This window comes from Solea senegalensis, unplaced genomic scaffold, assembly GCF_019176455.1.
Source record: "Solea senegalensis isolate Sse05_10M unplaced genomic scaffold, IFAPA_SoseM_1 scf7180000013869, whole genome shotgun sequence".
Lineage (NCBI taxonomy): Eukaryota > Metazoa > Chordata > Actinopteri > Pleuronectiformes > Soleidae > Solea > Solea senegalensis.
The window spans coordinates 1-118,961 of NW_025320909.1; the positions used below are offsets into that span (position 1 = coordinate 1).

At 40.6% G+C, this 118,961-nt stretch overlaps 5 protein-coding genes across 7 annotated transcripts; 2 read left to right on the plus strand and 3 right to left on the minus strand.

The window, feature by feature from the left end:
- Window positions 1-334: 334 nt before the first annotated feature.
- Window positions 335-23,260, minus strand: elp2 (elongator acetyltransferase complex subunit 2). The gene is made up of 22 exons (XM_044015797.1): window positions 23,090-23,260; window positions 22,893-22,971; window positions 21,733-21,803; window positions 21,501-21,645; window positions 20,784-20,861; window positions 20,408-20,472; window positions 20,228-20,294; window positions 18,264-18,410; window positions 18,025-18,120; window positions 17,118-17,218; window positions 12,278-12,409; window positions 11,570-11,719; window positions 10,730-10,921; window positions 10,440-10,509; window positions 10,218-10,313; window positions 8,951-9,008; window positions 7,977-8,049; window positions 6,582-6,774; window positions 3,165-3,286; window positions 2,940-3,082; window positions 2,415-2,528; window positions 335-906 (listed from the first exon to the last, which is right to left on the minus strand). Exons 1-22 carry the CDS (start codon window positions 23,219-23,221, stop codon window positions 711-713), a joined length of 2,520 nt encoding a protein of 839 aa, XP_043871732.1. The 5' UTR covers window positions 23,222-23,260; the 3' UTR covers window positions 335-710.
- A 6,005-nt stretch (window positions 23,261-29,265) lies between these two features.
- Window positions 29,266-76,452, plus strand: ctnnal1 (catenin (cadherin-associated protein), alpha-like 1). The gene is made up of 19 exons (XM_044015795.1): window positions 29,266-29,713; window positions 57,053-57,242; window positions 62,133-62,320; window positions 63,064-63,183; window positions 64,258-64,347; window positions 64,592-64,762; window positions 65,555-65,755; window positions 66,412-66,498; window positions 66,822-66,980; window positions 67,455-67,547; window positions 68,811-68,961; window positions 70,228-70,265; window positions 70,358-70,408; window positions 70,744-70,898; window positions 71,229-71,277; window positions 71,842-71,898; window positions 73,285-73,404; window positions 74,672-74,755; window positions 74,836-76,452. The coding sequence occupies exons 1-19, from the start codon at window positions 29,618-29,620 to the stop codon at window positions 75,004-75,006; spliced, it is 2,271 nt and encodes a 756-aa protein (XP_043871730.1). The 5' UTR covers window positions 29,266-29,617; the 3' UTR covers window positions 75,007-76,452.
- abitram (actin binding transcription modulator) lies at window positions 76,444-79,174 on the minus strand. Its single transcript, XM_044015796.1, has 6 exons — window positions 78,982-79,174; window positions 78,775-78,826; window positions 77,508-77,637; window positions 77,339-77,415; window positions 77,190-77,259; window positions 76,444-77,049 (listed from the first exon to the last, which is right to left on the minus strand). Exons 1-6 carry the CDS (start codon window positions 79,061-79,063, stop codon window positions 76,912-76,914), a joined length of 549 nt encoding a protein of 182 aa, XP_043871731.1. The 5' UTR covers window positions 79,064-79,174; the 3' UTR covers window positions 76,444-76,911.
- Window positions 79,175-87,408: 8,234 nt separating this feature from the next.
- Window positions 87,409-93,194, minus strand: sla1a (Src like adaptor 1a). Of its 2 annotated transcripts, XM_044015791.1 has the most exons (9): window positions 92,963-93,194; window positions 91,971-92,154; window positions 91,478-91,569; window positions 90,751-90,850; window positions 90,522-90,608; window positions 90,250-90,353; window positions 89,420-89,551; window positions 88,909-89,029; window positions 87,409-87,944 (listed from the first exon to the last, which is right to left on the minus strand). In XM_044015791.1, the coding sequence occupies exons 2-9, from the start codon at window positions 91,997-91,999 to the stop codon at window positions 87,743-87,745; spliced, it is 867 nt and encodes a 288-aa protein (XP_043871726.1). In that variant the 5' UTR covers window positions 92,000-92,154; window positions 92,963-93,194; the 3' UTR covers window positions 87,409-87,742. The 2 variants fall into 2 exon arrangements, with proteins under 2 accessions (XP_043871726.1, XP_043871725.1); XM_044015790.1 differs by having other exon boundaries at window positions 91,971-93,194.
- A 12,110-nt stretch (window positions 93,195-105,304) lies between these two features.
- Window positions 105,305-117,508, plus strand: ccn4a (cellular communication network factor 4a). Of its 2 annotated transcripts, none has more exons than XM_044015793.1 (5): window positions 105,305-105,957; window positions 106,035-106,486; window positions 110,349-110,637; window positions 111,453-111,707; window positions 117,142-117,508. In XM_044015793.1, exons 2-5 carry the CDS (start codon window positions 106,439-106,441, stop codon window positions 117,231-117,233), a joined length of 684 nt encoding a protein of 227 aa, XP_043871728.1. In that variant the 5' UTR covers window positions 105,305-105,957; window positions 106,035-106,438; the 3' UTR covers window positions 117,234-117,508. The 2 variants fall into 2 exon arrangements, with proteins under 2 accessions (XP_043871728.1, XP_043871729.1); XM_044015794.1 differs by having other exon boundaries at window positions 105,305-105,898.
- Window positions 117,509-118,961: the final 1,453 nt, after the last annotated feature.

Below are 118,961 nucleotides of genomic sequence, written 5' to 3' on the forward strand. Positions count from 1 at the left end.
ATGTCATCCAAAATCAGTCAAAAAGTCATACTATAATGTCGTCCAAAATCAGTCAAAAATGTCATACTAAAGTATGTCGTCCTAAATCAGTCAAAAAAGTCATACTACAGTATGTCGTCCAAAATCGGTCAAAAAAGTCATAGTATAGTATGCCGTCCAAAATCGGTCAAAAAAGTCATAGTATAGTATGTCGTCCAAAATCTGCCAAAAAAAGTCATAGTATAGTAAGCCAATACATGGAAGGCTCCCCACTTTCCATGTACTTTATTGTGTTGTTACACCATTATCTTACACGATTTCAAAGGTTTCACTAGAAAGTAATTCAGAGACAAAAGACAGTATCGAAAACATTTTAATAACTGTTAACAATAGAAAAGCTGTACAAGAGATTGGAAAGAAAACATCATTATTATTAAGATGAGCTTGATTTGCTTGATTTTACCTGGGTTTAAATATGCGGTCTGTAGAATGTCCAATCATAATAGGTTTTCTTGCTATCATCATATGTTCAGCTGTGTGCAGACAGACTGGGGCATGTTTGCCATGGCTTTGTCCTGAGACTAACCCATGATGACTTAACTGCCTGTCACAGGAAGTGAACAGTTTGCCAGTGAGCAGCTGTAGCCACGGTGGCCCAGTCAGGCCTGTGGCCCTCAATTCAAGTGACTCTCATGCATGTGAGTGACATAATAGTGTCACTGTTGGTGGTGCTAAAGAGCTCGAGTGTTGATGCTGAAGATTTTGACAGAGTGGTCAGCGCTGGCACTGGCAAGTTGGACCCAGGAGCTCTCTTCCTTGAAATCGCTCTCTTCATCAGTTTGTCCGTCTTTCCTGTTGGTCTCTCGACCTGCTCGGCCGGGCCTGGGCCTCCAGCAGAGCCTCTTGACTGTCAAAGTGTGGCTTTGTCTGTGAAAGGATGTGATAAAGGAAAACAGCCGGACAAAAAAACCCCCAATCATATCTCAATATAGTTTGGCTGAATAGCAATATACTTTATATACAGTATACACCAGTGTTTATTTATATTATTAAACTAAAGACTGGGCTCTGTTTAGTATAAAATGAATAATTCCTACAGACGTTATTTCCACTCGGTGGGTTTGTGCGAGTGCAGGTATGAGTACTGAGCAACACTGGAGCGAGACGTTTCAAGAGATTCATTACCGGTCATAATTCTTTAGCACTTGCTTCTGCTGTGCTTCACTCGCCCTGACAGAGGAGACTCTGCTCTACGCTAAAGTCTGTCCCACACTAGAGGAGAATTGGCCAGATTTTGTTCCTGGTCTGGCCCTTCCAAACAATCGCAGGTGTCTTCTGATTTTAGACTGATTATCTTGCCAAATTCTCCTGTAGTGTGAGGGATTAACAGATGTGATTTTAATGTCATTGGACGCATCAGAGTCTTCCTGATTTTAAATCGTGATTGAACGGTGTTTGGGGGAGTGAGCAGCACTCCGCAATAAATAATGAGAGCGGGTTGATTGGGAAACAGATGTTGCAAACTTTTGTTTAGAAACATGTACAATTGAAGTTTTTTCCGTCTTCTATGCCATTTTGTGTTTCTCAGCACAAAACTTTGCGCACACAACAGCTATTAACTGACAATGCTGCCGTCATCTCTGTTTATATTCTGAAGTCACGTTAAATCATGTGAGTTTCCGTCAGATTCCAAATCCCTGGAATCTCTTCCAATAAAATGAACAATGAAAATCAGTTACAAAGTTAGTTGTGTCTGTGTTTTTTTTTTGTTAAATGAAGTCAGATTTAAAAATCCTCTAGTGTGGGCAAATGTGAGTAAAGGTGTATGGCAATGGTATAAAGATTATACATCAGATAATTTAAAAACTATATGCAGCCTGGCACTATCCATATTATATCACAAGATTTTGTCAATACAATTATTACATATCACACATGGGTGGGAATAATATAGCAAAAAATTATGGCAAGAAACTTGTCTTTAGTTCACTTGCTGAGCTCTACACATGACGACTAACACAGTCATGCTGGACAGAAATCACAACAAAGCACAAATACCTTCCATTCAACTGCTGCCCAGTGAGAAAGAAAAGCCTCACAGACTTTTCAGATCCAGCACTCACTAAAGCCAAAATGCTGTCATTTATATGTGCTGCCATTGGAGGCTTTTCAGTGTTGCAGCAGATGAACTTCAGATGAACTTTGTGTGTGTTTGTGTGTGTACTATGTGTGTATTTATATCTTTGTGGGTGCCTGGGCTCCACAACTTTAAAGTGTATTTTCAGGGTTAAGACCTGGTTTTAAGGTTAGGGTTAAGGTAAGGGTTAAGGTTAGGCACTTAGTTGTGATGATTAAGGTGGGGGTAAATGACATAATCAATGACATGTCCTCACTAAGGTTAAGTTTGTTTGTGTGTCCACATGTTGGAAGGATACAAGATGTCTGTCTGTGCACAGCTGCTCCAGTCGTGTCCTCCAAGAGTCTCCTGGCTTGGGCTCCACCTGTACAGCAGGATTCTACCACACTCCAGGCCAACAGCGAGCAGGTAGCTGTGAATACAACACACATGCACACACGCTTACTCATATATTACAGTAGACCTATATATCAAACCAGAGCTTTTCTTCCTACTGCACAAACCATGTAGCAGTAACCTAAAAACTGAGACTTTTGAGACTTTAACCCTAATTAAACGACATTTTAGTAAACTGACTGATGGGTGGCACAACATAGAGAAGTATTTTTTAAAGTAGCATGTTCTGTGTATTCCCATTTAGTTATTCTTTATTTAATTTCCTCATACAATAATATTATTAATTTTGTCTCAAAGCTTAGATATGTCTCTGTCCTTGTTACTTTTAAATGAAAAGTTAAAAATAGAGGGTAAGAAGGTTATTGTTTATTTGTTTATTTAAAAATACATAAAAATTGGGCTTCAATGAGTGAATGTGTGTGTTCACCTGTTATCATAGCAGAGTACAGGGCAGACAGCTACAGCTGTAGCAGAATCACCGACATCCAAGATGGAGGAACATGGTTTAATCTCAGGAGGAAGCACAGGTTCCCCAGTGTTTTCTAATTTACACGGGCCCCACACAATTACCTGTACACACCAGTGAAAAACAATGATCAGTTTACTATCAGTTTCACCTTCAAAGCCCAACATTCAAACTTCTGAAACTGACCTTCTTGTCTCGACTGGATGTCACGAAGTACTTGCTGTCAGGGCTCCAGTCACATGACCAGATGATTCGGCCGTGTACGGCTGTGTCCTTCCCCGTGTGTGTGTGCAGCGAGAACTGCGGCTCTGCATAGAAAACGACACACACGAACAAAACCACGGATCACACAAAAGTCTTACACAAGCTCGGTGTCTATGCATATTTCACATCATGTATTCACGCTTCAAATTCACCATGAGATGAGCCGACAGTCAAAACACTGCCATGATGATTGCAGCGCGACGTCAGCAGCTCTGCAGCGCTGCCTCAGTGCTCTGAGGCGCCAAAGGCTCTCCCTACCAAGCAACAAATAAACAAACCCAACAAGACAGAGAACCTCATTCCAGACCTCCATTTCAGTCAGTTTTGGTTTATGACCTGCTGCTGTTTATTTCCCCAACCTAAGTCATTTCAGACCCCAGATAGTTTTTCCCTAGAGAGGTTGTTCGTATGCTGCTGGCAGCCGTCTGTCTACATGTCCCCACAGCAGTGCTGTTCTACACTGGCACACATAGACATCAATCCATGTCTTCAGAGGGAACTATTTTCACTTTCACTAATTTCCCAGAGATGTGGAGTTAAAATGTTCTCCCTGTGTGTGTGTTGGGTTTTCTGCAGGTTCTCCGGTTTCCTCCCACAGTCCAAAAACATGCAGGTTGTAGGTGTGAATGTGAGGGTGAATAATTGTACGTCTGTGCGTTGGCCCTGTGATGGCCTGGTGTCCTGTCCAGAGTGTGACTCCGCCTTTCGCCAATGTCAGCTGGGATTAACTCCAGCTGCCCTCAAGTGGACGATAAAGCAGTAGAATGAATAAATGAATGAATTAGTTTATAGCTGTATGTACTGCGACTATGTAAACTGATGACAATGAGTAATACCCACAGTAGACAGACACACGTGTCCACATAAAACCAGTGTCACGACAAAATTCATAGTGCCATGTCATTCTGCCTCTGCAAAAATACACAAAGAAGATATAAGAGCAGCACATGAGAGAGAAGAAGAAAGAAAATGGGGAGAGGTGAGAGGTAACAGTGTCTCCTTAATGGAGATGTCTGGGGGGCTCGACCCGCAAGACAAAGATGGATGGAGGAGGATGGACTGAGACAACACAGGGAGGAGACAGAGAAGAGTTGAGGATACACAGGATCACTTTGCTTGATCGGATCTGACTTCATTTAACCTCCCTCAGTCTGGATTCTGAGACCGTGTTTGTCCTTTTCTGTCAAGCCAGCTTAAGGACCAGATTGTCCAGTTAGGGATGAGGGCTGTGTTCTACTGGACCACAGTACATCTGGAATCCAGATATGATAAAAGCTGATTTTTTTTTGGAGTGAACTAGTGGTGAGATGGTAAATTGTGACAATCGGAGGATTGTGTGTCAGGGGAACTAGTTGGCCTTCATGTACCACATAGGACGCCGTTTGTCTTTGTGTAGTACATATTAAAAAGTGAAACACTTTTGAGAAATATGCCACTTATGTCATGTGACCAGATTGTGAGGGATGCCGTGCTCATGCGAGCTATGAGGACTTATTTGAAGGTAAAAGGAGAAGAAAAGCAAAAAAATAAAACACGTCTTTGTAAAATGACTGTGGCAGCCATAAAACAAGGCCCTTGCCTAAATTACATACAAAAGGCTTATTGTAAGACTAAAAACCACACACAAGTTTTATTTTAAAATCAATGACACACTAATACAAATATACTAGTATATTCAATTTTGCATACTAGAGCTTTAACAAATCACCAGAAAAAAGGTGTTCTTCACGATCACCTTGAATGACTCAGCAGCCACCAGAGGAGATTCACGCCCCCCCCACACACACACACACACACACGGCAGCCTACGTCTGTGAAGCTCACCATGCAGACAAACAGCAGAGAGCAGCACTGCTTGGCCTCTGTCAGTGCCCATTAAGACTGACCTGAGTAGAGCCAAGAGATGTGTTACCAGGAGCAGGTGGGATGTAATCCTCTGAGCTTAGACATCATGTTCTGCTCACCTTGGATTCAGGATCAGGTTATTTGTCTGAGTCAAGGTGCAGAGACTCTCTCATATAAACATTCTCTTCAGGCACACAAGGCCCTGAAGGAGGTGAATGGAGACCAAAAAAAAACACTGATTCGACTTTTTTTGTCTCAGCACACTGACTTGAAGAAGAGCTGATCTGTTTTTATGTGATGACTAAGGAACAAGACACGTGCTCGTAAAAATGCAGCCGACCTAAGAGCTGACACAAGTCCAATTCTGACAACCTGATACATTTATACTATATGACAGGGGTCAGAAATGACACTGAAATAGGAAGGGACAACAGAGATGCATATAAAAAAAAAGAAAAGAAAAAAGATTATAACACCAGCTCATATCAAATGCAAAGAGTACACTGAAGTACAAGGAGCTGCCCTGTGCACGCTGATGTTAGTTCCACAAGAGTAATTAGGGTCCGGGTCTACAGATTTAATACTCACTCCCCTAATTTGTCAGACCATGTGGATACTGACAGTGGTGACCTTCCAGAAACAAATCTCTAACCATTTATGTCACCAACACTGAGTTAAGTCTGAGAGGGAGCAAAGACCAAGCTAACAGACTAAATGAATGATACTGATAGCTCCAAGGAAGGCCTGAAGATCAATACTTATGAGCCTCAAATCAAACCAACGGCCACAACAAGCCAATACACAGGAGATTGTGCTTGTATTTCTTCAAACAAGGTTGCACAACTCTAGAAATATAGTTCTGTTTTTTTTCTTCATCCTGACATGATATACAAACAAGCACAGAATGGATGAGTTATTACAATCCAAAGCAACACACTCTGGCAATAAATGACCTTAAATGAAATATACAGGTAGGCATGTGTTGTATTCTGCATTATTATCATCAGCCATCTGCAAACTCCTGTCCTCATTTGAAAGCACAGTTAGGTTTAATACCTTAAAATTCACATTATGTTCAGTTCACATAAACATGCAGGGAATGATGAAATAAAAATAATAAACTCTTTCTTATTAGCTCCTGTTTGGACTAGTTTCAGTCACTGCATCATTTGTTTGGCTCTTCACCGCATTAATTAGGGGAATCCTCCCAATCAGTCCAGCTTGATTTCATTTGGAACAAATCTGCTTCAGCGCGTTAACCTTATTTTAATTAATTTGAATTAGGATAGCTGTTACTATCTGCCAATAAGGTTTAATTATAATCTCTCACACGTGTTTTTAATTAAAAATAATTTATTTACAAAGCACCATGAAAGGCTATTTTCTCATCCAGAGCCAGAGTGCCTTAAAAAAGAAAATCCTGACCAGTCAACTCATATATTTCATTATGGAGGGATTAGATTAGGATCTGGTCCTTTCCCCTTCTTTTCTCACCTGGACTTTCAGGTGTGGGCACATTCCTTTTCCACAAAGACCAGGTGCGATCACGGGAAACGGCTAACAAGAGTTGCGCGTTGGGTGAGAAGGCCATCTGGGTGACGGTGAGGGTGTGACAGGGCAGTGTCTGTAGCTGGCGCCACGTAGTCGTACTCCACAGCAACACTGCCGCATGCTCTGCTTTAGATGCCTGGAAAGACCATGACACAGCTTATTTAAATATTTTGTTTTACATACAGCCTCCGTCTTCTCCATCTCTGCCTGCAAAGTGATTTCTTTTAACTTCTGTGAAATTTTCTATATCAGGTTTGCTTGCTAGCAGTGTGTTGGGAAAAAAAACAAACCCCAGACATCAAGGTCGGTTGAGGGATGAGCACAGCTGTTGTAGGGAATAAAAGGGAACACGACTGTGAGATAAGACAAGAATAAAGCAAAACCAGTGAAAGGGAAGAAGAACAAGAAGACAAGAAAAGGGAAGAAATGTAGCATGGGACGGTGGGTGAAGTAGAAAGTAGGCGAGACAGTGTGAATGTTTGTTTCATTCCATGCACATCAAGACAAGCAACTGCACTGTTAAAAGTCCCAGAATACAAACACTAGCCGAGAATTGATTTATTAAATGAAGTGCATCCGCCTCTGCTATGTTAGGTGGTGATATGCCCTGGTTTCAGCTCATTAGTATTAGGCGGTTTCTGGTTTACCTATTATGTAACAGATCAAAACAACGCTAGCTGGCTGCTAGTTAGCATCCATGAACTTTAAAATATTCAAGTATTTGAGCTGAGAGCAGGTCAAAGCCTGGGGGCAGGAACTGTGGAGCACCAAGGCCAGATTGGGTCCAATTAAATGTGAACATACAATGGTAATAATTAAACTTCTCATTGCATTATCTGGATGTGTAGGACTAACTTTTCTCCTTTTAGTATGACTAATGTGATTATGTGTATTTTAAAAGTCAATTTTTTTTGTCAAACTAACAGAATAATTAGATGTTTTCTAACGCCATGTAAAACCACTGTGTGTCTGTCTGCACAACTTAAGTGAGGACGACGCAGGTCCTATCAATATCTGAGTGACACGTCAAGTCAATTTTATTTATAGAGTGCAACATTACAAACACAATTTGCCTCGAAGGGCTTTACAGTCTGTAACACCCTAAGGATAGACCCATCGAGTGAGGAAAAAGTCTTGTACAAGGGGAAAAAGTGGGAGACCTCAGGAGAGGCCACAGGGGAGGGATCACTCTCCAGAACGAGCAGTAGGTGTCACAGTGTGTTACAGTGTGCGTGTATGTCACGATGCTTTATCTTCTCTGATCTAACACCTTTGCTCTGTGGTGTCATGTAGCCTGAACTACGACGTGGTCTCTGGCCTCAGTCTTATCACACTGACCTTGCACGCGGACGCCACCACTGTCCTGGCGCTGTCAGACGCGAGAGAGAACATCTCAAAGCCATGGCCGTACCTGGAGGAGACAAGACGATGCAAATCGTACGGGGATGAATCATAAACCTGTGCACCACACATGAGGCAGGACATACATGATGTTATGTGCAGGTGAGAAGTGGACGACAACGTCCGACAGTAAATTAAGTGTCCTCTTATTCCAAAGTGTCACCACAGCGAGCTTCCAGGCGCAAGCTATCAGTGTGTGCTGACAGTTAAATAAGCACTGTGTGAAATGAAAATGTTGATCTGCCGGTGCTTCTCCTGTTGTAAGAGATTAACAATATTGGTGCCATGACTAATCACTCACAGCGCAATTACTGTATGCTTTTTAGTGTTTCTGTTACCTGACTACTTTAAGATGTCAACAAAGAGAAACGTCACGTTGCAACTCCGGAGAGAGAAAAGTATCCCAACCAGGAAGCTTTCAAACACTGCATCAATTTTAGAATTATTTGAAATAATTCAGGCAATTACTCATTTTAATGTTTCTATTATGCACTAAATGATTCGGGGTGGGGCTTTTCTACACACAATGCTCACACATCGAACAAACAACAATGTCATACGTCATGTTTATGTTGCGCAGACTGGTAAATGGATTTAACATTGGCCACAAATGGAGGCTATATATTCAGCCGAGGAAAAAGCCTCATGGGATAACAGGAAGCTGAGTTCCGTTAATCATTTTTAGGACCAATAAACCCTTTGGCAAAATAAACTAAATAAACACAATTAATAATGTGAAATCTTTCTTCAATAACAGCAACAGAGAAACTCTGGTGTCTGTATGGAAGGAAGTTTATGAAAAGGAGCAGGTTGTTGGAGTGAGTATGATTTTCAATTTTCACAGGACACTGAATATTGTTTTCACAAGAAGCTTTGATGTGATGTTAGGAGAGGAATAATAAAGTGCTCACAGTTTCTGAACCTCGGGCCAGAGGGTGTTCTGGAGAAGATGATCCTCTGGTGGGGGCTCTGCACGCACACACATACACATTAACCTCAAAATCCTCACATAACTGTCACTTTCAAAGAACACAGAGATATTTCAAATTTAAAATACAAACTATTTCCAATTTACTTAATGAAGATTGTACCTAAGTGGATATTATAATGTCCCTCTTTATTCCCCAGCATTTTTGGTGACATAATGTTTGCAAGTTAAAGGAAAAAGGGGATTTGTTCCATAAATGGGGACTGAATGAGATAAAAGCTACATGGTAGACTGAAAACAAGATTATTCGCCTGAGGACAATGTTCTCTCACATTCACGTGCAGCTTCATTTAGCATTTGGCCTTCATGAATTCTCAGCTCTGCTGCTTTCTCCAAAAAAACCTGGCTATTCTGAAACAACTGCTGCTTTATCTCTTTTTCTTCACAGCCCCTGGCTTTAAGAGGGATCAAATTTATCCAGTACCAGTGTTTCCCACACAACACAATTACTGCGCGGGCCTGCACTACCTTTGCTTTGCATGTAATTGAAAACTACTCTCATGTTTGTTGGCTTATTGGTCATCGGCTTCCCAGTTTTCATAATTACTCATTTGTGTCAGTGCCTGAGTAAAAATGCTTTGTTAACAACAGTCTCCACACTCGATTGCTCTCGACAGAGCCTGGGGTCATCGACACTTAAACTTTGCAATCACAAAAGCCTGTTTTCTAATTAGCAATGCAGATTAAGGAGTGGCTTCAATCTTGCTGATGACAGCCCTTCACAGCCTCTCAACCAGGGGTTTTTAAAGCGCACTGTTATATTGTCCTCATCTGACTTTCATCCATTTCCCATCTGCCCATTTACTCTGATTAAGTTTTCCTATGTTTCTTGTATTCTTCTCTGATTCAGTGCACAATCCTTTTCCAAACATCTTATTACAGACACTTCATGTCAAATATTTTGTTATGTTGGGAGTCACTTTGAAATAAGAACGTGCACTTTTTTGCTAATTTTTATTGCCTTTTCTCACATCACTGCTTCCATCAACTCCTCTTCATTTGCATCACCCACAACAACTCTTACATGTGTGCTGCGGCAGCAGAGCAAAAGGAATATGAATCTCTTATTTTGTATCCAAATTTATTTTCCTGTAGGGATTTCGATTGAATATGAGTTTACTTGGATGGCTCTGAGAACCTGTTACTTCAGAGAAATAATTGACAGTGTATTTAATGCAAGTTTACAGTACCGGTCATGTTAAGTGGGTGGAAGTAAGACTCCTGGTATTGATCAGATACACTGCTGAACTGCTCCTCCTTTTTATTGGTTTTTGGAACAAGGTCACCTATAAATTAAAAAAAAAAAATCAGTATATTCTATTGATGCATTACATAGAAAGAGTGAAAATACTGAAACAGTTGCCAAAAATTGATTATTGAACAAAAGATGGCTCCGGCCAAAATCATTTTACCTTGAAATACAGCCTTGTTGGACAGACCTAAAGCAGGTGTGCTGGCTCCTTCTGGAAGGTTGGCAGAGTCCTGGCATGAAGAAAAAAGTAACACAACACACACAATAATCAAGCAGGGTTAAAGCAAACAGCATGCAGTCCACAAATTTTACAGTTGAACAACAGGAAGTAAAAAAGAAACCTTAGGGACCTTTTGTCAAATTTGAACATGGAACAGAGACAAAGTTGTTGCAGTAAAGGTCGTGGAAAAAAAATTGCTGTATTGTAGTTGCATTTTTAGTGGCACTCACGCTGGAGGTCAGCAACTTCTCTCTCGACATCCCGGAGATATTAGCAAAGTTCTCCACAAAATTACGAGGCGCTTGAAACACTCTGAGGACCTTCTCATCTGCTCCAGAGACATATTGAAACCTTCCAACCATGGCAAGACACTGCATGTCATATCCATGGATCTGAGGCCGTGAGATTTCGTGCCAGGTTGCCTGCATGGTTATAAACACAAAGAAAGATTTTATGAAGATCCTAAGCAGCTGTGCTTAGTTACTGGAGGAAGTGCCAGCATTTCAATAGATCTTCTAATGTTGTGGCCTTAAATCCAGGCACTTGAAAACAAGCCAAATATGAAATAAATAAAAGATTTTAAGATTAAGATGCCAAGTGTGCTCACAAGGGAAGATGAAGGGTTCCACTCCAGAGGCTGGAGTTATTTTGGCACTGCCATGAGGTGGCAGTGATTCCAAAGTAACCTCTTGAATAATGCAACTGAGACGGAAAACTTAATTATGTTTATATACAAACTGAATATTTTTCTCTGCCCCGAACAATCTCACCTGGATAAATGTGAAGTTACAGAGCACTTAAATTTGATGTTACCAATAATCCCAGCAATATCCTGTAGTGGTGCTGAAGGTGGTCTGGCCAGTTCTCAAAGACAGGAGCGTACAAAGTAACCACTGCTTGAAGGTCATATAATGAGATAATGGACAGGCCTTCCAAAATATATTTGTTTTTCAAAAGATCTGGACATTTTGATCTATGTGCACAAAACATTTCACCAATGCTTTATTTTTGCGTTTGCAGGCTCTCTTCAACGTCCACATGTCATAAGTTAGATTCAAATGCTTCTTTACCAATTTGACATCTTGTTTCCTCCATGGAGTGAAGAGTCTGGTTGTCTGGTCTGAGCCCACACTGATGATGAATTCACCCTCAGGGTCCCAGCTGAGGTCTTGCACTGCACTGAAATGACCTGATATAACAACCCCAGGCCTCCAATCTCCCTGGACACAGAGCATTGTAATGGTCAGTTTACAACATTCAACCACAGGATTAGCATAAAGACCTCCCTCCATGGCCACAACAAATTACATTTGGAGCACGGTTGCAAAGTCAAACTCAATTAGCTATCAACATGTTCAGGTTTTTACTGTCACCGTTAAATCTGAATTTGCACATAACTTCAAACCTTAACTCTCACAGGAACAACCAACAAAGACATGTGGTTACTATTCAAATTGAGTGACATGGTGGACAGGAGACTCATGTTTACATGAATGTTAAAAGTCCAATTTTAGTAAGACTAAGACAATAATTTGGTTTTCTTGTCACGTAAACACGTTAGTCCAGCTAAAATCGAGCTAGTCTTAGTCAGACTAACATACCCGGCTATTGCGATTCATAGTCTGATTGCTTAGTTAGACTGATTCTAAGTTCAAGCACTCTTGTCAATCAACAGCTTTTGGGTAAACTCATACATTACATATATTTTGACCAAATCAACTATTTAAACACTGGCATCTTATGAAACTGGAGAGCACATCTTAGGCCACTATTCTCACCTCTTTCTCTTGGTCCTTTGACCAGAGATGTAGAGCACCATGAAAAGCATGAGCCAGAATCATGGAACCATCCGGACTCATCTGGCAGCCGTAGAAACCCAGAGTGTTGCCACCAACCTCCCCTACACGCACCTGGTGTGAATGAAAGAAAAAAGGTTGTGAGGTCAAAATGTTTAACTCATGTGCTTTTTCAACACAGACTATATCTGACAGGGAGGTGAATAATGTTTTCTTTGTGAAGCAGTTACTGGCTTTTTGCAGAGAAAGATGAAAGCAACCCAAAATCACATAAATGTGCATCGACTGCCACACGTAAAGAAAAGGCAACAGAGTAAAAGAGGGTTTTTTTTTTTTAAATGCAGCTATTTCTGAGAGATGAAAGTAGCACCTGTCATCCTGCTATGTAACACACGATATATAACCCATCTGCTCTGTCTCCTGGGTTTTATATAAAGGCTACAGACTTATAGAAAAGAAGCAAGATGGGAAAAATTGTGTGTGTCATATCTGTTTTAAGCCCTTTACTAACTAATCAACAGCCTCCGCAATGGCTGGACAGAAGCAGATGAAGAAAAAAAAGAAGAAGCACAAATTAAGCTGACAAGTCAGATGAGAAATTATGCAAAATGAGACTTATTAGAGATGAATAAATTGTGTTTTTTTTCTAACAAAATGCATTGGTCTAATACAAAATGAAAACATTAGCAGCACAGCATATCGCATGAAACAAACGATAATGAAGAATTGCAAAGCTTGAGAACACAGGACTTATATAAATTGGATTTGGGTGAGAGCCTGTGACCCCTACATCACGTTGTATAGACAGCAAAAAACGGCTCCATGCCGACAGACAAAGTCAATTAAAAACAAAACAAAACACATAAGCCAAACTCACAGTCACAGTGTGTTTTCTTCAACAAGACATAAACTCACATCCTGTCCACTCTTGGTCAACTTGCATTTGTGCCATATTGAACTTTGCATTTTTTAAAGGGCAGAAAGTCCATTTCATTTACCATTTACACAGATTTACACTCTATTCAAGCCACAGGGTCCTTCTAAATCCACACAATGTTAATAAAGTAGAATTAGAACCAACTATAATGAGACAAACGCTTTCATCTAAAAATGTCAAAATCCAAACACTGAATGAATTCACCCTTTTACTGAAATGAATATTAATAGAACAAAAATTATTATATTTAGATGCAGGACATTAAATACTCTTAATATCATATTCTATAGGTAACATAACACGCAGGATGATGACGGAAAGTAAATCGAATCAATGTGCAAATTCAGCAAAAGTATAGAAAAAAATATTAATAAACAGGAATTGTTGTTTAAGCCACAGAGAGCCTCATGATGAATGAGCTGTCAACAGCTCGAGCTGTGCCTTGTTTATACAAGAAAGAAAGAAAAAATCTACTTCATACTCAAAATATAATGGAGAGAGCACGAGAGTAATTCTCCACCCCCACGTTTGGAGACATTTATAGTCACACATTTCAGCTTGAGTCGTGTCAAAAATTCCTACCTTCACCTAATAGCTTCTGTGAGTTTATAAAAAATAAAGGAGGACTATTTACTCGAGAGAACTTCTGGCACATTCTGTGACCCTGTTCAACCTCCCACTACCATGAGGAAATCAAACAATTAAAATTTTCAGGCCTGGAGGCCCTGCAGGTAAACAGGGCCAAGAGGGGAGATCTCTTCAAATCGATTGCAGCAGATTAGCCCCAGAGAGGGCTACACAGCTCCTACAGCACCACTGTGGTCTTTATCCAGATATGGCTACATTATATCTCCTCCATCTTTAATTAGCTTGTTTCTTAAATGATATCGAGGAAATATGAGAAGTGCTAAATTTCTACTTGAGCGATTACATCTTAAAAGATGTGGAGCTTACGCTCTTATCTTTCCTTTAAGCAGAAGGCGAGAGCACGTTTAGCCGCAGCAGAGGCATGAGTCAGGCTGCAAGACAATCACGCATGACACAAACACGTGGGCGTCCATTACATGTTAAACAAACAAGTTAAAAGGCTACACATAAATAACCCAGGGGAGACACACACATACATTTGCTTTGTCTATCTACTGTAAAGGGGTGTCCATAATCATACAGCTGTCTTGCAGAGGTCATCAATGACCTTCAAAATAATGCCCGTCTGCAGGCTGGAACACTGTAGAACTAATGACAGTGATAAAGGCATGCCTTCACTTTGAATGGCACCATCAGCCAGCCAAGCACACAGAGGGAGAGACAGAGAGAAAAGCCAGTCAGGTACAAGCATTAATGGAGAGATTGAGAGAAAACGAGATGCAAGATTAAGCGGATTGATTTTAAAATTCTGCATACGAGAGCGGCCGTAAATCATGCAATAACTCACAGAGGCACAGAGCTGTCATTTGTCTTGTTTACGACAGGAGGAACAATATGGATGCAAAGCATGCCTTATCGCTGGCCAGTGGGGGTATGAGGGAGGAATAGAACAAGGACAGTGAGGTAGAAAAGGCATATATCATTCTTTGAGGGAGACAAAATGGGCGAGTAGCGCTAGAGAAGCTTAGACAGAGCAGGAGAACCTGCAAATGACAGGTGCATCGCTGTGTGCATCTAAATGTGACAACATTTCTGCACGACTGAGACAGGTAAAAGATTGGTAATACCAGAATCAAACTTTACTTTGAGCCATTTATTCAATCAGGGTAACAACCTGAATATTTTTTGATCATCAAGTTTTACCAGAGTTACTAGTTTTTTTTCCTCTGTAGGGGTCGCCACAGCTCCAGTGAGCCCCTTATTTGATTTGGCAGAGATTTTTTTTATCCTGGATGCACTTCCTGACGCAACCATAACTTGACTTAATACTTCAGCCCAACAGGAAAACAAATATTCAACACACCCATAGCAATTCATATTTATAGACTGTCATCTACATACTCAAACCCCTTGTATTTAAAAATTCAGTCCTCTGACTTTTTTGGGGATTGATTGCATTTTCTCCTTCTGACTTGACAAGAGTACAAAAGCCGAGGTCTGGAAATAGGTTATCTCTCAAACACAAACACACACATGAACTGACAGTCCCTCCAGGCATTGTGGTGGCTTGCTGTGGTCAGTCTAGATGTTAATTACCAGTGTGTCTCGTTAGTAAAATGTACTTTACGCAGCGGTGGGCCCTGGCCACCCCATTGCTAACCCCACTCTCTATTAAATCTCACCAATTACTCTAATCAGTGTGAAGAAGTGGAGCACTTCTTTGTAAAAATCAGCTAATTAAGACACACATGGCTGGTCATTTAGTGCCGCGCAATTTGCTCTGCCAAAAACTTCCAACGTTCCAGAGAGAAGCCTTCGTGAAGTCTGTTTGTGTTTTCAGAAAACACTCAAAAAGGAACCAAAGGGCTTTGATTCAGTCTAAGGATATGGACAAAATGCAAATAGAGTTTGTTCACTGACATTATGTTGTTGCACGTATGTATGCGCATGTTAGCGTGTTGTGTGCAAGACAGAGCTTCACAGGTTAAGCTGCCTTTGTAGACAGAGAACCTGACAGTTCAAAGGGTTTGGCTCTCACTTGAAAATGAGAAGAAAAAACAGGTCAAAAGGAACAGGAATGGGGGGAAAAGAAATGAGGAGGAGACTCATATAATATGCACTTTCACATTCAACAAAAAGGTTATTCCAGGTTTTCTGAGTGGGGACAAAGCTGTGAAGAAAGACTGGCCATACTGGACTAACTCAACTCTAACTCTCTGCCTTGTTTAACAACGCCAAGAATATGTGACATTAGCATTAGCTTCAGGTCCTAATCATCGTCCTTTTGTCAGAGAGGAGAGCTGAGACTTTCACGCCTGGTCCCTTCTGTGGGCTTTCTTGCTCGTCACTGTGGATATAATGATGAGATCAAAAGGTACAAAAATATATCTGATCAAGTGTGAAATCTTTTTCATCACCTCAGAGTGTGATCACAGGCAAAGTGCCTGCTCTGGCGAGGCGAGAACCATTTCTGTTCACCAGGATGTGTGGAGAGTGAGCATCTTTGAGAAATACAGTATTTTAGGATGTTTGCGTGAATGAGCGTGCCTTCGTCAGCAGTTTCTGTCTGATATTATAAATAAGCTGTCAGGTACATGGAAATGACAAGTACTTCTGAAACACCTGAGAATATGACAGTCTAAGAAAAAAGTGCAATGCAGATGGGTAGAGAATGATTTTTTTTTTTTCTCTTCCATCCACACTTATGTTAAATTTAGCCCTATTCTGGCACAATAGCAGCTGTTGGGAGCTGAGAGATGAGAAAGGAGTGGAGGGCAGAGTGTAAGAGGGAGATGTGACAAAAGAAGATAAAAAAAGGGGGGGAGCAGAACAAAACAGATGTAGAAGGAAAAATAATAAGGAGAAAGGCAACACAGAGGCAAAGGCATGTCTTCCTCCAGCCTCTCGCTCCTCTGTCAGATGTGTTGGGAAATGGGCTGTAAAAGAGGAGGTTCAGTGTGAGTAAATGATAGAAGGGAATATGGGGGAGGACAACCGCGCTTTGCCTAAAGTCATGGTGGTGCACCAGGCTCAGCACCTCTTCATCACTGTCCATCACTTCTATTCCTGACACCTCAATGTCAGAGAAGAAACCAACACAGTGGTACTGACAGCAGGGAGGATACTGGAGGAGGGCTCAAGCCCTGGATCATGTCAAGAGCTAGTGAAATGGAAGCTAGCAGAAACAGAGTGGGAAAGTGATGTGTGCTGTACTGGGATATTGTGTGTTCCCTTCAGAAAGTGACTGATGCCATGAGTATCTACATAAAGCCCCTTTGTATGCCATTCAACACTGACCTGCTCCACCCAGACTCCAGATCCCTCCTCGGGAGCCCAGAGGATCATTGTCTTATCCATGGAAGCAGAGAGCAGACTGAGAGGCTGCTGCAACTTGTCACCTTCAGAGGGAGACAACGAGACAATCTACTGTATACAGGAACTACATTTTCATTCATTAAAATGTAAAACTAAACAATATTTCATTCAAATAAGACGAGTTAGTTCGATTGACTGTCGTTTCAGCAGTAGAAATATGCAGGGATATGAGTTCCATGAGTTGCTCCTGGACCTCTCATATTCAGTGTTCAATAGATATTAATTACCTTATATTTACATACTGCATCTGTAATGTTGCATTGCTGTGTTCTTCTTATTTTTCCTTCTTCTTCTAAGAATGTTTATAGTTTGTAACCATAATTTCAAGCAGAATAACTGCATTCACCATCCATACTCTAACAGAGGGATCTTAACATAATGATGTGTGATGTACACATTAAGCTGGGGTGGGTGTGAAGTGACCTTGATGTAATAAGCTTTTAAAGTGACAACAGTTTAAGGAGAAAATTTAGCACATCTAGAAGTCCTTCCCTTAGGAACTCATTAAGCTGCTAACTTTTCACACCATTTATTTTTCCTTTCTCTTTAAGAAATTGTCCCCTTCACATGCTGTATTTTAATGGAAGTAATGCCATTATAAAACAAAAGCAGAAAAACAATGTTATACTTCCACTGGCTGCAGAAACAACTCAGTGACTGGAATGTTTAATGGGAATAGTCTGTGATTTGAAAATAATTGATTGTTTTTGACAAACACTCCATTAACAAAGTGTAGCCAAGCTGTTACTAACGGAGCTGTGAAATGGTAGATTGTTTTAGAAATGCACTTCATTTTATGGTCCCTTCCATGCACTTTTAATCAAGGTACCTTTGTAGAAAGGAGGCTGCCAGTGGACTCCATAGACCCAGTTCTCATGACCAGCCAGGACTGTCTCAAGAGACACCGCAAACACTGAGGAAATGTCTGCAGCAGGAGGACACACAACGACAAAATAATTGATTCTTTATTCATGTCTTTTTCTACTGTGTCATTAAACCACCGAAAAACCTGTCTCTTTATGTGGTTAATTAACAACTTTTCAATAGTCGACAGTGTGGCTCGCTCACCTCTCTCCTTCACTTCAAAAACGTCCTCTTTCATTTTGATGATGGTGTGATCGTCCTCTGCATGGGTGTCTGTCCCAGACTTGGCACACAGCCTCCACACTCTGATGAGACAATCCTGTGAACAGCTGGCTAATAACAGCTCCCCACCTGAATGAGTCACAGTGAGAGAGAGAGAGACTGTCTGAAAAACATACTGAGTAGAAGACATTTCTGTCAGCTCTCAAAATAGATCAATACTGAATGAATCCATTGCCATTGTTTCCTCTACTGAGGTAAATGTTTGTCATTATGCAACATGCTTTTATTTTTCATGGCATAAATAGAAATTATGATGTCCCCCACAGAATGCACATGAGGTTTAATGTTCCATTCATTTAAAAGTGGTACAACATTAAAACTGCATTAATATATTTGGCCACTTAGAGCCACACAACAAACAAATATAAATAATATATGAAGTCATTCTTAAACACGATTATATAAAAATGTAAACATATGCTATCTCAGTCGTTGTTTCCACCTACAGCTGCCTGAACGCCAGGAGGGGGTGAGAAATCACAGCGTAACTGACGTTACGTGTTGATTGATGTTCCCTCTTGCAGTGGTTTATACATATAAATAAATAAATAAATAAATAAATAAATAAATAAATATCATCAGGTTCTCAATAGTATTTCAATTCGGGGTGGGCGTGAAAACATTTCTGTCCTCTGGGGGGGGCACGACAGAAAATAAATGGGAACCACTGCACTAGTGATTCTGTATTTTGTAACACAACCCTATTTTGTTAAAGCAGGGTTAAAAGGGTTCAGACAATTACTTTTCTTCAATTTCAATATCAGGATTTTGGTGCTTCTCCAAAGTCTTTTTCATTGTAATATGGTAAGTTACTAGTTATCTCATATCACCCTCAGTTTATAAGATGACTGGGTGATTTTTAGAGGGCACTAATTCAAATAAAAACATGATTTTGAAAAACAGAATCCAAAAGAAAAGAAAAAAAAAGAAATTAAAGATACATCAACGCTGTGAATCCCAACATTTCACAGCTGTGATAAATTCTACCTCCACTCCTGCAATTTGTCATCTGCCATGTTATAAAAGAACAAAAAGATTTATTTAGCCACTATCAGAGAAGCAGGTGTGTATTGTCATTCCTATGATGAGGTGTCATACAAATAGACGTCTCTGTCACTTTGCCGGCTGGAAGCTTAGCAGGAGCGGAGCAGGTCATAGACTATGAGTGGGAAGGTGACACTGGTGGAGAGGGTTGCTTAAGGAGATGGCATAGCTTTTAGAGAGGCAGAACAGTGCAGTAATGATGTGCCCTTGAAGGGGGGGAATACACAATTAGGTGAGACTGGAATCTGTGCATTGCTGCACCATCACAATACAGCAAAAAGCAATGAATCTGAGCACAGAGACTTGTCTTGGATTCCTTTTGATGTTTTACTGCTCTAAAAAAGAAGTGTATTTTTGGTTGCGTATGTTTCACTTATTGTAAACAAAAGGTTGTTTTCCAGCTTCTCTTCAAAGTGGTTTAAGACTGTAATTCTTCCTATCACAGTGTTCACAGCCAATCATGTATTACTTGTCTCATGCAGCAATCAATAACTGCCTTATTCTGCTTTAGTGCTTTAGCTCACCAGATAAGAAACATGCAGCTAACCATAAATAATCTTCTCACATACAGAGCTTAAAACAAATTAAAATATGACAATACTGTGCAGAGATTAAAACTAGAAGGCATTCCAAGCAAAAATGTTTTTACTTATTTATGGAAACATCTGGAGTTCCTCTTCAAATGTAACTGTGTTGACTTCAACCCTAGTAGAATTTGTGCTTGAGAAAATACCGGGAATGATATTAAGAGCTAATTCAAACAAGGCTCTGCTCCTGAAACAATAACATTATGATGTCATATCATTAAATCATAGATTCGATGTTATAACTGCAGGGCTCACCTATAGATGCCCATGCCACTCCACGAATCCAGTCCTCATGCCCTTGTAGTGACAAAGCTTTCTGGAGCTGTTGTGGAGCAATTTAAATAGGTCAAGTATTGCATTTAAACATTAAAATTTGAATAAGGGGGTTACCACAAAAAACATGAATATGTCTCTGTTGCATGAGTCTGAGTTTACCTGTCCATTGGACTGAATATACAAATGCACCCGAGAGTCATCACCCCCACAGGCCAGTATGGGAACTATAAGCAACAGAGTTAATGTTTCACATTCATGTACAGCAAGTACAATTACAAGCACATACAGCAGATGGAAAACACTTGTATCTACTGACTCCTGTAAACAGGAGCTACTGTATATACGTAAAGGAAAGATGAATCAAACACATAAACAGACATGATGCAAAATGACATGAGACAGTATAACATTCAGTTACAGCCACGGAAGCAGTGGGGAGAACTGAAATGGAAGGCATGAGACAAAAAGTGTGTATGTTTGACTGTGTGTGGCACACAACGTAAAGGCTGTCTATGTAGGAACAGCTTAGGCTTACCTCTGCTGCCTGGCAACAGTGACAGAGAGACATCCATCATGAAACCACTGTCAAATGATGTGATATGGAGGCACTCAGCTGAGGAACACAAACAAACATATGGTTGAAGTTTCTCATTCACTGTGAGTTTGATTACACAATAATTAATAATAATTGATTGATTGGTTCATTAATAATGAATCAATTAAAACTAAAATATACATATATGCAAGCTCAACTAAGTGGCTTTGGGTGAATATGGTAGACAGAAACATCACACAAAGGGAAGCTGTTACAGTTAACAGCTTGAAAAAATAAATAAAATAAAATAGAATTGGAAAACAATCTGGTACAGCTCTAATATTGAACTCCATTACGACATAATAAATCCATGCAGCATTGCCATCAAGTTTAACACGACTGCCAGGAGAAATTATACAGCAAAACAGCATGTGCATCATATTATTTTGACTTCTATGCATGAAAGATGTTGAGCCATTATTAAAATACAACTACTACTGTGGGTGTATATAAAGTGTAAAAATATTAAAAAAATGTTTTAGATGTGCATTGCAGAGATGGGGCAAGTAATCATGTTGTAACTAGACATTGCCATTCCTACTAGCAGCCACTGGGAGGCAGATAGTCACACTGAGAGTGAAGAATGAATATTTTCTCAACTTATCAACTGTGCATGAGGTGTCTAACATCCTAAAATAGCAAACACATGTCTCATACCTTTTTTGTTTCCACTGCAGAGCCACAGTCTGACTGTGGAGTCAGATGCTGAAGAGGCCACCAGGATTTCTGAGCCCTCCACATAGATGGCATCCACAGCATTAATTGGACCGGTGTGGCCTTTACACACCACTGACTGACTGAACTGCAAATGGAAGATAACGTTTTAGAGCATGTTTCAGTAAGAAATAGCAGGAAACTGGGGTCAGAAACGCAACATCTGGCAGCTAACCTTCTCATTCTGAACCTCCCAAAGGATGAGTTGATTGTCTGAGCCTCCGGAGACAAGATGACTTTCAAGAGCTGTGACAACAAAAACGACAAAATTAGTTAAATAATGTACTTTTGTGTGCTTGAGTCATATGTCTGATGGCTATAATGCTGTTACCATCCAACATACTCTTTGATGCAAATTGTACACTAGGCCTCCAATGATTTTCAATTAATTGATTATTATTTGATTACTAAATTTATCATCAAACCCATTTCATAGTGTTAGAATGTTTCCCTATTGTTTCAGCTTCTCAAAAGTAAACATTCTTCATTAAAGTGATTCTTTGCTATACTTGCTATATCATAACAACAACATATTACATAAAGTGCAAGCCAAAAAAAACCCCATCTGATGTGAGCAACTTCATCATGCAGTTTGAATCTTCCATATGGAAGGCTAGTCAGCAACTCTTTTTATATATATGAAACTAGTAACTTAGTTTTAGAATCAAATGTTTATTATTTTCCTCGTGTTTTTAATATAAGATCGGCATGTATATTTAGAATTTAGTATTTCTTATTATTAATTTAGGGTTTTCTTGTATATTTCTTGTACATACACTTATTATTAATTTAGGGTTTTCTTGTACGTCGATTAACTATTTTGATAATCGATTCATCGGTTTGAGTGTTTTGAAAGAATTAGACCATGTTTTCTGATTTTCCAGCTTCTTAAATTTGAATATTTTCTGGATTCTTTGCTCCATGTAACAAAGAAATCATTCAAACTGAGTCATTTAGGTTTGTGGACATAACAAAACATTTCAGGACATCATCATTTCAGGTTTGGGAAACAATGATCAACATTTTCTGGCATTTTACAGACCAAACGATACTCGATTAATCGACAGATTAATTCGATTATGAAAATAATCGCTTGTTGCAGCCCTATAATCTTGATTTTATCTGAATGCACTGGAGGGACAGCTGCATATTTCTTTGTACACACTGGTCCCTGTGGAATATTTTCTTTGATTATCTCTTTATGGTGTATCTCACATGTGATCACACAAATGCAGTGGTTGTGGTGACAGATGATACTGTGTGTGGTCATGACATGTCCAGTAGTTTGACAGGTCCAGACACAGATCAGTTTGTCTTCTCTTCACACTGACTCACCACAGTCTTCTCTGTGAACCCACTGAACTGCATTCACTCTGCCTGTGTGTCCATTCAGCACAGCAATGACTCTTCTCTCCTTAAAAATAAAGCAAAAACAACAACATGTGTTTATTAAATTAACGAAAGAAACTACGTGTTTGTTCATAATTACGGGATGAATGTCGTGAGAGCCTTAATAATTTGGGCGTTAGTACCTGAGGGTCGTACAGAGCCACTGAGTTACACGTCCCATACGCAATAATTCCACTACGGCTCCATGAAACCACGTTTGGTGTCCTGTTAGCACAACAAGCAACATGACATGTTTCTATCACCGGTGCCTCCATCTTTGAAGCCAAGGCTGTGGTGTGTTACAGTAAAAATCGCTGTAGTTAAACCACCACATGCTGCATTAGTTCCGGATCCAGCCATCTACTGTTTTGAAAAAAAACGGTGATGTTTGATTCTTGTATATTAAATTTACTTTTTTTTTTTTTTTTACATTTTTACACAACTTATCCCACAAAACATGTTAAATTAGGTTATTTTTAAATAATGTTTTAAAACATATACGACACCCTTTGCATGTTTTACCCTCTGCGGGTACTGCTGTGTATTGTCCACTAGGTGGCAAAAAACGATCACAAAATCCAAAAAGCACTGCTATCCAATCTTTCCCTGTGTTGTCATCACAGGGGTTTTATTGATGATCCATTTCATGCTTATTAATTTTTATTAAGGACATGATTGCGCAGCAGAAATAATCAATTAAAATGCAATTAAACAAGACTGTAGTATCACACAAACATTGTGATTTGATATTTTGAATACACCTTGTGAAGTAAAGTAAAGAAATATACATATAATAGGTAGTCAAAGGTCAACCCAGGACATGGCTATGTTGTAAGACATTTCAGCAGGCCGGATACGTCCTGAAATATTGTTTCCAACATTAATTGTTAAGCCGCCCTGATGAATCAGTCTGGCATATTATGTAAATAGAACTGATTCTAACCAATGCATTTACTGACCTGTAGATGATTTCCTCTAGCTGTGAATAAGCGCTGATGCATCTTTGAATACGCTGGCAAAATACTGTGGTTCATGTGCACAGTGAAATGCTTTATAATGGTCTTTTACATCTGCTTTACCCCAGTCCAGAGCTGGCCCAAGGCATAAGTGAAATAAGCGGCTGCTCTGGGCCACCAGAGGCCCCCCAGAGGCCCTGTATTAAGTGGAGGGAAAAAAACAAAAACATTTTAATATATTAAAGAAATCTAGATCTCTAAATAGTGTTGAGCTTAAGTTATTTGGTTTCATTTTGTAGTTGAAGAGTTGATAATTTAGTGCACATTTGCACAAAGTGTTACATTTACATAAATAAAACATGTGTTACGTTAACTGTAACAGATGTATTATGGTGCTTCACTATTATTGATACAAATTGTGTATCAATAATAGTCAAGCGTGGTGGGAACATTTCAAAGTTCAAACCTAGATTAAATATACTGCAGAAAATATAAACCAAATATATAAAATTGCTGCAACCACAATCAAGAAGCCACAGTATATATACACAAATACACATACTCACAGTTATGTATTATGGTGTTATCACCTTTCCAAATGTTGACTGGTGGTGACTGGTCACAGCTGAGCTCGCTGCCATCCAGACAAAACAGCCTTGCTTGTTTAAAAAAAAGCCTCTGGGCCTTTTTGGATTTCAAAGGTTGAGGCAACAGTTTGTCACAAGGAGTTTCCAAGCACCTACTTGACATGATCGGGAGGGGATGCAGGGGCATCTGTGAGCCCTTGATATAAAATGACAATGTAAATAGGGACAGTGGCAAAGTGGTCATGAGGTGGTAGGTAAGGAAGGGTATTTTTCTTTTGATTAATGCTGGCTTGTGGTATATGTGCATGACAAAGAGTTAACAGATGCACTGTCACCAGCACAAAAATAGACAGCTTTCATCTTGCTGTTGTTGCCCCTGTTCACTCAGACTGTCAGTGGGACAGAATTTAGGCAGACTTGGCAGGACGAATCAACCTCGCTGTGGCGCGTACACATGCATCTATGGCTTTCATCTCACTAGAGGCAGCTCGGCAATCGTTGGGATGCAGCCAAACAGCTGAGTCTGTGGGGGGAAAAAAATCACAATTATCTTTGTGCGTCTTTGACGATGCATTCATCATGTTCTTGTAGTGAAATGACTGCTCCTGCTTATATAATGCAAAATTAGTTTCATCTAATGTAATAGGTCATTGCAGTATAGGGGGAGTTTATTCAGGAAGGATCCTGTCATTTTCTCTGGACAAAAGCGAATACAGCTGCGTCTTTGTGTGAGATGTTTTGTGAACAGGTCTTTGCACTGGGATGATTAATGCCATCGCTTTCCACATTCTTTAACAGCATTAGGTAAACCTTTCTTCTTAAATTCAGCCAAGTGATTTATGTAATTTTGGACCACAGCATGTTTGTTGATATAATAAGTGTAAGAGGATTATTTTTTTTATAATTTATACAACCCATTTCTGTCATAAAAGACATAATTCAATATACATTCTTTGTATGTCTTTATTTAACATAATGCTGAATATGTGAATTGTGTTTGAGAAGCTCTGACACTTTGAGAGAGGATAATAGTAAGCGCACTATAAGGACGATTATATTTATTTACATACTGAAGAAATAAATAATTCTTCCAGAGTTTACTGTGCCTTATGCTTTAACACTGTGATCACTGAGAGAACTTTTGAGTTCTCACATAAAAAAAGCTGTGTTAAAACATGGACTGAAGTTCAAATAGTTAAAAAATAATTAAAACAACACTATTAAATAAGGACAACAGTCAAAACCTTTGTAGATTACATTTTCTGATACACTCTGACACATTAAATCTTGAGCTTGAGATGAGTTCACACAAGTTCTAAAGTGAGAACGCCATATCTATAGCTATATCTATCTTTACCGCATATTTATATTACATTACTCAATATTATCCCCTATCAACAAATGCACATGTTGTTTAAATATACCTTTCATTCTATGATGTACATGACATTAATACATTATCTGGAAGTGGCCACCTATCAGGTTTGCAAACCTGTACAGAAACATACAGTCCATATTAATTGTCAGTTTATGTATTACATCTGTGCACAGTGCTGTGCTGTTTCATCAAACTGCAGAGAGCCTCCTCCTCAAAGAAAATGTCCTTCAGACAATTTGTGCAAGTTGGAAAATTAATGATAATGAGTCAATGCGAGGTGTCCGTGATTATGTAATAACACATGGCTGGCCTGGGTGCCTCGCTGCTGCCTAATTGTGTTTATGTGGAATTAAATTAGCATTATCCCTGAGGGTGCCTATTTGGCAGAAATACAGGCAGATGACCTGCTCTCCTTATGAGCACAACTACTTTATTTTTTAATTCCATTATATTAAACTGTTTAATTCTATTCCATTTCTATGTTTGTTGTGGGTATTACTTGCACTGTAAACCAGTCCGGATTAAATTAATCTGACAGTATAAAATAAACATTTCTCAAAGGTTTTAAGTGTTGAGCTACTGGGGCTCAGTGAGTAAAAACATTCAGCCGGGGCATTTCAACTCAGTTTGACCTCCTCTCCTTCACAGAGGCCTCTCCGGTCACTGCATCACACTAAGAGGGTGAGTTCAGCTGCAGGTCTCTGTCAAGGCCACAGGAACTGTACATTTACGTATTCAGAGTGATATTTCTTGTAAATAAGTGAGTCTGAACAGCACACGTACGATTAAGGTTTCCCTGGAGGCTAATGTGAAAGTGTGGAAACGCAGACAAAACTTTAAAATACAAGAATATAAAACACAGCATTGTGTTAAATGTGCATGAGCAGGGCCATCATCATATACGCTTAAAGTCACTTCTCAGTCCTCTACCTTTTTAAAATGCAAGGCGTGACAGATCCTTCAAAAAATCCACCACGATCTCTCCTTTGAATCCCAAATTTTGTATCTGCTTATCCGACAGGGGAATATAACTGAGTGCACTCATTTTACGTCTTACAGTGTGCAAAATCACTATCTCTTTAGCCTCAGCAGTTCCTGTCCCAGGAGAGGCAGCACCAGAGGGAGAGATCCAGAAAGAGAGGACAAGTCAGCATTTCTAAAGCATGGGGAGAGACAGTAGCAGCTGTTAGCAACACAATCATAGTGTGCATAAGCATCTTTTATTTAATGAGTAATACCCTTGGACTGTGCGGATGAGTATTCACAAAAAGGACTTCCTGCTTGTGAGAGTTTCTCAGGCGGATCCACAAAATGTAACGTGCCTGAAAGAGATTAGAGGCAGAGAAAGCAAATATTGAATATCCCACAAACAAATGAGGCACTATTGCGCAAAAACAAGCATGTTTTACAGCTAAGAGTGAGGTGTGGACAAGGTCAGTGAGAAAATGGCAACTGTCCTGTGGATCGGAAGCTATTTGTCTGAATGATAAGCGAATAGATCTATTCCTAATCTAACTGTGCCAACTACTGATCATAGCTGACAACAGTGGCTGCAGCACAGTGTGATCAAACTTGTTATCACAAGTTGGAAAAGAGCCTCAGAACATCATCGCACACACACACACAGATGTTATCTTCTTTCTAGTACAGCCATTCATCAAAGTGGAACACAACCCTGTCCGTTCATACAGCAGCAAACCTGCTTGCATGCCTTCATAATGATCCAGTGTGTGTGCGCGTGTGTGAGAGAGAGACAGAGAAAATCCTATATAAACAGGGAGGGTTAAATTAAAGCATAGCTTTGTGATTTTGAATAAATACTGACCGCGCCTGAGAGCGACAGGCACTCTGAACACACACACATTCAAACATTACCATTGTCTGGAGTGCTGACACAGAGGGAGAGACCTAAACAGTCACATAGTTGACGATAAAGCTGGCAGCCCTCAGTAACACAGTGCTTATATGCCATATCTGCCCTCAGCCATCTGCTATGTTTGTAATATGAAGTGTTACTCACCACTTCATTCAGTGGCTGCACTTGTAAAGTTGGAAATAGTTACTGCAGCCACTCGAGGATACAAAGACACTGGCAGTAGTTTGGTCAGACAACTATAAAGTATATGGACTCACATTATGGATTAAAGTCACTGGGTCACAAAATAAGAAATGGGTGCAATGCAAACCTTTAGTTCCTCACTTCTGAGCGTGACAGCCGAGCTTGAACTACTATCTCTGCTTACTAAAGACACAAAGGGAGAATGCTAAGCAGTGGATGCTGGATCTTCTCATCCACGCTAGAAATAACAGCCATGTGAATCATCTTGTCCTCCACACCAGTTGGCTCAAAATGAAATGTCATCCAGGCATTCCTCTGAGGAATATCATCATCTAAAACAGAAATAAACCAGTGTGAAAAATCTTAATCATCACAAGGCTGAGACTGTTATACACTCATAGTAATGCATTGATTTATGGGTGTGTGTCAAGCTCAGGTTTTGGATCTCGGGGAAACTGAAGCGTTTCAGATAGTAAGAGCATGAGAGTCAGTGCTTTCCTCAGATAAAGAAAAGGTCAAATGAGCAACTTTTTTTTTAAGAATAAGCACAGTATCCCTGTCAGTGCAGTTTCCCATGTGGCATTTGCTGTATTTGGCGAGGATGATAGGACATTCTCATACTCATGGGCTTTACTGTATGATGTGGGGATTCTTTGTCTTTGAGCTGTGAGGAAAGCATCGCTCCTTTCTCTCGGGGGAACCAGATGCTCAGTCCTCTGAAATCTGCAGGGTGGAAGGGTGGATGATGAATTTTTAAATCTAAGAAACTCACTTACATGAAAATCCCTTGAAATTTACATGAATGGTATGGATGATGCATTTGTAAAACTCACTGATGCGCCGCATCACTGATGTTGTTGATGTATCTCTTCCCAATCTATACTCTTTTCTATATAATTTCCCAGAGAAAGTGATGCCATATACAGTACAACTCTTAACGTTATTACACAATGAAAAAATAAACAAATAAAAGAGCAGAACACACAGAAACAACATATCCAACAGATAAATATTGAAAACACGTGAAGAGCACTGAAAGAAGCAACAGCTTGCAGTGAAATCTTAATGTGTGTGTGTGTGTGTGTTCACTCGTTCTGTGTCATCTTAGGACCCTTTCTTTTATAAACAGCTACTTTTTTAGGATCAGTAGTCCTCGTGAGGACCAAAGCCTGGTCAAGGCAGAACCTCATTGTTGACATGTGAATTGTAGTTTGGTTAATGTTGAAGTTAAATAGTAACTGGTTACAGTTAAGTGTTTCGACTGTGGTTGGACTGTGCAAATTAGTTAAATCTAGAGAACAATGAAGAATAGATGTGCAAACCTGTGTGTGTATGGGCGCGTGTGTGTGCTGGTGGTGTGTGTGGTTGCCCACAGTGGTGTGCTGCAGTCTGCTCCCTGCTATAGTTGAGTAAACTACATGGACACTAGCGAGCGCAGCGGCACAATCAGCGACCCACGAGCAGCAGCAGTAGCAGCAGCGGCAGCAGAGTGCGTGCGCGAGCGTGGAAACTCTCGTTAAACGGCTGCGAGACCAGAACAGAAACCCCGGCGTGTAAAAGCGACTCATTCACACCAGTTCGCAGCTGCAGAACAGTGAAGAAAGGGCTCCGTGAACTCGGCTGGTGCCGTGTTTTGTGCTGTGAACGCCAGGCAGAGAGAGAGTGAGGGAGGGAGCGAGAGCTCGGCGGGAATGGCTTCGTCTCCGTGCGGCAACATGAACTTTGATTCCGGTCTGGAAATCAAAACTCGCTCGGTGGAGCAGACGCTAATTCCTTTGGTATCGCAGGTGAGTGTGAGGTTCACACAAAACATGGCGTTTTTCTTGCATTTTCTGGACCTATTGTACTTTTAAAAGCCGCTCTTCGGCGTCACAGCAGCAGCCAGGCTGTGTGTTTGTATGTGGGGACAACTTTGATTGTCCTGTTTACCTGTGTCTCCTTCTGTGTCCAGAGACCGCTGCTCCACGTGTGTGTGTGTGTGCGTGGCTAAATCATAACACAATAGTAGAACATAGTTATTACCAATAAAGGTGATTGACTACAGCACAACCTCCAAGTGGACTTGTAACAAGCTGCTGAAGCACCTAATAAGGAACCTGTGTAATGAAAACTTTGAGCATGTGATGCAGCTGGAGGGAGAGACACTGATTTTTGTTGTTGTTAGGCAGAAGTTTGTGGGCTACAGTGTTACATAAGAGGCTACACTGTACTGTGAATCGGGAAGTTAAAACAGGAACAATTCAACTGATGAGGAGCTATTATAAACAAGGAAATCATTTGTCCACAGGGCTGGGACAATGTACAATATTAGCGTGTATCACAGTTAAAGGCTTGCACAGTAAGCTGATAGTGTTGATTCTCCATTATCAGGATAATCAATGGACAAAAGTTACAATAGCAAGAGGGAAACTTGCATCTTTCCACCCACTTCAGTACCTCAAGATTTATAATCTCAGATAAATTTCATGTTTTTACTGAAAAATGTTCACTGTATGCATCCTTCGTAACATATTCATTATAACATTATGACATTTTGTAACATTTGTGGTGATACAAATCAGTTTTTTGTTTGTGACATCATCTTTTTTCATACTAAGCTTACAAATATGAAGTAAACCAAATAAATGAACCCAATAAAGGGAAATTATAGGAAATTATAGCATCATCCCATGCCTATTGTTACATTTCTGTTTTTAAACACTTAACACTATTATTAATCTGTTATTTTAAGATAAGATAAGATAAGATAAGAGTTAGTCCCGCAGTGGGGGACTGTTCAAGACAAGACAAGAAAGTTTCCAAGAAGTTTCTATTTGTGTGCTCTTGTTCCCCTTTGTCGCTCCTGAACTGTGCCACCGTGACTCCCACTTCTCTAATTGGGCCACTTTGGGGCACGTGATTTGTTTTTCAATAAACAGAAGAAGATTAAAGACCCACTTAGAGCCACTGCACTCTTTCAGCAAATACTCTGCCACTCACACCCTTAACAGCAGCCCCAGCTTTAAAAGCGTGGAGTTAAGGTCAGCGAACAACATGCATTTGTAGGTTTCTGTATTGTGCAACATAGAAAGCTACAACATGTTTTTGTTGTGCTTTACAAGAGAACTTTGGCTTGCCTTGACTATTTCTACATGGTTTAATCTATTTAAAAAAAAAAAAACATTAACACAAGTGTAGGCAGTTTAGAAACAACTGCAGTTGTCATGCTTTTAACATAAGCTTTTGCACTGCATGGTCACATAATGATGGGATGTGAGTTGTGCCTCCTGAAGAGTGGAAAGACCGCCAGTCTTATAAATGCTAATATCCTATTGGAGTGCAAGAGGCCAAAGCGGCAGAGACCTGTAAATGTTCTGTTGTTTCCAGTGGATGACACTGGTTCAGACAGAGCCTGGTGGTTTAAAAGAGTCTGGACAATACCATGATGGACGACCCCTGACACTGTCAAACCCCCCTCCGCTGTTGACGCTGAAAGCCTGTTTCCTCCCTCTGACTGCCCAAATATTTAAGGTCACACTGTACTAAATAGATATTTGTTTGTAATCAGAAAGGGACGTCGTTTACAGCGGAATGATTTGGGTGTAATATTTAATTGTGTCATATATTGGGATTTGAAATGTGAAATAACTTTTTAAAGTCAAGATTTAGTTTAATTTGCTGTTTATAGATTGGAAACTAGATTACCACATGAGATACCATTAAACTGGTAACCCTTTAATGCTGAGCATATCGCAGATGGCACGTTTGTGCAAGCACACTTTATTACGCATTACCGTAATTACGCAACAGTTTCTGAAAGCTGAGAAGTTGCAAAGTCAAAATCAAAGCCATTATTACGGTAATTTCACTCATGCTGTTGCAGGAAGCTGGTGAATCGGTCAATCAATCAAACTACAGTGTATTTTTTCTCAATACAACTTTTAGTTTTTCTTCATTTTAAACTGTTAATACACTACTTTAATATGCAGTCGATTATAAGTTACTGCCAGATATTGAAAGTTATCCTGGAAAAATAGGCAAAAGTACTTACTCACAGGACATGTTCTGGCCCCTTTATCGTTAAAATTGTTAAATCATTAAAAAGACATTTTGACGCTTAGGTGTTAAAGGGTTAACTACTATGCTCTAATGCAAATTTTTTTGCTTTTTTTTAAAAAATGACGAAAAAGTAATTGATCACCTGATTTTGATCTCTATGATACGTATAGATGCACTGAAAAGAACATTTTGTAGTTTGGTTGTACACATCCATGCATTACTGTAACACTGACAAAAGTTATTCACTAACTCCAGGTGCCTTGAAAACTCAAGGCACCTTCCTGCATGCTGAGAGAGAGGGGCTCTGATTCAGTCTATGCCACAGTAGCAACTATACTGTAACCAGATTCAGTATATATTACAGTCCAGTCCAATGTTGAAAAGTGGGCCTCAAGGACAATGTTTCCTAACCTTTTTTTTGAAAGAAAGAAAGAAAAAGTGTGAAACGGGTCCCCATAGCAACGGAGCTCTGCAGTGTTGAAAGAAACAACATTTCCAAGGACTGTTACCTCCTTGACATTTTGTTGTTGTTGTTGTGATGTCATCAAAGCCACGGTCAGCTTTCAGTTATATGCACGCAGATTACAACATTACAGTAGATATGCAGAGCTGTAAATATGACTAGCTGCAGTATTATAACTGATTCACATTGGTAAAGTATTTTTTTTAAAGCAGTAAATGATGATTCTATTGTTTGCTATTAGTCACACACATTTAAGACTGTTATCTGCAAAAAGTGAGATTTTTTTTTCAATTAAATTGTAGAAATATGACATTCAAAGTGATTTAATTTGAATTTAGGGTGATTTTAGTTGCAACTATTGAATATGAGTTGTTTATAGTGTTTATAGTTTTTTTTTTATTATACTTGCTATTGGGAAATAGCATCTCCGGGATAATTTAACCTCCATCACTTGCTTTATTTGGGTCTGTGTTGTCAGTAAAATTGCCAATGAAATGAAATTAAATGTTGAAATCTGTCAATAGTCATTAAAAGGACTGATGTTAAACGCAGCTGTGGAGCTCTGTTTACAGCGACAGTGTAAGATAATCCCGTTAAGAGGTTTACATGTCGATTCTGAGAATCATTATTTCCTTACATGGGTTTTAATTAAATTATTTCAGTGTAAAACCCACTAACTTTTATGTGGCTTTGCCTCTTAGGGAGATTTGTATGTTTTTCTCATACTTGTTTTTTGAGTCTTTAGATAACTATCAAGGAGGAAATGAAAACAGGTGTCACTGTAGAAAGTCTGTGTTTGATAAGGTGTCATGTGCACGATCCCCCATTTTATAAAACCTCTCTCCTCCCCTTGTTTTGTTGTGACGTTGATATCCTCAGGCCTGTGTTATCTGCTGCACTCCCACCGGGGTGTAATTATAGGCCTGGGAGACTCCCATCCTTGCACACTACACACACATACACACAAAAGACACAAGAGACACATGCAAACACTCCCACTCACTTCTCTTTTCATGTCTCTATCTTCACCTGTTATACAGAGCTCTTGCGTTTGCATTTTTATTGACACTTAGTCTAAATATCTTTACTGCGCTGAGATTGAACTGTGTTTAAATCTGAGATCGCTGAGATTAAAGTGTCTGAATCCTGTTTTCATCACCTGGGTGTTTTCTAGACCATTCACTTTATCCTTAATAAGACAGAAAGGGCCTTTTCTTTATTTAGCAGACGTGATTTTCTTCAGCTAGGAATGTGCTTTACTTCACCCTTTCACCGACTGCCATCTCCATACCAATGGATATGCATTGTGAGGGCCATGGTGAGGGTAATGAATTGCACCGGTGGTGGTCAAAAATGTAATGGGCATCACATAGAGAGAAGGGAAACGTGTCTGCTCTTGTGCGCGTCTTACCTGTGATGTGGTCCACTGCCAGCTGGAAGGCAATTAGCAGTAATCTGGCTGCTTTTACTTTGAAAGGCAATTCCAGTTGTGAAGGGGTGATTAGTGAAATAACAGTTTGGTGCGCAGGTTTTTCATAACCGAGGTCTGTTCCTAGTAAAAACACAGCGGCCCTGTTTGTGTGCTGTGCAGACATGGTGGTCCACAGACGGAGGAGGTGTTTTTTCGAGGTAAAACTGTACGGGAGCGAACAAGGCCAAGGGAGGCAAATCCAAGACTTTGATCACATCGGTGAACATTTAAAAGCTTGTGACACGCTGGTCTTGTGATTACATAGCTATCCTGCTTAATTATGTCTCTCTTTTTTTTTTGCAAAGGCCAAGCCAGGCGTTTCTTAAAAGTGTTTCTGCAATAATTAGGCCTGAAAAATATATTTTTCAAAAGCAGACGGGAAATGCACAAAATTCCACATTAAATAAAATGCTGACAAAAAAAACTACAACATAAACTTACTCATTATTTAACAGCTCTGTAAGCATGGCCATCAGTCACATTTTTATCCTCCTCTGAAATATTGGAAATTGACTTTTATTGAGGTACAAGACACTATTTCCCTCTTAATGTTCTTGGCACTGTCGTGGTGTGACATGACAAATGTCCAGGTAGTGAAGTTGTTTTTTATGTTCAGACAGAGAGGCATTTGTGTTGCCACGAGCCTGAACAGATCTGCTTCCTCCAGCTGTGCGATGATAATGAAGACAAATCGGTCCTTGGCATGGAGGTGAAGCCGCATGAGGATTACAGTGTGCCACAAGCATGCACACCCATGGACCAAAATATATTCACCTCCAAAGAATGAGAAAAAAATAAGCCTTTAATGTGTGTATTAGAGTGTGTGTGTGTGTGTGTGGGAGATTCCAGTGTGCTCTGTGTGCTCATACTCAGTTTTTTGTTTTGTGTAAATGTTTGCTTGTGGATGACAAAAAAGAGAGAAAAAAAGCAGTGTTAAATATGCATTCACCTGCAGTTTTTTTTGTTGCCGCCATGACTTGTAACCTTATCAGCCTTCAAGCCTTTGTGGGAGTTAATAACACAGGACTGGGTGTGATAACACTGTTTCAGCTCAGGTCAGCCTGGCACCATGAGAGCCACCATTTATTTTCTGTTGTGTCATTGTCTCTGGGTTGTTATTGAGGGACGGCTAATGCGTACACAGACGTACACACGGACCTTCATTTACCAATAGTGCACTTATCTTTCGTCTCTTCCGGTTTGCGACAGGCTGATTGCCCACTTTTGAATGGAAATGGCTCAATACCATGTATCGTAATATGATACCACTTTGATTATCTAGGGATAAAGAGGAAGTCTGGTACATGTGTTTTTACACGTTTTAATCCACCAAGCTGTTAACAACACATTTGGCCTAATGCATTAACCAGCTATTTGAAAAGCACCATGTTCAAATTGTGTAACAAATGTTCTCCTTCTATTAAGAAGAAAGAAACAGCCCACATTTATCTGTTCTTAGGTAAGCATTAATGTGAGATTTAGCATTTTTGGATCATATCAGATATGACATTTTTCTTATTTATATAATATCAGCTTATCCCTAATAAATTCTTTTATTTATTTCAGCAGCTAGCCCCTGATTCAGAAATCCAACGCTGTATATGAATCACAGTGAGGCTGACTCACTTAATTGTTGAGAAAATAGGCGTCTGAGTCAAGTCCTCTCTCAGTGGTACAGTAGTACACACGGGCAGTCAGCAGTGTTGTGTCATCAAGCTGAAATGAGATGTAATTCCACTCCACGCCTGTTGTTTTCTATTTAAGTAGTTGCTTAGTCATTAACTTTGTCAGTTTGGAAAATCACATTCTCATCTTTCGATGATTACACTTCACCACTGAAGCTCCCGCCCTCGCTCATTCTCTCCTGAAGGCTACTTTCCCCCCAATGCCTGTGAGGGTGCATGACCGCTGGTTCCCCCCGCCTTCTCTCGCTCTTCTCACTGTTGCTATCAGGGGAGTCATTACAGATTGCTGTTCTCTGTAAGTGCCGATAAAAGGGTCTGCCTGACATGTTGATCCATTGACTCTTCCCCGGCTGATATACTTACCGATGAGGAAGGTGTGTGTGTGTGTGTGTGTGTGTGCAAAAATGTCGTAAACCCAATCCAAATAAACCAGCCTCAGGGGATCAGTGCAGCACAGTAACCTTAATGGTGAAAAAAGCTATCTCACCCTCTTGCAATTTACGTTATCTGACAGCTGTGTGTTATAGCGTTAAGTGCTTTTAATTGTCTCAGGGAAAGTTTCTTCCCCCCCCCATGTGATGCATTACTATAGCTGAGAGGTTGATAAAGTATTGATTGAACATCCCTCTTATTATGAGAGAATATTAAGTTGGAATGGCCTGTTCCTACAGAGCTTATTTTGGTTCATTCTGGCTGAGCAGTATATATTGATATAATGTGTTTGTGCACTGTGACATTCAGTACAACACATGATGAACTGAATGTTTTATCTCAGATTTGTGAAACGTTTCACTGGTTAATGAGTGCTTGTTGTTTTCTGCTCATGAAGAAATGATCATTTAACAAGATTCTTTAACTTTCACTTGTTTTTGCCCCACTGTTACCACTACAATGTTGATTTTACTCCAGCTCCACGTTCTCTCCTTTTGTGTTCAACCTCTTATCAATTACATGCCTCGTGCAAATGTTCCTCCAAAACGCTGCTCGTGGCTATTTGAGGATTAGCATTGTCGTCAGCAGCCTGTATTTACAGCACATTCTTAGTTTACGATGATTAGATAGTAATGAGAAATCTCATAAGTGTTGGCACCAGGAAGAGATCTCTATCAGAGGGAATATGGTGCCTAATGTAGCATGTTGTTTTGTGTTGGCCAGTCTCAGTGGAAGCACCCTGTGCGATAAAACAGATGCACAGACACTCACAGAGCAGGACGTTCTGACTGACATGAATTACTCTGTGGCTTTAAAAAATATCTGTGAATATATATATATATATATATATATATATATATACACATATATTTGCAACATTTCAGTCAACATATCAATAATGGATGTGTATTAGAATCAGAATCAGAATCAGAAGAGCTTTATCGCCAAGTATGATTTGCACATACAAGGAATTTGTTCTGGTATCATAGGTGCATAACAAGCATACAAAATTTAAAAAAAAATTTAATTATTAGATGGGTTGTGATGAGCATAGAAAACCGATAGAGATTCGAAGACTTTCAAGATTGTGACAGTAATACTGCCGGCATGTGCTCTCCCTCTCGCCTTGTCACGTACAGTATATTTAAGTCCATCCAACTTCTACCGCTTTATCCTCCACATGAAGGTCCGACCGATCTTGCTGCAAAGGCAAGAGTGCTAACCACTACTTTATTTAAGTGACAGTATGATATTATCATGATATTGCAAAATACTGAGTATTTGCAAAATCATATATTGCGATATACTCACACAACAGCTCCATCTAATGGACTGAAATGTCAAATAAAAAAAAATTTGCTAAAAAAAGTGATACTTTTTCACCACGCAAAATAACGCAATATATCACTGTATCGAACACTAGATATCACTCGATTTATCTTTGGCGTCTGCTGCCTGGACAACTGCAGGTAAACAGAGCAGTTTTTGGCAGGCAAAGTTTTGTCACTCTCTCATTGCTTTTTGTTGGCGGTTTCCTGGGTCACATCATGTCGTGATAATTCCAGTCATGGGCACCCGACAGAGGCGAGGACAGTTGTTGGCAGGCTGAGGCTTTGCAGATCGAGGAAAATTCAGGTCTACGAAAAAATAATGAAAAAGCTTTCAAAATATGCTTTATATAATTTACTTCATATCAAATGTTATGCAACTTTAACTTATTCTCTTCATACCAGGAGTTTTCAAAGTCTGAGAGTGTGGGCCTCATATAAAACTGAGACAACTATAATACTCAACACCTCCGTTTCCTCTCTTAAAGCATATATTGACACTGCAATATGACAAAGGTTATTATTCAAAGATTATTCTTTGTCTTACTTTGATTGATGGCAATGAACTTTGGCTGATGTTATTATGAGTAATGGTGCCATAGAGTTGTTTTATTAGCTACAACCGGAATGGAAAAAAAAAGATGAATTGTTCAATGTATGTCTCCAGCCCTGCTCCCTGTAAACGGCGAAGAAAGCGCACGTTCATAAAAGTTAAACCTCGGGCTGGTGCACTTGTACCAGTAAGGCACGTTGAAATAAGTTGGACTCGACAGGGAAGGAAACATTAGACATTTCATACAGTCAGGGAAACAATTTTCTCAACTGCAAGAAGATCTGCTTTGCTGCAGAGTGTTGACAAATTTATGTTTTTGCAGAACAGCCTTAAAATAGATGACTGGACAGAAAATAAACACACTATAGACTGTGAACTCACTTTGCACTTTACATTGTGAATAATGCAGAATTGCTTCAAGTATTTTGTTTGCGTTAAACTGTAGGCAGTGGCACTTTTCCTTTGGAAAGAAAGTGTGTTCATTAAGTTTTTTTAATTAAAAAATTGAATAATAATTAACGCGGATTCACTAAATTTGACGCAGGCCCCCATAAATCCAGTGTTAGTTGGGCTCTTGTTTGTTCTTTTTCCTCAGTCTCCAGCTGTGACATTGCTGACTGTACCACTGAGGAAAACGTGGGTCTGTCCTGTGTGTATTAATTGCTTTCTTGAAGTGTCTTTGAACTTCTCTCCTCAAGATAATGAGTTCTTTCATAGAGATGACGCTTGACATGACAGGGAAACAAAGAGAGAACAGTGAAGGACATAGAACGCTGAGAATGCCAAACATTTTCTTATCTTTTCTTATTCAAGGCAGTCAGAAATTAAAAACATTTCATTTTGCTATGTCACAGCCTCTTCTCATTTTATACATGCTACTACAAAGTCGACCGAATTTATTTCATAATTTATGTGATAAATTTCACTGAACATCACTTTGATTTCAGAACTGGCAGTATCAGGTCAGGAAACTCTAGAAGTTCTTCATTCAAGCCGCTTTCAGACATGCGCTGAAGTCCGAAACATGTTCTTGAAATTGTCCAGAGGGGTTCGATGCTTGACGACAAACGCCTGGAAAAGTCTTTTTGGTCCTGAATGTCTCCTGCCAGCTACCTAGCCAAATCTCTGGATAATGTCAGTCGGAGACCAGCTGTCCCACTGCTGTGAAAGCGTCTGACCCAGCTCTCACTCGTTCCTGATTATGTCTGGACCTAATTCTTTAGACATTTTCTGGAATTCAAGCCATAACAATGCCAGTTTCACTCGCCGCTCACCGTGGTGCTTGATGTCTTGTCGCAGGCAGCGGTGCTGCTCAAATGAATGAGGGAAATTGGGCAGAAGTTACCTGGCTAAAGAAGAGGGAGTTAACAGTGGGATAATGGCGGTGAAAGCTACGTTAAGAGATGCCTCACCCACGTTCAATACATAGACTTTATGCACTTTGTTCTCTGAATAAATAGAGAATTCCTGCACTTTTAGTTAGAGTTAGACAGAAATTGTGATGCATGATTGTCCTCACCATTTATTCTCTGCTGCTCTACACATTTCCCCCATTGTGTTTTCCCGTCACACACCTTCCTCTCCTGCTCTTTCATTCTCTGACTTCAGCCTTGAGCTTAGTTTCTCCACTTAAGATCCTGATTTTTCACTTTTAATCTTCGCCTCTCCTGAGAGTCCAGTGTCCCCATATCACCTCATTAATTATGCAGCCCACTGAAAACCTAGCCAGGGGCCACAGGTAGCACTCAGAGTTGGAAAATCTCAGCCTGACTGCTTCCAATAACATCTCTCCCCCTCTTCTTCTGTTTTGTAAACTGAGACATAATCCTTAGACCCACACCTACTCTGAAGACCAGTAACAGGAACAGCGTGTAACCAGCTGAGCCAGATTGTGACGTATCTTTCTCTGACAAAGAACGCCCGAGGGCGATCAAGATTACGGTATTCATGCTCCCTTTTGTCTGACCATCATATATCTTCAGGGGAAATGTTTTTGGAAGCCATCAGAGTGCTGAAACCACAAGCAGATAGGATCTTAAAAGACTTGAAAGACCTTAAAAGACCTACTGTTTGTACTGGTAGAAATACAAAGAGATGGTTAGAGAAGTTCTTTTTTTAAAGTTGACATTTCAAATGGTCATTTTTTTTTTGAAAGGGGGGAGGAAGGGCGAGCTGTGTGCAGATCACTGAGATCACCTGCTTAGTCAGGAAATGAAAAAAAAATCATCAATGAAGCTGCAGCTCGGCTGAGAGGTGGTGCGAGATAATTCTGCTGGTTCACATAATCAAATAGCTTGTAAGAGACAGAGAAGGCAACTAAATTGAAACTCCTGCAAAGTGCAAATTCTGTTGCATTAACATTTCTCAAGTAGACATTATGTTTCCTCGGCACTCCATTTAAATAAAATGATCCAATAAATCCCAAGCTCATGAAGTAACTTTCTTTGGATTCATTTGAATCCCAATCAACATACAGTAAGATTTTCTTCACAGTATTCACATTAATATGGATTTAAATCTGTTGTGAAATGCAGTGAATCACAATTACAGTATTGAACTTCTGCAGCTAACTGTGAAGTAAAAAAAAAAAAGTATAACTTGAAACCCCCCAACAGCCAGCCCCATCAGTATTAGCTGGGTGTTCTCTTCTGCTCACTGCCCCACAGTGACTTGAGCCAGCGGGTGGCAGCTGGGGGCCAGCCAGCCGGGAAACACAGCCCAGTGTGTGTGTGTCAACTTTAACACACAGTGCCAACCCCTATAAATAAGTTAAACTCACTCACACTCTATAAATAAAGTTCTGGTTGTTGTGGATGCCCAACATCTTATCAGAGGGACTGAAAGGAGCGGTTTTTGTTCTTTCAATGTGATTATTGCGGTGAGTGTGGAAACCTGTGTTTAAAAGAATTAGGGACATCATAGGGATTTTATACCTGTGTTTAGATTTGATTCTTGCATGTATGTTGAGTTACCAATGTTTTTGTGGCAAATGCCAATGCTTATCTTAGGAAATCAGGGCAGCCCATAGCCAATAATATAATTGGCTCATTTGTTTCCATTATCAAATGATAAAGAAATCATTTACCTAAATAAATATAACACGTATGGTCTGCCTCTGCAGTTCTGCACTATGTTTAAGATATTTATTGGCTGATTGGGTCTGTGATGGATTGCGACCTGACCAGGGTGTGACCCTGTCTTTCTCCTTATGTCAGCTGGGATTGGCACCAGTGCCCCCCCGCGACCCTCATGTGGAGGATAAAGCGGTAGAAGACGAAGGGATTAATTAAAATCGGCTGACTGATAAGTTTTTCCATTCTGCGTCTAATGTGGAGGCTCAAGTTACCGGTTCAAGCAAATGGCTTTTGAGGGTTTTCATTAAGTGCTTATAGAACTCCAAACACGTGTAAGTACGTGTCATGTCGTGAATGTAGTAAAGCATTTTTTTCTAAGCCCTTCGTAAGAGAGCCAGTGTGTCACAACACAGGCCATTATGCAGACTGAAGTCTGAGTGGAGGTGGAGGTGGGGGGGGTGCATTCCTTCAAGGGTTCATGTTTCGAGCTCCTGTGTGCATCAGTGCAAGTGCTATCTGACATTGTGTCTATGTATTCTTTATGGCGGCATTGCAGCTGGGGTCAAAAGTCAATGCTCTCAGTGGGTGAGACCTTTATGCACTCTACTCTGGCTGGTATGCATGAGTTGGTGCATTTCCCCCCCCGGGGTTTGAACTTCACCTTGCTTCCTTCACCCAAATTCATCAATGAATCATCCATTTCAGTCAGTGTCTGTGTTTACTGAGGGTTTTGATCGTTGGTGTGACACACACTTGGTTGATTTATTAATGCAGTCATTCACTTTTTTTTCTTCTTTTTTTAAAATCCCTTTCTTCTTAAATGTAAAACCAAAGCACATAAAGAAACACAGTTTTTCTGCCTCCGGGTGAGGATTTCTCTCACTGTGGGGGTAGTAGTTTGCATTCATGTTGAAGTTCTTCCATACCTGACTTCTTATCTTCCCATCTCCCTCCTTTCATCTGTGAAGCATTTTTTTTGAAAGGCTTGGAAATTGGGAGGCCAACAATTCTGGAGGTGGAATTATTTCCACTCTTTTGTCAGACACTTGTGTTTGATTTGAACTTCAATAGGCAACTCAGAAGGCTTTACTTCCAGTGCTGCAGGGCGTAAAAGCCAGACACAGCAGCTCCTGCTCCTGCTTTTTTTAAATTTTAATTTGATTTATTTTACCTCTGCTTAAACAGTGTGAATCCTGTCTTATGTGGTGTCAATAGGATTATCATTTAAATATAGTATAACCTTTTGCTTGTAAGGCACAATGGGAAACCTAGCACAAGAGGGGGGAGAGTGGAAATCCACAATTCAATAAAACATGACACATTTGACTGGTCAGACAACTCAGAAGCCCAGGAAAGGACAGCAGTCGCTCCAGTCCTTCAACATGTGCTGCTAGAGATGTTGTGCAAGACTGTAGTGAGCAATCCGTGTTATCTGGTTTGATATGGATGAGTTGGGCAGGAGGCATTGATAATCATCACAGTAAAAGTCCAGATCATTTAAGATAAGGTTTGGCCCCCAAGTGAAAGTTTAAGAAATTCTTGATGGACACAAAACAACAAACAGAACATTTAATTTGTCTGAGGCACAACATGCAATAGCAATTATGTGGCTCACATTGTGTTGGCACGGTGCACAACCATGGACCTTTGTTATACATGATATTGAAGAAAATGATATCACAATATGCAGTCTAATATTACTGAACTATTACCTCACCCTAACACGCAGCATACACATGCACTCTGTGCACGGTATGTATGTTTTTTAAATGTATTCTTTAAAGGCTACAATCCCTGGATCAATCATCATGTTGTGTGTATATCTGGGATTTTTAAAGTGAAGTTTTTTTTCTTCAAAACCATGCATCACAAATGAATGAAGAAAAAACAACAACACCATAGCCCTTGGTGATAATGTTACAGTGGCTACTATTTTGCACCTTCTTCGTTGGTCTCTCTTTGTCAGTCATTAAGACGATGATGATGACGGAAGAAATGCTTTCCAATGGCACATCGCTGGCAAAAACAGAGGAAGAATAAATGTGTGTGTTCACTGTGGTCTGACATGTGAAAAACCTGTGTGCATTTAAGTCATTTGACCTGGAAGTGAATGCCTATTAAATACATTCACATTGGCCATTAAATGGGATTAAATGGGGCTTTTTTTTTCAACCAAAGGGAATGGGGTGTCAGAGTCAGATCGTAAAAGGTCTTTCCAGCAGCCACTGCAGTCATTCATGTTTTTTTTTTCTTCTTTTATTTTGTTTTTCATGCAGAACATGCTGTCACACAGTCCAGTAAAGGCTCTTTCACACACTGTTCAGCACACACTTTTATTTGTCCATTTCTTGTAATTACCTATCACGGTGACTGATGGACTGTTTCTCGAGCCTGAGTTGGCAAGCAGTTAGGATTATCCTGTTGAGGACTTCATATAATTAGCCAGTCATTAAACGTGGCTCAGTGTGAAGTAAACCAGAGGGAGTGGATGACTTTCCAATGGTGGCTATAGAAGACAGGTGCTTGAGCAACCGCTGCTTCATTGACCACACGTTTACCCATAAAGTCATTAAGGGTAAACACGAACTAACTCCCGAAACGCTAATCTGTGGAGGTTAAAAATCTTGCTGCCCTCATGATCACGTTTCACGAAGCCTGGCTCACTCACTGTCACATATCAATTGTTTTATAGATCGGACTTGTGATTTTATTTGAAAGGAGCTGGGGGATGATTCATCTGGAGGAAAAGCCCCCTGAAAGGTGGCATGATCGATTTACAGCACCACCTTTTTGGGTTCTCATCAATCTTAACCGGTGACCCGGGACATCCTCACTAAGAGATAATTGAGAAACAGAATGGAAAATACAATAGGGCCTCATTAGGAGCTGGAGTTTGCCCTTTTCAAGTAGTCGCATATCAAATTTCAACAACACAGAGGAATCGTGGAGGGGGACAATCAAAGTTTGGAGTCAGCGAGTTTGAAAGAACAAAGTATGAACTGTGCTTGGGGCCACAGTGTTTCCTTTTTTTTTCCTTTTTGGTACTTGGGTCTAGAGATTTCAAAGAGGAATGTTAGTCACAACTTACGTAAATTTGTTTCTTTTGAAGGCGATTTGTCGCAGTCTTTTCCGAGTTATTCAACTAATAGGAGAAATATATTTTCATGGTTGACTTTGTGGAGCATTCCCATTCTTCTATGCAGTGCAGTGTGCCATGTGCCCTGTGAATGGATTTAGTAAGCCACTCATTAATTTGCAAATTTTGACCTATTTATTTTCAATAACAGCAAATGAAACCCTCCACCTAATTGTATTGTTTTGTTTTCTTTGCCTCTTCTCTTGCTGGAAGGGAACCAATTGTTTCATGCAATTCTATTTAAATATGCTATTACAGAGCCGCAGGTCTTATTTAATTAGTGAAATGAAACACACGCCTTTCTGTGTAGTTCAGAGGTTCTCAACTTTTCCCTGAATGAATGTTGCCAGCAGTCAAATCTGATGGAGGGATTGGAGACCTCACTCATTTGTGATGCAACTGCTGCATCCTCTCAAAAGATTTATGCGGGGCGAAATTATGAAGCAAACATCCCTAAAAGAACTAGCTCCTCTATGGAACAAAGAGCTCAGTGTAGCCTGCAGAAATATGTGACTGCATACACATGGTGTACAATTCCAAATGGGTGGAATCTCATCTGAATTGCTCTTTTGCCAGCCGGATATGGTTTGATATAAAACCCTGGATGTTTTGTAAAAACTTGCTTTGACAGAAGATATCAGTGCTGTCAGGGTGGCTACACACAGTACAGTCGGTTGCCTAGTTACCGTGCAAATCTTGGGTTGAGTGTGATTTGTCTGCTGCCCATTTTAAATAGTTTTATACAGTGTTATATGGAATTTTGCATGCACTTGAAATAAACAAGAAGACATGTGTTTTCGGTGTGTCGCAGCCTCCAAAATATTTGTTGCAAAGTCAGATGTTGTTGGTGGGTTTTCAGTTGCTGACAGATGCCCGCCGTTTTACATGCAGCGTTATTATCATCACCCACTCACTGGAAGGAAGCGTATAGGCTGGAGCTCCACTAATGAAACACCCAGGGAAACAGGTGTGATTTATTTGACCACAGAACCGCCATCGTTTTGTGTTCACCTGAGAACAAATGCTCTAAATAGCCCTTTAAAACTGAGACTCATATGGTATGGTATGATTATTTACAGCATTACTTTTATAATAATATATTGTTTAAAGGCTTTGCTACTGAGATAAATGAATGCATTTCTCAGATTTGATTTATTCATCGATCATTAACAGAACACTAAACTCTAAATTAATTGCCAACTTTTTACATAAATGGTAATCTGTGTAGCTACAGGAAGAAAGAAAAGGAGAATAAAAGCAAGTGTTCTGATTTTAGGCTCCTAAATTTGTTCTTTTCTAGGTTCTTTGCTCCAATTTGTGGACAAACCAAAACAAATAGGCAACTAATAGATTTGATCACCAGATTAATCAATTTGCAACCGTTAGAGATGTTGAGTAGATGTAGGGATGCATATTATTGGCACGGCATCGGTATCAGCCGATAGTACCTTTAAATTGTATTATCAAATATCGGCAAACACGCCATGATCTCCCGATATGAATCGAATCGTCTGCTACCTCCTTGACCTCTATGTTGGCACCCCTCTGCAATTATTATTGTTTGATGCTCATTTATGTTGCACAATGACGAAAATGTATATCTACATCTGCTTCAACGTGAGCATGTACGTTCATTTCACGACAGACGACACAAAACGTCAGATATCATGCATCCCTAATCTTTGACATAGACTGACTGTATCACTGTATTTTCCAATTTCAACTACATAGCTGCAGCTGGCGTGTCCTCATCTGTCTCGCAGCAAGAAAGGGCATTTTTCAGCTTAACTAACCCGTATCTAACAGCTCATCAGAGATGGATGAGTTGTTTTTTTTAAAAAACCCAAAAACCATTTCTCATAGCTGCATGTGCACACCCGAAAATATTAGGCTTTTCTGTTATGCACATAAATTGTGTGAAACATGACTATTTTTTTGTTTTAGTTCATTACATTTCTGGCTGTTTGGGAGTTTCATAGATGTTGGTGAGCTACAGCAGAAGTTTGTGCCATAGTCCGGTGATCTCCAAACAGAGATTGATTATTTCCCCCTTGCTTCCCTTCCCATCTTAGTTAATATTAGATTGCGGTAAAGAACATAAATGGATCTATAACCCCCCCAGCACTAAATCAGGGTTCAAACAACTCAATCTGTCTCATCTCGTATTCCAATGTCCCTCTTTGGATACAATACAGTGAGCTGGTAAAGACGTCAGTTTATTTCCCCATGTAACTCCTCTCAGCTCAGCTTAGATATGGCTTGTGGTTTTGTCCATCTCAGCTGTCCTCCCCCTTTTCCTCATTTACTGTATGCCCTCTGCCATTCTCCCGTCTATCTCTCCCATCACAGCTGTCTGTCTGTTTCTCTCCCAGGTTTATCATTCCCTCTTATCTGCTGCTACTGGTTCCTCTAGGCTTCCTGCACCTCATATCAGCCTGACTGATTACACACTGTAGTAATGCTCTGCTTTCAAGAGAGATTATGTGTTTGCTGTTCATGCACTATATAACAAACCCAGGTCAGTGGGGTCCGTCCTATACTGTGTTTTATTTATTTATTTATTTTATTAAATAAATAACATTTTTCCGACTTGAACATGAATTATGGTTTGGGGAACCAAGCATTTAAATGAAAGTGCTGTAAGGGTATCAGAAATACATGATTGATGTTTTAATAAAAATTGATTTGACTTGGCTTGTCAGAGTTTGTCATAGGGTAAACTACAGCTGGCTCAGGTCAGAGTGACTCTGGAGAGCTTTCTGCTCAGCACGCTCATTGGGCCCACTTAAGACTTGATAGATTTCCCATTATTTTTTGGACAGCCAAGATGGAGTACGAAGTAGCACACAGCCTATTCTCCTTCCCCTTTAGCTTCTGTCTCCTGAGTGGAAACTGTACCCTGTTATGGCACACGAAGGGAAGCTATTCGGTCATGAAGCTCTGGAGATAAATACGTCTCTTCATGTGAAACAATCACAAAAATGTAATCTGGAAAAAACTGGAGTCATGTTTCCATCCCTTGATTTGGAAAGCCCCATCTCGTGGAGAGTTCACATAGGCCATGAACACTTGAACAGTGGCAGAGGACCAAGAATCGATGCCAAGCTTTAATACCAGGCAATAAGTGAGATTATATTTGTCGTTTATTTGACAACAAATGGTCCCTTGTAAAATATGAGCTTAGTTTATTGGTTTGTCTACTGTTTGCCAACTTTACAATACACACTGGCACGTCGTCTTGATTTTTCTGCAAACATGTTGGCAAAGAGGAAGCGGGCTGATAGTTATTTTGCTTCTAGAGCCAACTGCCAGTGACAGAAGCCTCAGATTAAAATGTGATTATCCTTAAATTTTTGATTTATGTACCCATCATAGAAATATACTTTGGACTTCATTTTAAATCTAAGCCATAAGAGTTATTGTAAAACTCCACTGTCAGCATTTAAAATATGTTGATGTGGAACATTTTTAAAGGGGCAGATTTGATAATGATTCCCGGGGGTTAGAGTTCTCAACAGGCCTGAAAATTACAGCCCGAAATACATTTTCCCATTGATCGAAGCGTGGTGTTTTATTTGCAGCGGGAGCTGCTGCTGCTGCTGTTGACGCAGCACCCGTCTCCTGGCTTGCGTCATCTGGGTCCTCCTTGTGCTGGCTGCTGCACAGCTAACAGGCAGGACTTCACATACTGTTGTACATTTGTCATTTGGGCCGCATCCACAACTGGTTGAATTTCGGCCACAGGAATGTTGAGGCTTTGTGGAGTGGTGCGCAAAACCGGTGCGCACCACTCCACAAAGCCGTCTGCCCCTTTCCATCAAGCAGGCAGCCAGATTTACTCTTCACCACACGTGAACAGCAATGATTCACATCAAACAACATCATTTACAAACTGCAAGAAATGTGTTTTATGAGGGGAAAAAGGGAAGCCCAAGGCCCGACCTGACCCGCCTTATTTTTCGGACCAAACCCGCGGGTCACTCTACCGGGGATCAATGGTCTGTTCAGACCTTTTTTAAGGTAAGAGTTACCAATGCAGTGTTTTACAACTATGTTTTTTAAATGGCACTGCAACCAAATCTAAGCCACGCAGGAGTGAACAAATGACAAAATTCTGCCTTTCTTTCACATCTGGAGTCAGATAATATAATGGGAGGTGAATGCATGTCTGTCACTGCTGGGTTGCAAACCCAGTACTCCCAGGTTTCAAAGTGCAGCTCCTTACCAGCTGAGCTAATGGCCTTAATAATACATATAAAACCGAAGCTGCGGGCCTGGTTTAAGTGCTTTGTCCAGTAAAACATATCTGCATTTCCAAATGCAAAAGCTCCCTTGATGATGAGTCAACTAATCTGGCCAAGCTTGATTTCATTTCCTCTAACGGTCCAATTATGATTTACATTGCAGCAGCATTTGCTGTGGTGCTGAAAGAGCTGAAACCAGAGAGAAAGTCTGCAATGTTTGACATGTCGCCACACTGGCGCACTCGTTTGAGTTGTGCGGGGTCAGATGCCACTTCAGCTTCAACATGAAAGTCACCTGTGCAGACTTTACTGCAAAGAGAGCGCACATTTGTCAATCGTCCAGTTGACAAATAAATCTCAGTAGTGCACCCGAATAGTGTTCAGAAACTTTGTATCAAAAGTCTGAACATATTTGATTTCAGTTTTGTCTACTTAGTCCAGAAAATAAGAGCCGTTGCTATTTTTACACTGTGACTCATTATTTAGTTTAAGGCCTTGCCTCGTTGCCTTCACTAAGCAGTTTGCTAAATAGTTGCCTTTGCTAAATAGCTCTCTCTCCTCTCTCTCTTTTCCCTTTTGCTGACCCTTTCTGACTGTCTCTCTCTCTCTCTCTCTCTGGCTGTCTCTCTCGCTTCTCCTTGGTGGACTCTCTGACTTTCTCTTTGTCTCTCTCTCTCTCTCTCTCGCTCTCTCTATTTCCCTCCCACCTACTATTCAGAGAATTACGTGAGCAAGAAGGAATGAAAAGAAGTATTGTGCTCTGTTGAATGCAAGTTGTGTGTGTATGTGTGTGTGCTACCCTTTCTCTACTCTAGCACCATGCAACAACGTAGACATCGCAGCCTTTACATGCCACAGCGGTCACAGGAGCACATTTTAAACCAGCATCATATTTACCTTTTATTTTTTAACGTGTCAGCCTTTAATCTCACATACACACACACACACACACACACACACATACACACATTTCTTAAACATCAGTTACAGTAAAGAGGTTTTACATAAGTTCCATGCCAACTTTATCTGTGTATTATCTGAATCATCAATGAACATCCTAACAACAGCCTAACAACATCCAGTAGCACAAAACATGCTATGGATATCAGTGCCTATGTGTTGTGTTTTTGTGCAGCATGGGAATGGAAGCACTAGTGATTTTTCTTTTTATGGTGAGCGTCAAGACATGCAGTATTTTGAGACGTATAAGTGCCTGTAAAAGAAAAAGAATCCATTCCAGTGTAAGGTGCACAGAACAAACATGCACTGGGTTGGTACTCTAAACTAATTTCACAGCTAATGAATAAAATAAGATTCAAGTAACTGATCAGATGTGGCTGCTTGTGTTTAAACCAATACATACTGGCAATAATGATGCTGCGTTTTCATTGTTATTTTTTTATTTCTCTTTTTAAAAGGCCTCAACATGTGTAAAAGTGTCATTCTGAGTCATTGAAGAGACAAGTTACTCACTGGTCCTTGTTCCTCTCGAGTTGTTTATGTGCATTAGTTATTATTCCTCATTGATAACCTTTTTTTCACTGATGTTTGCTGTGAATTCAATCTGCCTGCCCACGTATTCAAATGTCAGCTTGAAGGCCAAACACTGCCCTTTTTTCCCCCCATACAACTCCAATGAAATACAATCTGATTAAAATCCAAATTCGTTCAGCTGCTAGCACACATGTAGCTCAGGTCGTCTTTTGCCCAAGTGTCTGCCTCACATGTCCACACCAGTGTCTGCCTGTCTGTCCGCCTGCTTGTCCGCCTTTATCGGCTGCATGTGTGCGTCGGCATACATGAGTGGGCTAAAGTTAATGACACGGGCTTGTCCTCTGGTCTGTAACCTTTGTCTTATTTCATATTCACACACCATGTTGACTGTGTCTGTACTCAGTTCAGACGCTGTTCAAACAGAATGAAAGCACCGAGCAACCAGCAATAAAGAAAATTACAATTATTTTCTTTTTTTGTTCAGTGCTAGATGAGGAGATAACCCGAGGGTTCAAGAAACACATTGTGAGTAACTAGCAAATGCCTCCTCCAGCAATTCAAAATGTGAAGAACGGCAATACAATGAATGTTAGAGTTAATTCTAATTAAATGCATAAATTAAAATATTAAGACTAGCAGTAAAATCATATGGGAATAGCAATAATGAGAATAGGAGTGTGTTCATATGCTGCCTGGCATACTATTTGGATAAAATAAATAAGAAAGGAATGTTCTAATGCAATAGCAGTCAAAGCTGAATAAAAGGACTCCGGGAAAAGTACATGGAGTTGGAAGTAGTTGTCTTTTGGGAATAAATCCACGGGAATGCAAATCAGTTTACTGGCTGCAGCACATGGCTGTCAGCATGCCTGTCTGTTGCCCTCTGCTGTGTTCCCACATCCATCACCTCCTCTGTGCGCTGCGCCCTCTCCTCCCTGAGCGTCTTTCTTAGGAAATCAGCTGCTATTATCCCTGTCATTTTGCCGCCGTATAGGCACGCTCGGATTCGACTTTTCTTTGGAATTATCTCCCTTACTGTGTGAAACCATCTGCACTCAATCATCCACAGTGGCCACTACTGCCAAATCACTGCACTCGTCCTTTATTTCTTGGAAACGTGGTGTTTCAGCTAGATAAATGTGCACTGTGCCTATGAGTATTGTGTGTGTGTGCGTGTGCGTGCGCTTCTTTCACACCTAAAGTGAAAGAGAGAGCGTTTCACAATTCAGCTCTAGCCTTCAAATGTCAGTAGGAGTGCATGGGTTCTCAGAATCTGATCGATCTGAGGTCAGTTTGTCTCTGGGAAAAGTAAACAAAGAGTGCGACGTTTGTGTGACTTTCACCGCGTCGTAAAAACAAGCAGTCGTCTGTCATACATTACTTACAACATCATTTACCACAATTAATGTGTATCCACAGTGCTTTACTGGGTCTTTCCAATGTAGAAGAAAGTCAGAGCTCATTTGTCTTGGGTTTGTATAGTACCAAAAAGAAAGGACTCTTGGTAATTCCTAAAGAATGCATGACCATTCAAGACTGCACCGCTTTGGTTTTCCATTAAACTGAGTGGCAGTCTTGTGGTTCTAATTCAACAAGGTAGACCTGTAAACATACTCTACATGTTCTCATTGTGTCTGCTAAAAGAGTTTAAAATGATCTTACACTTACTTGATGATGGTATGAGTCAACATTCTATTTGGGCCAGATTTTCAGGTCGTTACAGTATGGGCATTGTACACTCGGATTTACGATCCTGTAACTTTGTTTCACTGTAGAGAGAAAGGAAATGCTGTGTGATTAATGAGCGGCTTTATCGCCTGCTTTTCTTTGCACATGCCTCTCCAGTATAATCTAAATGATGCAGCTTAATCTCTAACTGTGCGGAGAAGATGAGGGGAAGTGAGGTGGATGGAGCGTAGGGCAGAGGGAGACTGTGACTGCTGGAGTCACAAGGGGAAGGAAACTGAAACAAAAGTCAGCTATAGTGTACAGTAAAAAAAAAAAGAAACAAGACAGGGTCAAGTATGCTGTAGTAGATGATTTATTCCTATTCTTTATTCCTTTCCTCCTCTTATCTTCCCTTATCTACCTGCTGTACCCACTCTCCGTCTAACTCCACTTCTCTGGTCTGGCTTTTGGCCAAAACTCCTTGTCTGCTCGGGCCAATTTGGAAGGCATTTGCTCAACTATTAAAGTTCAGTATTGCTTTCATCCCTTTCCTCTTCCTTTTTTGTGGTCCCCCAACAAATGCCCAGTCACATCTCGCCTCTCATCAGTAATGGCCAAATGAAAACTAAACAGCCAAAATGGCAAAACAGAAGCACAACAGGTCAGATTCTGTGAAAGAGGAAAAATTGTGTCTGGAAACCCTACCGGAGGAAACCCACATGGACATGGATAAGATAAACTTCCAGACTTTTACTTTTTGGTGCAGCTCACCCTGCATCAATGATCCCTTTGTGGTTTAATAGGCTGGAATGAGATGTGGACATTTTCCTTTCCCCCCCGTTTGTTGTCAGAAAGTGATCCATAAGCTGCAAAATTTGTGGGAATGACTATCTTAGGTGCATCGAAAAAAATAAAACAAAGTTACTGGAAACTTGTTATTTTCATATTTCAGTTTTTATCTTATCAGCAGCTAAAAACAACAAAGATTGTTTTTCTCCTACTCATATCCTTCTCTTTCCTGACCATACCCAAAGCAGCTATTCAAACACATAGCAGCACTGCAGATAAGCGAATCCTTGTTTTTGTACACACACACACGTAAACACACACGCACAAGCCAACAAACCAATAAACAGTGCTGTCACCATGAATGGATGGATAGTGCTTCAGCTTTGATTTACACCATCAAATTCACACATGGAAATGCTTGAGCTTGACCACGAGTGGATGACTGCGATGCAAGTCCCTTTGTTTGGATTCTTTTTTCTAATCTAAACTCAGTGTTTTTGCTCTGGCGATAAACAAGTTATATTTCAGCTTCTTTCATTGTCAGGGCAAGCAAAAGCCATACGGAATATAAATGATCATTTTAAAGCAACATGCCAACAGAACTTGCCAAGCAAGCAATTATAGTGACGAATGGTTACACTGAGTGTTTAATAAAATGGGCCTCGGGCCTCTGGGATGAGCATGTTGACACTTACTTTTACCTTCCTGAATCTAAACGAGGATGCTGTCGTTCAGTCTTCCTGAAGACCTGAAAAGTTGGAATGACACACATGTGCCCAAACATCCACTTTTATACTGGACAAGTGTACAGTCCAAGAATCAGATCAGAGAAATAAGAAGAGAAAGGATGACTGAGAGCGTCAAACGTTCTCCCAGCATTTCCATGCAGTGAAAGTGAATCAGTCGCCTGGGAGGCAGCCACAAATGTTTCCAGCTTTTGTTCGACTCAGAGTTACAGTGGGTCACTGTGTCCTTGAGGTGTGTGAGTCTGGATTTCCTGCTTACTAGTGGGTGGGCTCTGTTGTATTGTGTTGTTCAGAGTTAGTTGTCACATGTGTGTTTTCTTTTATTTATGATATTGTTATTGGGCAAAAGAGTATGGAGAAGGTAAATTTGGACACATAGAGTAATAAACTTTAATATAGTATATATTCAAACTGCTTTTCCCACACTTATCACACTATAAGGTACAATATATAGTAGATTAAAACTATCTGAATAAACAAATCTGTTGGGGGCCCAACGTTGCATTTGAAGCAACATTTGTGCCTATTTCACGGATTTTATGTCATAAATAAATCCTTTGTGGGCTCTTGGAAGCTTTGGGCTCGATGCTGCTTAGTTGGTAATGCTCATTGGCATTCAACCACTGCTGGAGTGCAGCAGAGCACAGCCGCCTGTTCTGGGGGTGGTTGTGAAACAGAGATGATGAATGAACAGAGGAAGGACATTTTGAATGATTAAACTGCAGTGAAATGTTCAGTAACACTAAATATACAGTAGAGCGGGGGTTTAAACCTCTATATCTGATCATGTCTGCAGAGTTGTTTTCTTATTCTTGCGGACGCCATCATGTGACACATGTGTGACGCCATACATGAAGTGTTTTTGTTTTAGCAAAAGTTGGCCTTTTAACGAAACAGAGACTCAAAACTCCGCAGGGCACCTTTAAATAAAACATTTCGGTGCCTTATTTCAGTGAATAAAATCAGGCGGTATATTGTCAAGTTTATTGAAAATATCAAAAACAATATGCAGCCACTTTTATGAACTTCTCCGCTGACAAATGTGGAATGTGCTTGCAGTTGTCTCCGTGTTTGCACAATGGGACTCGCACAAGTTCCTTTGACACACACTAACACAGAGTCCGGTCTCATGTGATGGCACTGTATCAATATTATGTTCCCTCCACCCTGCTCTGTTCCTGTTTGCACAGCCCAGTAAATGCACCCACCTATTAATCCCTCATGGAGGAAATCCCAGGCACTGGTTACTCTCTGCGATGTTCACATCCACATTTTCTTCTCTGTCAAAACTAACCTTACTTTCCTCAGCTGTAGCATTCTTTTCACACAGGAAGATCTGTATTCGGGGTTCTCTGTTGGTGTTACTTTGGAGCCTCTTCTGTTTCCCTCTGTCTGCTTGTCACTTTCTCTTTCTGTCAGGCTTCTACTTGTGCTGCTTGTGTTTACACCTACACTCATACACATACTTAACAGGCACAGGCACAGGCACAAGCGGTGACGTCTGTTATATGTGTGTTATTCATTTCCCATTTACTACTTTTAATAAATACAAATGATTTAAAATGGTCAAGCTCCAGATTTAAATATGTCCCTCCTTAAACTTAGTCCTCTCAGGAGTGCTTTCACCGTGTTCTCATTGATAACTTTGGTTGTTGCTGGGTAGTATTAGTGGTAAACTAACTTTTGAGACTCTTGTTTCATCCTCACCTCTGACAATTAGTGGTCCATTTATCACACAGGTGTGAATTAGACCACATAATGTCCAGTCAGCTGACGCTGGTGTTTTCTAAGAGGGATCGAGCTCAGTTTGGATGAGTCACTGAAGAGGATGGTGCTCGCAGGAAGGGAAGGCTCTAACGCGCAGATAAGAACGACAATGACGAGTGACAGAGCAAACTAACTGCTTCATGTGCACTTTCGGGTCATCATGGTCTCGCTGCAGAACAATAGTCTGTCAGAATGAGGAGGACGGAAAAAAAAAACCCTATTACTCTTTTCAGCACATCAGAGAAAAAAACCCCAAAACTGACACAGTGAGATGGATGCTGACAGTGACTGAGGGGACATTGTCGAAAAGAAGGCAGAGCGCCAGGGTTGTGGTAAATGAATTTCAACCATGTGTTTTGTACCAAGGAAGCAACTTGTTTTCTGCGCTTTCAAATAAACATTTGATCTTTATTGTGATGTTACATTTCTGTGCCAAGATTCTGCCACTGTTTCCAAACAGCTCAGTCCAATTACAGTTTTCTTTCTTTGTATAGAGCCAATAAATCCAACATATATTATCACATATCATTTCAAGACATCGTACAGAGGGAAACTCAGCAGTGTCCACAGTCAGCAAGCACCTGGCAGCAACAGTGCAGAGGAAGAACTCCTCCTTTCACCAGGATTAAACCTAGAGTAGTAGAGAGAAGACAGCGCAGAAAAAAGGGCTGTGATAGACTCATTGTTATAATAGTTTTTGTAATAACAATATTAATGCATTAAAATTGAGCTTTTTCTCTGCAGAGCTCCCCCTACAGTTTATATTTTTATGACACCACCATAAACATCCCCTCCCACCCTACCTTCCCTCTCTCCTGGCCATGTGCATTTGTTTTTAATGGAACCGGTGAACACAAGCCATGGAATCATGTCCATGCCGGTCGGCATACGTTTTGCATTCTTCTGTGTTTTTCAAATTCTCGCCATTTGGAAAAAGCTGCTCCGATGTTTTACTCGTGTGTGGCCCCCCCACTCGGTCAGATAGTTATTTCCTCTTCCTTGCTCCCTCTGACTTTTTTGTCCTGCTTCTTTTTTGTTGCCTATGTTGCTGCCTGGATCCTTCCTACTCACACGCACCATGACCTTAACTTAAATCTAACCACAAATCACAAATCGTACGTCTTGAACTTAACCAGCTCCTCTGAAATTAGATTTAGTTTTTGGTCTCCATGAGAAGTACACACATACACACACACATAAGCATGATACATAATTGATAATAAATGGCTGATCCATCCATAATTAATACCCTCAATTATCAATAAGAAGCCCCACCTGAGTTTGGTGGGTTGTTGGTTCTGTGTGTACCCAGCAGTGCCCTCCCTATATGTCACAATGACATGAATGTCTTTATGCTATCCTTTCGTATTTAATGAAATATTGTTTTGTTAGTGATGTTGAATGGGCGTTTGTCTTGTGACATGGTGACTTCTCTCTGCATAGGTTAATCATATACTGCATGTCAAAATGTTATCTCCACTGGCAGGAAACTCTGGTCCTCAGATAAGCAAATTTATTGCATGCTCCAGACTCCGTATGCTTCCCAGTTCTTTATCAGAGATGTTGTCTAGATGAATAGCAGCATATTTTCCATGTTGAACAAGGAGCAATGATTCCAGTTTGGCATCCTGCAACCATGCAGCTCATTTAGGAGTTAGTGCCAGGTGCACCGGAGAATGCCAGGGATGTCTGATGCTCATTTTTTCCTAATTCCTCTTTGAAATGTTCAGTGGTGTCAAAGTGATCAGTTATTTGTAATAATCAATTATTTCTTTTCATTATTTATCAAATGAAAATCACAAACTCTAATGTAAAAAGAAAACCTCTAAAATCTCCTGCTTTTCTCTGTTTTACCGTTTGTGATTTGTTGTGTTGGACTGAGAAAACATGCTAATTAAAGAGTCTGGGCTCAGGGAAATGTTTTGTTGTAGTCTTCTGGCATTTCTTATTTAAACCAATAAAATGTAATCAAGAAACCCGCATGAAAATAATTGCTGTTTGCAGCTCTGCATTGCATCATTATATGGTCTGTGGCATTGTTAGTAGTTTGTTTGTTTGGGACCCCACCAGCAGATTCAAAGTGTGGGCCTCATTAGTAAAATAAGGTTTGAATTTTGAGTTTAAAAAAAGGTCAGTGCTGCTGTTTTTTTCTGCTAGTTTTTTAGGCCAGGTGTAAGTTATTTTGCCTTCTCTCAGAAAAAAAATAACAGCCTGTCTTTCTTCTGCCCAATCCCGCAGATCACCACCCTGATCAACCATAAAGACAAACCAAAGAAATCTGAGCGCACCCTGGCAGCCATACACAGGGTGGGCCAGGCAGTGAGTGTGGCAGTGGGAAGATTTGTTGCTGTCGGGGAAGCCATCGCTGCGGAAAACCAAGAGCTGAAGGATGAGATGGGTCAAGCCTGCTTCGAGGCACGCAAAGCAGGTAGGCTATTTTGGCCGCATCTCATTTTGTGTATCACTGAATTCCTGAACTTTCACACACTGTCTCTCAGTACATAAAGACATACCGCCGCTCTGTCACGTCCCTCGGTGTCCCCTTACAGACACACAAGGTACCCTTCTGTGTCTGAAAGAGACGCTCAGGGCTTTCAACTGACTCCACTGGTTAGGTTTAGGGAGCAGGATAGGACTGAGGTTAAGTTTAGGGCCAAGAAAAGGGCTAAAGTTGGGGTTAGGATACTGTATTATATCCAGGTTAGGCTTAGTGGATATTCACTGTTGGCTCACACTCACACAGACTTTTATTTTATTAATATCACCAGCATTTCCATGACCCATAATAGATCACAAATATTTATAAATAACATGTCAGTGACTGCTTACTAGCGGCTTGATGCTCTCAGTGACATTTAAGGTGGATGGACACTCACGCCAGCTGCTCTGAACCCAGCAGGGCTGACTGAAATTGTGATTTTGATTTCAGTTTTCAGTTTTCATTTGAATAAGATATTTAACCTTTAGAAATTACTATGTTTAAACCTACACTATCTGCAGAGGCTATAAGAATGTCCAATATAGAGGTTCTTGTGTCCCTTTTTTCAGCACAACCTAGGCAATCTGATGAATTTTTGAAAATTCATTTTCATCAACTACAGTATATGAACAAACCTGAGTAAAAAGAACTCAAAATGCTCAACATCGGTTTGAATTTGTGAAATCCGGAAATATGTCACAGTTCAAAGTTCGCTTGGCTGGTTTTTATGAACAAAAAGAAAATAAGAACGGTCTCATTTGGTGACTTCTGCACAAATAACAACTTTGACTCAACAACACATAAGCCTGAATATGTGACCTATAAACACGCACTCCCAGGATGTCCATATAAGCAGTGTTTTATTCCCATGCAATTTACCATGGGTGCACCTAAGCACTAAGGGTTAAGGAGAAACAAAGATGCTTCTTTCAGTCTGTACAATATAATGTGAAGAGGTCAGGACAATATTTAATCTAAAATGGTCATTTGACCCACATTTTGGCTTTAAAAAATATTGCACCTCCTGCGATTTGAAGGCTATATTTCGATTAATTGTTTAGCTGTACTTCCCAGTTAGCCTCTTCCAGACCTGTGTGTCTGAAAGGCGACACTGCGGGCAGTGACAGTGTGACATCTTTGCACTGGACACTCTATCTTTCTGTCATTAGAACTTAGTTAGTTTTATGATTTTCATAATAGAGTAGAGCCTTAATAGGAGTTATAGCTGGCCAGCCACTAGGATTAAGTTTTTTGTCTCCTCATCAGTGCTTATTTGTTTAGACAAAGTGTGACAGTTTCATAAAGCATCAGGCTTCACCTTCAGGCTTCACAGTGTTATCAAATTTTAGCAAACTTCGATTAGTGTGGACAGCCTGGCTGTCAAACAGTATTACACCACGGGAGCTCAAGAGTTCTCTAAAGACATTATTGTTATTAGTTTGGACGTGAAGGCTGGAAAAACAGCTTCTTCACCCAAGGGTACTGTGAAGATTGAGGGGACTGATGTGTCTGTGAGTTGGAAAGCCCTGTATAATAGAATCCGAGAGGTTTTTGGAGACTTACTGCAGCAAATGAAGAATTCAAAGAATTCAATGTTTTCCATTATTCATACAGATTCATTTTCATTATTTTTTCATTATTCGTATAGATTGCGTCTCATGTGATGCAGGCAAGGAAAGATCATGTGTCAAAATTGAGAGAAGCAAAGAGGTACGGAGCGTTTTAGGACAGTGTAACCAGGTGTGAAGGAACAAGGAAGTGTGGATCACTGTCAGCTGTTATTGAAACTGAGACAGAGGAGGAGACGGCTTAGTCAAAGGGGTGTCCACACCTTTTCTCTTAAGACGCTGTCTAAGATTACACAGCACAGGTCAGTCAACAGTGTCAGTCTAAACTGTCTTAAAGCTCTCTGTAGTTGCATCCACTTGCTCGGCGTAACGCGTCTTTTCATCCAGGCAAGTTAATTCTTATCAGGCAAAACAAGGGCCTAATTTAGCCTTCTTCAGAGCAGAACAGAAACAGCATCACTATGGATAAGAATTTGGACACAACACCGTGATAATTTATGTTAGGAGAACCAGTTTGTGTAGCAAAGCGTGTAATCCTCACACAGTGCTAAGTTGCAAAGGCGGCTTAAACTCGGACAAAGAGGGTGCTGGTGGGAGGAGGAGAGAAGACCGATGAGAAAATGTGTGTAAACATGTCCGGCCAAAGGAAGTAAATCACTATATGATTGTGTGTTTGCCTGTATGTTTAAATGCCTGTATGTGTGTTTCCCTCTGCGACTAATTTATTCCAGTTCTCACTTTCTTCTTTGGGAGGTGTTTTCACAGTTTTACTTCACGCCTCTCTTGACAGACCCAGTGCAACTGTCTCCTGTTTTAAAAAAAATGAAGATTTTGTCTCATACCTGTCTATATTTTAAGATGATTGGAGACCATTGAGGGATAGAAACAACGTGTGGTTGTGCAGGGCTAGTTAGTGGAGGATTGACATTTTCTCAAATACCTAGCTACAGGGAGAGTTTAATCAGGCAGGCCTCAGCCTTGTGTGCGGTAATGAATGAAATAAAGGGAGGCTGAAAGCACTAGTTTAATTAGATGCTACCCATCATCAGAGAGGTGGAGAGATCCGATGAGACAGGTCAGTGAAGGCAATCTGTGTCAGATCTCTGTCTCTGTCTCTTTCACTCAGTGTCTGGGTGTCATTCTTGCAGCTGCTTTTTTCTCCCCGATCCCCTCATTGCCCCTTCGATAGATTCACACTGGCATAGATTTGATTAGGAACAAGGCAAACTTAAAGTGGATACAGTGTGAATTAGTGTTTAGATACTGTTTACATTGTCGTGAAAATAGACTTCCTGGAAGTGCATTAGGAATTTTGCCTAACAGGTTTTGACATATGGATATTATTATCCATAGATGATTAAGGAAAAATAATAATTCATAACACCTGACATGTTGATGTTCAACAGCAACACAGAAGATTCAAATGTCATGAGTGCATGTACACAATCACCAAGGGACCATTTTACATTTAAGGTCATGTAAAAATCCATTTATATTTTGAGAAAGGCATGTAGTGAAGAGGGTCGAGCTGGGTCAGGCCTGTGCTTTCCACCCTGCCAGTGTCACATGGGGGTTGTTCAGCCTTTTCGTGTGCCAAGCCTGTATTTTTGGAATATTTAGCAGAGCTGGCACTGAAAACCAGCCTGTCGGATGTAATCAGTTGGTCCGAGCTGCCTTATTTAAAGGACCAGCCAATCCAAACTGGCAGCTAGGCTTCACGACCTGAGAGACCGATCTCCTCTTCCCCCCTCCTTCCTGAGCTCTTCTGAGATTTCTCCTCCTCCTTCTGGCTTTTGCTCATGAATCTGACCATTTCCTCATATTGATGGACTTTAAGCCTAAAATGAGCTGCATTTTGGAGCTAGTAGATGCAGGTTAGAAAGGAAAGAAAATTACATGATTGACATTGCTCATGTATGCAAACTCAGTTTGAGGGTTAGAATTGTCTTCCCCTAAAGGGCTCACAGAAAGTGTGCCAGTCGTGTTTGAGTCATCTTTGCACAACTGTAATGCCACTGTGTATTATATGTTGTTGTGTGTCATTCTGTGTGGGACAGTGTGCTCTCCCGGAGGGGAAGCATGGCACATTGAAAGAGCAGTATACCACAGTTTATTCTAAAGTAAAAAAATCCAGATGACCCCCCCTCCCCATCTTTCCATTTCCCGTCTCTTATGTGAGTCCACATCTCAGTGGCAGCAGCTAGCAGGGCAAAGTGAAGCAGCCTAGGGGGGTTTCTGCCCCGCCGCATCCTGCAGCTCCTCCTGGGGCATCCTGAAGCACTGTCGTTATTGAAGCACACAGACCTGTGTCTGCATACCAGTGAGGAGAGGACTTCTTTCTAAATCAACATCAAGCACAACCAACTAGGGCTGGGTATTGATTAAAAAATGTTCAATACAACATTGATATTGATATCTTTGATACTGATTCCTGAATGATACCTTTTTTTAACATACCAATTTTATTAAACCCTTTTAAACTTAAATTACGTTGCACAGTACAGTACAACCTTTAGGTGGCCTGATCATCTTCTTACTGTTGAACACAAAGCTGTCATATTTTCTTTTTGACATAACTTCACACCAACACACACCCACACATGTTAAGCCCCGCCTTCCTCTTCTCTTTTGGCGAATGAGCTCCATCTGAGCACTGTTAGGTCTCAGCCAAACATCGTGCTACATGCTTATTGGCTTTAAATCCATCTATCCATCTTCTACTGCTTCATCCTCCACATGAGGGTCGCTGCTGCCAATCCCAGCTGACATAGGACGAAAGGCGGGTACACCCTGGACAGGTCGCTAGTCCATCACAGGGCCACATAGAGATAAACAACATCCACTCTCACACTTACACCTATGTCTATTTAGAGTGTCCAATTTGCCTAATTGCCAAATCTGCATGTTTTTGGGCTGTGGGAGGAAACCGGAGAACCCTCAGAAAACCCACGCACACACGGGGAGAACATTGAAAGGCCCTTGTTCTGACCTGGTTTGGCTAAATGACAGCACATATCCAATAGTGATACAGAGGAAGTTTGATACCCAGTCAATATCCAGCTCCTCAACCAACAGACATTTCCCCTCTTCAAACTCCTGCTTCCGCTGTCTTTTCCCACCTGCCGATTTGTTGATTCAGCAAGCAGAAAAACAAGCCTCCTCTACAGCCTGATTTAATCTGGTTGCTTCAAATAATTCTTGTCTCTAGACAATGACACCACAACACCACAGCTGAACGGCTACCCATCCTTCCCACTCCTTTTTTTTCCAGGAGATGCCATAGCCCAGCTCACAGACGTAGGCTCGGCTTTGCCCTCCCAGTCTGACGGACGCTCCACAGTGTTCAGCGATAGGACAGGGATGGTGAAAGCCGCACGCCTGCTCCTGTCGTCGGTCACTAAAGTCCTGGTGTTGGCTGACCGCATCGTTATCAAACAGATAATCACGTCACGGAACAAGGTGAGACAAGCAGTAAGATGACGCAGCCCTTTCTAGAAGTTCACGAACCCTCTTATTTACTCACCCGACGGTCCACATGCATATACACACACTCACCTTCGTAGACTCTATTCTCCTCCCTTTACTCCCTATAACAGGTATAAGCGCTGGCTCTTTGAAAGAGCACTCTGCAGGTAATTGAAGGAAAGCAGCACATTTAGCGGCCGCATAAAAAAACACAGAGCCAGATATTGTCTCCCTGCACCGCACCTGGCTATTCTCTTAGTCCGTCTGTGTGATATGGATGTCACTATAGACTGAGCCAAGAATGGAAACAGGGGGCCTAATCATGAGTGGTTAGCCTCATTTGGACAGGCAGTCAACAGCCCCCCTGTTCTCCATTACTGGCAAACACAATTACATCTCTTCCTCCTCTTTGTCTGGCCTGGATAAAAGCTGCTGCTTTAGCCCTGGCAACTAGTGTACCCCCAGCAGCTAAATTAGCTCCTATGTGGACTGCCATTAACTTAAATGCAGGTTAAGAAAGGCTTAATCTGCTATCGCTATTGTAGGATATCACTGATAAAATTGAGTCTTAAATACCACAAAGAAAGTATAGAACTAATATGAAAACACTAGTATATTCATAAAGACTCTCCCTCTTCCTCTTTCTGAATATGAACATGGATTTCTGCACCTTCCAGCATAGCACAAGCCATATGTTGCTGTTCGCCGTACGACTCTGATCTTCTCATTCCTCTCAGGTCCTGGTAACCCTTGACCATCTGGAAAGAGTCAGCACCTTTCAGGAATTTGTACAGATTTTCAGCCAGTTTGGCAATGAGATGGTGGAGTTTGCCCACCTCACAGGAGACAGACAGAATGTGAGTAGCATCTCAACATACTCCCCTGCTTTTTTTGTTTGTTTGAAGTGTGTCAGAATCTCCAAGTAAGTGGGACGTGCATGAGGTTTAACGTGGGCCATAGCTGCATATTGATATGGTGTGGTTTATGGACATCTGGTCATTGTCCATTGTTTTCTGCAACACTAAACACACCTTGTTTATTCATGTAGATGTGCTTAATATGGTTTTCTGAATGTGTGTGGGATACACACTATGAATGCACAGGATTACTCAGAGCAAATCGATCATTCAAACAGTGTTTAGTGAATCTGCGTTTATTGTTTTTGCAAATTGCCCTTATTCCTCTGTGTCTATTAATGTTTTAATCTTTGTCTAAACCTGTGAAAAGAGTCAGTTATGACTCATATTTCTCATCACGATTCAGCATTAATATGAGCTGACCTATGCATTCAGGGGCAGATTCCTTATGCAGTGCACTTTTAGCAAATTTGCAACCTAAAAACTTTCGTCCCAGTCTGTAAGGGGGGGAAAAAAAAAACAGTTCAACTTTGTGGTTGTAACTTCATACTGTTATAAGCTGCTAATCTTACCCTGACGCACACATTCAGCATCTGTAGTTAAAACGCTTCGCCTGCAGAATGTGGCGTGAAGTGCAATGGCTGTGATATTTAGACAGAGAGGGAGGGTCCGCCGCCCCTCGTTCTGAATTTCAGCAGGGCTTGTGTTTTGACACACACGTCATGCCTTTTCCCAACGCGCCACAGCTAATGCTCACCCTCCTAATTTGCCACCCTGGTTTTCTTTGTCTTGTTCTGTTGTGTTCACTCCCACTCAAACATCCCCTTTAGAAAATCTACTATTTCGTCTATTCAAGCCGTGCGAGCACAGAGGCAAAAAATAATGACAGGTAATCACATCGTCTTTGTAATCTATGGCTAAGTGCCAGGAAAGGAGTTGATTAAGCCGCCTTTTCCGAATCCTGTATCTATCTAATTTGAGCTGTTTATTTCTCTTTGGAATACAGGGAGTAATCCGTGTCCCTTCATACCAACATGAAAGACACTTCTCAATTTCTCAATTTCTGTGCTGTAGGACTTGAAGGATGAGAAGAAAAAAGCGAGGATGGCAGCAGCCAGAGCAGTGCTGGAGAAATGCACCATGATGCTTCTTACTGCCTCCAAGGTAAAACTGCTGGCCCACCAACAATGGGCCTCAGGGCAAGGGTTATGGATGATTTATCTGCAGCTCGATTATTAAAGGTCTGCTGGAGTTCATTTCATACATGTCGCAGTCAATGCAGGCTCAGTCAAACAATCATGCAAAAAAAAAACAAAAGGAGTGAATAAATGTGGTTGAATTTAACAGAAGTTGACTAGAGTAGCAGAGACCACAAGTTTTGACATTTCCCCCTGAATTCCTTCCAAAGACTTGCCTGAGGCACCCAGATTGCGAGTCAGCGCGAATCAACAAAGACGCTGTGTTCCACCGAATGCGCTGTGCCCTGGAGCAGGTCATCGAGATAGTCACTGAGGCACGGAGCTGTGGGGAGAACAAGATGCTTCCTGCCAGCATCTACAACGGCATCAAGGACTTCAAGGTGGGATCAGAAAATAGACATAGTGGTGAACTTGTGCGCCGCTCATCTGACACGTGTCGACTTGTGAACTACAGCACACATGACACGCTAGAATGATTAGCTCTGTGTGAGGGTTGAGTTTTTTGGTTGCAGCAAAAACACATGTGACTCGGCTCATCAGCAGGAATCAGCGGACCTGTTCTGTCATAAGGTTGAATGAATCACCAATAAACCTACGTCACATTTTCTCTGTCGTTATTGTGCACTGGCAAATGAAAGAAGTGAACATTGATTAATCAAAAAAAACAAAGGAGGAATAAAAAGAAGCATTTTCCATTGAGAGGAAAGTGAAGAAAGTATTTTTAATGAGAGGAACAGGAGATGCTTATTGTTTTTAAATGAATGGCTTTGTTGCACTTGCTGCAAAAAAACATCTTATCTTAAGACACATTAAGCAGAGATCATTTCTCCTATTAAAAACCAAAATGTGCCAGTTCACATAAAGGATGGAACAGGCAAAAATGCATCAGGTTTTATGGCTGTGTACTTGAGCTGCTGTTTGTAGAATTAATTATGTCCCTTTAATGGCTCAAGGTAAGGCTAAGGCTGTTATTTAATAATGAGGTCAAGTGCTTAATGATAATAAGATCATAATTTCATTTCCCTCACAGCACATTAAGTAGAGCCCTTGTGTTTGTTGCTGCCTCCGTCCCTTTCTCCTCTGTCCCATCCATAAAATTCTCCTTTCAATCATATTCCCCTATTCCTAACCCCTGTCCTCCGTCTTCTCTCCCCGTCTCACCACTCGTGCAGTCTAGTGTGGAGTGCCTGCGCGAGAACCTGTACTCCTTATCACCCCAGGGCATGGGCAGCCAGCTGGAGGCGCTGGTTGAGCGGTTGGAGGACTTCACTGACTCGGCCTACACCAGCCATGAGCAGCGGCAGGCCATCCTAACTTTGTGCCAGCTGGTGCGCCAAGACACTCAGCAGCTGTTGCACCACTGGATTGAGGCGGTATGTTACCACACGCAGTGCACCAGCTGTTAATCACCTTATGTCCACTCATGTGTGCCATGATTTCGAATAAAAAAGTGACAAAAGTAATGGCTGTTACTGTTTTCAACTTGGGACGACAGCGCTCAATGTTTCTTATCTCATCTCACTCTATTTGATTAGCACTTTTAAATTGTCCACTCGCCATTGGATTTCAGTGGTGTTACCTGTGTTGTTTGGCCTTCAGAACTAAATGAAACACAAGTGTTTATAATGCACTTCCTCCCTGCAAACTTTCTGTGTGTGTGTGCAGTTACACGGCAGATGCTGCTGCTGCTGCTGCTACATCATTGTATAGTAGTTTCTAATTTAGCCTTTGCAGATGAAGGTCATTTGGGAAAAATGACTGAAGACAAGAGATTCTGCAGTGTTTTGATAGAGCAGGCGGATTTTCTGCCATTAGCATTCTGCTATTTTCACTTTGCACTCTTGAGTTTCATTGTGGCTACTTAAGAAAAATATTATTATTATTATTATTATTTTTGTTGACTGTGTTTGTATTCCAACTAGTCGAAGAATAGTAGTGTACAGATGTGTATGGGACAGAGAGACTGTAAAATCATGCCGTGTCTCATGCTCTAGTCTCTTCTTTCTTTCTCTCTGTCCCTCTTGAGCAGCAGTCTGCCAAAGCCAAAGAGGCCACAGAGGACATGGAGGTGGCCATCCTGAAGACATGCCAGAGCGTCAGTGACCTCAGACGTGAGGTGAGGAGCAGTCTTTCCTCTGCTCTGCTCATCTGGCCTCCGAGTCTGAATAAATGTCCTCAGTTATGGGGACGGACAGGCCTGACTTGAATGTTTGTCACGTACTGTTCTGCTTCTGTTGCTGGTTTCCCTCTTTTCCTTTCTACGTCATTTTTCAGCTCTACTGCAGCTGTCTGTCTGTCTCTGTCTGTCCGTCAGCTCATCATATAACAACTTCAACTCTCTCTCTCACCTTTTGTACACTTGCACTTTCTCCACCCGGTCTAACTCCCTCCTGTCCTCATTCTACACCTTCATCTCTGATTCCTCTCCTCCTCCTCCAGCTCCATAAAGTGGCAGTCATCCGTGCCTCTGACTTGCTGAAAGTTCACGGAGAGCAGTTGCCTCTGCGCTCTCTCAAAGCCGCGGGCGCTGAGGGAAACCTGGAAGCAGTGGCGGAGTACTCGCGCACACTCACTGAGCAGAAGGAGCAGCTGGTGGAGGTAGGTGTATTTTAGTTATAAAATACAGCAATGGATATCAGTAGTGCAAGTTTAAAACATCCTCCATACTTCTTGGACAAAGTGTGTGTGTGTGTGTGTGGGGGTATCATTAGCTGCAAAGTTGATGAAAACAAATTCCTTTGATGCCAGCATCATGCCACAAGCACTTAATGCAAGCAAAAACATGGTGCTGGAGATGAATCAGAATGTAGAGTACATTCCTAAACCTCCGCCAAATGAATGCCAACATGTGGTTTGATTATACAAATACTGAGCAGGAAAAACACCACGCACAGCAGGTTTTGTCATGCCTTTGCTCGTGGCCCTAACAGCAACGTGTACAGTATGTTTTGTTAAGATGCATTTATCCAAAAAAAAAGAAGCTCTGGCATGAAACTCTCTATTGAACATTTGGAATAAATATTCCCTCATTATCCACTCAAACCATTTTCCCTCCGCTATTTTTCCCTCCAGACGTGTCGGTTGTTGTGCCATGTGTCGGGGACTGAGCCATTGGAGATTACCTGTATACACGCTGAGGAGACCTTCCATGTCATTGGTCCACAGGTAATATTAATCCCAATGTTTTCTTTATTGATTGTTGTGTCTCATTATGAGGCCCCATTGACTTTACATGGAAATGGCAGCAGAACGACACAAAACAGACATTTAATTTCTAAAAACACTGATTACCTTTCACTGACGTCAACCTGTTCGCACACACACCGATTCGGGTCTAAAATAAATATTCTACTTAAATGCAGTGTGGTGAACAAAGGGGAAAATGGCTTAATGTCCCCTATGTTTACCTCCCACACCTGCCATCTATTCAACATAGCTAAGAACATGCTGTCCACCTAGTCCCACTATCCCAGATCTAATTATGTTTGCACTTGGAAAGCATCCATGGCAGTAATTATCCAGCAGTGTAGAATGTTCCTGTCCTGCGGTGCTAATGTCAGGCCCCGCATGACTCTGCAGTAATGACTCCGCTCCTAAGTTCAAAGGTCGATCAATCAATAATGCCGTGGTGTAGTGGGTGATGGTGGTGATATCTCTCTGTCTGCTCAAAGTAATAGGAGGTGGCCCAGAGGGTAATTGGCTATTAAATGGTACACTGCAGGGGATGAGTACAGGTTGTGTATGTGTATTTGCACATTTGTTTGTTCATGTTTTGTGTCATTTCTTTAGATAGCTGTCACACACGTACGTAGCTGCATACTGATCTGATGTGCCCATGCTTTAAAACGGGAAATTCAATTCTGCTATAATAGTGGGAATATTTCAATGGTGCTGTGTTGTAGAAACTAACGTCTTCAAGATTCCCTTTTCATGTCTGTTACATCTGGGTCATTTTAGTTCCACGCTGTTAAATGGCAGTTATTTTGAAGCTCTGATTTGAGCCCCGAGAGATTAAAGTTGGGTGTTTTAATGTCATGATAAGCTGGTGTTGATTAAAGAGGATTATTCTGAGAGCACTGTTGCTCACTTATTACCCACAGAGCAGAGAGACACAGAAGAGGGTTATATAACTGTAAAACTATTTACCAAAAACATCTTTTAACTGTGTTTATTTCAAACATATGTATGCCTCAGGTTTAGTCATTATCCAGTTTTAGAAAGAAATAGCAGCTGCCACGCTTTTCTTTTTTTTTGTCATGTAACATGTTTATTTTGTGTTTGTTTTTTTTTACATTTACATCACTAGTTGCATATAATTGGATTGTCAACAAACATGGACTGTGCTTTACTTTCTTTACTTACTGACTTGCTTTGAATAATGTCTTAACAGACCAGCGTAACTCAATTATTCCTCTTCTCGTGGTGTAGATTATGTCGGCGGCGCAGACGCTGGCCCTGCACCCCTCCAGTAAGATCGCGAAGGAGAACCTGGAAGTCTTCTGTGAGGCCTGGGAGTCGCAGCTCTGTGACATGGCGCTGTTACTGAGAGAGATCAACGACGTCTTTGAAGGCAAACGAGGTGCGTTTATGTCCAGTTAATGATGTTGGTGTTTGGCTCGGTGGGTCGGCGGAAAGACAAGACAGCACTCAGAGAAGCAGAAGACTGTACAGGAACTTTCACAGTCGAATGCTCGAGTTTCCTTCATGAAAGTTCAACCTGAAGCAAAAACAGGCGGCATCCTTTTTTTTTTAATCAAAAATGAATCATCAAGGACTGTGGGAGGTATTTTCTGAAAGAATCCATGTCAATGCCGTTATACACTGGTGCATTCATTCCTCCTCTCTTCCTTCACCCTATTCACTATCGAGCCATTTACCCGAGATGTTTAAGTCATGGACAGTGCCTCTTAACAACGCAGCTCTTTGTATCCACACTGACAGAGAATCAGACTCCAGGTACATGCAGTTACTCGTGTAGGTTTGCAGCCGTGGTTCATTCGCTCGTCTTTGAACCAATGTTTGAATCACGCGCTGTAAGAAAATGTCAAAGACAGTGGGAAGCTCTTGTGGCGTGTTATCGAGTACCTCTCTCGTAAAGTGCGATAAATATTATGAGGTGCGGCTCAGCGAGTAAAAGGATCGGCGTCCATCGCACTCTGCTAAAATATCATATGAACGATGGCAGGTTTGACGCCCCCATAGTTGGTTGAAAGGAGCCATGCTTTTTGTGTTTATGGGTACATTTAAAAAACAATTTAATTACCGTAATTAGTCAATGAATCATATTCGCCAACCCTAATGGGCTGCAAAAGTCTGAATATGTACACACAGTATACAAAGACAAATTATAAAGGCGGTGTTTCATTTTAACCCTTTAAGTTTGCACAAGCGCACTTGGCGTTACCATGGTTATGCGACGTTTTGTGCTATCGGGAAAAACTCCCAACGGTTTCTGATAGCTGAGAAGTTGCACGTCAAAGCCAACGTGTGGTTATTTTCATGCGCGCTGTTTCAGGAGGTCAGATAATCTTTGTTGCCCATTGAGAGACAAAGACTCAAACAAATGTTAATGTAAATATGTTTATACGCAAAATATGCCGTTCGTGTACAACTGCAGGGTTTCTCTAAATAACCCTTTTTGTTTTTTTGCAGTAAATTGTAAACAACTGCCAGATATTGGAAGAAGTTATACTGGAAAAATGGCCCAAAGAACTTTTGCACAACATTCTCTGGTCCTTTTATTGTTAAAATAATCAAAAAAAAAGGTGTTAAAGGGTTAAGGATAGGATGTACTGTTGATTGATTATGAGCATTATTATTAATTGTTTTAATTCTCTATTTCTAGGAGATAAAAGATCTTATTTGTCGCTGCCCAGACCCGGGGTGAGTTTCACACCACCCACCCTCATGAATATCACAGACACCAAACAATGGCTTCTAATCCTTTGATTAATGCCTTTCTCTTTTTCCCACAGAAACACTCAGTGAACCTGAAGACTGCCAAGGCTGTCAAGTTGGATGCGGAGGTAGCGTGCGCCATAAACTCCTCTGGCTTTCAGCTACGACACGTCTCGCACCCTGTTCTGACAGCAGTATATTCATCTCTTGGAAAAAACACTCGCGTCATGAATTGATTTGTTTTTATAACCGGCTGCGATTTTGCTGGGCAGCGGTTTTCACGTGCTGTACCAGAGGAAGCAGGATTATGCTGATTGGAGAAGTTCTGAGCGTTGTTAACAAAGGAAAACGTCCCATACATTTGCTAATGTACATTCCTATAATGACATTCATTACACCTCAGTCTTCCCCATATAGAATGACTTGCGTTTGTGTGTGTTGCTTTGTGTGTGTGTGTGTGCAGGAACAGACAAGCATGGCCAAGTTGGGGCTTGAGCTGCGTCTGCTGTCATCAGACGTGGACACGGAGGTGGAAAAATGGGAGGAACAAGAACATGATATCGTTCGACAGAGCCAGAGCCTCGCCAGCATGGCCTACAACATGTACCTGTTTACCAGGTAGCCTTCTGGTCCCATCCCACACACACACATGCTCAGATATCTCATTTGCAGCGTGCTGGACCTGTTACATTTCAGATCTCACCACTTTAAAGCCTCTTAACCTTCCATGAATCTCTTTAGAGGCTCAGCGTTCACTCGAGTCCCCAGCTAGCAGCAATCAATACACAGCAGGCCTTGCCACAGTTGACATGACTATGAGTCATTCTGACAATACAATGACTGCAAAATTATATGTTCCACTGATTGTTCTGCATGTATTTTGACACCATCCATCTTCCCTCACCCATTTTTCCGTCTCATTTTCTGTGTCGCATATCGATCCCCCAGAGGGGAGGGGCTGCTGAAAACAACACTAGATCTTTTTCATCAAGCCGAGGTATGTGCATCCACATGTGCTAATCTCCCTTTCTCTTCACCGTCTGCACTGTTTTACCTCCTGTTTTATTCATGTAGTTTCAGTCAAACAAAAAATATCCTGTGACTGGTAAATCATCAGGTTAGTCAGGACTAGTTTACCATTATTTACGACCAACAGGGCACGACAGGGACGTAAATGTCGTGGGGTATTTTATTTTGGTGGCCGCGCTTGGGCAAACAGCTGCTCAGAGGGACACATCCTGTCGAATTGGGATTATTGCCAGTAATGTGGAGCGCTCCATAGAACCTGTGTCGAAAATGTCAGCAAGGATTTATTCGACTTGCAAGGGAGCAAGAAAGATAAGAGAGGAAGAGGAATGAGAGGGGAAAGAGACGGGGAGGCACGCTGATAAGAAGCAGAGAAAATGAAAAAATCTCAAAACATTTACAGAGTGTGCTTTTTGCTTTTGAGCGACTTCCTGGTAGCAGTTGAAAAGAATCATAATTTTGCCCATATTTGTGCAAGTGTTTTTATTTTCTTTGGTTCTGTGTGCGTGTGTGTGTGTGTTTGTGAACTCTGAAGGTTCTTTCTGAAGAAGGGCTCCAGCTGTGCTCATCTCTCCGCACTTTTTCCATCCAGGTATGTGCTAAGACAACAAATCAGCCTCACTTGCTCTGGAACACGCACACATTAAACGCTTCCGTCAGATCAGGCTGAAAATGTTTCCAACAACAGATTTACAGTTTTTGTACACATTGTTTGTTTTGTGTGTATTTGTATTTGCCGCGTGTGTTTTCAACACTCCATGTGTTGCAAACTGATGTTCATAATTCAGATGTTCTTGCACATTACACACTTTGGAATAAAAACCCAATATTCTTCTGTGTATTACATAACCAGGAAGACGTGATACTTTTATATTAGCAGCAATGGAGTGAGTGCAGTGTAATAGTAAATAGATACTTTATTGATATTATATTTTAATATACCATGCCCTTGCTTCTCGGCTGGGATCTGATTAAACTAGAGAAGACCAAGGGGGAATAAATAAATAAATAAAAAGAATATTTAGTGGAAGATGTAGAATTCAGCATAAAAGTAAACAGAAGCGAAAGCTAGAGTGAAGAAACAGTTTCTTTTCCTTTTGAACATTTCAACTGCTTACCCTTATGTACACGCAGCTATCATTTTAAGGACACTGCAACACCCATGTCAGCCACTCTGCCACGGTGCCAGGTCCACTTTATAAATCACAAAGTGAGAGCAGGAAATTAAGGCTGTCACGCACTTTCACCGGCAAACAAACGTAGCTTCAGTAACTTCTTCCCCAGGTTCTCCAGTTTTAATTAAATGGCCTGATTTTGACAGCCATTAATGACCGCTATTTGTCACTGCTGCATCTGTGAGTGTGTGTGTGTTTGTGTACACGTGCAGAGGGGAAGAGGGTGTAGGAGTCAACGGCAACCACCCAGGACTAATTCATAATCAGGAGGCCCGGCTCTTTAGCTTGTCATGTGCTCTCTGATTAATTACATCAAGCAAACTGGTGCTAATGAAGTCCCCCTGTCTCACTGTCCGCTCCCATAGCATAACTGCTGTGCCCGTATTAAAAATATGTACCCATTTATGCAAATATACTGGAGCATCATGAGATTGAAGAGGTTTTGTGTACTTTTGACCACCCTGAATAGCAGCGTGTTTTTGGGGTCACTCGTGGCCTCTTGCTTTCATGTAACTGAAGAAGATTGATGGCCTCCACGACTGAGATGTGGGGATTAACTCAGCTGGATAACAGACTTAAGCAGTAGATCATGTCCTGGCTGTTGCTGATTGATTACATCAAGCAACACTAAACTTCCAATTTATTTCATCCTTCGTTTTACGATGCGCGATTTGTTTTTGACGAGAACACCGTAAATCCAGTTCAGTCGCTGTGTCAGTGTCTGCGTGTGCACATTAACGCAAGTCCCTTCATAAACCGCCTCCACTGTCCCTGAAAGACGTCTGTCTTGCTCTCCGTTCCAGCTGGTTGATGAGGAAAAGTCTGCGGTGATGACAGAGACGGAGAAACTGGTGGCATTGTGCCAACAGCTGCAGACGGGAGCCAAGACTCCCGTACAGGGCAAGACTGCCACCTTCCAGAAGGTACACATTAAAGACCTCTGTGTGTGTGTGTGTGTGTGAACACATCTTTCGTAGGCTGTGTGGACCAATTGTCAAGCAAACCTATCTTTGTGAGGACATTTTGTCTGGTCCACACAGATTTAACAGGCCTTTCGAGGATTAAGACCTGGTTTTAGGGTTACAATTAGGTTAAGGTTAGTGTAAGGAGCTAGGGACTGCATTATGTCTATGAGTGTCCTTGCTAAGATAGCTGTACAAGTGTGTGTGTGTGTGTCTATTTGTCTGTCTGTTATTTGCTTTGGTTTGTGTGTCCAATTTTCTAAGAATTAATCAGGGGGTTGTTTTGCCTTGAAGCTGCTATTTTTTGATACACGTCAACCGAGTAATTTCGCACAGAGAGATCACACTCACGGCAGCTTTCTGACGGCATCAACATTGTCAACAACAGAGGGGCATCTGTGAAACACACAACGGAGCACGACTCCAACCGTTACTTCATTACTGGCGATGGCGTAATCTTTGAGTGATCTGCGCGCGACATCATTATCGAACACAAGGTGTCAGATTAATGAACGTCTGAGAATTTAATGAGCGTCACGGACAGGGGTGAGCTGCCTTAGGTCACCTTGTAGTGAAGGTTCAAAAAGGAAGAGATGAAGAATAGTGCTTTCTCTACTGATTAATGAGCGTCTCTTTGATATGACTGCCATTTTTCTCCCTCCATCCTGATGTTTACTTTATCATTCATTCAGGGTTGGCAGAGCAATGATGATGAAATGTTTACTTATATGTCAAACTGTTTAGCTATGTCTCCTCTTAAAGGTCTAGTGCTTATTTATCAGTGGCAGTGAGACTGCAGAGTGCAATATATGCGAGACTCATATATGTCGGGGAACTATAGTTGCCTTTGCATATCAGAAAGGATGTAAATGCACTTTCACAACTCTCCCCCTCACTCTACCATTTTGGATAACGCTACCCCTCCACACACACACACTCTTTGCTCTGCCTGTTTGTAATGCCTGCAGATCTCCACTACAGAGTGAAGCTGCTGCTAACTGCGAAGCTTATAGTTGATCCTGCAGATTTGTTTGTTATTTTGCTATCCAGAGTGTAGCACTTGGCAATTCTAGATTCTATATTTTGAGCTTGAATGGGTTTTCATGGTTCGAGCATGAACTTTCCACCGAAAGTTCAAACAGATGAAAAGTGACAGCCCAATAACACTAAATGTTACACTGTGGACTTTTAAGGTTGTGATTTAGTCTCTCTTTTTCTTTATCTCTAGGTGGACTCATCTATTCAGACAGCAAGAGGCGTCTTGGCTGTGGTTCTCTCCCTTCTCCCTTTCTGTAACAAACTCAACAAGAAGGTGAGAATGCAAAAAGGACTTCACGTACATTTAAGAGAGGAGCTTTTTCTCACAAAGCTCAACGGTCATTTTCCTTACAGTACAAGTCCGAGAAGAGTAGCCTGGGTTCCTCGCATGACTGGAGGGAGAGGCAGGATGCATCCACACCGGTCAAAGAGGACGGAGCTCTCAACGGCAAGAACAGCAACGGATTTGGTGTCAAATCACTGGAGCAGCACATGGCCGGTCTCAACCTGCTGGAGGGCAAATAATCCAGGAAATGGTCACCTCCTCATTTGTTCACTATTCTCCCTTGGAGCAGCACATAGACCACCCTACCTTTCTGGAAAACATGGATCCAGGAAATACCTTACTCTTCTCCACCTCATTCTCCCACCATAGTGGGCCAGAGCTGTGGGGTGAAGATGGTGGCTTAGGGCCAGTCTGAGTTCGTATTTGTCGTCTGGTGGATGAGTTAGAAGGTTTACAGACAAAGCAGATCTAAGCCTTGTGTGGCCATAGGCGGTTTAAAACCTGGGTAGTTTTTAAGCACCAGTTCAGCCACAGTCCACAAGATGGAGACAATCAGTCAACACCTGAGACTTTGTCTCTTCCAAGGAAAGGCCTGGCACACAGCTAATATTGCAGTCACTTCTCTCATCATTAAGTTGATAAACTGAAGGTAGATCATTAAGGGACTCCATTTAATGCTCAGCTCAGCCATACACCTGTCTTCACAATGTGCCTCTGCAACACGCGTTGTGGCGTACTATAGATATGTTGCACACATTAGTCAAACGAGTAAAAAAAAAACAAGTGTGACATGAAATCACATTTTGCATGACGCTATCAAAACCCTTGTGTGACATGTCTCCTATGATTAATATGCCACTGGTTTGTAATGTTAATAGTTGTAATGTAACGTTAGGCATTGTGGTACTACTCTGTACATGATCACAGCACTACTGTCAGCATCACACCTGCATAACTCATGTGTAAATGTAAGATTAAGTATTTGAAATGGCTCATACTATGTGATCAATGTATAACTTCCAAAGGATTATAGTATATGTTACATTCCCCATGTGCCATTTTAGAAGCAAAATACAAAAAGAGAAAAATCCTCATTCAATGCCAAATATTGTCTTCATGAAGACGCTGTAATCTTCAGCTTGCTACTATGAAATATAAAGCTTAGTTCTCCAGTGTGAAGGACTGGTGAGATATTTAGATTAATGTTCACATCACAGAGATGCTACTTTACAATATCTCCAATATTGTCATACCATACTTCTGTGTAAGCTATTATATCCTGACTTATTTTTCACAAAGAAATTGAGAGCTAATTCTGATTTGGCACCCTTGCCACATAGAGCCTTGAAGTGTACTTGTAATGAAGACTATCATTGTGAAGTTGCTGAATAGGCCAATGTGTTATATTTAGTGGTATATGGTATAATCTGGTACTTGAATCACAAATAGACAGTATATATAGTGTTTATCCTAAGGTAATGGCATTGGTACGGGGCGTGGATGAAAAATAAACATATATTAAGATTTAGAGATGCTTTGTATAGTGTGAGAGCAGCTAAGGATGCTGGGTATTATAGTGGCTCAACAGAAGTGAAGAAATCAGATCTAGTTTTGGATCATCTATTCTTTTGACTAGTGAAAGGCTAAAAAAAATGAGACATGGAAATTAAACAATATTTTTCTTAGACCTGTGTTGGTTGTTTTTAATATTTTACAAAAATACTTAAACTTACTTTGTGCAAGTACTTAATCACAGCATTCAAAGCATGAATGTTTTTGAAAATGAAAATTCACTACCAGAAAAGCTTCCTAAAACATTCAAAAACACTGTAAAATAAAGACATAGTGCAACTTTTACATTATACACTCGCCTGCCTCTATATTAGGTACACTTTTTAACACAATGCAACTATTGAATGAGCCAATCGCATGTCAGCAACTCAATTCATTTAGGCATGTAAACATGGTAAAGACAACCTGCTGCAGGTCAAACTGAGCATCAGGAGACCACAGCAGGTGCCACTCCTGCCACTCTGTACCTAATTAAGTGGCCATTGAGTGTAAATAATAGTTATGTAAAAGGACTGGTGGTGAGATTTGAAAGTAAGATGAGTTATTCTAAAACAGTTCTGACATGAGTCCTGTCAAGAGGGCTGTGATTCGGCAACACTACGTTTGGAGACGACGCTTTCAAAGTCCTCTCTGTTCAGGAGATTCTCCGTTATGCTCTTGCTCTCTTCAAACTTTGGCAGGATGACGGCGATGTAGCCTTCAGTGGATGGCTGTGCGGATTGAAACAAGTAAATTTCTGTTCATTTACATTAATAGATGCACAAATGTGGGTCAGAGGAACATACTGTTGATGGCACCTAAATGTGAACATCATAATGATTGAATAATTACATAAAAAATAATGATTTACCTTTTCCAGCAAGAGTGAAGGTGTCTCTAAAATTCGTTCATTGACCTCAAGAAGACGGCCACGAATGCAGCTAAAAAGATGATAAACTTGTGGGTCACAGTGACAAACAAATAAGCAGAATGTGTGTCTAGAAAACACCGATGCCTCACCTGTAGATTGTGTATTCAGTTTCATCTGTGCATGATATTCTGCACAATGGTGCAAAATCAGTAAGAAACTGACCGCCCTACAACATGGGGTAAGAACTGAGAGTGTAATCACGATACGTAACAGCAAATGTTTGCAAAGAAAATAAAATCATCAATAGAAAAGACATACCCGCTTGGACTTCCCAGATACTTTATTTTTCAGACGACTGCAGCCATCACTGATCTGGTAGTTGATGCTCTTGATTGTCCGTCCATTGTGAAGGATTGGGTGAGTCTCTGCTAATGTGACAACACATAATCTGCAATTATAAATTCAAAAGTGAGTACTTTTTATATCCCTTCAATATGTAAAATATTTCTACTGAATGTAAATTAAATCCATTAAAAAAAAAAACTAAACCCAAATAAATACAGAGCATGATCATAGGAATTGTGCACTGAAACTGGTAGTCAGTTGCCTAGTAATGAAACCCATTGTGCTGTGAATTCTGCACCTTATTAAAGCTGTATTTTGTTTTCAGTTCAATGTATTAGAAATGTTTTACAACATGCATCAGTCAAATTACATACACATAGATACATTAGAGTAGGGATGCATGACATTGGACTTTTGCCGATATTCAATATGCCAATATATCAGAAGTGATATATCTGATACCGATATATACCCTGTTCCATGCACCCTACTGCAGAGGCTATTTATTCTCTTCTGTAGTGAAATGAACATAATATTTTTCATTATCATGTTGCAGCAGATATATATTTTCTTCATCGAGCAAAATAGACATATACAACATATATACATATGTATGTATATATATATATATATATATATATATATATATATATATATATATATATATATATGATTATGTGCCATATGTATATATAGACACATATACTGTATATACAAGACAACTTGCACAAATTATCACTATTGCATTTATTAGCACTATATATATATATATATATATATATATGATTATGTGCCATATGTATATATAGACACATATACTGTATATACAAGACAACTTGCACAAATTATCACTAATGCACTTTAACACTTAGCACTTTTCCTGGTCTGTTATCAACAATATATATAACATTGTCTCTTTTCATTCTGCACTTAAAACTTACTGTCATTGTTTGTGTTGTGTTTTGTGGATGGCACTGGCCTGCCACGTGACTGAAGATGGAAATTAACTTTGGCTACAATCCTGCATCTTTACAATTACATGTTCATTAATATGTAGTGTCCCATTATAAATAAATACATAACCAAAATAAACTCTATTCATTATTGACTGAGGCAGGCACAGTAGACCCAACAGAGATAGTTACCATTTTTATTACAGGTCAATCACAGTAAACTTCACTTCTATTAAACTAGTAATCAGAATGTTATCACCACCTGGTGTTTAACAATTTACTGATACCTGTTTGAATGCTGCAGGATGCAGTGGTCCTCACACGGCTTCCCCTTCATATCTAAATAAAATAGAAACAATAATTTAAAGTATTTCGTGACATTTTGAATTATATGACATCACATAAACATCTCTTTCTCTCTGGCACTAAGTTCGTCTAACGCTAGCTCCCTAGTCACAGCTAACATCTACAGATATTGATCAGCTTTTACTTACCGGCTCTGTACCACCGCGTGTAATACCGATCGATAACGGAAGGCGCATTGTCTTCAGTGTCTTTCTGCTCAGTTTCGTCCATCAAAGGTTTTAAAAACACTTTTTAAATACAATTATCATGTAGCTGCTACTCCACACGACTTTGTTTGACGGACAGCAAATGGTGTGACACGGCGAGGTCCGTCATTTGAATGTACTCGATAGTCTTCGGGAAAAGCCAATGGTTCCGGGTGTTTCTTTGGGGGAAATATTGAAGTATTTGCGATTTTCTAAATATTGTCATTGAGCTTTGAAATATATATTTTAGCCACACTTCAGTTAAATACTCAGTGTGTTTTGACTCTAATGTAAGCACGATAACGTCAAGATAGGAAAGATTTCCAACATGTATTAATGACAATGAACATCAAAACAATCACAATAAATCAATTGTATAATTTGCAATTTGCGTTGCTTCAAACTACGATGGTTTGAAATTGATCAACTGCTCGGCCCTATCACCTTGCAATCAGTTTGGATGCAAACCCTACCTGGAACCTAAAGTCAATAAAGTCTTTATCCTGCATTACCAACGAGTAACAGCCCCTACACAAATCTGAAAGACCCCAATGTTTATTAATTATCAATGTATTTGTTGTAACTTCAGAAAATGTATGTGATCAACCTTGTTGAAGATCCTTGTGAAAAACAGTTATGTTTTATTTAAATAAAACATCCCAAAATGAAAATTACAGTGATAATTATCAGCTATTTAATTTACATGTTTACATTTTTTTGGCAGGTTAAACACGCTGTTGTAAACTGCAGTCAGATTCCACTGTGTCATCTTATTTTAACATTGCCCACTAGATGTCAGCCTACTGCTAACAGTACATTAGCCTATAACCTTTAGTTGGTGTGATACATTTATTTCTGATGAAAACAGTTAAACAATGGGCAATGTTTGTAGTGATATTTCACCTCACCGTGTCTGTTCTAATTTGTATTCACCGTGATTTTTTTTCCTCCTGGTTTGGTCTTGAGTCTTTCACACGGCAGACCTAAAAGTGTATTTAGTCTGCATGACTGTGGACTATGCAGTGAAGATGTCTGTGAGAGAACGGATTCAGGGATTAAGGAATGTTCCCTCCCTGAATGTGTCAAATTAACCCCCTGTGACCCAGACAAATCACATACCAAACATACCTAGCTCTATGTGCTACTTGCACACTGTAGACGATGCTGAGAAAGTGTGGACACGTAATGGTTTTGGCACGCGGCAGATTAAGTCTGGATGGCTTCACCTTATTCACACAACTGGGTGGAAAAGATCACACGAGCAAGAGAGTCTCACAATGACTTTTCCATGTATCTAATCACAGCTACCGAGACTTGGAAAGTTCTGCTGTCAAGTTCCATCGTAATGAGTTTTTCCATTACTCCACAGTCTGTGGTAGAGCGAGTGTGCAATTAATTCAGAGATGAAATACAACACCACTGTGGAGACAGAGAACAGAAAGGGAGTATCCCAGAGATATGCAGTCGTCTTGCATCAGGCTTGAAATGTAGTGTATTTAAAATAAACAGGGCCTTGATTCAACAGCTTTACCTGTGATGATTTTCCAGAAACTGCTAACTAAATCGATGACAGCTGCTACAAGATTCAATAGCTCTTCGAGTCACCTGAATCTCTGCGGCAGGGTTTATCTCAGACTGGAAATGCCACTTGTTTCATGCAGTATATCCACAGTCAGAGAAGATGACATGCTGTGAAAACTCACGAGAATGTTTGACAGTTCCTCATGTCAAATGCCAGAGGCAAAAGGTCTCCTCTCGTTAACTACCAGATGACCTCACAGGAGTCTGGTACTGTTGCATATGAGTTCATCAGTAAGTTCATTGCATTTATGAGCCTGTCAGTCTGTGTTCTTTAACTACTGGAATGAAACCCCGTCTCCTCCTCCTCTCCAAGACTTGACTTAGAGGTTCACTAGCTGACTGTCAGACAGGCATCTTGAGTGTCTCCAGCTGCACAGGCGTCTGTGTGTGCGTGCGCGCACTACAGTTCCACGTCAGCTCCTGCTACAGCGAGCAGCGCTTCTTCTCTTGTTTGGGCGGTTTGACAGCAGCAGTATCTCTTTCCACATGGAAGATATCCAGATAGATTTTCTCCTGTGTCAAAGGAGAGCGTGGTATGACAGGAGAGAAGGAGGTGGATGTCTGTGTGACTCACAGAAATGGTGTGGTGTAATATTGTCATTCCTATTTAGATTGGACACACCTAAATGAAAGTGCAGGCCAAAACATTATTGAGGATTTCAAGGTTTGTGGTTGCGAAAGAGACGGATGAGATATTGTAAATTGAGAGAAATTACTGCAAGACCTGGACCATCTTTTCCCTAAGTGGTTCTTGCAAACAGGCTATCAATAACACTTTCAGCAACTCAGTGTTTAGATATTGCATGCAACACAGGAATCCCTTCATAACCTTTTTTTTTTAAAATAGATATCTAGAGACATATATGCAGTAGCTTTTCCTGGAAAGCACAAAACACACACCCCTGCAGATATTATGAAATAGTTTGATTTATATGCTGCCAAAGTCCATACTGAGAACTTTGATTGTGCTTTTGTGTGAGACTACATAAGGGAAAGTGCCGTAAAGCCATATAAGGACACTTTATTTTACATTATTGATCTGTTCTCCCTTTGACAACTTTCAGTGGAAAAGCATGACCCTATCACTCAGTGAATGTGCCTACATGTACCAGCACAGAAACCCCCCAAGAGCTCTTCAATGAGCTTCACAAACGCCGTTTGCCGGGGAAGCTTTGCCGCTCTGATTAGCTGGTCCTGCGTCAAGATATTATTGGTTTTTCCTCTGCGGTAATCAGCTGCCAAAAGAGCAGTCAATCACATCAGAGATTTTCTGTTATTTGTGGCGTCTTCCTGCAGGTAGTGAGGACCTCAGGGGCTAAAGAAATGTCTGCGTGTGTGTAATTCAACTTTATGATCGGTCCCTTTTGCCATAACAGTACGTAGGATGCTTCTGATTTAGTTCCACCTGGAATTATTTTGTTACCATGGAAACAAACTAATGCAAGTATCTCTTGTTAATTTACCTTAAAGGTTTTGCTGCTGCTGATGAGTGCAACTGCCGAGGAACCAATCGTTTTACATAGTTTTTCTTCCTCACGGAAACGTAAGGAATCGATTGTGGTTTTTGTGCGACAGCTAAGCCAACTGGAAAAGTGCATGATGGCTTTATTATTAACAGACAAACACAAGTGTGCCATGAAACTTTTCCTCTATCTCTCCACCAGAAACACGTATTCCCTAAAATGCCAAACTACTCCCTTAAAGATACAAGAGCATCACAAAGATTATGAGCAGAGTCAGTTACTTAGACATCTGCTTCAGATAAAGGATAAAAAAAAAACTATTGGTGTTTCGATGAGAGTGTGTGTGTCTAAAGTGCCTTTGTGAGGGAGAGGAATTAAATGTCCCTGGCAGCAGTCACTGTTGTAGGATGTCTCTCTTCCCAGAGTCAAAACACTCATACACTGCAGCACTGCTGTGTGTGTGCAAATATTATTGCACAAAAATGAACTGACAAGTTTCTCTTGGTCCCCTCAAACGTTGGCTTTCGAAAGAGACAATAGTGACAGTGACATCATTTGGCCACGGAAGTGTGTGAACAACAGGAAGTGGTAAAGACTGGTTTATTTTAACAGCTGACTGTCAGTGTTTGACACCCAACTTTCATCTTTCTCACTCACATTATGAATAGCTTGCATGTGCAGTCAGAGCGTCCCAGGAAATAAACACGGGTGCCATCTATCACGTATTAGTTTCGGTCTCACTCACAAATCAGTCATCTATCTCATGCCAGCTCATTGACCTGAAACCCATCCATCTCGTTTGCTCCTCAGTTTCACAGAGCCTTAAGTACCTTTCCGACTCATTCCTGAAGCTAATTCTTTTTCATGGCTGTCACCCTGCTGGCCATTCTCCAAAGACACAATGAATGACAAACTACACACACACTGAAGACAACTCTGTGGATTTGTTTTTGGCAGTAAAACAACCTACAAGCACTGGTTTCAGTGTAGTTTGTGAATGGTTTTGGTCTCGTGTAGCTTAAGTTATAGTTCAGACAGAAAGACTGCATTTCTGCCTCCTGCAAAACAAGGATAATTATATATTCTGTCTGTTCTGTCTGCTCTGTTTTCATTCTATCACAAGCTGACATGTTCACGTTGAGCCTATCACTAGATTTTTCTCAACTCATGATGCCAGCTCATCTTCTTCAACTGTCCAACCGGAAGACCTTCATGAGGCGTCCAAACTTTGTGCTCCACTCCTCATCACCAACACCTGCTGCCTTTATATGATAATGGAAGTACTTCATGCATTGGACCACTTCCAATGTATTCTACTCTCTGTCATGGTCTATGTATCAGACTTCTGTTTATTCTATTTTTTTTTAAATACATATAATCCTATAATTACCCCTCTAAGAAAATATCAGGAATAATGTAAAGGTACTTAGCAGTTTACATTTTGTTTAAGTAGTTAAACATTTAACACATCTCTTTTATTACAGTCTATGGATAATGTGGCTTATATAAGAAGACACCAGCTGGGCTCATTTATGTTTACCAAGAAATTAATTTCTTCCACAATGCCACGATTCTTGTGCTAATCATTTGTAGGGAGCCACGTGGCAAACAGCTGCTTAACATTATCCTCATGGAAAATTGACTTTTGTCCAAGAGGAACTCTCTCCACCCCGTGTGTTTGCTCGCAGTGCAGCAGCAGTCAGGATGCTCTGGGCTCCAACACAGCTGGAAGACGAATGACAGCTCAGCCATGTTCCCTTGCATCCAAATGTCTTTCCCTTAACTGCTTCCCAGAAAAAGTCATTTAAGTCGCTGCCTGACCTTGGATGTCCAGACCTTGACGTCTCTCTTCTTTTAGAAAAAAAAATAAATAAAAAAATCTAAAGCAGGACGAGAACAGAAGGAGTTGAACTATACACATACAGGGGTCAGAGAACATTAAAAGTGACAAAGACAGTGGGGAGCACAGTGACTAAATACAGTAGGGACAGACAGACAATCATAGTGCAGGAAGAACAGGACAGGACACACAGGAAGTCACAAACACTAAGAAGAACAACAAAATAAAACAGGACACCAGGGAAAGAGGGAAAAACCAGGGGAACCCAGGAACAAAGAACTAAAAAGCACAACAGAAGACATTGAATGTGTCTTCTGATGCGATTGTAATGGAGTCCAAAGGTCCAAAATATCAATCCAGCGGGAAGTCCAGGAATTTGAATCTTGTAATTCCTTGTTGTGAAGGGCCTTGATTACTGATTTATTTATTCATTTATTTTATGTTTTCGCTTGCCTTCCTCAGCTGGTCTAGACAGCCTTGAATATGGTTGTGTGTATTGGCTGAAGCCTTTGCTCCAACATTAAAGGTCATGTTCTCCTGCAATGTTCCTGAAGTGAACACATAGTGTTGCTGACAGTTTTCTTTGGAAGAACTTATTTCACCATTTCCAAGTGGTCATAAGCAGTCGCACTTGGTCAAAGTAAGTTCCTGATTCCCCTGATTATTTTTCACTTTCTGTCACTTTCTTTCAAACTGCCCAGACATACAGTACTCAGTGTATCTAGTATACAGCTACAGAAAGAGGTCAGGGTTAGAGTTTTTTGCAGCAAATTAAAATTAAAGCATCAATGCGTGGGTTTCTTTGGCAGGAAATGAACTATATTTATGTGTGATATATGTTTAAGAGAGAAAAATGAATACGCAGTCAGAAGCGCGGGTTGGTAAAAATAAAGCGCTGTTAAAGATTATCTCCAAAGCATCTGGACTTAACCACTCTTTGATGCAATGAAATCAACGGTCCATGGAGAGAAAGCAGCAGTTTCAATTGAAGGAAAGTGTGTTTGTGACGGCGCAAACGCAAACATTTATCAGGATGTTTTGTGGCTCTACAGCAGGCAACCAGCGCAGAAGTGATGAATTCAGAGGTTTGGACAGCTGGCCTCAGGACAGAGTGAAGGACGTAGTGAGATTAGAAGAACCTTAATTAACAACAGGCTGTAGGAAGAAGAATCCCCTCCATCTCCTAATTTCCATCATTTATCCCCCCTCCCCTTTTCTTTCTTCAATTCCTTCAATTCCTACAGACAGAGACGTGGTGGTCCTCAGTGCTTATGGGAACATCAAACAACACTCAGACAGAGAACAAGGAGAACAAGAACTTCAACTTTGAATTCCCCACTGTCTCTCCATAAAGTCATTTTTGAAGCAGGGGCTTTTGGCTAAGAACATGCAACGACGTGGGTGTCTGCTTTTCCTGGATTTGAGCTGTAACTCATCCTCTCTTCGCCTGCTGACAGCCTTTGTTTTCACTATGGACACACACACACATGCACAGCGATTATATGGATGATGGAGTATTGTTTTGCTTCTTTTTTTTTCCCTCCTCTTTTTTTGGTGAAAGTTCACAGATGGTCAGATGGAAAATAATCTCTTTATCTTTTCTTGTTTTTTTTCCCAGACTGGTTACACATGTTGTGGAGACGCAGGCTGGTGTGAGGAGTGAGTAATGCTGACTGGACAGCAGCAGTCATTGTTCCACCCAACACACACACACACACACACACACACTTTTGTGCAGCTATGCTTTTAAGGACTCACATTAACTCTTATTCACTTGGACAGCCTAATCAAAGTGGCCTCCCGTAACCGGTTAATGTCTAACCCTAACCCTAACCTAACCACAATTCAAATCTTAACTTGACACTTAACCAGTTCCTTTAGAAATGAGATTCTACCTCATTAGGACCAGGTTTCAGTTTCCACGAGGACTACTTTTTTTTTGACGAGGTCAGTGTTTATGCCAGAAAAGGTCCTAAAGAAGCAACAAATACAAGTACACACACACACACCAGCTTGACTTCCCAAAAGGTTACTTGCAGACAGATTTTATAAGTCTTTAAAACACAGCAGCCCAACTGTTTGATCGTTGACTGTAACTGAACAGAGAACGCTGAGTGTGGCTAGACTGTCACACACACGGGTAGCCTCGTAAATTTAATTAAAACTAAGAAATAATGTTTGGCCAGGTTGCCAGCTTGTGAGATACATTCTCTAACTTCTCGAAAGTGTTCCCTGAGGACATTAACACAGCGGCGGTGAGATTGCACATCATCTTATTTTGTTGATGAGGATGATGATGAAAATTGACCTTTGTTTGCTTGGGAACCCTTAGAATGTACAGTATATTATCTATGAGATGTGAATGCTTCCAGTCACCTTGAAGCAAAACTACTTGATTCACTCACTCAAAACAAGGCATTCAGAGATGGCAGACTTCACCCCATTCACACAACAAGCCTGTCGCCCTCTGTTGGTCATACTGGCAAGTGCGGAAACACAAACAAACAGACATACACACACACAGATCCACATAAAACAATACTTGACTCCCACTCTGTGGAAGGTGACAAAGTAACAATGATGAGGTATTTTGCAGCATCATGTTTAAGATCACAAAGTTTAACTTTAAAGTATCTCTCCTGTTTTAAGAAGGCATCACATTTAGCAAGCGTTGTCTCACGACGTCTGTCCTCATTTAGACACAACTTCATCTTCAGTTCCTCTTTTTTTCTCAGTGAAGTGGTTTACATTATGTACACCAAGCTCCAAAGGCTGTAGAAATGAATCAGTGAAATGACAGTAGCCTATTTTCCTATTTGTGAATTGACATCAAATTTACCATTGCCATGTCTCCTACCTGCTCAACACCAAATATCTTATAATGCGTATAATGACAGCTGCTCTAATCCATGTTTTTATACAACTCATGTATCACTTGACTGGGTGGCTCATACTGATGATATCCAGCCTTCCATTGTTTACTGCTTTATCCTCCACGAGAGGGTCACACCCTGGACAGGTCGCCAGTCCATCACAGGGACACAGAGACAAACAACCATCCACTCACACACTCACACCCACATTTAATTTAGAGAATTTATCTAATCCCCAAATCTTCATGTTTTTGGACTGTGGGACGCACGCGCACACACACAACCACACACAAGGGGAACATGCAAACTCAGTCGGGACACGAACCAGCAACCCTCTTGCTGCGAGGCAATAGTGCGGCCCCACACTGATGTCAGAGGAACATCAAACTCTGTAGTTTCCGTGATTCTCAGCACAAATCTCTGGGTATCCTGACTCCCACTTTAATGGTAGATGGCTGCATTTCGATGAAAAACCTCAGATAAACCCACTCACCGCAAAAGAGCCAGTTATTTTCCTCGAAATGTAGTGGAGACTATAATTAGATAAAAGATATCAGGTGGACACAAACATGATTGATTACTCCACATGTTGTTTCCAAGCATTCACCACAGCCCAAGTTTACGCTGGTGTTTATTAACAACACTGATTGAGAAAAGTTAATAGTTTGACTAATCAGTTTATGTACACATAATTATTATTACCAAATAATAAAGTCTTCTTTTTACATTCACAACATTCTTCCAGTTCCAGTTCCGGTTCACATCTGGAACGCCCTCGCAACATTTCAAACGCACCATTGTCCAGTTCAACGTCACAGTCTTAATTGTCACCTGAGTGTAAATGATTATGTCATTTTCATTTTGATGTGTGGGTTGGTTTAGCATATGTAGCAGTCCAGATATCAGCACACCCCCTCTGTTGACCTCCGACCTTGAGGGACTTCCCTCTACATGTCGTCTTCATAGTGCATAATTCCCAGGCCGTTTTCAGGGACAGCGTACACAGATTTACTCTTGGCCTTCCTGCACTTTGCCCGTTTGTGTGCAGAGTCCTGACTCTCAGAGAAGGACAGGTAGGCGGCGATGCTGTTTCTGACTCCGTAGCTCACCGTGTTGTCACTGCAGCTGTCCGTGCTGACCAGCTGCCGCCTGTAATTATCAGATGACAGTAACAAACAATAAGAACAGACAGCTTTTATATATAAAACATTTTTCGTTTCGTTTAGTTTTTTGAATGTGAAATATCCCAACCATTCTAGAATGATTTGGATATTCACTTTTGCAGATTATTCGTTATAATCTTAGTTTATTAGACAGCAGAGTCACACATATGCAAGTCTCAAGTCTGAAGTCCTTCTTGCAAGAATCAAGCAAGTCACAAGTCAAGTCGTATGAACATAGAAGATGATTTTGCAGATGTTCCACATTTAAATATGACATACAAATGAGTTTTATCAGTAACAGAAACACTGCATTACTCATACAATGTCATGGTTCCATACAACTGAAGTTTATATAAAAAAAGATAATTAACATCAATAAAAATAAAAACTACAGAGCCTAAGATGTAAAGAATACAGCATGGAAATTCATTTCAGGCTAAAGAGAGGTCACGTTTTGCACACTTATCAAAACCAGTTTTTGACTCACCAAGACATGAACTAGTGTTAGATTAAAATACTGACTTCCTGTCTTACCTTCATTTGTGGGATTTTAAGTGTCGCTCGGTTGCCAGGTTTGTACACAAGGCCGCGAAAGCAGACACCCACTGTTTATCGTAAAAAATTGTAACATTAACCCACTGAGAAAGGGTAAATATTCCATGAGTCAAAGTCATTTCGAGTCATTTCAGTCAAGTCTAAGTCAAGTCTGTTACCGACATAAGTCTCAAATCCTCAAATTTGGGACTTAAGTCCTCCACCTCTGTTGGACAGTAAGGAGGAAAGGATGTCATTGGTGTCAATTTTTGTGTTATTAAATCCAAAATTAACTAAAACAACCAGGCAAATAAACATGTTTGAATATCTACAATAGACCTGTTGTTCATTCCAACTCTACTCTACTGTTTTGGATCTTTTGTGTGTGAAATGTGACGAATGTCATCACTTGGTACCTGTCGACTTTCTTCCAGTCAAAGTTGCGGCGCATGACGACAGGCGGAGCCGCGTCCGACTGTGGGGTTGTGCCCGACAGACAAGGAGTGGTTAAGACACAACACAGGCCGTCTGCTGTGTCTGCAAAGGTAAACATAGATTAGAACTGTTATACTGCTCTCAGTCAGGCAAATGGCATATTGTTGATGTTTGCATTCATTTGCGTTCTCACAAGTTATTGCCCAAGTGTACATTCGAACCCACCCTGTGAAGGGTTGTACGCACCGGCGGTCATTATCAGGCACACATATTTATCTCATTTCCTGTTTTCTACCAAAAGTGATCGGTCATAGCAGGAAGTAGTCTAAATATAAAGCTGAGAACTGATAAGACACAGTTCCATTTAAAGAACGCGCTATTCTCAGTGCACGAGTATAGAAGTCTGTTTGTGTGCCCGAGATTTACACGTACAATTCATTTCAATTTGTTTATTTCCACGACGTTTGTGTTTGTGTTTATGCATCCACTCACCAGAGTAGTGGTTGATCATATCCTCAAGGCACTGGAAAGTGAGACGGGGTGAGATGTAGTACCAGCTGTTGTCCAGTCTGGAGATACGATAGTGCTTTATGCTCCTGTGCTTCACCGAGAGTGAATACGTGCCTGCAAAAGAACAAGTCACGTGAAGGCCGGTCCTGCACTGCCATGTCCTATAGACATACCTGTGTATGTTTTTATTTAGTCATTTATTTTACATCATACACACTGTTTGTTACCTTTGAACGGAGTCTGTTTGTGTCTAGTTTTTGAGCTCAGCTAACTGGATGTGACCTGCAGCTTCACATTTACTCTTCACATGTGAGACATTGATTTTTCTCGTCTAATGAACCTGGACGGAGTCATTTTTACAAAACTATTTCACTTGTCAATGTTTTATGTTGATGTATTCACAGACAGAAAACACTCGGTCTCTGATTCTATTTGTATCCATTTACTCACAGTTTGTACTTTAACTGCACTGCACGTACTCTGTGGTTGAGAAGTGATATCTAATTTCATTGTCAATGACAAAGAAATGACATCACAAGAACCTCAAACCATGTGGGTGAAATTCCGACCAATGAAAGCTTTTTACACCAAATTACACCAAAAAAAGGAAAAAAAAAAAAGATTATTTTTTTCTTTCCTTGAGAATTCATATTATCAAGTGGAAACATCAGCAAATAACATTTTTTTTCCTGTTTAAAAGTCCACAAACCTTTAAACTCTTGTTTTTCTTGTCTTTTTCATGACTTGGATCAGACTTGCCATGTTTTCTCTGCAGTCACTCTTTATTTCAGAGACATTATAGAGACTCTTACCTCTCTCACTGGTGCTCTCCCGCACTAGAAAGGATCCCACTCTGTTCACGGGGAGAAGCAGCAGCTCCTCGGCTTTTTGCCTCTCCACCCCTTCAAACAGCCAACTGACAAAAACAAAGCCATTCTCTGAAAGTTCATACACAAATTATACCACTGAAATCCAGGACAGTGAATATCGTTGTTTGATCATATCTTGTCTTGAAGTCTCAGTGGAAATTCGGACATTTAGGTTCAGAAAACTTGACAAAGATAGTTTCTGTACTTTAACTTACCCATGGTAGACTTTTGCCACATGACTACTGGGTATGTAGTTTTCCTTCCCTGTTTGGACAGAGCAAACTCTCCACCAATAAGCCTCCCTGTTCACCATAAAAACACAAAGAGGAATCATTGACAGCTGACCTTTCGAGCACTTCTCTGATCTGCGGGTCTAAATGACGTTGTCTTTCTTATTTTATTTCCTCAAATGCACCCGTGTCGACCATTCAAACATGTTCTTACTGTGCGAGGACTCGGAGTTTCTCCCCCATTCTGTAAATGGGCGCGCTGATGTCAGGAGACGGGTAGTCTTGAACCACCACCACCGTGTCGTCCTCTAAACCTGCCGAGAACAATATTTACAGCAATTACATCTTCCATCCAGAATGGAAGATAATGTTTAGATATGTCGTTTTGTGAATAGTTTTTGACAAGAGTTTCAGTAAAAAATAACCCCTCACAGATGAACTCACTCCACATTATGTTTCTTATTTTCTTACCCATTGATAGTAATGGACAGAATATTCACATCTTCAAAACCACCACGCTGAAATTCAGCTAGTTCATTTAGAGACTTTATTCTTTAAGCTTGAAACAGATCACACTTTCATGACACTGTTTGGTTATTACACTTTTTAACAGATATCCTGTGTAGTTTTAGAATGTTCACTTGCTTTTTTCTGATTATTTTCTGATAGTAAAAAAGTAAAGGTGCCACCAATCTGCACGCCAGCAAGCGGCTGCTAATGTCTCACCTGTCACCAATAAAAATGTTTCATAAAAGCTGAGCTTATTACTATTTCTTGTGAGAAATCCAATTTTTTTGCTTCAACGTCGTCATGCAAATTGAAGCCAGCAATTCACATCAGCTTTTTGATGTTATTTGAATATATAAATTCCTTATTTCAAGTATTTAAAATAAAAACGCGTATGCAAATGAAAAGCAGTTGAAGTAAAGGGTAGATCTTACTCTTTTGAGAGCCGTCGAGGTTTTGAGTGTTGATCTTGTCCGTGGCTGTGAGTCCTCTCATCATGTTCCCCATCCTCCAGATACACTCCAGCCTAAAGTGAGAAGAACTGTCATGTAACAACTTATTTAACAAATTAAAAAAAAAAAAAACCCACAAAACTTCTCTCTTCTTCTCCACCGCAACCTTTGCAACTTCCTACAAGATCACAACTTAAAACAACACTCGACTTACAGAGACATTGCAAAATGGGAAAAGCTGAGGCTCGATGTGATCAGACGCAAATTTCCAGTGAAACATCTCTCACTCCATGTTCTGACACCCAACAGTGTCATGATGACATTAGAGAAATGTGTATGTTGCACAATCCGCTTCCCAAATTGTAAAATAAAAGTTGACTATATGATTCATCAAATATGTGGGAATAGAAACATTCCATCTGTACAGAATCTTTAATGAGGCTCAAAGTAGATGCGAGTAAATGAGGACACCGACCTGTAGGAGTTTGACTGCTGTGTTGGCATCAGGTGTGGAACGAGAGACGCTGGCCCAGACAGGACATGGTCGCGGCGTGTGTCAGGCACTAGAGAAGTACCATGTTCACAAAATGTTTACAGGAATGACCCGTCACAGAGGGTGGCTGCAGCTCTGCTACTGACAGAACACTCAACTTCCTGTGCTGAAATGAGGAAGAGGGCCGACACAACTGAGACACACACGCACACACAGCAGATTATGAAACAAGTGCAAACACAACAGCTGACTATATTTAGAGTCATGGAAAATGTTTCATGTCAGATATCGTTTTATATCTTCAGTTTAGATCTATGACAATCGGTTATTTGTGCGGGGTCGTTGTTGTTATCGAAGATATAGAATTCTTTTCTTGAATATTTCTCCATATTTGACTTCTCGTGTCCCGTTGGGCTTTTAAAAGACATATTTTCTCTGTCTGCAAGAAGAACTGCAAGAAGTTACAGGTCTCTGAAAGAAGTCATTTCATAGTTACTGTCCTGACATTTTCCACTCACAGATGGGCTGAAATTTAATGAGCCTCTTCCTTCTCAAATATTCTCATCATGATTTTAAAAAGCAGATTTTGAGTTCGACAAATTGGAGCTGTGATGACATGATTTACATGCACTCTGATGTTATTTTTAGACAGCCAACCAGTTTTGCCCAGTGGAAGCAACATTTCACAGCTTTTATGTTTTGGTGGGACAGCCAGAAGTCTGGCGTGACAAGCTGCCACATGTGATTATCTGCATAAAAACATGTGTCTAGACACAGAAACAAGGGAAAGCAGAAAAATAAGAGTCACGTGCACTAAGGAACCCATCAATCTCATATCGTCCAGCGGCTTTGAGGCTCGACAGACGATCTTCAACTGCATTACAGATACATTTATTTTTTTTATTTCGTTGCTCATTTTTCCTTTGTTGTAGTAAAAAAGTAGTAAACGCTCAGTAAAAGTAGTAAAAACTCACACAAAAGTCAATTTTCCATCCATATTAAAATCCAGATCAGTTCACTCCAGACCATGATTCTCCTGCCACCTTTCCATCTGTGAACGTCAAACTGTGATGAAAAACAAACTTAAAAACAGCAACATGAGAACGTTTAAGTAAACTTATCTTCCATAAATCACAAAAATACTGCTTTCATTTACCACAGTTTCATTTACAACTGTGAGAAAACACTGAGCTGGCTGTGCTTTTTGTGGGCTTCCTGCGCTCAGTGTGTGTGTGTGTGTGTGCGCGCGCTACCTTTCAAAGACTATTTCTGGTATAAACACTGTCCTTGTCAGGACCATTTGTCTTCATGAGGACCGTACTCTGGTCCTAATGAGGCAGAACCTCATTTCTGAGGCTCTGGTTATGACACAAGGTTATGGTTCAGCATTAACTGGCTATGGTTAAGGTCAAATAGAAGGCCTTGTTTAGATCAATGCAGTGTCCTGACAAGAATAGCTGTGCAAACCTGTGTGTGTGTGTGTGTTTGGCTTATGAGAAGAGTTATTTCTGCTAAAGGTAGGAAAAGCTTCTGTGGTTTGTTGGCAACTGCTGACAGACGCTAGGACGTGAACTGATGTGGCTGCAAAAGAAGGAAGGAAGTCTTCAAAATAATACATACAAGGTCACCATGCAGATTATATACTTGTCAAAGCCTTACAATTATATCTAGAGTAGAATTTGCAGCATTTCCTATATGGCCAGTTATACACAATTTTAGAAACTGGAGAACATTTTAACTTGTACTCATGTGCACAATTGTTTCTTAAAATTTCATATTTTTACAAAGGTATTTTGTAAAGTCTGTGTGGAGTTGGCATGTTTCCGCCGTGTGTGTGTATGTGGGTTTTCTCCAGGTACTCAAGTTTTCGTCCCACAGTCCAAATACATGCAGAGATTAATTGGCTGGGATCGGCTCCAGCGACCCCGTGACCCACATGTGGAGGGTAAAGTGGTAGAAAAATGAAATATGCAAATGAAACCACAAACAGAATAAAAGCAACGATCAAACAACGATACAACAGCAGAACTGCTTGGTTTTTACTGTGTGTGTGTGGTATTTTTTAATCCAGGCTCTGGTTCTTGTCACTGAACGTACCAGGTCCATGTGAGTGTTTTTGAATAACACAGGTGAAACTCAGCCAGCGGGGCAGTCCACATTAACCTCCCGCTCAAAGGACTCTCTGTTGGATCAAGATGAGAGAGTAATTCCTCCCTGAGTTGAGATAATTTGATCTACATGTGGGAAAAACATTCAAAAAGAAGTCAAATCTGATCCATCCTTTCTTCTAAATATCACCCACGTCCTGAGTGAAAATAATACCTTTCTCTTAAAAACTCCTCACCGTGGCAATGTTGCAGGTGTTACACTGGTATTATGGGTTGTTTTTTTGGCTGTCAGAGACTCTCTTCATGTGGTTTTATTAAACAGCTCGGCATGATTGATGTCCCAACGCTTGTTTATCACACATTTTGGGGAAGTTGTAAACTCCAACTTTGAAGACGGTCAGTGATTTGTTAGCGTTTTTTTTCTCTCTGGGCAGCACGCAGAGACAGATGCTGGCTTTGTCCACAGTCTGCATGTGTTTGAACAATTCAAGGAGTCGTGATTACCACACCCTCCGTCTACATTCACATGATAAATGACTGTCTGCAAGGAATTTCCATCCATATTTATTTTTTCTGAACCAACACACGCTGGGCGAGAGGTGAGCGTTGCTATAACGAATCTCTGCACAGTTCGGCCTGTCCCTAAAAACAATACACATTCCACATGCTCGGACAACGGTAGTTAGCCCTCGTGTGGTTGTTATGTTTTCTCCCTCTCTCACTATATAATGAGCAGTATCTAAATCCAGCAGCAAATCTGACCCCGCTGGACCCCAAACCACAGCAGTGACAGTAACGGGGCGTGTGTTGAGTGTATCTGCTGCTTTTTCAGCCACAGTTTTATCCACAGACTTTATAGGTTTGAAACCCTTAGAGCCAAAAAGCACTTCTATAAAGAAACCCAAATGCTCTGCCAGTTAGCCTGTAATCATTAATGTAACGTGGTTACTGCATGTGGGTCGTGCAGGCATGTGGAGCATCTTATCCACCAAACCATCTGCACAAGTAATCAGTCCTCCCTGCTCCTCGCATCCATTAATGCATTCCTGCAGAGAGCTTTTCAAAAATCGTTCCTCGGAATAAAGCCTGTCGTTTCAGCTCTGTCGTTTCTCTTGGCTTAGTTTACGATTTGAAATAGACACTTAGCCGTGTGTCCCCCGAGCACACCTCAGCAGAATAACTGTGGTAACATCACTGGTCACACAAATTGGATTAAACTGCATTGAGTAATCGGAGTGCATATTTTAAAACCTCTCCATCATTATCACGGAGTTGGTGAGGAAGGAGAGAGAGAGAGAGAGAGAACACAGACGTGTTGTCCTGGGTTTCAGTTTTTTTCTGGCAGCATAAACATAAGCACAGACACTGCAGTGTCTCAGTGAATCAACAACAACAACAACTCGTGGACCTGAAAACCTTCCCAGAGCTGAGACATTCAGTCCAGTCGGCAACAATAATACTTAATAATGTAGGAAAGTATTTCTCATAGGAATTACATCACTGACATTACTGTGAACCACCATTAAAACAAATATCTCCTCAGACTGGGCCATGTCTGAGGAGATAGGAGGCTTGGACCCTCCAACTGACCACAAGAATAGCTGCGGTGTGACTGACACTGAAGTGACTCTCCTGTCTCGTTCATGGACACAGTAACCTTTAAATCTATCCCCTATTTTTGGTCGGACAGGAATAGTCATTTTATGCATTTTCAGCCTGTAATTAAGTCACTCTATGATAGTTGGCTGTGTTTTCCATGCTGTAGTGGACCAAGGGAAACAATGCAGACTGTAATCCAACATGTCTGGGTTGTTGTTTTTTTTAAATTTGGTTTCTTACTGATATTAGGCCCAATGTGTTAGGCTGAGTCCTAACACACTGTATTCTGCTCACTTTGCACACAGTTGTATCACAACTGTGTGCAGCTAATGCAAATGCACTATATTTGTCAAACGATTCACAACGTTGTCATCTCTTAAAATAATGTCTTTGATCTGCTCTCTCCTCGTCCTCCACTGTCACCATTTAAACACCAGACAGACAGAAAAACCTGTTTTCTCTATGGTCATTTCCTACAGGAGAAGAGGTGGTGCAGTGATTAGCACTGTCGCCGGCAAGATGGTTTTTCATTTGGTTCAAATCCCTGTTCTGACAGAGGCTTTTCTGTGTGTTTTTATGTGCTCCTTGTAATTGTGTGGGTTTTCTCTGGGTACTCCAGCTTCCTCCCACAGTCCAAAGAACTGCAGATTGGGGTTAGGTTAATTTGAGACTCTATGTTGTCTGTAAGTGTAATATGAATGGTTGTTTATTTTTGTATGAAGGCTCCTCAGTTGGCTGACAACCTGTCCAGATATAGCCTGTCCCTCACCTAACGTCAGCTGGGGAATTGGGGAATGTTGTCATTGGGGGGAATTTGCATGAACAGCAAACAGAATAAGAAAACTAAAAGTTCCAGTGGTAACTGACGCATTTACCAGCTCAAAAACACCGCAGTGCAACGCAGTAACCTCTGAGTGAATAACGACTTCCCACTTCCAAAGGTTCAGCCGAGAAGTCAACAGTTGTTTGTTTTTTTCTTTCTTAACACTTTACAGAAGTCGCTCCAGAGAACTGCTTCCACACGCTGAGCTGTGTGATGCGTCAAACTTTGATGTGTGAAACCTGTGGCGTGAAACCTGTGGCGTGAAATGTTCCGCGAGGTTACTCCGGGGCAGATTTGACATCATGCACCCATTAGTGGATCAGGTCCCATCGTGTGCTAATTGTGCCATTAAAGTAAGTGTTGCTTCACTGCAGTGTGACGAGAGAAAGTGTTTTCTCGTGTCAGGGCTTCACTCTGTCATCAGTGAAGTCATGAGGGCCACCTGTGCATCGTGACTGCCCCGCCCACCACATGCTCTCACACGCACACGCACACACACACACGCACACATGCATACATCAGGGATAATGCCAGCCTTCACATCCAGGGCACGGTAACTATTGGTTACCTCGCCAGCCAAGCCCATAATAAGAGTCTACGTCGGTGCACCCAGTCACTCCCTTCAGCCGTCCCAGATGGGAGTTCACTGCTCATTGCTGCATCATCATCTATTACCCGGTCATTACAGCTATTTTCACCATGTATGTTTGCACTGTGCACCTGTAAATGTACACGCACACACACAAATGTGCAGGCGCGCGGCTGTTTTTTAAGACATGTAAAAGCCCCAGAGCCAAATCTGATAAAGGCTTTAACGCTGCAGTCGGCTTTGGCGTAAGTATGTGTTTTCACACCACAAACGTGTAACGACTTACGAGCAATAAGAGGAATGTAATAATTCAAAGTCCTGTGTAAATAGTGACATGTAAGTGTGTGTTGATCGGCTCGATGTTTGGTTTTAGTTTGGTTGTGTGTAATAACTCACACAAACAAAGCCGTACGTGTTTTATGTGGGCCCAGGCGAGCTTCGAGAAATCGGTTACATAAGAAATGACACTAAACATTCTTTCCCGCTGGCCGGATTTCAAAATTGTTCAGTTTCTGTGGACACTCCGGCCAGATCATTTGGTTTATTACTTTCTCGAGAAACAATCCACAGTGGAGCTATATAAGAAAATATGGTTGGCAACAGTTTGGAAAGGTATGGTCCATTTAGTTTTAAACCACTGCTGTCAAGCTTTTCAGCTCACAACTGAGTGCTGTGCACTGTGCACAGTAGCAACGGACAGGGAATCACTCTGTCAACACTGAAGAGGGAGCGCTGAAGGTTGAAAAGGTCAAGGCACATGACCTAAAAGCTTCATAATGTGTATTTTACTTCATTTTACTTAGTTGTCGTTTATTTTCTTGCATAACTGCATATCTCTTTATCTGGTATGGAGCAACTTTCCTCCCTGGTATGAATAAAGTATTCTGATTCTGATTATATGAATAACGTCTGTCAAACTGTAACTTAGGAATAAAGCAATAGGTCCAACTGTCATCCTTAAATTAAAAATACACAGCACATGCAATCCAGTGCATTCAGGTATTTGACATGGTCTGGTATTACCGGCATATGGTACCTTTCAATTCTAATTATTGTCTAAAATTGTCTGGAGGCCTATGCTGCAACAATGATGTGCCAGAATAAACAGTTGAGAAATAGCCTTCCTCTAGAGTTGCATGCATGTTTCTCTTTGGATGAACTTTTCCAAACTAACAACCGATCTAACACGCAGGCAAATAGACCGCCTGGTGTTCATTCCACTAACTTGACCATCACTGTAATGCGATTCCTGTCATTTCCTTCGTTCCTGGCATTCCTGACTGATGTTCTTAACTTTGGAAGTCACCCTGTCACACACTGGCCACAGCTCACTTTCTTTCCCTCATCAGAGTGCAGGAAATGTTACAGAGCCACAGTTTTTATGTGAGGGAACTAAAGGTCAAACTTAAAGTAACTATGGAGGGTTGTTTTTTTTTTGTTTTTTTTAGACTTTGCAGAAGACTGGAACAATTTGCACTCACTCTGCAACAGATAACTGTGCTCCACCTGTCAGCAGCCAAGGAGAAGCAGACCCCAGGTCGCAGCAATTCACTGACTTAATGTCTCATTATTACTTCATGGTCGTGTGTGGAGTCTGCTGAAGAGACGTCCACAGTGTCCAGGCTTAAAGCCCCCATTTACTCATATTACCAACTTTACGCAGGAGAAAAGGTCAAAGGAAAAAGTCGGGAGGTATTTTTTTTCCTCAGATTTCCAGTCTGCTTACGTCAGTGTATGAAAATGGACCCAAAAAAGGAAACCCTGTCATTTAGCCGTCAGCTACATACAGATATTTAAAGTGTAGATTCTGATGTGGAAAAGTCTTCTGAGGACATATTTAATGACTTCACCTCTCCTTGAGCAAATCCTTCACGCATTCTGGCTCCGAATCCACTTGTCAGCCTGATCATAATCTTATGTTCTCAACTCCACTTTCACTTGTGCAGCTGAGCATTTTAAACATTTAGATATTCACATCTGTAATCGACCATTGCATTTTGACAATAATATAAATGGCTTCCCATTTGAATCCTGCAAAACCAGAGGCTTTTATATGGGAATTAGTTTTTTTCCAAACATTGGCCTGATAGTATCAGAATCAGGGCAAAAATGTCAGATTCCACAAATGCTGAGCAGGTTTAAGAGATGTGTTCAAAGTCATTGGACCCTGTAAGTCATTTGAATACTCTCAGGCTCAAAAGAGACTGTGACAAACAGCTGTTTCAAAGCCTGGACTAGAAATATCTAGCGTCATGCTCACAGGATATACTGTAAGTCCTAAACGTTTCTGCTAATGCAAGCTCTCAGGTCAGAGACAGCAGGTCAGCCAGGATCAACACTCTTAAGACAAAACATTCCAACACTGGGCAGGACTCTGCAATCAAGAAATGCCAGGACCTCAACAAATCTGCCATTTATCACCAAAACCAGTCGCTTGTTTGTGCTTTCGAAACACGCAGGACAAAAAAGAACTTCAGCCAGTGTTTGGTTTGAATCTCAGCCAAGGACAAGCTGAGCTGAAACATATACGCCTTCCTGGGCTGCGTATTGTTGACCCACACACAGATTCTCTAAAAGACAGGTTTTGTTTAAAGTCATGATCTCCCAGAGCAGTTGGGAGTCTGAGGTATCCTTAATCCCTTGCTCTGTCTCTGCATGTCAACTCTTGCCTGCTAAGAGCCAAACAACGCGGCGCAGAGGCCTGACGCAGCCACGGCAACAGCAACCTGTCGAGAAGTGTGTTTTTGTACGCGCGTGGTAATACTCACAATACGCACAAACACCGCTTCTGTCATTGTCACACACACGCACACAATAATACAATACTGGTGTGATATCAGCATGTGGAATACATTAACAGAAGACATGTCTAAGCTTGGACTTAAATTACAGGATGAGGCTGACACGAGATGAGGAATTTCAGTTTACGTTACCCAGACAGTAAATCTACCCGCACACAGATGGTTAATGTTTGATAACACGTAACCTTGCACCGTGCTTAAATATTTTCTCTAACCTCCACCCTGTTGGTCAACTATTTATCAAGTCAAGTGTCAGCTGGTGTTGTGAGAAGAAAAATAATAAGGTGGTTATTGGAATTTTCAGTGTACTAAACGGGACAAGAGATGTGATATAAACATGAAACTGAAACAAAACTAAATAAATATAAATGTACTATTTTAGTTTTAGTTTGACTGTGGGTAGCTGCAGACCGTTACAAGGGGAAATCCTAAAGCAAATGTGATTTTAAATATGTTTTCGGGAAAATGAATGATGGGTATTAAAATCTTGTGGTGTAAATAGATTCAATTACAAGCAAATGACTCCTGAGTTAAATCATTGTGTGTGTTTTTGTATGTGTGTGTGTACACAAATGCAAGCACACATTCACACACACACACACACAGACACTGCTGCACCAAAGACCAAAATAAAAGTTGTTTTTGGCAGCGCAGTTGCCAACTAAATGTTTGCAAAGCCTGTCGGGAAGAAAAACAACACAGCAATGAAAGGAAACGATTTTGAAACAACATTTGTATAATGCTAAAGGTAGATGACCATTGACAGAGTTGCACAACAACAGACAAATAACACATTTCCATTATTGCAGCAGTTTGGTGTTGTTAGAACTGAACCTACAGTATTTGCTGTTAACCTGTTACATCATATTACAGTAAGTGGCAAAACACATAAATGTTTGCTACGCTGTAAAAGGGCTCAGAGTTCATGTGGGTTTGTACGAGTGGAGCTGTGCAGATGTGATCCTCGGTCCATGAGTCTCAGACCACAGCTATATAAAGACAGTGTAATTACTGGACTGGTCTCAGCACAGCCTGCTCGCTCGCTCTCGTTCTTGCTGAGAGTTTCACAGCAGACATTTTGACATGTTTAAGCAGGAAGAGCACAGGTGCTAGTGTGATGTCTTTGTTCAGGTCACGTGAGTTAGGGCAGTGAGGCAGCATAAAATGGAACCCACCCATTATTAAAGGGGCTATATGTAAGATTATCCATATATTACTACTTATTTTAATGCCAATAAATGAACAGATAACATGATTTATTTTTTTTTAAGAAAAATGACACCTTTTGCAACCTTCCTGTAAACCAGTGGTCAGCAATTGGTGGCCCGTGGGCCAAACCTGGCCCGCCAGCCTCAGTGGCCGGGTCTTCACAAAAGAAATGATTTCATATCGAGTTCAGAGCTTTTATTGTGAAAAAATATGAACTTATTCAAATTGATTGCTATAACTGACAGTTAACTTAAACTAAATGTTTGGTTTGAAAAATTAAAAAAACAACTGCTGTTGTCATGGAGACAGCCAGGATTGGGGAGCAAATGTCCGTAAAATAACTATTATTACTATTATGATTATACTGTATGTTAGGCTCAAAGAAGAAGCAGTAATTCTTAAAATTGAAATGATGCACAATAACTATTATAACAGTACAAGTATGTACAGTATCTCACGCATGTTTGTCTTCATAACAAGCTGCTGATTGAAGACAACGTCCACATCATTGTTAGCTTAAGGCAGGAAACGTGGGTTTTTGTTTCTGACTGAAGACGTTTTCTGGCACTTTTGCTGGATGAAGATAAGATGTGAAGATGAAAAAATTCTAGACCACATTTACTTACTGATAGACTGACTTAGTCTATCAATAACTGGAATCGGGTTTGATTTTCCTGACCCAACAGAAACACCGCAACAGCAAGTTTTATCAAACGCAGCAAGGGAAAGCACCCAGTGCTCGGAAACTAGACTGCTGCTTTAGTGACCTCATCAGTGTGCATCTTGTCCCATGAGTAACGTACTCGTGGGACGTCCTCTCTGTCCCTATTTTGGTCAGGACCTAGGATAGTTTGAAAAGGTTCATACTGTCTTCTTATTCTTATTCTTAATATTTGAGCTTAAATTTCGTTTAGTCAGACAGGTAAAAGTAAGGTTGTTGACATGTCTCAGCTATTTGTTACGTGATTACTGTTACTGTGACATGTCTTCCTCATACAGGTTTGCCAGACAACCCGAGAGGATGGGACCTACGTCCTATCTCACACCTGGGATGCTGTCCTCAGCACGTCACAGTAACATCATGTGACTCTTCGGACGAAGATGAACCATGTCAAGGTAAACGACCTCACTATTACCTGTCTGACTGAACTAAATTTACTCTCAGAGCCCAGGACGCTCGCTCTTAGCTGTTGCGAGCCCCATGTGCACCTCCAGGCTTCACCGTGTGAACTAATTTCACGATGGTTTAAATGTAACAGATATTTTGGTTTATCTTTCAAAGTTTCAACGTGTCTTTTTCTGGGCCTATTAATGGCAGCGTGAGAGTTCGGTGACTTCCTGTATGACTGTCTCACTCACTCACTCCTGATCTCACCACACACAAACCCACAGTGAGTTTGGTTTTAGTGTTAAACAAAGAAGAACATGTTTATTATTGAGTTCCAGACTCGACAGGTGAGCCTGACACACATCAAGTCTGTTTATGTTTGGTTTTCGTAATTAGTGCTTAGCTTTGTTAATGTTCTGCTGGCAGGAGTTTTTTAAATAAGCATCATTCTCAAGTCTAATAATTTCAACATGCATTAATCACTGCATTTACAATAACTTGACTGTAATTTGAGTCTATATGTCTTCTTTTTTGATCTTGAGTTATTTCAAGCTGCAGAGAAAACACCCTGCTGTTGGAGGCAGTTTACAGGCTGTGAGCTGCAGACGACAAGAGCAAACTCATCTGAAAATGTTGTTACAGTGCTGTGCTGTGGAGGAACTTTCTTTTTTCATCTATCCCCTCAGCCGTTTCTGGTTGCCTCGGGGTGCCATAAATGCAGTCTCCCATTGTGAGAAGGATTAGCGACGACACTTAACTTTGAAGCTTGAGGATTTCCAAAACATGCTTTGGCTTCGGGGCTTCTCAAGACATACATGGTCGTGTATTTCAATCACACGTCTATACCTAGTGCTTTTTTAGTGCAAAAGTATGGAAATATGCTCACATAGGGTATGATTTTGACTTACGAGCAGTGGAAACTCGACTCCTGTTTTCAGCTCTTCACTCTGTGTATACTGTGACATTCTGCAGAACTTATTGGCAGAGAGTATATTTGTAGTGTGTAATCGCCTTAATATAAGAATTTTTGTAGACTTTTTATGTACTTAAGGCAAGGGCCTTGCTTTACAGAGGTCACCAGACAGCAGCCCAATTTGACAAACCAGCCAGAGTGTGCATTTTGAAGCAGAAGCTTAATAAACAAACGAAGAAGAATGACATCTTTCAAGTATGTGGAGGCTACTGTAATTCACTGGCACACTTGGGAAAGTGAGGACTAATAGCACTTTTACACTATACAGTTTTAGCATGGCTTGACTCAGATTGACTCTACAAGGTTTCAAGCAAGCCGAGCCAATACTAAACTGTGACATTGACAGACTGCCAGTCACTGAACCCTAACCTGTCCGACACAGGAATCAAACCGAACAATGCCAAGCTGTAGATCAGTTAAAAAAGACTTTAAAAATCCTGAAAACCTGCGTTAATCTTAATTTTTAACCCTGTGAGCCTGACACAGTGTCTACGTCAGACAGAGTCTGTGCTCCGGTCATGCAGGAACTGATGTTTTTAATTAACAGATTCTAATGATTCAGTACACTGAAAATAATGCTTAAATATTGCTTGTCACTAGTTTGTGTTGCATATAAAACAAAGTTTTAAAAGTTGCATATAAAATAAAATAAAACAAACACGGAGGAGGTACTATAATAATGGAAAACCACCTGTCTGTCACCAAACCAAGAAGAACCAAGCTGAGCCCAGTCATGCAAAAACTGTATAGTGGAAAAGTGCCATAAGTGGAGGAGTCCTCTGTTTGTTACCATTGGATGTCACTAATTCTTCCTCACTGAGCCTTAATGTGGATAACATGAGTACTAAGCATTTAGTCTGGAAATAGGGGACCAGCTAGTAAAGCTACTCATGTTACAAATTCCATCCACCTGACGAACGTTAGATTTTGTTGTATAGTATCTTCCGATGCTCAGCGTAACAGCTCATGAGAAGGAAGTTAATATAGTTAATATTTTCTCCAAACTTAAACAACTTCATGTGAACCACTGAACACCACAAATTCAAGTCAGCTGACAAACGGAGCTCCACGTCGACTTCATGCGAGAGCTCAGCAGCAGACATGTCAGACATGGCTTTCATTAGGAGATATTTTTGTCAAAGGCACCACCACAACAGAAGCATTAACAGCACAGAGGAGTTGGCGTGCGGCGCTGCTTTGACTGACGTCACCTAACGATGCATACTGTATGTCCATGTCATTAACGCTAACTACAGCTATTGTATCAGACCAGAAAATGGAGGACAGATGCCGACACGAGCATGAACGATACCATCTGTGGTTTGAAACGTGTGTCACTCCTGTGTCAGTCGAGAAAGGGAAATGTTTGAGAATTGAGTGTTTTTTAGTATAGGAAATATTAAGACGGCCTTTTTTCACACAACATGAATTAATGTCTTTTTTTTTCTCTCCCTCATTTTCAGGTCCTGTGCATATCAATCTACACATATTTTTTGGTTTTTATGATCACAATTTTATAATCTGATTTTCTATTCTCTACTTTTCCAATGCAAATTCAACTTCAATCAGGTATCTGCATCTAATCTGCATTAAATACTATACTATACTATACCATATCATACCATGCCATGTCCTGTGCTATATACTATACCACACCACACTACACTACACACCACACCACTCTATGCTATACTATACTACACTACACTACACCATTCTATACTATGCTATGCTATGCTATGCTATGCTATACTATACTATACTATACCATACTATACTATACTATACTATACTACACTACACCATTCTATACTATGCTATACTATGCTATACTATGCTATGCTATGCTATACTATAATACACTACACCATTTTATACTATGCTATGCTATACTATACTACACTGCACCATTTTATTCTATGCTATGCTATACTATACTACACTACACCATTCTATTCTATGCTATACTATACTATAATACACTACACCATTCTATACTATGCTATGCTATACTATACTACACTACACCGTTCTATACTATGCTTTGCTATGCTATGCTATGCTATACTATACTATGCTCTACTATACTATACTATACTATACCATACTACACTACAATATACTATACTATACTCTACTCCACTATACTATACCATCTGAAAACTATAATCTAATCTGAAGTCAACCACTGAGCAGAAGTGGGGATGGACATGAAATCTGAGAAAGAGTGTGACACATATGGAAAAGTCAAGATGAAGGGAAACATGAGAGAAAGGAAGCAGCAGAGGCTTTTTTGTAGCTCAGATCAGCTCAAAGGCCGACAGCCCTCTGACAGGACTTAGAGGATCATCAGTAAATGATCTGGGTTCAGACCTGGGGCACATGGGCCACTTTCTTGACAAAGTGCTCATTTCTCACCTATCACTCCCTCTCTCTCTCCTTGTGTTCCCTCCGGCGCTGCATTGAGTTACTGTACGACAGTCAGCAGAGCAGTGGCATGTGCTGGGATTAGTGGTGGAGCATAACTGAAATAACAGTCATTTTCCGTTTGGCCATAGAGCAGAGCAAAGTGGAATTCTTCTCGTCGGCTCCCTCGCCTGCGTCATCTCTCACACAGGAACAGTCTGAGATTTCCAGGAAAACTGAATATAAAGCAAAGTGGCAGAGTTTGGGAAAGAAGGATGACATCATTGAAATAAAGTAAACATCTGTGGACCAGGCACTGACCCTGATTTTTAAATGGATCCTCTCTACAGGAGGTAGACAACCTCCACTGTATATTTATTTATTTATTTACACAATTATCATTTAATGCAGCTTTCGTTTCTTGGTGCAGTTACAGCCATGTCGGTCATAAGGTGGAGATTCAGTGAGGCAATAAAGATGAGAGTGAAACATCAGATTTTGGGGGCCTGATTGGAGAGCATGGTGTCCCGGGACACGCCCTGACCTCAGGAGCTGCCAGTGATCTGAGGAGGAGGAGGAGGAGAAGAAGGAGGAGAAGAAGGAAGAGGAGGAGGAGGAGAAACCGTCCCACTGTCAGAAGTATGCAGGACCTTACGTCAGCCCTCACTCTTTAACAGGCTGTCAGCGCAGGTCGCGCGCTGTGCTGCGCGGAGATGACAGCGACGGAGCGAGGAGGATGTTGCATTTGCACACCTGCGGAGCGCGAAGAATCGTGCGTTTGAAACGGGACTTAATTCATTCTGGACTCGATGCATTTGCGGTTCACGACCAGTGATGAGTTGGCTCCTGTTGTGGATTCTAACAGCAGGCGGAATTCAACAGGTGGGATGAAGGAGCGATTTAAATCACTGTTTCCTTCTTCTGTTTTTTCTTCTTCTTCTTTTTGTATCACCATGGAAATGACATAAACGCTCTGTTTTTGTGGGGATGACACACACATTTTCAATTATTATTTCCAAGTTATTACTTAGTGATTAAGTGGTATTACCATATTGCTATTGCAAAGTTATTTATTTCCACACTATGACCATACTCTTACTGTGCTTTGTTATCATATTCTATATCCCCTGCAAGGAAGACTGTATTCACATGTCATTTGTTGTGCCCAGTGGTGGATTTATGATTTGTTCTTCGTCATATTAATCATAATTATTATTGATATTGATATATCTATTTATAAAAGAAATATACAAAGCACTTCACAAATAAAAACACTAAAACATGAAGAAGACAAACCATAACAAATAAGTAACAAAAAAAATTAATTAGTTAAAATGTGGAAATGCAGAGTAATCAAATAAAGTTTTGTGTTTTGATTTAAAAGTGCTACATCGATTACATGAAGGCATACAATGACCATGATATGACCTGATGTATTTCCTCTGACAGGGAGTTTCACAGTCTAAGGGCTTTTGATTTTTTTAAATCATGTTCCTTAAGTTTAATTAGATAATCCAAAGTGATCTCATAATTGATCAATTAGTGTGTCTGACTGTCCTCTGTTTGCATCTCACTGGCAGCTCACCTTTCCACATATAGTGTAGGAAGTCACGTCATGTCTATGTTCATAAAGTGAACATAGTTAAATGGACTGAGTGACTCATGAATCCCTCTGAAGCTCCCTGACACCTGTGAGGAGAAGTTATTATTCATTACGGATTATTAATATCGTAGGATGGACGCTACAAGTGTGAGATTTCAGAATTCAGTACTCGCGCAGCTTCATTTCCTGACTTATATTTTAGTGACCCCTCGTGGTTATACGAGGAACAGCGTTTTAAAGCCCTTTTTGATCCCCCTTTGTTTATCTGCATTGTAGAACTGAACAAGTTGTTTACAAAACCTCAATCTGTCTTTGTGTGTGTATATATACATATATATATACATATATATCTTTTATTGTTCTCATCCTTGAATTAGAGCATTGCTGTTATATTTTTTTATGGTGATACTCCAGCTTGTTAGGGTTGACTCATTTTTTGTTACATTTGGGCAAATTTTCCCTCTGAATCTGGTCATCACTGTGACTGTGTTAGTGCATATGGCACAATTTATTTGTAAGAATACCTCTCTTTTGCCAAATTTTGGAATTCAATTTTTCGAATAGATCAATAGAACGCAGTGAAAAAAAAATTGACCAAACTCTTAAGTAATTTAGGACAAAAACGTCCACTTCCAAAAACTGCTTTGAGAATAGTACAGATTAATATTTATTCTGCTTTTTGGGGGGTTAAATCTTTTGATCAACTTCAGTCCTGATCAAAACTACCAAATATTTAATAATTATCAGGATTTTAATGCCTTAAATGCCAGTTTGATTACATGAAAAAGCACACAAAAAAATTAGTTATATGGGTTAAAATCCTCTAAAATGATTGAATCTTTGGTAGGGCTGAAGTTGTTTAAGAGATTTATGCAGAAACAAAACCCAGATTGCAAGTTGACATTTTTGTTCTCTAATGACTTCAGAGGGTAGTAAATTAAAGTGATGCCTGAGGGTTAAATCTTTAACACAGTCAGTTTTGAAGTCTGACTTTAAGTCATGTTGCAATATACTGTATTTCAGAAAAAATGCAATTAGATATTTTATCCAAATCATTCAGCTCTTCTCTATCACCCTCAGTCCTTTATCTCAATCAGTGCAGCTGTTCTGCTTTTGAAAATGATGAACCATCAATAGCTCATATACAGTATATGTTAAACAGTCTAACTTCATGTTGCATCATGTCAGTGTAGCAAATTTTTGGAAAGAATTTGAAACTATGCAGCACATAAGTGACAGTTTCTCAACGGGCCCCAAAGCATAATTTTTTGAAAATGCTCTCCTCTTCCCCTGAGGATGTGTTTTGTTATTCTTGTACTCATGCACTCAGAGGTCATGTGTTGTGACCAGAGGCTGAGAGCGACAAACGGAGCCAGCAGGGGAAAAAGGCTCATCAGTCCTTGTCACTTCACTCAACAGAGAAAACAGCTGTGTGTATTTGAGAGAAAAGGGTCAAATCAGAGGTTGATTTTTGAGGCTACTGTGACATGTATCTTATCCAAACTGCATTAAAAGTCAACATTTTGTGGATGTAAAATGATTTCTGCATCTTCCTCTGCCTGCAGTCTTGCTTAGGTTTCTCTAAAACACCCATGACGTTTATCTGATTAATCTACATAGTGATTAAATGTTTATATAATTCAGTTTACTCAGGGAAAGATGAACAATTTCAAGATGATAAGTGCTTCAGTCACTCTCAGTATTTACATTGCTTTGTTTGTATAATTGGCATTTTTGCATGATTGTTTTGCCCTGTAATTTAGTCTGATAGCTGCAGGGTACATTAAATAACTCTGAGGAATGGTCTAGTGGCACTGCTCTAATTAGAAATCATTTTTCTGCATTAGCTTTCAAATCTGTACTATTAATACAAGTATAATTTCATTGAAGTGCAAAGAACAAGCTCTTGGAAATGACAAATGCACGAGATGATGAAGCATCACTGTTAAACGTGGATGTATGCACATGTGTATATTATTATGTGTGTCTTCCACAAATTACAGAGTGTTCTTATGGATCATGCTATGATTTATGAGTATACTATACTAATATCTGGCCTTACTCCCAGGCCCTGTCTCGAGACCCCATCATATTGAAGTCATTATGAGGGAAACAGTAGCTGCAGCAGCCTCATCAGAACATTCGCAGTAAATGTAACTTCTCTTTTCTTGAGCAAATGTAAGTTAATGTGATAGCACAACACACTTATCTGGCATTTTCTCATACACAGCATGTTCTCCAAACTCTAAAATGCCATATTTCGTTGTTTGTAAAACGAAAACATCACTTTTCCTCTGCAGAGACACAAGCAGTCACTGCCCAAAACCAGGGCTGAGCTGTTCACATGTCCCACGTGGCCTGTTTCACTGAGAACATCTGCTTTTTAAAAAAACGCAAAGCTTGTTAGTGTGTGTGAGTCTGGCAGACGGCCTGGAAGACTCACAACACACAGATAACACAGTTGTGGACTTAATATGTGATGATGAAACACCTCTGAAGTGTTGAGTACACGCAGGATTATCTTCACTCAGTGATTTCTTTTTTGTGTGTGTTTTTTTGACAGTACTTATAAATACAATACTTTAAAATTATTTCACAACATGACGACACATGCCGTGTTTGTCACGCCTGTAGTAGTAAAGCAGATGCGTGCAAATAAGCTTCATTTGAATCCTGTGGAACAGTGGAATTTATATTGAAACAGGATTGACACGGAATAATTCAGGATTAAGAAGATTAAAATATTAGGACTGGGCCAGTCTGCTTTTGTTTTGTTATGTTTTGTTTGGATAATTGTGATCTCCCTTTCCTTGTTAAACTAAAGTTGAGTGATGTATTTCTTGGGACAATAATTCATATTTACAAAAATCAATGTACGTCACATTTATCTAATTTGAATGGAACAGTGGTACAACAGTTTTTTTAAGTTAACGGCTACATTTGGCTGCTAAAATAAATACAATCAGGCCAAAGTGATGCAAAAAGAAAAGAGAAGATGAGCTGAGCACAAATATGAGGCTTCAAATGAATGTGTGTATATTCCGTGTAATGAAAGTTACTTATTTGGGCAATTATTATGATATTTATTATGTTTTGATAAACACGTTTTCAAGGTCTAATTTGTCCGCTCTCCTCTCTCAGGCCTTCTCCCAGAATTCCACTGCCATGCCGCCTGCCACAGCCGTCACATCCACACCCACAGATCTATACAACCGGACACAGTACTGCAAGTGGCCCTGTGAGTGTCCCGTTGCCATCACATCCTGTCCACCCGGTGTGAGCCTCATCATGGACGGATGTGGCTGCTGCAAAACCTGCGCCCGGCAGGTGGGCGAGGTGTGCAACGAGGCGGACACGTGCGACTACCACAAGGGACTGTACTGTGACTACAGCTCGGACAAGCCTAGGTACGAAAAAGGATTGTGTGCATGTAAGTGTCACTCACCAGAACCAACGAGACAAAAAAGTGTTTGCTTCTGTGATTATTGATCATTTTATAGTTTGTAGCTGCATGAAAAAACATTGACAGCAACATCATCAGAGCTCTGCTACTGCTTCATTTGTGGGATATAAATCAATATGAAAGCAAAGCTGCGTCGTCACAAATGTAATGTAAATCATATTAACCCTTAGAACATTACTATATTAAAACATACATTATATACAGAAGATGTGCAATATAGAGTGTCTTATATCCTTTTTTCAGCACAACCTAGACAATCTGATGAAAGAAAAATTTAATTTTCACAAACTATATAAACACACCTGAGCACAAAGTACTCAAAATGTTTAAAAAAACGGATTGAATTTGGCTCATTTTAGTCTATTTTGTGACTTCTGCACAATTATTGCTACTTTATATCATGACTAAAAATGTGATATAAAATGAATCATAACTCTGACTCAAAAAAATGAAAGCCTCAATATGTGTCCTATAAAACCCCATAGCAATTTACCATGGGTGCACCTGCGGCACAGGTCCATGCTGCGTGAGCACTAAAGGGTTAAAAGCCACACATATTGCAAAAATGAAAGACAAAAATGTTGGTAATTTTATGTGATCGTTTTTGATTTGTCACAGTTTTGTTGATATCCAAGACATCACAGATTTTGTTTCTAAGAATATTTGCATTGACAACACATGCAAAGACGTCACTGTAATAGAGTGTCTAGTAGTTTGCACTTTGCCCTGTATATAACTCTTCCTACAGTCTGAGTGTGGATCTCCCCTCTGTGTATTATCAGATATGGTGGGTACAGGCTGTGAGCACGACGGTGTGATATACCGCAACGGGCAGAGCTTCAAGCCCAGCTGTAAATACCAGTGTGTCTGTGTGAATGGTGCCATCGGATGTGTGGGACTGTGCACAGAGTCCAAGCCTCCCCGGGTCTGGTGCCAAACCCCACGTCGGGTCAAAATTCGTGGACAATGCTGTGAGCAGTGGATCTGTGATGAGCCCAAGAGGGGGCGCAAGACAGCACCGAGACACGCTGTGGAAGGTAGGACGCCAATTCTGCTTTGTGTGTTCAAAGTTTATTTGACAAACATATCCCCTGGTTCTCCTTCCAGCATTGTATAAGGACACAAAATTAAGTAAATAAAAAAATAAAAAAATTGGCCAGATTTGGCCATTTCGCACTAATGGTATTTGAACAAACTTCTCCTAGAGCTTTGGTGTGATCACCTTCAAAATTGGTGCAGTCACTGTGGACAAGTTGAGGAGCTTACGATGCTTATGGTTAGTTAAAATATCACATGGTGTATGAGAACTGGGGGCGCAAAGGGGTGAAAATTTCAATTCTCGCAACACAACTAAACTCTATAACTTTGTAAGAAAAACTGTCATTTTAAAGAAAAGTAGTCTAATGTTCAGTTCATTAGCCATATTTAGTGTTAGAAGTAAGGAAGCTGTGAGATGGGGGCAAGTAGCAGCATCACCATCCACTGCATAGCATAAACCCTGCTTTAGAGTCTAATTTATTATATTCTTTAAACCTTGTACAAATCCATATAGGGTTTGAGTTTTCTGGTTAAGATCAACCCAACACTTGGAGCAGTGTCAAAAGGTGCCAAGTCTACAGTAACAGCTCAGTGCAATTTGTTTTAAAAAGAATTCCACATCTTAAAGTTCAAAGTACTAACTTGTCAAAATAACACTCATCACAGAATCACTGAAAAATAGAAGTCAACCATAAAGTTAAGAACAAAAGTTTTACTTGATATAAAGAAGGCAATAAATACAAGTTTTCAATGTCTAACATTACAGGCTGAAAGTAGCAGTGTCGTACAATATCATCTACAAGTGAGATTTACACAAATCTGTCCATTCCAACTTGTTTCGAGGAAGACCTATACATGATAGCCAGCACCAGATGGATCCTTGTCTACTTTGGAAACTATGGTATGCCATCAGTCAGGATCTGTGATTTCCTGAAATGCCACAAGTTACGAGTCGACCAATTTACTCTCTGTTTTTGTAAGAAGACCTAGCTCATAAAATCTTGACTGATTTAAAAATTGACCAATTAAATAACTCAATCATCGATGCTGTTGGGCCATGCAGGGGGCTAGCGATCTATTACAGACTGAAAGTAGCAATGTCTGTATTTTAGTGTGGTGATGCCGCACATGTACAGTGTTTTGTCATGTGTGGTGGTGGGTCATGTCCTGCTGGGCAGAGTGACGTAGCAGCCATTGAGGCATGTGTACAGTTTGGCACGGTCCAACATCTGACAAAAAAAGAAAAAAAAAACAAGAGTTAGCACACTTTAGTATTAAGTAAATACGGATTAAACATAGAGTACCATCCAAAAGAACGTACCTGAAGACATCCCGTGGAAAAGAGGTGGAAAAGGTCGGTTCATCTTGGGCGAAGTCCTCGTCGTAGAAGGGTCGGTTCATCTTGGGCTAGGTCATCATCACAGCCATCCAGGACGGGACTTCTCCGTGTCGTGGTGTCATGGAGTCCTCTGATCCAGGAATGTGCTGCAGCCGTCATCTCTTCAAAACAAGGAAGAATTTGATAAGTCACAAGAAAAGAAAAAAAAAAGAAGTAAACAAATGACAAATCTTCAGGTAGCTCACCTGGTCAAGTGTGACAGGTCCTCACATCCAGTCAGAGCTCACCGATGGATGCCCTCCCTAACATATACCTGCCTTTCCTGTCCTACACTGACAGTTACAAGCAATCTTTGCCAGCCATTTGGAATGATGCTTACCCCAATGTCTTGGTTAGCTGCATGAAAAACTGTAAATTTCCCAGTTGCCCAGACAAACGTTCCTTCTGATTCCGTAGCCTCGCCACAAAAAGGTCCTCTGCTGAAACCCTCATTTTGCTAAGCATGAAATCAATTCCACTTTCTTGTCCTCAGATCTCATTTTCTCTCCCTGAAGCCTTTCAACAGCCATTGCTGTTGTAGCATCTGCAAGAGGCAGCAGTTTCACAATTCAGAGCTTCTCGTGTGTTCAGCAAGACGTGGCATCAGAGTATTGACAAAGCAGACACCTGAAAATGCTTGACCCCAATTTAAACAAATGCTTCACCAGCTACAAGTGATGTGATGTGATTTACACTACAAACCTGTCCATTCAAATCCTTTGTTTCGGAGGAAGATACATGCATATAATGACAGGCTGAGTCACAAAATCAGATGGATCCTTGTCTGATTTTGGAAACTGCACAGCCATGGTATGCCACTCAGTCAGGATCCGTGGCCAGATTTCCTCACACACAGAGAAGAAGGGGAAGGACGAAATGCCTTACCATGTTACGAGTCGCCTCAATTTACCTTGTTCTCTGTTGTGTGAAGAAGACCCAGCTCATAAAATCTTGACTGATTTAAAAAATTGAGCAATTAAATAACTCAAACATCGATGCTGTTGGGTCATGCAGAGAGCTTGCGATCTTTTGCATGGTTTCCCAAACATTTAGAGGTCAAGTTACTGACCCCAAGAATGTCAAATTAAATGACTTTCTGTCCTAAACTGATGAACCATTTGGGTAAATTAGATCAAGCATTTAAAAGGTGTTTACATTGTTAGTAGTCTAATGACACTTCTTACCCAACACATGAAGACGCAGTGAATCAGGATACGGCTACCTTCAGCAGATGCAACAGCAGCAGTGGATGGTGGAAGGCTGCAGGGAGAAAAAAATTGATATGGAGACAAGTTGGAGGAATCATTTAATGCATAGCTCAACAAGAGCTAAAGCGGAGAGAAACTTTAAGGCAAGTCTACAAAAATCAGAGAAGTAACTTCGCCAACACATCTAAGAGATAGCAGTTTCTCATGCAACCAATCAAGACATTGGGATTAAGCATGACTCTACAAGCTGCCTAAATTGTGAAATTTGAAAGAAAGTCATGGGTAATAACGGACTACAGACACTTGTTCGCTGAAAAAGCTAGTGTATGGTGAGGTGTTAACCCTATGCTCTATCAAAAATCCCACTTTGGGCAAGCCATAAAGTCCTATCATTTCAACCAGCTGCCAGCTTCGCAAATAAGAGGCAAAAGACCACTTGTTTACACGTTTACATGATCACTGTTAACCACAAAGCTCTAGTCCATCCAAGAAACAAATCAAATAACGAAAAATAAATTAAAAAGCTGCAGCTGCTCACTCCTGCTACAACAGGGTACTTGCACAACAGTCTTTAACATGAAGCCAAATTCTGTCTGTTTGAATTCAGCCCACAGAATAAAGGTTTTATTTCAAGTCATCCTATCGAAAGATAAAAAGTTTGAACATTAAACTTTAACTTTCACTTAAATAATCCGAGTTGTCTCTCTACCAGGTTTGTTGTCCTCCTAAAGAAAAGGAACGCGCTCTAATCCTGCAACCTACAATCTAATTTATGAAAGAAACTATGCAGGATAGCCCTGCATCCCTAAGGCGAGTAACGCATAGTTTTGCAAGGGAAGATAAAAATCCCCTGCTGGGAGGCCTCCCAACATGACGCGCAAAAAGACTATGAACACAAAAAGGTTCAACTCCTTTAGAGGGAAATAAACTTGGCAGAGTGAGACAAGTCAGCATTAATATTGAATTCGATTTCAGTTAGCGACTACAAAGGCTGATGGCAGTGCGTAAAGTTTAAGACTTAAATGGATATCAAAATGTGCCAACAAATGCCAGATTTAAAGTATATCATATATTAATATATTATCCATGGGCTGAATAACACCTACAACCTAATGTGACTACACTTGCATATAAATCAAAAGTTTAGCTTCATAATCAAATCAGGAACCAGTTATCTTATCAAAGCAATTACCAGTTGAGAATAAAGAAAGACCTGGTATAGCTCATCATAATCAATTTCCACATTTTAACAGCACTTTGAAAGAACTTTAGACATGGTACAGTAAACTTTGATGCATTTACTACATGATTCATCAGCTTCCACGTTTGTCAACAGTCCAAGTTGCAACTATAACTGAGATTCAAGACCAAAATTAAATTTTTAATTTCAAAATAAGGTACCATCATTTCCTGCTAAATCAGACGCCTCACGACTAATCAACTTTAAAATCATCCATTTAAGTTGAGACTAAAAAAGTGACTAAATCTGACACACAGGACAGACAGAGACCACACAGGACAGACAGACAGACAGACAGAGACCAAACACACGAGACAGAGACCAGAAAGACACACAGGACAGACAGACCAGTGAGAGAGAGGGACAGACAGAACAGCGAAAGAGAGAGACAGACAGAACAGCAAGAGAGAGAGACAGACCAGTGAGAGAGAGGGACAGACAGAACAGCGAAAGAGAGAGAGACAGACAGAACAGCAAGAGAGAGAGACAGTGACGTATGCCATGACGGCAGTCTTGGCATGTGTCAGTGTGTAAATAAAGGCCTTTGCACTCAAAAATTTGATTATTGTAATGACATTGTGTCAGGCATTGGAAATGCTTGGATGCAAATTAACTTATAAATTGAGTGGACACGATTTACCAACAAAGATCATGTGGCAAAGGCTTTTAATACTTACCTGAAAGGTAAAAAAATGTACCTGTTTTTGAAAGAATTTGAATTTGCTTGTTGCCTAATTGGTGTGCATCTTGCCAGTCTTGCAGCCTAAATTGGGTTCACCTTTCTGGTGCAGTAAAGTCAATTGGAGTGTTAGTCTTGGTCCAAAGGTCAGAAAAATGTCAGTCCAAGTCAGTCATCACACACACACCCACACACTCAACCAGGAAAACTTAGTTGGAAAAACAGATCAGAAATTATAGACTGGCACGAACACCAAGACCAAGTACAGTCATGACACAGTGGCCATGAAGAATCAAGATTCAGGTCAGAGCAGGTATAGTAATGGCACAGTGGCCAAGCAAGAAAGAAAAACTGCACTTAACATTTGAAATTTTACCACAACTAAAACGCAATCTAATTAGGATGGACATGCAGTGATGTCGGTGCTCCTCTTGATTGATGCTAAAAGAAAAGTACAGGTTAGTTCACTTACTGTGCATGGACGCGGAAGGCACCCATGTTTGCCTATGTAAAAAGACTATACGCGCAAGGCCAGACGTACAATGACACAAGTAGGCGATGAAGGCGCGGGCTCAGTTAGCGATCAGGGCCTACTTGCATTAAGGGACGTATGGCCATACAAAGGCAATGGCAGGGCTGCCATCTAAAGCCAGGTACTGTAGATCACCAGGATCTATTTTAACGTGCTAGGGCTAACGGTAGATTAATGGCCACGATGGAAAAGAGAGAAAAATAAATCAAAATAAGGCACAGCGGCCAAGAAGTCTAAGCCTTGTGACAGAGTCACAACATTAATTTTATTCCTACTATCTAGCTTTAACTGTACACCAACATCCATTTAAACCTCATTTAAGATCTGGTCCTCCAACATCACTATATTTTAGTGCTAAAGAAAACTGTTCAAGTTGATTTCTTTTTTCCCTTTTAGAAGTGAGGAAAGGCACAAGGAGGACCAGGACAGATCGGCACGGCGGCCGGAGGAGCGATGGCCCGCGGCCTGCGTGTGACTTACCGTCTTAAGAAACAGTTGGAAAGAAAAAGTGGTTAAGGCCACAGTGTAATGTAAGGGCACAGTGGCAAGAAAACGCCTCCATAGATAGTTTTCAGAAGTTTTCTTGTGTTCATTTCCCTACTCTGCAAAATAAATTAAAAAAAATATGGACTCACCCTTTGTAGACAGACCTAAAAAGGAATTGTTAGTGCATTATAACTTATCCAGCTTCTAAGCCCTTCAAGACACCATATCTACTTTAATGTGAACTGCTGAACATAATCATATTCTCAGACCATCTTAACTATTCAATCCAGGGATCTCAGTCACACACAACCCCTTCATTCAGAGAGAGAACTTCAAACACTCCATCAGTCACCTCATTCTTTCAAATCACTCGCTCAGCAGTTCCACAAAAATATAAACAACAAGGACCAGATTTCAGACCACCCAATAAAGTAGACAGGAACATACAAAACCAACCTGTGGCAAATGCTCCATGTACAACCCTTAGCTATTTGACAGATGGAAAGCAGGAGAATTGAAAGAACGTGGCCATGTTGGACAAGGCAGATAGATTTAGGCACAGCGGCCAAGAAAGAGTGGGGACACAGCGGCCACCCAGAATTAAATCATGAAACCTACTATTTGACAGTCTTCATGAAGATCAATCTGAGGGGGAAAAAAAGAAAAAGAAAATGATTGACCCTGCCTGAGATATAAAGACTCACTTTCAGTGAAAACATTGCTGCCAGCACAAATTCTATTCAAACAGTAAATTAAATAAAGTTGATTAAGATTTAAGGAATGCCTTTTAAGTTCAAGTATAGAAATGTCAGTAACTCATTACCCATTTAAAAACACAAAAAAACATATATTATACATGTGTGATAAAATTAATATGATATATTGCCATCAGTTAAATACATTAAAATTAGCCATTACATTTTCAGTGATTTAGTAAATTATCTCTAAAGGGGTCACTCACCTTTTTTTTACACCCTCAGGCTTTTGTATATGGCGCATCCAACCAGGTCTCCGTGAGCAGGATGCAGGTTGTTCCTTTCAAAATAAAAAGGTTGTATTTTAATGACTACATTAAAAGTTTAGAATTATAACAGACATGTATAACCCTAAATCTGTTTCTAAACATTTAACTCAATAGTAATGACCATGAGTGGAACAGTGAGTTAACATAGCACGGCAGCCATTTTAACTTGTTTTTAGTAAGGCTAAGATTAAGCTAAAGTTGAGCTATATAACTATTATCATTATTGTTATTATTATTATTGTTGTTATTATTATTATTATTATTATTATTACGTTATATTATATACATTAAGCTTAAAATGAAGCACAGTTCAGGCAAATGCTGAAATTGAGCAAATAACTAAAGCAGAATTAAAAATTAAGGCAGAATTGAGCAGACAATGAGCAGGGCTAAGTTTGAGCATATAATTCAGCAAACAGAGTCACCATTAAGATAACTTGACAAAAGTTACTCACCATTCTGGACGGGCCACCAATCTGGACCAGGTTGAACACGCCATCCTGGAGCGCCTTGCTGCGGTTTTATACTGGAGCTGATGCACGCGGTCACATCTCGGCGTCTGACGTCACGCCGCGGTAGTTTTCTTTTTTCTCTTCTTTTTTAAAAGTTCCCTCGTTCTTATTTGAGGTTTTCGGGCGGTTGGTGCATTACCGCCACAAGTTCCCTCCTCCCGGAACAGTTTCAGTAGTAAGGCAGCAACACTTTT

What these genes read in the sequence shown, in the direction of transcription:
- ctnnal1 (XM_044015795.1), top strand. Translation starts at nt 29,618, where the DNA reads ATGGCTTCGTCTCCGTGCGGCAACATGAACTTTGATTCCGGTCTGGAA. An exon ending in TCACAGGAGACAGACAGAAT is followed by an intron (nt 63,184 to 64,257) that starts GTGAGTAGCATC and finishes TCTGTGCTGTAG; the next exon opens with GACTTGAAGGATGAGAAGAA. An exon ending in TGTCGCTGCCCAGACCCGGG is followed by an intron (nt 70,266 to 70,357) that starts GTGAGTTTCACA and finishes TTTTTCCCACAG; the next exon opens with AAACACTCAGTGAACCTGAA.
- elp2 (XM_044015797.1), bottom strand. Translation starts at nt 23,221, where the DNA reads ATGGAGGCACCGGTGATAGAAACATGTCATGTTGCTTGTTGTGCTAAC. An exon ending in ATATTCAGTCCAATGGACAG is followed by an intron (nt 20,295 to 20,407) that starts GTAAACTCAGAC and finishes GCTCCACAACAG; the next exon opens with CTCCAGAAAGCTTTGTCACT. An exon ending in GGAAACAAGATGTCAAATTG is followed by an intron (nt 10,922 to 11,569) that starts GTAAAGAAGCAT and finishes ATAACCATGCAG; the next exon opens with GCAACCTGGCACGAAATCTC.
- ccn4a (XM_044015793.1), top strand. Translation starts at nt 106,439, where the DNA reads ATGAGTTGGCTCCTGTTGTGGATTCTAACAGCAGGCGGAATTCAACAG. An exon ending in CAGCAGGCGGAATTCAACAG is followed by an intron (nt 106,487 to 110,348) that starts GTGGGATGAAGG and finishes CTCCTCTCTCAG; the next exon opens with GCCTTCTCCCAGAATTCCAC. An exon ending in ACCGAGACACGCTGTGGAAG is followed by an intron (nt 111,708 to 117,141) that starts GTAGGACGCCAA and finishes TTTCCCTTTTAG; the next exon opens with AAGTGAGGAAAGGCACAAGG.
- abitram (XM_044015796.1), bottom strand. Translation starts at nt 79,063, where the DNA reads ATGGACGAAACTGAGCAGAAAGACACTGAAGACAATGCGCCTTCCGTT. An exon ending in TATCTGGGAAGTCCAAGCGG is followed by an intron (nt 77,416 to 77,507) that starts GTATGTCTTTTC and finishes CCCATGTTGTAG; the next exon opens with GGCGGTCAGTTTCTTACTGA. An exon ending in CTTCACTCTTGCTGGAAAAG is followed by an intron (nt 77,050 to 77,189) that starts GTAAATCATTAT and finishes CAATCCGCACAG; the next exon opens with CCATCCACTGAAGGCTACAT.
- sla1a (XM_044015791.1), bottom strand. Translation starts at nt 91,999, where the DNA reads ATGCCAACACAGCAGTCAAACTCCTACAG. An exon ending in GGAGAGCACCAGTGAGAGAG is followed by an intron (nt 89,552 to 90,249) that starts GTAAGAGTCTCT and finishes GTTCTTTTGCAG; the next exon opens with GCACGTATTCACTCTCGGTG. An exon ending in TATGATCAACCACTACTCTG is followed by an intron (nt 89,030 to 89,419) that starts GTGAGTGGATGC and finishes TTACCTTTGCAG; the next exon opens with ACACAGCAGACGGCCTGTGT.